The sequence below is a fragment of the Tauraco erythrolophus genome, chromosome 16 (assembly GCF_009769465.1).
Source record: "Tauraco erythrolophus isolate bTauEry1 chromosome 16, bTauEry1.pri, whole genome shotgun sequence".
In the NCBI taxonomy this organism is placed as follows: Eukaryota; Metazoa; Chordata; class Aves; order Musophagiformes; family Musophagidae; genus Tauraco; species Tauraco erythrolophus.
The window spans coordinates 11,338,187-11,481,663 of NC_141480.1; the positions used below are offsets into that span (position 1 = coordinate 11,338,187).

At 45.1% G+C, this 143,477-nt stretch overlaps 4 protein-coding genes across 6 annotated transcripts; 1 reads left to right on the top strand and 3 right to left on the bottom strand.

The window, feature by feature from the left end:
* Window positions 1-2,488: 2,488 nt before the first annotated feature.
* On the bottom strand, window positions 2,489-13,765 carry ATP6V0E1 (ATPase H+ transporting V0 subunit e1). 2 transcript variants are annotated; one of them, XM_086621413.1, is made up of 4 exons: window positions 13,629-13,765; window positions 11,336-11,383; window positions 5,872-5,999; window positions 2,489-3,031 (listed from the first exon to the last, which is right to left on the bottom strand). In XM_086621413.1, the coding sequence occupies exons 1-3, from the start codon at window positions 13,730-13,732 to the stop codon at window positions 5,906-5,908; spliced, it is 246 nt and encodes an 81-aa protein (XP_086477539.1). In that variant the 5' UTR covers window positions 13,733-13,765; the 3' UTR covers window positions 2,489-3,031; window positions 5,872-5,905. The 2 variants fall into 2 exon arrangements, with proteins under 2 accessions (XP_086477539.1, XP_086477540.1); XM_086621414.1 differs by lacking the exon at window positions 2,489-3,031 and having other exon boundaries at window positions 5,870-5,999.
* A 1,325-nt stretch (window positions 13,766-15,090) lies between these two features.
* On the bottom strand, window positions 15,091-18,617 carry RPL26L1 (ribosomal protein L26 like 1). The gene is made up of 4 exons (XM_086621404.1): window positions 18,581-18,617; window positions 17,799-17,971; window positions 17,095-17,235; window positions 15,091-15,262 (listed from the first exon to the last, which is right to left on the bottom strand). Exons 2-4 carry the CDS (start codon window positions 17,964-17,966, stop codon window positions 15,134-15,136), a joined length of 438 nt encoding a protein of 145 aa, XP_086477530.1. The 5' UTR covers window positions 17,967-17,971; window positions 18,581-18,617; the 3' UTR covers window positions 15,091-15,133.
* Window positions 18,618-21,776: 3,159 nt separating this feature from the next.
* Window positions 21,777-81,547, bottom strand: ERGIC1 (endoplasmic reticulum-golgi intermediate compartment 1). The gene is made up of 10 exons (XM_086621580.1): window positions 81,516-81,547; window positions 58,614-58,675; window positions 51,709-51,781; window positions 41,445-41,539; window positions 40,685-40,809; window positions 38,060-38,164; window positions 33,686-33,746; window positions 32,387-32,487; window positions 29,532-29,654; window positions 21,777-23,748 (listed from the first exon to the last, which is right to left on the bottom strand). Exons 1-10 carry the CDS (start codon window positions 81,533-81,535, stop codon window positions 23,641-23,643), a joined length of 873 nt encoding a protein of 290 aa, XP_086477706.1. The 5' UTR covers window positions 81,536-81,547; the 3' UTR covers window positions 21,777-23,640.
* A 29,314-nt stretch (window positions 81,548-110,861) lies between these two features.
* Window positions 110,862-112,786, top strand: DUSP1 (dual specificity phosphatase 1). 2 transcript variants are annotated; one of them, XM_086621601.1, is made up of 4 exons: window positions 110,862-111,231; window positions 111,376-111,524; window positions 111,682-111,901; window positions 112,416-112,786. In XM_086621601.1, the coding sequence occupies exons 1-4, from the start codon at window positions 110,862-110,864 to the stop codon at window positions 112,784-112,786; spliced, it is 1,110 nt and encodes a 369-aa protein (XP_086477727.1). The 2 variants fall into 2 exon arrangements, with proteins under 2 accessions (XP_086477727.1, XP_009987712.2); XM_009989410.2 differs by having other exon boundaries at window positions 110,862-111,524.
* Window positions 112,787-143,477: the final 30,691 nt, after the last annotated feature.

Here is a 143,477-nt window from a genome sequence, read left to right on the forward strand (position 1 = left end):
TGATTCCGGTGTTCGTCCGTTCAGCCTTGACCTGCAGCTTTGTATTTCTTTTGCTACTGTTTACAGCTCCGCCTACAGCTCCCTTTCACGGCGACTTTCTCCATCAGTTAAGACCCACTGGAGAAATTACCGCTAATAAAAAAAGGCCCAGTCCTCATCTCACTGTTCGTAAAGATATTTCCCTCTATTGTTTAGATGACTTTTTGCATTTCAGCCCTCTGCAGTAACAAAACTTACTTCCACTGTACCCAAGACCCATCATGCCTGGCAATACAAATCAAAAAAACCCCCACACCTCTTTTTTTACCCCCCCCCCCCCCCCCCCCCCCCCCGAGACTTGGTAAGACATGATTCTGGAAACAAGGGACCAGCCACCCACCTCTGACAACTAACAAAGTCCTTCGCATGAGTAAAACACTTCCACAATTTCCAGTAGAAGAAAAGCAAACTTCCACAAACTCTTCAGAGCAACATCCCATGAGGGATACAGATATTTGAATTGCCTGAACAATACAAACAAAAAGTAAAAGCATTTGAAACGACCCTGATCTAAACACCTGCTCTACACACTGCCAAGGATTACAACTTTAAAGTCTTCAAAGACTTGACTGTGGAGTCAGTTTGCTTAGTCTTCCTCACTTCTTACCTTCCCCCAAAGTACCACTACACAGATGGAGGCCCAGACCATTTCCTCGCCAACTCAGGTTTTCCATCAAGTACCAGCAAGCTTCCTTCACGTACACTTTTTAATGTTTTGCGTTCTCCTCTGTTGTCATGAAGCAAGAGGAAGCTGTCAAAGGCTTTGACACCTGCATTGTTTGTTAAACACCAGCGCTGAATCTGTCTGCTCTGATTTCCTGCAGTCATGCAAAAAAAAGAAATTATCCGAAGCAGTGTTAATTCCTGGCACACAGAGAGCAGACCATTCCGTAATCACAATGCAGACAGTAGGTCACACAACATTCAGCAGAACAGAAACAAAACGTTATTTTTCAACTTCTTCGATCACTACTTGGCAGAAAATTTAACAAGAGAAAATATTAACCATCTGGACAAAGGGAAATTTCTTTATCTGGAAAGCACCTCAACAAAAATGGAACTGTGGCTTGTTTGCCCAGGCTTTGAACAGCTGTTTGTTAAATTCACCAACAGTGAAACACACACCATGCAAACTCCATCTTACTTCTCCTCTATCTTCTACAATGAGTTGATGGCTTAGAATCTGAAATAGCTTGTTGAAAAAGTGACAATGCCAAGATACTAATATCACTGTTTGTCACTGTATGTTTTCTTTTTTTTCAAGTCTCACTTTAGGATAAAATACCACCGGCAGGTCAATATATTTTAAAAACTGTTACATATTCAAAATTGTCAACAATGTCTTGAAGCATCTCTCCTCCCTCCTCGTACAATGTTAACACGTATTATCCTCCACACACTTCAAAACCAACAATGACCAAACAACCACCTAAGCTTTTGTAAGATCGCTCGTTCCCAATTTTCTTAGGAATTATTTGCTGGAGACTACATAGCATTATGGTGTACAGCTTCCTGCATGTTCAAGTACAGCTCTCAGTAGCAGGTAAGCTGAAAAACCCCACTGCTCCAGTCCCAGCAGTTGGTACGCTCATTTGTAATAATGGACATGTTCTTATTTCTTTTGCGATTCACGCTGTCCAGTTTCCCATCACTGCAAGTTACAGGATTTCATCAGGATCTCGGAATTTCCTGTATAGTAACGAGAACCATCTCATTGAACAAGTTAACAGCGCTATCCAAAAGGAAGAAAAAATGAACTGCTCTGCTGTGTTCTTTTGCATAACACTAAAACACAGTAAGGAATAATTGCAATTTATCTGGACTAGATGTAAGGAGGTAGGAAGTACACGTGAAGACTCCTGTGCATGCAGCATTATTTATATTCTTTGAAGCTGCTCCTTAGCAAATGACTTGCTAGATTCACTCCCAGCCCCACGGACTCCACTGACATCGAGGAGCCTCAGCAATCTTTCATCTCCAGCCTGCACCGTCACGTGCTTTGTCAGGTCTACAATTCCATGTGCAAGTGTCAAGTCAGTAGAAAAACAATTGCTGTTTTTTCAGTTCAATTCAAATGGCTTGTTACTGCACGCATCCTCCAAAAAGGCCCAGGAGTAAATCAATCTCCTATCAAAATTACTATTTACACTTCATTCAAACTAGTTGTGTTATCTCTGCTATTGAGTCCCCCTGGAATCAGACAATGGGAAGTTCAAGCGAGGAGGCACTGGAGCTAAGCATTCACGTCTTCCTGCAGAACTTCCATCAATTTTAGATTGCAAACTTAGTCCTATGTCAGAACTACTTGAGAGGTCTTGTTACAGGCAGCAAGCGTGCTCATTTCATCGCGCTATATGACTTTATTACAATTTATCCATGTTATCTAAGTTTCCTCAGCTCAACTCTGGCTAACTATTGTCTGATTAAAACCACAGAAAAGCACATTGTGACAGTTAAACATGGCACGAGAACATTTTGTATCAAGCAGAGGATTAGTTTTATTTCCAGGCATGAGAAATTTAAGACCAAATTTCCCAGGAATACAACTCATTTTAAAAAATAAATGCCACCAACACGTGGCACCACTGTTTCTCCTCTCACGGTTTTATTGCACGCGTTTTTTTTCAAGTGCAGTCAAACAGAACAGGGGTGAAGGGCACAGCAACAGACAACCTAAGACCTGCAAGATATACACAGTGTTCCGGCAGAGTGAGTAAAACGAACAGGAAAGCTGACTCTATGATCCATAAAAACTTTAGAAATTTCCATCGTATCTGAAGTTAACAGACAAAAATTTACAGTACTGGAGTATAAACTGCATTAGGCACACTGTTAAACAGTAGAGTAGGAAAAAATACAGGGCTTTGGACAAGCCACCTGAAGCACAATAGAAAGGTTAAGGCAGTAACGCAGGCTTGGTATCCAACCAACTATTGTTAAGGGCATCTTTGGGTCAGTGAAGTTTTTCATCTGAAGGAAAGCTCTTCTTTACCTGCAAAGCAAGAGGCAACTTAATTATTCTTTTCCATGGAGACAATGTACTAATTGAAGACGTGGCTGTTAACCACGACTACTTCCATTCGACAATTGCACTGAGAAATGGTCAAGAACTGTAGATAACTTATCTATATGGAGCTTCAAGAATAATGTCTACATTCTTGTTTTCTTAGCAGTTTCATTTCTGAAATTACTGGAAGTAGTATTAGTTACATTAAAAGCTGGTAGAACAAGTATTTTACTAGAAAGTTTGTAATCCTGCAACGGCATCCAGTCATCTGGATGACGGCCCTTCTTGCACTCACATGAAGAACGGTCCTGCTCTGAGAACACAGACTGTAAACTGAAAAAGCTAAGGAGAAAAGCAATGTTCATCACACTGCTTAGAAGAGGCTACAGCCCATGTTTACCACAGCTGCAGAAGTCTGCGTGTTCTCACCTACTGCCACCCAAGCCACTAACTTGATTATACAGACAAGTCATCTGATACATCATCATCATTTGAACTGGAAGGATACTGGCTGAAAAGGAAGACTGAACTTCTGTAATTTGGCATAGATCGATCAAGTCAGCATCTGTAGAAGCTCCTCACTAGAGTGCAGTAGCCTTCTGCATGCATTTTCAGCCTGCTCCACTGGGCAAGTAAAATGGGTTTGCTTAGACTCTCCTCATTTTTAAATAAAATCTCTCCTCTTGAGGAGTTAGTATTTCATTCCCTACGCTTTAACTCTTTGCATTGTCCATACTAATCCATCCAAACCTCAACTGAAAGAGAAATGGGAGGCAGATAAGAAGTATAGTACACGCATCTTGTGCTGGAAAAACACATCTTAAAAGTCAAATATAACTGGTCAAACAAGAAATGGTAGCTGTATTTATGGGATGCCGTGCAGTGTCAAAGAGATACATCCCAACTCCTTCGGATGGAATCTAATTTACAGCTCCTGCCTAGTGAGAAACTCAGAGGGCTCTGAGTGCAGAGGCACACAACAGCAAAAGACGACACTGCAGCTTCATGAAGGCAGCCACCTATTCGCTGCAGGAGTAATTCGAACAAGATCATGGAGAACAAACAGTATGTTCTGTAATAGCATATTTCTAGCAAGAAAGAACAAATATGATATTTGAAGATTATTAGATGCTTTTACTTTTTTAAAGCATTCTTTTCCACAAAGATAAGAATCTTAACTTTATTCCAAAATTAAACCAATGAAATTAGATATACCAAAGGTTAAAACAAACTGCTTCACAGAACACAACAGCATGTGCTATACGGGTCTCAAATTCTACACTCGTAAGTTTAAAAATAACAGCTATTCACAAACTTCCTGGCCATCCTAAAATGCGTTAGTCCCATCTCTTCCTTGCTGCGAATTTATCTCCAATTCTCTGGAAAATCCTTCCCTGAAAGGAAAGCCCTGGTTCTTCTAGCAGGCACCTAGAATCCAAGAGTTGTATCTCATCTGCAGTTTCCCATTGCTGGTTGCAACACACAGGTCATTTATCAGTCAGAAGGAAGCCAAATTTTTCTATCCAAGGCATCTATTTATCCAGATAATGATATTTCGATTTCAGATCCCAGACAACCGAATTATCCTATGGGATTCAGGGATCTGTATGCCTATTACCAGAATACATTGGTCTCTGTTTTAGCTGACTAATTATGTGTTAACACATGAGCAGTGAAAACGCACCTAGGAAACTCAGCGTGACTGACTTCGCTAATTACAGGCCTCTACTCGAAGCAGGGCCAAGTCTACCTTTAGCTTCTGCTTGCTGCTCAAAAGAGAAGCTACAGACACACAGACATGCCAGTCTGACAACATCACAGTTCAGATGAAGCCTACTTTGAAGCAGCGGAGCTTTGCTTCAGGGTAAATGTTCAGGATACTTCACAGACAGCGTTTAACTGAGCTACAGCATCGACTGTCATCTGTCTACTGCTACTGGACTGCTACAAGCTGGAGTTAAAGTAACAACAGCAAGGGGGTAGGTAGTTAGACCTAAAAGGACAAAAAAAAGTAAAAAACTAAGCATGTCTAATGATTCAGTTACCAGCATAAAAACTACAATCACTGGTACTTCTTTCCACAGCTATCCTTCATTGGAATCTTCAACTCCAAATGCTGCTGTTCTAGAGAAAACTGAAGTCATCATGGTACCTTTAGTACGAGACTGTACTTTTGCTGGTCATGCCAGAAAGCATACCCAGTAACTGCAACAGTGGCATTCCAACAGCACTACCCAGACAGCAACCACCAGGCTCACCTACGATTAAAGTTGCACACAGGCTGTCATTAAGAAAACCCACACAAACAACAACATCCATCTGTGTGTGTCAGTGCTACACACTGACAGGAGATACAGACCCATTCCAACTGCAGTTCTCACTCTGACTTCCCAGACGAATGAGAGCAACTGTACACTGCCTTGGAAATCGAGACAGGCCTTGGATGAAAGGGTAGTCATCTTGAAGAGAGGTTCGACAATTGTTAAAGATTAGGAAATCCACTAACACTAGCTATTAAATGACACCCCAGCCTGATTTTTTTTTTTTTTTTTGTAGGAAGAAATGTACTGTTCTCCTTACAAATCCCTGCTTATTGAACACAGCACCAAATGACATGATAGCAGAGAAAAATAACTGTACAAGAATTCAGGCCAAGCTTTTCATGGTATCCAGTCAAGATTAACATCCAAAATAGGTTTTGTTGCAGCCTATAAATACATTTCTGCAAAACAGCTAGCAATTCTGAACACACTGCTTACACTACTCTTCAACTCCTCCTGAAGCTTTAACACACCAAATACATTAATAAATCTGATCATACTCACCTAGTCAATAAACTGCAGCAGAGGACAGACATCCTTAAGGCCAGTGATATTTAAGATACCAGATTGTTTCACTGCTTAACTGAGGCCCAAAGAGAGGGTTGAGTTGAGCCAAAATCGCAATCAGCCAACTGCAAGACAACCCCCCAACCCAAAAGAGAGAATATCAGCCAAATTACAAAGCTTACGATAACGGAAAGGCTACCAGAGAAGAAAAGACAATTTTCAGTAAAGTCTAGTATCAAATCAAAACTTTACTCACGCTTATACACAAAGACCAGATACAGCAATGAAGATCTGGTACCAAATCATTCTGCAACTGAAACAATAAATTGTCCTGTTCAACTTAAAGCAACACAAAACCACCCAACAACATTTTTCTCCTACTTTTCCTTTGACAGGAAAGTGTTTTGAGACATAGGAAACTCAGGTATTTGTGTGCTCAGAAGACAGAAACATGAGAGAGATGTTTTCTCAGTGCCCTTGAAGCATCCTTTAAACAAAAAACTATGAGAAATATACTCTCTCATTTGCTCTTATTTTCAGCATATGACAACCTTACCCTTGCAGACATGGTATATTTTTCATCAGAGATTGAACAAAAGTGAATTTAAACCTGGCACAGAAGTCAAGAAACAGGGACCTGAAGCAAAAGGGTATAATGCTACAGGAACACACACAAACATTAAAAAAACACCACAACAAAACAAATATGACAACAAACCCCTGACCATCAGCAACAGCAGCCTCATCAGAGCAGTTCACAAACTAACACTGCAGAAGCCATAGCAAGAACTGAGAACAAGAGGAACATAGTTTGTGGTAAATAATCAGGAAAGCTAAACAGAAATAAATATGCCACTGTTAAAAGATATATTTGCTTTGTAAATATTACAAGATTCAGAAAATAATGCATCCATGGATTTAAATCTATGTTAAATACTCACTATATAAACACATTTAGTGAACACACTGGCTCATCTGTCTGCTATTTCTAGAATGCTTTGTAAGGAGGAGAAAAAGCAGAGCAGCTTTGTAATGGGAGCTGCCACAAACGTATCAGAGTGCTTAGGCAGTCATGGAAAATTCCACACAAACCTTGATGCTTTGACCAGCAAACGAAGTGCAGGTCTGCTGTAAAATGGCTAGAACAGCCAGGGGCAAAAGATGTGGGCCAGACCTAAAGAAAACACATCAATCCTCTTAAAATTTACAAATATTTATTTTCAATGCCACTTTCAGTTTGGCACAAAGTAGGACTCTAGTTAAAACGATGTGCTGAGCCTGCAGCAGTCTATCAGCCACGCAAGCCTTGAAACATACAGAAGGCTCTACAAAGCAATTAAAACATCAGCCAGACACCACCAAGAAGAGCCAATAACCTTTAGGTTGACGTGTTTCTACTTTGCTCTCCAAAACGATGACAACAATGTATTCCGAAACCATGATTATGTTAAATTTACTTAAGGGAAGAGCACATTAGCTTTTAAAAATACCATGGAATTTATTTTGCAAGGGTTAATTTTCAAATACAAGAGACAGACAGAAGAGATGCCAGAGCACTGTACCATCTGCCTTTAGCATCCTGAACTAACAGAAGGAGGGTAGGAACACCAAAAGCCTGTTAAAGCACATTAATTTATTTCTCTCTGTACAGAAGGAAGGAACTCTGCACAAGTGTCTCACCTCTCTGTGCTTCCTGAGTTCGGACCCAGCATGGCTGTGAATTAAACGAGCTGGAAGCATGTTCAAAGCATTGACGTGTCCCAGCTGTAGAGCTGTGCTTTAGGCCAGCACTGTGCAGTTTTCAAAAGCTCTTTGTTGGGACCATGCTGGATACCCAAGCTCCAAGCCATAGTGCCGCTGCAGGTCGATACCATATTCCTCCTCCCTGCTCTGCCAGGGTCTAATAACTGAAAGCAGGAGCCAGGCACTGAACTCTATGACTCCTCTGCATTCAAGGTAAGCCAAGCAAAAACATAGGAAAAGCTTTTTCACAAGTGATGCTGCTTCATACAATCATCTATCATGACCACGCAAAACAAAATGCAGCATTCAAAGTAAAACAAAGCCAGCCTCTGCATCAAACATGTAATGTTCTAGAGTTGCTAAAATCAGGTACAGCATTCCAGCCACCCCCAGGTCCTTAAATTCTACCAGATACCACTTACAACAGTTAGCGTTAATTACCCAGCTCAGACAAGGAAATTAGAGTCCCTTATGTTCTACCAGAAAGATTTTTTTAAAAGGTCTCTCTACCATAACTGCCATCTGTCTCTGCTGCACATTACAAATTAAGGTCCTGCTATCTCCGCTTAAATGTCAATTTGAGCAACCACACTTTAATCCTTTCAGAGTCAGCCACAAATAAGACCATTTTTCAAGAACCCTGTCCTCTGTTAGCAGGATATCACGGTACAGTTTCAGGAACTGCTTTGTAAACAGGAAAATAGATTTAGACTTTGACAGTACCTTACAACATGGTGTAACCTGTAATTTCTGCAGCAGTAACTCCTTAGACTTTGCCTCATATTTTATCAGGTTCCTGAGGCTTGTGTATTCTCCCTCAAAAGGCTGCTGGGTACAATTTCTGCACAAAAATTGTCCACTTATGCCAAAATTTTCCACAGAACAACCAAATTAACACCATGTGACCAATGCAGTTATTCAAAATAATTACTGTTAAATCTAAACACAGAAGAAACAGCTTTAAGTTGAAACGTGATTGACTTTAAATTTAGTTAGCGCAAATTCAGTTTGATGGAAATCAGTTTGTCAATCAAGTGGTGTTTAACCAAGACTGGAAAGTGCTTTTTCCCTATTTTCAACTGGAAAGGTAACTCGGAGTATGAAAGTGGGTCTAGCAGAGTTTTAAACCACTCTAAAAAGAACAACAGCACCAGTCACCTACTAAGGACACACAGATACAGAAGACCATACCTGGGACAACACAAGTTATTTTAATCCTAACATATCTAACAAAGAATCCTCAGAAACCATTCTTTGGGGCTTCTTTCAAGAATGGTATGAAAAATAAGTCTCTTTCTTTAGTCATTGAAATCAAGGTCCGAAATTTTTGCAATGCCTCCCCCCAAAAAGGAAAAGGATATGGCAAGAACAAATGTAAGTATGCCTGAATATAACACAAAAGAAAGGCTGGACCAGATGATCTTTTGAGGTCCTTTCCAACCAAGGTTCTACAATTCTATACAGAATTCATGGGGGGGAAAAAAAAAAAAGAGACTGTGTGATAAGGCCAATTCTAACTTGGAACATAAGGAGAAAAATCTGCTTTTTGTTGTATTCTGGCAAGCAGACAGTATTTATATAGTTTATGTGGTTGGGTATAATTACTTATTGTTTAAAACACAGTCAGATTTTGCTGCTTCTCTTTTTTCAAGTTGTAATTGGATAAAACCAAAGGTAATACAGAAAACAAGTTAGAGCCCAGAAGATTACAAAAGGACCCCCTCACTGGGCCTGCAAGAACAGATTATAAATCACGTTAATGACACTAAATTTATACTAGGTCTGTTTTGGTATAAAAAAAAAAAAATCACTAAAGTTACAAGTGTAATACCACTGTCCATTTGAAGACCTCACAGCATTCAGTCAAAGTTAAGAAATGCTACAACAAACACATTCCACATTGTAATCCAGAGGATTCTGCAGATGCCATGTGGCCTCGACTTCAAGGAAACTGTCCTTCTTCAAACAAGAAGGAAAACACACCCTAAACTTCAAAGATTTAAGAAGTGTAAGGCATTATTTCTGTTTAAATACAGAATAGGAAGAACTTAAGTGAGAACTTTAGACTTAAACAAAACCAAAACCACCACACCCCTTTCCTCCCCACCCCTCCAATTTACTGTAACCTCGTAAAATCCAGCACCCAGTTGCCCTGTCTTCACCAAGCATTTGGGACCTACCAAGAGACTGGACTGCTACATACTTTATGTGTAGGCAAGGAGGCCTTCAGAGCACTGAAATTCCCAAATTTCAATCCCAAATTCAAGTTGTTGCAGTAAAAAGCTCTTCTCAAGTTTCTACATCTACTCAGCAAAACTTTAATTTAAAAATTAATAAATAAAAATTAATTAATAATTAATTTAATTTTAAAAACTGTCATGGATACAAAACACAGAACAACGTTTGCTGTACTTTTACAATTACCCAGACGAATGATTCCTTAAGAATTAATGTGTCAAATAATCTGAATAATAATAATAAACAACCCCAGGCCTCACTTGTATAAAACCTGAATATGGTATTATTGAACTACATCAGACCTGCACAAGCCTGTGCCACAGGCCAATCCAACATGGAACCAAACAGGCCCCTCCTGAACATGCCAACACTGATAACAGAACTTCTGGCTGCCCGTTCTCAAGAATGAGCCTTGAGATTAGAGATGCATTTCTCTAGGCATGTTAAACTCCTTAGAGCAGCAGAAATAATGCCCAAATGCATTTCCTAATGCTTAGGAAAGTACAAATTCTACCCAGGTTCAAGCAGAACTCTGAATAATGATGTTATTACAAGTCAACCCTAAAGATCTAACTAGACTCGTACCAATTTACTCTCCGTAACAAATTCCCCAAACACCTTTCCAAGTCATTTCTGCACAGCACTTTCTTTGACAAGATCAGCCTATAGTCTTGGAAAAAAAAATAAAGGGAAGAAAAAGGAAGAAAAAAATAGAGACATAGAGGAAACAATGCCAATGCTTCCTCTTGCAGACTCCAGCTACAGCTGGCTTACCTCTTCACAAAAAAACAAACACGGCATGAGGAGCTCCTCAGCAAGTCATTCTGAGACTCCTACTAATTCTCTTACAGAAAAAGGGCAGCCTCAAAACACTGTGCCTTTAAAAGGAAACAGTCTTAACGGATCAAAGCATCACAGGTTTGTTACAGAAATTGTCATGTATCAAAAAAACCCACGTATAAGGTTTTCCACCCACCGCTCTACCAGATTTTGAGAATAGATTCAACCAAACTGAGTAAAGCAAAACTCATCAGTAGGTTTAAGTTAGTATCACCTTAGAAATAAAGTTAAGGATAGAAAGAATGAAAAAGGCAAAAAGTCATTGCTCTACTGTGCATCAGAAAAATTCTAGAATTTCCTAACTGCCATTGTACTCGCAAGCAAACAAGTCAGTGACTTGGAAAGGAGAAGCATCAGGTCAACGCAGAGCACTATTCGACAGCTATGTGTCAGAAGGCAACAACGGGAATTCAGGTGTGTTTTAACTCAGTATCCACCAACAGGAAAACGTTTTCTTCAGCAGGTTGAAGGTCTTTAGAACTAATTCTAGGAGCTGTCAAAGAATACCATGTCTAAATTTCTGTGACACATTTGAAAAGCTTCTTCCTAAATCTCTTGAAGATACAAAAAAAAACCAAAAAACTTTTGATTACATCAGAACTGTACTTTGATTAAGAGGCAAGACATTATTTATACTTACAACAGGTAGCAGCAAACAGCACATGTCACCAGCATTGTGTTGATAACGCTGCAAAAACGAAGAGGAGAAACAGCTGATTAGGCGTCATGTTATGACTGACCACAAGATACACTGGAAAAAAAAAAACAACCACCAAGTTCATCTTTGATCATATGGAAGGTGACTCAACATGAGTGTTCTAGTTTCTTCCAGCTGCGTGAGTTGCAGAGGCACAGCTAAGACTCTGCAAAAGAATTGACACAGCTCTGGCAAACAGAGGTAAATAGCTGTATTTAACAAAAAACACTCTGAAGAGGAGCAAAATCTTAGGCAGCCAATGTCCTTGCTTCACTTTAAGGTCACTTCTACCAGCAAGTCAGTAAACTACTGAAACTGGATGTTCTAATACTAATAGCAAGCAATAAATATTTTTCCCATTTGCAAAATTCTCCTTACAGAAAATTTCAGTATCAAAATATATCTTTAAATTCTAAATCATGAGTGTTTCGCAAATTGAACACAAAATAAAAATCTCAGATCCACATGAAATTATCTGCAGGATGAGGGTTTCCTTTCTTACTGAAAGAAAACTGTGACAGAAACCATAGTTAGGCCGAAAAGAAGCAAGAACCAAGCAGCTCTTGAAACTGAAAATACATATATGTATTGAAACACATATATGGTTTTGACATGGGACAAAGGACATGAAATTTCCTAACAGCGAGTGATCTGTGCAGTTCATAGAACTTAGTAGCAAAGCAGAGTTTGTTTGTTTTTTAAATAATAAAAAGGGATTTCCCTCTATGTATTTCCCCCTATACTGAGTAACAAAAACTCAGCCTAGGTCAGGAACTTCCAATTCTTTTGCGACATGAAAAATATGAATGTTATCCATCTCTCAATGCACATTCACCTTGTCAGCTTTCAAATGGATGCTACAAAGCTAATGCAGCCTCCATTGAGCTTCAGGAATGCCTCCTCTCCAAGGAGTTCCAGAGTCATTGTTCAGGAGTTTTAACCTACACAACATGGATTCTTAGGCCAGTTAAAGTTTGTATTGACTTCTTTTGTTAGAAAATGAACAATCCTATTCAGAAACAGGTTTTGGGGTTTTTGTTGCTGTGGGTTTTTTTTGTTAAGAATACGAAAAGTTAACAGACCACACTGCCATAGAATGAGAACACAGCAGTGCTCTATTCATATTTGTTAAACAATCGCATTTTGGAATAACAACAGAACATCTGTTCCTGACCTATATGCTTTAAGCACATGTCCGGAAGACGTATATCCAAGGTACTTCTGAGGGCAGGCAAGTTTTCAGGCACAAAACACACTTCAGGCTTGAAACTGAGGCAGTAAATCTCAGAGCTAAACAGAACTTTGAGGAAAACTCCTCCAAATTTGGGTAAACAACTAAGAGAAAAGGCAGTTGGTACCTGTGGAGTAGAGGGGATGTCAGAGAGAGGGAGAGAGATTAAGTAGTCGTTATCCCCTAGGGAAAAGGGAGAGACAAAAACTTGTCTACTTTTTAATCCAAGCAGTCACAATCGCTGCAGGAAAAACGTCTCTGCTCAGATGCCCCACGCGTGGCCTCGGGCACCGCAGCTGCAAGGCCACTACAATACACTCGAGCACAGAACGGAGGTCTCCTACAGCCACTTTTTCAGTCTCGTCCAGTGCGAAACAGAGAATGGTGGAACAAGTTAGAAGGGGTCAAGTCAAAAGAAAAAGGGAGCTGCTGTTCAAACACCATCTAACTTAACAACAGATCCCCCTGCCACAGGACGCTGCGTACGCAGGCGTTCACAGGGCTTCACGGAAAAACTGGAAACCGTGACGGATCATTAAAGCGAGGAGACACCGCTCCCGGCGCCGGCCCTCGGCCCCGCGCTCGGGAAGCCTCGCGGGCCTTTGCTCCGGCCTTCCGCCGCTGGCGGGGCCTCGGCTGGCACAGGCGCCCGGGCCCGCCCGCCCTCCGCGCTGCGCCAGGACGGCGACGAGCAGCCCGCAGGTCCACTGCGGCAGGAGGCGGCGGCCCCGGGCCCGGCGGGCACGGCGGAGAGCGCGCTGCAGGGCCGCGGCGGCGGCGGGGGAAAGGGGACCCCGGAGAGCCGGAGCCACAAGGCCGCTACCGCCCGGCAGGCCCGCAAGGGCGCGGCGTGCCCCAGCCAGGCCTCCACCGCCTCGGGACACCGGGCCCGCCGCCCCTGGGGGCCTCCTCGCACCCTCCCCACGCCTGAGGGGGACGGGAAGGGGCCTGCCGCCGCCCTCCCTCGGAGCGGCCCCGGCCTCCCACCACCCCCCGGTCACTCACCCGCGGTTGGGCCCCTTGGGCACGACCCACGGCAGGACGCCGCCGACCAGCCCCCAGAAAACGCTCATGACGATGATGGGCACCGTCAGGCCACCGTACGCCATGGCGGGCTGGCGGGGGCGGCGGCGGAGCGCAGCTGCTCGGTCCGGCCCGGCGCGGCACCGCCCCTCCTCTTCCTCCCGGCCGGGCGCCGCGCCCCGCCCCGCGCCGCGCCCGCCAATCAGCGCCCGCCACGTCCTCGGCGCCCGGCGGGCGGGGGCGCACCTGACTGCGCGGCGGGCGCGAGCGCAGGGCCCCGCCCGCCGCCGGGAGCGCGCGCTGCTCCCGGGCCCGATTCTGCCCGGTGCCCCGGCCCCGCGCCGCCGAACGGACGAGGAGGGGAGGGACGGGCTTTCTGGGCGAGGGCCGGTCTCGAGTTCCTCGAAAGAGCGGCGCGATGGAGCAGGCTCCTGCGGGAGCTCTGCTGCCGCGAGCGTCCCGGGGCAGGAGCCGCAGCGGACCCCGGGGGCGTGCTCCGTGCCCGGGCTCACGGTGCAGAACGGTCGGACGAAGCAGCACGCACGAACCGCGGGGGACTGAACGTTCAAAGCCCGCCTTCCAAAGCGGCCTTTGTATTAACGCCTAGGAATCGCTCCAGAAGCGCGAATGGGATTTTCCCCGACTCTCAGCATCCCGTTTTCCGGACCGCACCGTTGTTCCGGCAGGAGCTGAATTTCTTTCCCTCTGTATCCACAACCAGAGGGCCGTTCGCCCAGCCCTTCATTGCACGGCTGTTTTCAGTACGCTGCTGCAGCAGCTCTCAATTACCTATGTGTAAAGCTCTAAAACCCTGATTTCCTCTTACAGAAAAGTTCGTCCAAAATGGAGTTAGCAGCACTGACGCTGCCTTCACTCCCACCCTTTTCCAACCAGACAGCTCCACCTCACTGGTGAGGTAAGCCCCTTGTCCTCAAGCTCTAACGTTAATGTCAGACCCCGAGACATCACACAGCAGATGAAGTGCCGTGTTCGGGCACTACACGCCTGGAGAACCTCCAAAATGTCATCCTTTACTGCTGAATACACAAGACAGTTGGAAAAATGTAACTGAAGAGGATTATGGAAAAAAACATTGTGGCCAGAAACAGCTTACTTCAAATGGCTGAGAAAATATCCAATCTATATTCACGGTGCACAGGATCCACACGTTCATTTAAAACTGGGGACACACCAGTGGAAGAGACAAGCACGACAGTGATTAGATGCACGTTTTCAGGATTGCACCACACTTTCCAATGTTGGTTGAAATACTCCTTTATGGGGAAAAAGTCTTTAGTTTTCTTAAAAGCAAAAAAGGTATAAAAAGCTTTTTAATTTAGTGGAAGTATTTTTTACATAGCCAACACCAAAACACGAGGATGAATATTTAAACGCTACCCAGACACACCATTTCAGGATTTTCTAAAGACGACACAACAAAAAGTTTAATTTTAGCAGTTCTTTAATGGTGTCAAACAGGAAACCACCTATTCTTGCATCTTCTCAATGGTTTCTTCCTTGTATTTGCCCTTCTCCTTGCCAACCTGGCGCGATTTGGCTTTACGCTCCAAGATCTTTTTGCGGTCTTTGTCCAGTTTTAGCCTAGTGATCACCACCTAGAGAAAGGACAAAGAATTCGGTGACTTTTCAGCGTTGAAGTGACAACACAGCATTACCCAGGAAGATCACCCCAACAGACTGCACCAAATCACTCAAGTTTTATCTCCACAGACGATCTAATTTGGTATGAGTGGAACAGAGGTACTGAATTGCCTTCTGTATTTCCAAACTCTGTGCTATATTAATTTTTCCAGGTACATTCAGGGATCAGAGCATACAGGCAGTTATTTCAATGCACAGCCACAACATCTGGACGAACTGAAGAGCAGCCAAATTTCTATCCTTCAACATAATAAAATAATTACTTTGAAGTAAATCTAATTTCCATTATGCTGCTCGAACACAATGGACACTACACCCATCTAAAACACACACACACAGCTGAGCCTTCTTTCCACCACCACAAAGGCAAGCAACGGACCATTACTTTAATTCCTCCATGTTGTAAACGATACTTCCTGGATTTCAGAACACTGGGAAAGCATGCTGCTGCCACTGGTGGTTGCGGTACCACTGCTGTACTGTTCCGAACAGCCAACACATCTGGCTGAACTACAGGCACCAGTGAAAGCGACTCCCGTACAGACACTGCGAAGCACACATCTGCTGCTCAACAACTGTGAGGTGGCCGGGTGGCTGTCGAGTATTGCTAAAAACAGCAGCAAACTGAAGCTCTGGTTTCCAGCCCCTCAGCAGCCTTCAGCGCTCTCTGTGCCTCCTCAGACTGGCAAAGAAATGAGCGTGTTGATACTAATGAAAGGAGTACTTCAAAAACACAACTGACAATCCAATCCTTGAAAAAACACACAGGCTGCAGCAGGGCTGCACACTCCTGCTCGGTTCCACTGCGCGTTCAGGTCCCTTAACTGTCATTAATTCCTCTCTCTTTACCTAGGGAGAAGGGAGCAGAAATCATTCATGCACCCCACTGCATGTCTGCATCAAACAAAACATTTTTCTGTTCCTTTGGCATTAACAAAGCTTATCGAGGTTTGATTCCCAACTAGAGAAAACTTCCACAAAAAATAAAGGACCAGCACAAACCTCAATTTCTTCCGCTATTTGCCACACAAGTAATACCTACACCGGTTCCATCACAATGTCACCGTGTCCCTCAGATGTTATTACTGCACACAAGCCATTACGTTGTTCTGGAATAATCCTGCTCTCCCTCTGCTGAACATACCAACCGTTTGCATCAGAAAATCTGTTACAACTGGATTTCTTCCACCAACACTTCAGTACGTGTGCCCACATGGCAAGGGTGAAGCAGACTAACTTCATCTGCTTCAAACCAGCCTTTGGCTAGTTGTTCTGTTTAGTTTGAAATGTTTTCTTTTTATGATCTAAACAGACTTTGCCTGGTTTTCGTGAACTCTAAACATTGTAAATCACTTCAGGCTAAAAACAGGTTCAGAAGAACTCCACAGACCAAACGATGATCCTGAGCATCTATCTAAACATTTCTAACACCTCCTGAATTAGTGCAAATGCCACACAGCAAAGATGAAGGATTGTTCTGAAGGATGTTTTGTGCTTTAAAACCACCAACCCTCTTCAAAAAAGTATTTCGGCAAGACTCCAACATCTCTAGCAGCTTCTCCACAAAGTAAGCCCTAGAAACATCAAGGAGTTCTTGGTTTCAACTGTCACTTCTCTACTACCATGACCCCATGACAATTCCTTGTTTAGTTCCCCCCAATGCTGTAGTATCTCAATCCACTGTACCATGCACCACAACAAGGTTCTACTCATGCCAGCAGCAGTGTCTGATTTGCCAACATCAGGGTCTCCTCGTGCATTTCAGATCTCACTTCGTGTGCTGTACCTTGCTGGGATGGATCCCCACGTGGACAGTCGTGCCATTGGCCTTCTCACGCTGAACACGTTCAATGTAGATGACGTATTTTTTTCTGTACACCTGGACCACCTTGCCGATCTGCTGTCCTTTGTAGTGTCCCCGGACAACCTAAACAGGAACGCAAGAAGTGCACTGCCCCAGAACTCAAGAACATCCCTTAAAACAATTACCAGATCTTAAGAAATGCTATCTAATTGCCCTAACAAAGGAACACTGTATCTTTTCAACCAGAAGGATACTGGCCAACTTCAACAGTTTTTCACCTATGGTTGCATTTTAAATCAAAAAAGCCACTTAGCGCAGACACATTTCAAAAGTTACTTTTCAACTATGACAGGCAGCCAAGAGTCTATAAAAAAGAAAACACAATTCTTTGCTTTGTGCTTTACTGTTAAAAGCCTTTTGTCCAGGTGTAGCTAGAGCACAGTGAAGCTGCCACCACGTGTTCCTTGTGTTTTCCTCCTCACTGATGCCACCTCAAGAAACACTCCAACACGCCAAGTCTGCGACTACATTAACTTGTACGATTTCTGCAAGACTCATGGCAAAGCTCTAGCATCAATTTTAATGTGTCCAGCCCTTCCCTTCTGCACAGGTCACGCATGAAAACCAAAACACAAACACACGTTCACGTCTGACAGCACGACTCAAAGGCCACACAGCGCAGCTACCTGGACTTCATCGTCCTTTCGAATGGGCATGGAGCGGACGTTGTATTTCTGCCGCAGCTCCTTGGAGAGCGGGGAGGACATGATTTTCCTTCGAATGTGAGAAGGTGCATTGAAGTGTCGTTTGCGGTTTTTGCTGCGGTCCGAGGTCACAAACGGATTAAACTTCATTTTGGCTGCTTGAAGAAAAACAAGTTTGAGAAATACTTGTAGCTCATACATACTACTCCTCATCACCTATCCACACCAAGTAAGCTATGACACAAAAAAAGCAATTTTAACTATTTTTAATCCCACCCCCAGTTCACATACGCTCACAAACTGGGCTTCAAATAAGGTTTAAGCCTCTTCCCTGACTGACACTGACCCTGTGATTGACTGATCTGCTACAAACAGGCACCTCGGGCCGTTCCTTCCAACGCACAGCTTACCGTTCCGTCAGGACACCCGCCTGACGAGTCTCAATTCTGCACTGCAGCACCCGCTGCCCTCGTTTATGAAGTGCGGGCCCATTTCGGGCTCACGGGGACAGGGAGCTCTCGCTGTTTAGGCACCTCCAGTAGAGCCCAACACCTGACTCGGGAGCACGCGGCACATCGGTAAATCCACTGCGCCTCCGGCCTTCCGCCACCCTGCGCACCGGCACTACAGCTACAGCCGGCCTCGGCCCGAGGCGCCCCCCCGCTTCCCCGGGCTGGCTCCACCGCGCTGCGGCCCGCGGGGCACGGAGCGGGGCCGCCCCGCGCGGGATGCCGGCGGATCGCGACCGGCCGCGCCGCCCTTACCCCGCGCTGCTGCTGCTGCCTCCGCCGCCACCGGAAAGAGAAGCGGCCCCCGCTTCCGCTTCCCCACGCGCCCGCCGCAGTCTCGCGAGATCCTGCGCGCAGCTGCGGCCGCTTGCGCCCCCTGGCGGCCGGCGGCCTCAGGCGCAGAGCGACGGTTCGCCCGCCCGGTGCCCACCCGGGCACCATCGTCCCCGCTGCCCACCCGGCCGCCCCCGCATCCCCTTCCTTGGCCGTGCCCAAAACCAGAGCTGCCTCGCAGCAGCTGCTCCTCCCCAAATCCATCTGTCCCTGGAACGCAGATGGAAAGAGATAATCTCCAACTGCCTTCAGCTCCTCCAGCCCAGCTCGGACAGGCCCCGTCCCTCAGCCCAAACGGGAGTTCCCCGGGGCTTCTGCCAAGTCCGAGTTCCTCACCCCAGACCCTGCTCCTGTGCCCGTGTGCGCTGGCACCTGCGCCCCGCCTTCACAGACCAACTCACCCGCACGAACTGCTCGCGTTGCAGGCAGATTTGGTGCTCTGCATTTTTTCAGGGCACAGATTAATTTATTCTCAAGGAAAATTATTTATGGCAGAACGTGTCATTGGTAGAAATGAACGAATCAATCCGGTAAGAAGCACTTGATTGGGTTTTGATTGATAAAGATGGGCTGGGAAAGTTTCCGGACCGTCGAGCTGCAGCAGGCTGAGGGTTGGACAAACCCCTTTCCCAGTGCCTTTGCTCATCTTCTATGCAGAAAAAGGAACCTTCAGCACCGTCCTTCACTTCTGGAAATCTGAGTTCCAATCTGTACTTGAGGTTAATTGGAAGGGGGCAGGATCTCTTCCTCTCATGAAGATGTCGTACAGCAGACACTAACGTTAAGTAAGCAATAACAGAGCTTAAAAGGAATTGGTTTCTTAATATGGTGCAGATATATAATGCCCGAATTCTTTACACTATTTAATCTTTAATAATTGCCTCAGACACTTATTTCTAAATATTTAGTGAAGCAAGGCTAAAAGGAAATTAAAGTGGGGGGAGGGAACAAACCTTGGGTTATTTTATACAGCAAGTGGCACAGTGACTAAAGCCAAACCCAGCGAGTTCCAAGCACAGTCCACTCACCTCTCATTAAAAAAAGGGAGGTTGGGACACTTGGTACTGTCCAAAACCAAGCACTGAATGTCCAGACATGACTCAGTGCCGATTACAAAAGAGCCTCATGTTAACTTTCTACACAGTGACCTGGCTTACAGGGATTTCATTGTGTGATAACACTTAGTTCTCTGAAATAATAATTACAAACAAAATAAAAAAAGCCCTTTTAGATTGATTTTGCAATAGTAGTGCAACAAGAAGCCAATCAAAACACGTTTTATTTTTAATTATAGAACTAAAAGGGCTAACATTTTATTAATATAAGGTTGCAAATTAAAAGGGAAAAGCCAGAAGCCCTTAATAATCTCCATTGTAAAAATGCAAGAGACTTGTGCTTTAAACATCACCATGACATACCACAGGACTCCGTCCTTCCTCCTCTCCCCTCTCTCCCTTCCAAGGGCTATTGAGAAACACGTTGTCAACATATTTCATCTGAAAATTCAAATGCCTATTCTAAAGCAGATACTCATCACAGACATTTTCAGCCCAAACAGTTTGTATATCACACAACTAAAAAGCAACTTTAAATGAGAAATACTCAGAAATTATCTACAGACATTACCACCTACACTGCAGATTTCACCTTCTACAGAGCAGTAGCTGAATGCAAGTATTTGATAACTCAGATGAAACATTCCCAAACGGATGTCTTCCAACATTTCCTTACCCCACTTCCATTTTCTTTTCTTCAAAAACAATCTTCAGCAGTCCACATACTGCCTAGAATATACCTAAGCACATCTTTCCTTAGAACTAAAAATGTTAACTCCACCATTGCAAAGCATCCTACGCCACAAGTTCTCACTGTATGATGGAGTGTAGCTTTAGAGGGAATATTTAAACTGGAATATATACAAGTTCTAAGTATTTTACTTCCTACAGGAATATCTTTCTTGGAAAACCAAAAATAGTTTTGTCAAAATACTGACTTGAAAGAGCAAAGTTGGAAATACAGATGAACACCTACGATGGAAGGTTCTCCTTCCACTATGGCTTGAAATAGTTTTTGTTTGCATTGATGTTTAAAAGCATAACTAAGCTCATTTTGTCTCTAGAAAGTGTTTGAAAATAAAAGTGAAATCTAATGAGAGGTGTACGCATGGGGCAGGACTGCTACCACAGTTACTACCTCGCTTTCATGTTTGGAGAGAAGAGGGGCAGACTCCTCTGTAAACGCACCATGCAGCATCGTTACACGACCCTGGCCAGCCACGTCTGAAGGACAAGCTCGTCACAACTGACAGCAGACCCAGGAGGCAGCCTTGGCTTGGCAGTACTCAAAGGCCTGGACCTACTTTAGGGAACTAAGGCGCAGACTGTTTCTTCAGCAGAGTTTTGCCAGAACTTGAGTACTATTTGGTTTCCACATCTAGCAGAAAAATGTGATTTATTAGGTTATTGCAGTGGAGGTTTTGGCAGGGAAAGCAGGCACACCGAAGAATGCATCTGTTACTTCCAAAAAAAGCCAAACAATTTCACAGGTCTCCTTTAGAGAACTAGCCTGGACTGCAGAAAAAACAGCATTTAATTCAGACAGAGGATGGGGAGAAGGGCAGAAATAACACGCCGGGGGACACAAGGAATCTGCAACCAGCTTTTCTTGTTTGTGATGAAGAAATTGTACCAGGGAAGAAGTTTAGAAAACTAACAGTACAATCCACCGCGCTACAAAGATCTTCTCTTGCACAGCTCGGGAAAAGGATGCACTGCTAAGATATTAAAAATTACATTCTTGTAATCCACCGGGTTCACAAGCCGTGAGCAAAGACTCAACAAATTCAAGAGGAAAAACTAGGACGTTTTTGCTGTAAGCTTCAGCTGGTCACAGTGGATTAGAGGAAATCCTTCAGCCAGCAAGACAAGCAATTGGAATGGAAAATCCCAGCTCCCACCGGGCAGCCACCGCCATCCAGTGGGTACTGCTCACAGGCACACGGACGCACACACCGAAATGAAGACAAGCATCTCATTTTCAAATTGATTTTTGTAAATGGAAAAAAATGTATAAAATCTATCCGTACATTAACAGATACAGGAAGTTACACAATCCAGTTTACACCTAAAGTAATAGCAATCAGTCCATAATAAGAACAGGGAAAAAATTCCAATGCTGTATAATTTGTCCAAAGTCACTACGGGGCAGAGGATGGCAGGGGGAGGGTGGTTGGCTGCTTCGTTTTGGTGTGTGGATAAAACTGGCTACCTTCCCTACTTCCAAAGCAATGAGACAATTTCAACAGACACGTATGAGGAATACTTCTGCAATGCATCTGACTCTAGCAATAACACTGAATATTCAAAGATTCATATTATTACAGCATAGTGTTTGAATACTTTTGCCTCCAGGGAAGGGCAGTGGGCCGTAGACTTTATCCAAGAGAAATCCTGCACCCGTCTTAGAATGTACAGCATTGAGTTAAAGATTTTTATTTTACCATTTTTATCCGTCCTGGAACACTTAACAATTCGTGTATCCTCAGCTCAGACATTTACAAAGCATGCAGAGACTGTAACTACTCAAGGAACATTTAGGAGGCTATGGAGAATGTGCTGGTGGGTATTGGTCTAATTTTAGTGAACTCATGACTACCATTACATGCAAGCCACACCTGGCACCAGTTTTCCCCTCGTGCTTCCATTTATTGGAGGCCCCAGAAGACCAGGCTTGAATGAATGGGCATGGAAGCTCAAGTACCATTTTGAGGAATAAACCAAAACAACTATTAGCAGGGGCCAACTTGTGGGAATGCCTGCCCTGCTACTGGTGTACCTGTGGGTGAACAGTGTCAGTCTAGGGCTCAGAAAAGATGCCTGACCGAATTTTAAAGGAAAAGGGAGGCACCTTAAACCCTGAAAAGAGAGGCTTCCTGTGTTTGACAGGTGTATTCAATATAGACACACAAAGCAAGACAGTAAGCTGTGCTCATCATCCACCCAGAAGACTGCACCGTTTTTCTGAACACATAGAATATACAACCCCTTCTTAAAATAACAACAACAACAATAATAATAATAATAAAGCAGAAGTGCAGAACCCAGACTGTTGGGCGGTCTGTGTTTAAAAAACATAAGAAAGAATAAAAGCTAATGCTGTAAAGACAACTATTCCCTTTCAAAGCAAAGGCCACATAAAACTGTGTTGCTCAGTTTGGTTTTTACTTCATGCCACCTGTAAACACGAGACTGGATATTCAGTTTCTGGGAAGAAATGAAACCACTTTTACATCCAGAGTAAAAGAAAGGCCCTCCGCTGCCTGGATCACGGATTATCCAGGAAAAGGCAGCTGGAGGAAGGCTTCCTCTTCTTGTTTGCTTATTTCATTAGAAAGGTCACATCTGAACAAAAGAGCTTTCAATAAAAGCACAAAACATGTCTTGATGTTATTTCTGCCCTCTATCTCTAAAGTTTGCTATGGGGACTAACACTTTCCATTCCTCACCAACAGATACATCGCCTTTTTGGCATCATAGGTGGAATTTCTTCCTGATGTATAATTTTGCCTTATACAAAAGTCGATTGTCTAATCATGCAAATCCAACAGAATTCCAAAAAGTGCCACAAACCAGCTCAACTCTTTGCAATCTACTACCTAGTTTGTACACTGCCATAGGATCCTCCCAGAGAACACACTGTTATCCTTACTCAGATCCAACAGTGTATTTCGTGTATGGCATTTCAACCTTTCTTTCTGGGGGGAGAGAATCAAAATCCGCGCCCTGATTCCATTGATTTTTTCACTCTAAGAGCTCTGAAATGCATGGAGATTTCTTTGATTTGTTGAAGATATCTTCACTGAACAGCCTGATTAGAGAAAAACTTACTGATTCAATCAAATAGAAAATAAAGACAAAAACAGGTAGTGGTAGGTTTTTTCAATCTTTGCTCCTGTCCTTGGAGACAAGAGTAGAGTTTCACTGCTACTGCATTTTTCCCAGCTGGATCTTCTTCCAGGCCTCTGATGCTGTGAATATGCAGGAGTCGAGGATCCCAGCTACAGTAAACGTTCCTCCAATGATGGCACATATCTGAAACGTACAGAGAGAGGAAACAGGTTTGTCAGTGATGAGGGAAACTTCTAAGTAGCTTGAAACTGGGGGGAAGGATATTATTTATTGCCTACTGCTAGAGTATTTTCTGGAAGCATAGTTAAGAACTGGGTAACAGTACTGGGGACGTAATTATATGACAATCATTCAGGAAAACCGCTCCCTACAGTGGAATACCTTAGTGCTATCCTGAACTCATCAGAGCCTGAGCCAACTGTAAATCCCAGCTCCTAGCAGCCTACAGCACGAGTGCTGCTCCTTTCTGGGCTAAACTCGACCTAACGAAGCTTTCCAGAAGTGGTGTGTTGCTCATATCTTCCTTCTACTGTTTTCTGTTGTAAAGCCTTGTAGTCTTTTCCCTATTTCACAAGATACAGCATTTGCAAACGGGCAAAAGGCACTTACAGAGCATGTGAAGGACAGTGACTAACAGAAACCCAGCTACCAGTGACACCTACAGCTAAGTCTGCCTAACACTTTCCATTACAAGGGCTGCTTACAAAAGCACTGCCAACTTAACTCTTCGTGGGCCAAAGTTTTCCATGCAAGGTGTCTTCGGGCTGAATTATTTAAACACCAGTAAAAACATGTAATCATTTTCAAGAACAGAGTTAGGGGAAAAAAATAATCTCCTGATTAGCATAACAGCCTAACTTCAGTTCTCAAGTGCTAGAAAAACGCAAAGTATTCTGACCTATCTAACCAAAGGTACCTCGGTTTGGAGCACCCAAAATCAGGAGGCACCAGTTACTGACGTTGCAACACACTGCCTCAATTCCCTTATCTATGAAACAGAAAACGGGGACAATACCACACTTGCCTCCCAGGGAAACTGTGATGGAAAGCACATTTGAAGGTTTCAATACCATGACAGTAGCTGTCTCAGAGTCCTTGTGGAAACATATGACTTATACTCAGGACCCGGTTAACACAAACCACCTGCTAGTAACATGGCAGCAGCCAAATGCTGCTCACAGGGTGCCACCCCACCCTGCACACTGCACAAGGAAGGGCACACATGGAAAGTATGATACACAGTAATGTAACCTAATAATGTTTAACAGCCAAGTTACAACTCCACAGAACTTGGCATTTCCTCACTCCCACACTTTTTACTTCATAACCGTGATGCTCTTGTAATTTGGTCTTTTACACGGCGTAGGATTAGGTAGCTCTGACAATAAGGGACACCGGGTCTGTGAGAAGGGGAGAAGATACAGAGCTTATCTCCTGAGAAGGGCCTGCCTAGGAAATAGGGGGATTCTGATGAGAGCTAGAAGCGGAGAGAGAGAGAGGAACCCAAAATCAGTAAGCCCATGTAGAAGGGCATCAGGGAAACGCAATGCAACTGGCACAGAAGGGAAGCGGTACCACATTTAGACCTACTGTGTCATGTGTCTTCTCCCACACAGCCTTGCACGCCATGGGACACGTTACAGACGAAGGAGTAACATAACAGCAGCAGCGTTCAGCTCGGCAGGGAGTTAGCAGTGGCACCAGAACAAACAGTCCACTAATGGGGAGCGAAGGCAGCAAGAAATCAAGCACTAGTTTATGTGCGTGTTTATAACCAGGATACACGCGTTCAGTGAGCTCACTGAAACGAGGCGCTGCAGTTAACATGGCTTTTGCAGGACAGCTGGCATTCCAGCAGATAAAGGCTTCAAAAACCAGAGCACCAGCCTGAGGCAAGGTTCATATTTTTAGGGGACAAGTCCAGCTCCCACCTTCTGAGCCCCCCTCCTTGCTACCCCTCGGAGCATGACGCAGGGTGACTTTTCAGGGAAAATGACCGCAATGGAGCTGGGTTATTTCAGTCCACAGCAGCTCAGCTGACAGGAGATGTTACACCGCAAATGACAGAAAACCCATCCAACACTAAGATTTTGCATCATATGGTAGGAAAATCTGATTTCAGGGCAGCAGTGCAAGGGGGTGGAGAACAGAAAAAAATATATATTCATCTGCACAGCTCTGTACTGCTGAGTGTTTATGAGTCACACACACCTGGCATTCGCTTGGAGCCTGCCTCCCAGCACGCACACAGCCCTCGTTTCGTTGCGACAATAAAAAGGCAGCACCAGGGTTGGGCTCTAGATCAGCACAGAAGCTGCACCGCTGTGTTTCTTTTTCATACTGCTCTAATACGTATGGAGCGTTGCTCGTTAGCAGCACTGAAGGTAGTCAGGCATCGTGCCCTTATTTATTATTTAATGGAGTTTTATACTGTGAATGAGCTGCGTTTGGCTCAATGAGGTTACAGTTTGACTCAGGCCCAACCATTAAATGAGGAAGGAAGGAAAAGAAGTATAGAAGTGTAATAATTACAGCTGTGAGAGACCATGCAACGTGGGGTACACACAAGGGTTTTGAACAGAGTACGATTATAGGACAGTGGCTGGGATGCAGGCTGAAGTTGAAAGGAAAATATGAGTGGATATGTAGAAGAAGGCAAGGCTGCAAGCAAGACGACAGAAAGGCAAGTGTCAGATACAGGACTGTGGATGTCCAGGATGTCTTAATAGCTGAAAACTACTTTTAAAGACAGACGGGACCAGTAGGACCCTCACGTAATACCCAGTAAGGAAAGTTGCAGAATCCCACCCAGAGGTTTCTGGCTGACCTGCAGCACATCTTGTAGAACACCACTGCATTGATTTTAAAAATGCCACGGGACTGAGTCTATGATACCTGTCGGTAACAGGTTCCATGGCTGAAATAATTCTCCCTGCAACCATTTCCCCCCCGCCCATTATTTCCAGCTTAATTTTTTTCACACCTAGAGGGCAGATGAGTCCTCTCATACTAGGAAAAAATGTCTATTCTTTCCTTTGGATTTTGAATGCTTCAGCAGAACTTTGGCTTGTTTTCTGCCTGTTCTCTCCTCCCAGCCCCTAGACTGACCTCATGATAAAACCTTCTTTCAGTTTGGCCACTTACAGGAACTCATAAATTTTCAGCAGTGAAACTTTCCTCCTTGCTTCATAACCTCAACCACGAGGCCATGAATAGCTTCTCTTTACAGGGAGATGCCTTGATTTTAAGCAGTACAGTTTAACAGGCAAAAACTACTGTGTTTAACAGTACACCAAGTGTCTGCGGTGATTCCCAGGATCCATGGCAAATTCACAGCACAGTGACAGGGGCAGCACTGATCCACATGCAATACAAAATCTTATTTAGTAATGAATTTTTTGAAGTGTGACATGTAGAGTAAATTCTGTGCTAAACCAATGCCTTTTGTCCTGCATAGGAAGCATCTCTCACATGGTACAGAAAATTAGAATAATTCTTCATATTACAAAAACCCAAGGAGCAGGCATGAGTTAGAGTGGGCCTGTTTGGAACAGAGAAGACCTGGGAACACTGCTATGGTGCTATAACGTTGCTCTTAGTGGTGCTGAAGCTTTTAGGGGGCAAAGTCATCCCTAACAAAGAGGATCAGATAACCTTCCCAGCAGCAGAATAAGATTCCTTTGGCTCTTTGCTAACCAGCCAACACCCTCATCTCATCTGATCTCTCCACGTGGGACCACCCCTCCACAGTGTATCCTTCCCTCCAACATCAACACAATTTCCCCCTTAAAACCTCCTTCAAGCCCACAGGATCCTCCCCCATCCCTGGGACACATGTAAATTTACTGAAAGCCACATGGATGTTCTAGTAAAAAATCTGCTCACTAAAAAGAGTCGCAGGTGATCTCCCCTACCCCGGAGCCCCCTCTTGTGGTTTTTAAATTAAGCAGCTGATGCTCAGAAAAAGCTGATGCTTTCCATGGCCACCCCTATTCGGCAATGACTCCAGATGCCCCAGCACAATCTCTGTCTGGACCTCAGCCCAGTGCTGATCATCACTAACTGGTCTCCAGAGCAACTGTGATGTAAAAGCCATGCTGGAGAAACAGGAAGGGGCTAAAGCAGTGGAAAGGACAACAGAACAGATCATGTCATCAAAACAGGGCAAGGAAACCTAGAACAAAAGGTGTTTTGATCCTCTGCAGCACTGCTCCCCACCTCCAACCTTTTCAATGTCACCTTGAACGCTGTAAAGCTTTAAGTGTAGCGCATAAACAGCCAAGGCTGCCCCACTGTAAAACATTCCTAGCCTAAATGAGAGCAAGAGCAGGTCATCTGCACCAGGGCCAGACGGTCCAGGCTGATAGCCACAATATGGCACCTGTAACAAGGACCTGCGTCTAAGGCAGTCACGTCTGACAAGGGTCTGGCACACCTGTATGACGTACTGCACAACAGCTACTGCAGATATCAGTGTTATCCACATGTCTCCATAGGAAGGAAGTTCAATTGCAATGGCTCCAAGCGGGCTGCTTGAGACTATAGCCATTTATAAGATCAGACAAAGTAGACAAAAATCCATTCTAAAACTCTTCTTCGGCAGTCTAGCAGCCAGTATGTGCCTGGCTAACTTTAGAGACAGTATGGGGCAAAATTCTAGCTGGGGCCATCTCAAATCCAAAGGGTCATTGTGCCAGTCAGTGAGGAAAGCCTCTCCTGCAGACTCTTTACGTAAACTCTGAAGGATGGTATCAAATGCAACAAAGACGCTATTTATATGCATACAATGGCATATCAGCAGTAAATCGATGCTAGCAATGGACATGACAAAGAGTAATGCCAGCTATCAATCACTTCCGAACACTGTTTCCTGTTAAAAACACCTCCACACCTCACCTCCAACAAGATGCGTAAGAAACCTACGAGAGCATATTGTTAGGGAAAGAGTGGAGGCAGTATGAGATGCCAAATCATAAAATGCTGATGTTTGACCTTTTTTAGGATTGTGTGTTGAAACTAAACAGATATGCTAAGAAGAGAAGGTCTTAAACCATGACATTTAGATTTTGCTTCAAGTCTCTTTCTCTTGGTATTTGTGTATCCTAGATCACACGCGTTTCTAAAGTTAAGTGAAGGGAACTTGGTGTTTATCAGAAGCTGCAAAATCAAAATCTTTAAGTACAACACAGCCACACTGTTTATGTCACTTCCAATTAAAATATTCAAATAGTTTAAAAAACAAAATTCAAAGAGCTTATTCCAGCCAATTTATCAACTACTTCATTCTACCATGCCTCACTGGCACAGCAGACTGCAGCTTAAATTTTAAGCCAACTCTCTCAGGACACATTTTTTAAAGTTCTGGATGATCTTTAAATAGCTCTTTGTCTAACTAGCAGTTTGGACAGTACAGCTTTGTTACAGATGCTGAGATCAGTGCTGCAGGATGTTATCTGATTAGATCAAAACGTAACTTGCCAGGAAGACACCTCTGGAACCTGATAATGCAGCTCTTCTCCACTTCTACCCCAGAGTAAACGCCTGAACTGGCATACCCATATTAAGCCAAGCAGCAGCACTGAGTAAAACAATTGCCCTGCATTCTCTGCAAGTTAGATCTCATCACCGGAGAGACGGTTTATTGCAGCATACTTTACTGCATACCACATTAGCTTTACTTCCAAGTTTCCAACATGCTGCAATAGTGCCCGTCCTGCCTAGACAGAGTTTGACACTTCTGGAACAGTATAATTTTTTTTCTTCTTGTGCCTAGCTGTTAAATCAAATTGACAGAGCATAGGGCCTACCAGTTACCTCACTTAAACTTCAGTACAATTGTGGTGATGTACTGCTTTATTTCAATCATGTCATAATGCTCTGAAGCAGGAACTCAATTGTTCTGGACAAAAAAGGCTCAGAAGAGAAATGAAAGGCAGGCAGGAGAAGGGAGGTTTAGAGTAACTCACCGATGTGATAAACCTGTACAAAGGCTGTCGTCTCTCTGTGTATTTCACTGTGATGGGGCTCAAATCGTATCGAAACCAGATAGCTGGGATAATGCGGCCAGTGTGACTGTAGGCTACATACTCCTAGAAAAGGAAGTGGGAGAAAAATGGCAGAAAACATGAGCAATCTCACTCCAGATAGAGTTCCTGCAATAAAACTGCTTCTGTGGATCTGGCCCTTACTCCACTGTTTTGTACTAATGATCAGACTGAAAGAAGCAAATAGTTAATTCCTGTAGGACTGCCTACCTCCCATCCTTATCAAATAGGAAATAAGTTATTTACAGTCTGGAAAAAGAGAGTGATGGTGCTTACTCTCACCTTCGTTCAAAGTTACAGAAGCAAACAGAAGGGCTGTCATTGATTTCTCTAGCTTAGATCCGCTCTATTTAAATACAAGCTGTCTCTAAGTGGTTGCATGCGAAGCTTTTGTCCTGTCAATGTGTAAATTGTACACTGGGATATTCATCGAGCAAACAGAATTTAGTTTGCAAGAACCTAAAAATCCCTTCTTGTCCATGCGCTCGGAACAGCAAGCAGCAGCTCCCGCCTGTAAGGCTCCCTTCGCGTTGGGACCAACAACGTGAATGTTTTGCCCACTCAGTATGAATCACGCAGAGCCGTGTTTAAATCGTGTTTAAAAATCATGCTGAAAGCCAAAATGAAACGGTACACAGAAAAGTATTGGCAAAGGTTCAAAAAATATTCCAAGCTGGTGTGGGAGAGACATCTTCAGATTGCCAGTGACAACCCCCTTTAATCCATTTCTGGCGGTGACTGCACAGCACAGTGCAATCAATCAGCCACAGGACAACACCCCAACAAGACATACTGCACCATGCCAGTGTAGAGCAGATACTAACACCAACTTAGTATCAAAAGCCACATCTTTTTGACCTAATATTTTGTCTGAGCTCTCAGTGGAAATACATATCAATTTTCAAGGATCAGGACATTTATCTTGACAGAATGAAGAAAAATCAAAGAAAGGCAGGCTGGGGACTCAGTAACCCAATGAGAGCCACCAGCAGCAACGTGGCACGTACTGCCTTCTTACCCAGCTGCTCTTTGATTCTTTGGCCCGATGACATGCCTGCCAACTCAGATGACCTTTTCAGTTTCAATTCTCCTTCATACCGAGGTAAAGACAATCTCCAATACTTCAGAAAGTTGAAGAAAGGACAAGCAATAGGACACCCATGAGCATGATACAAAAAGATAATTTTAATCTCTGTGAGCTCAGAGGGAGCTAGTGAAACAGCACCTATTTCCTTCATTAATCTCATATAAATCCCAAATTTCCCTCTATTTAGTTTTTTATTCCATGGATGACAAAAGAAGCAGAACGTGGCTGAAGTCGCTAGTCATAATATTTCCAGGGCTCTTATTGTAGAAGTTCTGCAGCATGTCTTGGTACAGGGGCTATGCAGGGAAGTGAGGAAACAGAGGGCCTAGGAGGCAAAAGGGTAGATGAGACAGCCCACACTCTATTCACCTCTACATACTTCATCTGTGCCAGACTATTCCAATGACTTCTGATTTCTGTTTCCCACTGACCGGTATGGGAGTCAAGGACTAAAGCACTGATAAGAGAATTTTTATTTTTAATGTGAAGAAAACGCAGAGGCAGCACTGTTTCTCTGCACTTCAATTTTGACAGAACTGACCTCATTTCTTCCTTCCTCTCCTCTTTTCCCCACCAGCAATCCTGCCCTAATGAGTCAGTCTTGGCTGAACACCTCAATTTGCAACCAAGCTCACAGAAGTGTCAAAAGCTCCTGCTATTTTCCAAATTACTTTCAGAACTTACGTCGCAAGAGTCTTATCAGAACAACAGTTGTGACATTAAGCAGAACAAATACACTGTAATCTGCATAGTGAGAGACATCCAAATGATTGGGACACACCGTACAAGCAAGCCCAAAAGTCACTGGACAGGAACGTTAATCTGAGAACTAGTCCGTAAGAGTGCGTGCTCGATTCTCAGTTACGGCAAGCTAGCAGTAATCAGATATTATAAACAGATTCTAGACTTTCATTTAGCACCTGACTGGCAAATCATTTTAAACTGAAAGAGGCTTTTTACCTTATAAAGTAAATAGAGTATTTTTCCTTTTTTTTTTTAAAGTTCAATACATCGTATTATTAAAATACAAATATCTTCACATTTAATGTAAATTAATTTAAGAATTCTAAAGTTACAATAACTATCATAATCCACAACAATAAAATAGGCACTGTGAAATAGTCAACCGGCACATATTTACTGCTGCAGGTTCAGTGGCTTAATATCTGAAATTAACATTTGAAAAAGCCTAAAAACTCTGCTAACTTACTTGTCTGATACATCCATCACAACTGAGACTGTTCTATTAATAAAACAGTAAGTGTTGTTTTCTGTGTTCAGCTGGATTGCGGTTTCCACCCAGATGCATCTTGACACGAATCCCCTGAGCTCCTGCACCACGTAAAAACCTTCCACACAATTTATAGAAACCCAGATCAGCTAAATCGACATCTGAGAAAGTCAGGAGTAAGAATATCTTTCTCTAGAGTTAAAACAATACCAGCACCTGCTCTGACAAGCCCTCACAATCCCAACCCTGGTGAACACCAGCACCAGGAGCAACAGAAAGCCCCACGCTGAAGAGCTTCAGTTCCTCCTTCTCCCAGCAGAGGCTACTGCTCACCTACGAACAAACGTATGTGGCTGGACAGCAGAGGAACAAGAGGGAGGAAGAACAGTGACTGAAGATTCCCCGTGCATCCACTGGGCTGCAATGAGGAGCTTCTCTGAGAACTATCTGCTTCTTTACCTTATTTGCTACAGTATATTGGTATGAGTATCGCTGCTTGCCGCTCATGTCTTCGTACACCGTCGGGACTATCTTCAGTATGTAATCATGAGATGCAAGAGCTGTGGACAGGAAAGGAAAGTACACGTTAGCATTCAGGGAAGGAATCACAGCCTACACAACATTTCAAAGTCAACGTGCAAAATCAACTAAACCAAGTAAGTCACAGCAAAGGTGTCTCCCTCCTCCTTATCTCAGGTTCTGTGACGAAGTGACAATTTCACATCCTACATTTATGTCCTTTGTATGAAAGGTAGTTGGATGACACCAGAACCTGTCCACGTAGTACCACAACCCATGGAGATGAGTTTGGGTCACTTGAAGCTTCCTAACTACTTGCAACTAGAAATGATAAGACTTATCAGCACCATAAAAAGCTCTCCTGGTTAAATAAAGAACTAGCTAAGGACAGAGCTGCAGCTCACTGAGTTTCTTTTGACAGAAAAAGCTGAAGCATCACAAACTGTGTAGTCTCATTTCTTGTGCACCCATTTTTCTTTCTCTTCTTCCTTCTACAGCTGCTTAAGAGTTATTTTTTTTTTTTTTACATTATTTAAATGGCTTGTGCCATTTTTTGTGTCTGCTGAAACAGTCCTAAAACAGAATTCTAAATGACTTCTCTGCAGGATCCTTTGGCCAAGTGTAACACAATGACATTTGGCTCCTGAAGGAAAAAAAAAACCACAAAAAAAATCCCTAAAAACAACAAACCTAACACAATTGTCTAGCTTCAGGAACAGCTATAGAAATTTTGTTCCGAGAAGCAGACAAGACTGATATCCTGTAGGATTCTGAACACTTGAAGGAGAAAAAATACACTGAATTGTAGCATGCATTGGAAACTTCTTTTTGTGTTGCTGGTCATAAAGAAGGGCAATGAAAATGTCCATCCTTCCAGTCACAGGGTAGAACTTAAGGTAAGAGCTAACTTGCAACACAAGAACAAGAAAAAGTTCTGGTGGTGGTGACAGCAGCAAAGGGAAGCTATAGGAATAGAACATGGATAAAAACCTCAATAATTCTGAGTTGGTCATAACAGACCGGAGACAATGTCCAGGTTGCAGAAGGGCTGCAAAGGACCTTTTGCACTAAGCCGTCTCTACGGTACTAGAGAAAATTGAAACGGCCATCAGCAATGTCTGGATCATTTTGGTTAAAGAGGCAAATTAAAGACTTCTGGATACAACAGTGTTGCACAAATGGCCCTGTTTTCCCTCCTGCAGAGAGTGGCTAAGACCCGTAACCACCAAGAATACATACGATTTGAGCTGAGTTTATCTGCTCCCTCCAAGGCATTGAATGCTCCATGAACATTATGGACCTGGAAAGCAAAAAAGCGTATGAAGAAACTGTGCTCTGACTTGGTACTCTTGAACTTTGCTTCCCTATCGTATCGTGTAACGAAGAGATCAGCCTGATTCAACCTTTCTGAAAACAAAGCCTCAACCCAGTAAAAGATGACTTGAAATATCTTTCAGTGACCATCACCAGAGACGTTGGTTCCAAGTAAAAAAGTTGATTTCACAATGTCTTACAAGATGAAACTCCAAAACCACTCCAAAGCTAAAGGAATTGCAGTTGGAAGAGGTCAGTTGTGAAATTTCATTGTGAGATATTTCCTAAGAGCTTTGCATAGTTAACTGTGAAATTCATTTATCAGGATGAAAGGGAAACAAATGACAGTCATATTCAGATTAAAATTCAAGAGTTCTCCTCTAAAGGCAGCTCATTTCAGAGCAGTTGGGCTTGTACAGCTTTAACTTATTAGCCCAGCTTTCACATCACGCACACTGTGCCCTTGGAGATGGGAAGGACACATGCCAACACTGCCATCCATTCAGCTTTTCCTGCAGCTGGTCCCAGGCATGCAAATATCTGTTTGCCCAGAATAACAGGATTTCCATCCCATGCCTTCCACATACTATGATCTGCAGTCTGATGTCCACCAACAGAATAATCAATTTGCAAACTCTCTAGGCAGGGAAAATTGCACAGCGACAGCTGGAGATTACAGGTTGCATCTTTCACATAATGTACAGTAAGCTATACAGAAAGGACAAGGGGGCCTACAGGAAAGATGGGGAGAGGCTGTTCAGGAGGGCCAGTTGTGATAGGACAAGGGGTAATGGTTTTAAAATAGAGGGAGGTAGATTCAGATTGGATATTAGGAAAAAATTTTTTACCATGAGGGTTGTAGAACACTGGAACAGGTTGCCCAGAAAGGTGGTGGGTGCTCCATCCCTGGAGACGTTCAAGGCCAGGTTGGACGAGGCCCTGAGCAACCTGATCTAGTTGGAGATATCCCTGTTCCTTGCAGGGGGGTTGGACTAGATGACCTTTGAAGGTCCCTTCCAGCCCTAACCATTCTATGATTCTATGACAAATAACTCCACAACCTAGAAATTCCTGATCTTAAGCCAGACAACAGGGAAGAAGACTTTGAAAGAAGTATTTGGTCATGAGTGTGACGGTTTCACCTCACTAACGGGGCACTGCAATCTCCTTCCCAGACCTTCTCAACTACTGATAGCACATGGATGTGTATGTCTCATCCTAATGGCTGTTTCCCTATTCTGAATGCTATGGAGTGGATGATGGTTTGGAGGAAGCATCAACCAAACCTGTTTTTCTCCTGAGAATGGAAATTCTAGAGAGACAAAATCATCAGCAAGTTCAGCTGGCAAGGTGCTGGGGACAAGCACAGAGCAAAAGCAACAGCTGAACCTTCTACAGTGCCTTTCCATCTGCTGGCATTTCAAATATTTTACACGACAGCAACCATTTCCGAACTACACACGCAGGCTGTGCATATTCTTTACTCATAGTAAAAAACGTATGAAGAAAGAGAAGCCCCTGGATTGGCCTACAGTATTTATGTTCCTTTCTTGATACAGCTGAGAAGTCAGTCTCTTATAGCATATCTGGGCCAGAGACTTTAAGGTCCACTTCAGACACTGGTAACAGTAAATATTTGAGTGGTTGCTCAGCAAACAACTGTATCTGTTCTGTGAAGTATCTGTATATTTGGATTTACGTTCGTGTCCTTGGCTCCCCCGCATCCACACTTCTGTTTACATGTAAAAGTTCTCTGCTCTGCATCAATCTACACAGCAAGTTTGCAAAGCTGCGAGTTACAGGGCTTCCACACAGACAGTCACCAGACAACTCCACAACTGCCTGTTTCTGTGCCATCAGGTCCTTTGCTGCATCTGCCTCTCTTGTCTTTGCAACACAGATGGCATTTCTAACTCCCAGTCTGATGTTTTACCATGACATTTCTTGTGGAATATTCTGGACTCCCACTACCATACTTGCTGTCATGGCTAATTAATCCCTGCTCTTCAAAGTGCACAGGTGCATTCCTTGGGGGAACATACTTGTTTGTACCTTGTTAAGTACCTGGAGGGACTTCAACAAGCAGTAAGCTTTTGGCCACAGCAACAAAATGGCTTTGCAACAGAGAACTTAAACAAGTTCGTTTAGCCAGACATTCTCAGGACTGCGCTGCACTACCAAGGCTAACCTAGTGCTTGGAGTAGTGGCACAGGAGGCTAGCCAGTGGTTTAACAGTGCCAACACTTTACTTCCCTGCAACATGGACCTCAAAAAGATGCCTGCCAGGGCCTTGAACACCCTACGGTTTAACCTCTACAAACACATGCAAAGACATGTAACCGGACACACAACTCAGGCAGAGTCCAATGGCAGGCTAAAATAACTTCCAACCTTGCAACTATCAAGGGAAGACAAGACCTCTCACAAAGGTTAAAACTAGGATTATTCAACACCATGACCTAGCACTCAACAGAATTCTGTGATTAAAAACATATAATCTCCTACTTTCCACATCTCTCTCTTTACTAGGTTACCTGACATGCAAGAACCCCATTGGTTTGAATTTCGGTCTCATCTACGTAAGGGAAGAAGCTACAAAAAGTCTGCCACTAGTGTACTGGAACTACTGTTGAAGAATTGAAGCTCATTCAATGCCAGATGAGATTTGAGTCTCTATTTCAAACAGACTGGTATTTATGGAGAACACAGCATGTACCTTAGTGGACCATTCTGGCCAACCTGGTAACAGCCTCCAAAGAATTAACTCCCAGCACATGACACAAGCGAATGAGAAGCTCCTGACCCCCTTTAAGACATGAGCATATATTACATCAAAGCAGGTGAAGACAACCTAAAATATTCAAAGGTGTATCTAGACAGATATAAAGCTCTCTGTACTTGCTGGCTCTCTACACTGCTTGCTGAGTCCTGGTAGCACTTGTTTAGTGAACATACCCTTCTTTAATTTGTGCTGTTGAACTAATGTTTGCCTACAGAATCAGCAGCACCTACACGCTCCATTCTTGTGTATGGAGATGATGAGTAGTTATTTTGAGCTTTGAAAGTACTAATCAGAACTTGTCCAAATCGGGAGCCAACTACATGTTTGCTAGACAGGTTTCTCACCACCAGAACTGAAGACACTTGCTTCTCTGCCCCCAACTGTCCAGGCTTCTCATCTCACTCATGCTGATTTGCACTCCGCTCCATTACTCAAAGACTCCATGATAAAACAATGCGAACACTACCTTACAGCACTGATTTCCCACGCAAACTCCAGAACTCCCTATTACCACTTACCTAATATTTTTCATAATCTCAGTGTGCTTTACAGACATTAAGCCAAGCTTATTTATATGCTAATATTTCAGCGTTCCCACACAAGATATTTCCTAAAAGAAGCCGGGAGCAGAGTCAGGAGACTACAAAGCAACGCTTAGGCTTGTTAGCATGAAAAAGGATTTTGGAAGTGGGTGTACAAGAAGCAGACTAATGAGACGTCTGTGCTGAGGAAAGAAGATTACAGAGAGACTATGGGTAAGCAATGTTTAGGGTGAGTCTCAAACTGGGTGTGCACATATATAACTCCCACCTGTGATGCTAGCTAGCTCCTTGGAAGTAGGCTAGAGAAGTGCTGTAATCTGACCTTATTGAGAAATCAAGAATCATTACATAACTTGCAACACCTGGTGAAACTCTATCCACAGGGCAAGTGCACACATTCAGCTTCTTCCCAGCAGGCAACTGGCAGTTCCAAGTCTAACTTGTGTTTCATAGAGCAAATTTGACTAATAGGTGTCTGCTATACAAGTACAGTGAAGTGAACTAAAAAAAACTTGACTGGTGTCATGGAAAAGACAGTAGTGAGCACACATCTTGCCTTAGAATCCTCACTGCTCCTTTGCAAAGGCAGCCAAGATTTATTTGCTGTATTAATACTGAAAACAGTACTGCATGGGCTTTTGCAAAGCCATGAATTCTCATTTCTACTCCCTGCAGGAAGATAGCCATACAGTTTTCCAAAAGCACTTTCAGTTTCAGATGAAAACAGCAAAGTACTGAATGACTGAACACTGCTCCTTCCTGAAATGGTGTCATGTAAGCAGTTTACAAACTCCTCTGGACTGAGCACGCATTTTAAGCACACAAGGGATGGGCTTGCTTACCCAGGCAGTCCTTTCTTATGTCCTCCTCACATTGTATACGGCCCTTCCATAAAACCAAAGCGTCTAATATTAAAGTCACTCTCATTGCATTCATTCCCCTAGAGACAGGGAATTTTCAGGGAAGAGAACTCACCTGTAACTTGTCCCCAAATGAGAGCTTGTGGATGACATGAGTCATGTCAGGATTCTGAGGCTGCGCAGTGGCACTGTGCGTTGACACGTGAAAGTTACCAGGGACCTAAAATTAGTCAAGACAAGGAAGACAGGATTTCACATTTTATCCCTCAAGGCATTGCTAGGCTCTGTGATATGAAGTGGAAACACCTGGATCCATCCAGCCTGGCAGGCTGTATCTACTTAGCAGTGGACAACCTCTAGCATATCAGAGAAAGGCTCTGAAATACCTTCCTGCACTTGACGAACACCACCATACTGTATATGGAGCAGACATCGGTTACATCCCACAGCCCAAGAGTCTGGCACCCTCACACTGCTACTGCTGCTGACTAGGAGGTGATGAGTGGACCACTCCCAACTTTAGGGATTCCTAACACTTAAGGCTATGTCTTTCATCCCCATGAAAATCAGATTCGTGTCTCTTACGGGCAACAAACAGTTGCTTAACATTTTACTCCCACAACTTGCATTTGTAAATAGGCCCACTGCTGCAGAACAACCCAAGAAAGCTGTGGATACATTCTTATTGTAGTACCAGTCATGAGTAACCTAACTTTTGAGAAGATTGTGTGTAAGAACAAGTTTTACATAAAAAGAGAAAAACCTCATCTAATACTATGGGGCTTCCTATACAAACTAAGCTAGATCTTCAGCTTCCAGCTCTGGCAATAGCCCTTCCAAGTACAGGATTTTCTGGTTTTAATGTTTTAAATGGAGGGAAATAGGAAGTTCTGGAAAATACAGATTTCAACGAAGGACTCAGTTCCAAGACAAAAAATGAGCACTGGTGTCATTCTGATGGGATCACTCTAGCATGCACGCACTTTTCAGGTCACTAGTCCTACTCTGGGAAGCCTTTCAGCAATTTGAGCTCAATCACTGTTATAGAGGCTGAAAGAATTTTTTCCGAGCAAGAAAAGGTTGGGAAATTAAGCAGTCTTGATGTGCAAACCCTTTGGCAACACTGAGGAGGAATCTGACACGGCCTAAGAGTGGGAGGATGGTTATACAACTGGTGCCCATTGTGCTCTCTGCAGACACCTCACCAGCAGGGCCATGGGAGGCCACATGCTGCTTCCATGTGCTTTCAGGAAAGCTAATTTAAATGACTTGAGGAACAGCAGTGCACTCCTGCGAACACTTTCAGGTGTGGACACAAGCTGTGTCATACACAAGCTCGGTAAACAGGGTGGCAGACTCTGCAGTAAGAAGTACACACGATCATCTCACTGTTACCTTGTCCTCCCTCTTCAGGTTTGGAAATCACACCCAAGTGCAACCCTTGGTCAAGTTTCAAAGCCTGGTCATGTCCCACTCCAGATCCCAGCTCATTCAGAAGCCTGGACAATTTCTGCCAAGAGACTGAAGACTTCCAGTTCGCACACGAGAGGTTCGAGTTCTCAGAGCCAGAACTCCTGGGTCAGGTCCCCTACCTCTGACAGCAGCCTCAACCACCATGAGACAATGCAATTAGTGGCCTTTCACAGATGAAGCAGTGAAGGGAGCTCCTCACCGTCACATACAGCAACGTCTTTTGGAGTTGCTTTGGTGAGCAGAACACACCACATCTAGCAGATGAAATCCCAAGTATTTCTGCTCCGTGCTTTGGGAATTAACAGAACAAGAACTACCTTTCAAGAAGCCCCTTCCCACTTTCGCAGACTATCAGCTGCCAGTAATCTTGGTGGCTTAGAGGCGAACGAAAGAAACGTCCTCTTTTTAAGTCTCTAATCCTTTCCATGCCACAGAATCAGTAAGAGGTTCTGCCTGTTATTTTTAGATGCGATTTAACATGACCTGGGAGGAAAAGAAGGAAGTAGGATTTTGTAGCCTGTGGTACATGAGGAGGAGTGAATAAAGGGTGTGCCCTTCTTAGGACATCAGTGGGCCCCACCACTGCCTCCCCCACCCCAGCTAGTCATCTCCAGCATTACATAGCAAGATTATTCAATTCTGAACACACCCATCCCAGAGAGGAGCGTCCTCCAGGCCTGGATTTTCATTCTTTGAGACAGAAGCGGAGCATCCCAACAAAGCATGCGCAGAGGCCTCGTGCATGTATTCCAGACATCTCAGCACAGAGCCGCTTCTGTTATGCTGGCACCCTCTAGTAGGGAACATTCCTGTCATTCTGCGGCTCTCGGAACAAAAGAGCACTTAGATAGAGATGTTGCCAAAGACCTCTGCACAGTGAGTCACATTTTGGAGGCACAAAAGTCATGACAAGTAAACATAGAAGCTGTTCGGCATTTGTAGGGAGTTCATGCATCCCCTAAACATTAGGTTGCTGCACTGAGACAGCACTGGCCGCAACACAGAGCTGCTCGCTGCTGTTAAGCAATGTTATCTCAGTTACCTGAATCAGAGAACGGAGAAAAACCCTGATCTAACTCATTCTAGGTGGGTCTAACTAAGCAGCCACCTCTGCCCACATTGTTCTGCAGTGCTGCGAGACTTAACCTTACCACAAATTAGGGATATGAACGTACACTCTACACTGACACACAGATTTTCATGAGCATTTTACAAATGGATCTTGCTAGCACCTCCCCAGCCAGCACACACTGTCATTCCTACTCACCTTGTTGATGCTGAAATGGCCCTCGAACCTGCAGCCATCCCCATTATTGAGAGGTATTTTCATCGAGTTGTCGATATGACCCACTTCGTGCCTTCCCATTTCATCTTGGATGTCTAGTCCAACTACTGCATTGGTGGGAGGGGAGGAGACAAAAATGAAAACAAAAGAAATAACAGGAAGGTTGCAAAGGAGAAGCACACACTGCTGTTACTGGAAAAAAATCCACATCTTTTTTCCTGACATTTGACTAAACTGTGCTAGTAACATCATTTGTCAAATATTAATTGTTATGTCACCTCTTCAGAAAAAGCTTTGTAACCAAACTTTTCAGATGGCCTATTTGACACAAATATACATCCCATACCCTCCCAGCTGACTGCAATCTCAATTACACAAACAGAAAAACTTCAGGTGGACAAGGCAGGTGATTTGTGGAAAGCCAACAACTGCCTGGTGCATTCAGAGTTATGAATGAAACTTGGGAGGTTTCTCATTCCCAGAGACAAAAAGGTTGCTATGAGAAAAGGAAACAAGATTTAGAAAGAAGGCAGCCACTAACACGGGCTGTGGAGCGAGCACAGGGTCCAAGGAAACAGGTGTCTTGGCTGGGAACAGAAAGCAGTGGGGTACTGGCAAAGGCTGCAGCTACTTGATCTCCATCCAGCCTATTACAGAAGGAGGGCCGCTGTACCAGATTGAGCCCATTTCAAGTCTTACTTAAAATACAAAGAAAAACTGATAATTGAAAAGAGCTACTTACATTCACAATGCAGGTTTGGCAAACTGATGTTCAGATTCACTTCTATTTTACCTCCACTGTCTTTGTCTGGGTCATCCACATAGAGCTCATTAACTCTGGAGGACAGAAAACACAAGTGGGTTCAGGCACATAGCTACTTTCCACAGGAAAAAAACAACTTGCATGGGAAGGGAAAAAAAAAAAAATTTGAAGCAGGGGGTTTGACTGTGTGACAATGGAACTGAGTTACCAAGACAGAGAGCAGGAAAAGCCCTCCACAACTGCACGGGGGCAAATCATGATTTAATTTTACTTCTTGCCCGGTAAGTGCAGGAGGCTTTAAACAAGTCCCTTGTATTGGCAGAAAACAAAACTCCTGCTCTGATTTATGCTTCCTGCCCCCTTCCCTAACCTGAGTTTCCAGAGGGGATACAAAACAAGAACCTAATGTTGAAGAGGTGGCAGGCTCCTCATACCTGGGCTATTACTCCTTTAAGGAAAGAGGGAGGCATATGCTTTTCAATTTGTTTCATAAATAGTTTTAGAGAAAGGCTGCTCTCAACCATCCCATAGGAAAGCTTATTTGTCTAACTAATTGCCATTTGTTATTGCCACCCAGTTGACAGAGCAGCGGCAAGAGAAGGCAGCATGGCATACTTGTATCTCCCTCCTTAATATCTCATTTCAATCTATGAATGGTAACCGAAAGCAATGACTAAAATTGAGGAGAAGAGGCTTTGAGCCAGGAACAGATGGGAAGAAACATTCTGGACAGCAGGATCTAACACACTACGCAACAGTCTCTCAAAGAGTAATGTTGTTTCATAGCTCCCACAGTGCTGGCACATATTTCACAAAGACAAAATACAGATACAGAGTAAAAGGAATATAAGAGTATAAATATTTATTGTTGGCACATACAATCCATCTGACATGTAAAATATAAACCAAAAAAAACTCAACTGAAGCACAGACGAATTACCTGAATGGTCCTACAGAATCCACTCCAGGGAAACCCACCATACTGATCCAAGAAGATGGTGAGATTACCTAGCAGCTCTTTGTCCCTTAAAGTCCAACACTGCTCAGCCTCACCAAATAAGATTTGACAATTTATCTTCCAGTTGGACAGATCATAAAGCTATGGGAACTTATGTTCAAGCTACATAAAATAAACTACCTTCCCTAGTAAGTGCTCTGTTTTATTTTTATTTAATGCTCAAAGTATGTGAAACCCTTTGACAAGCCCTTGCTGAAGAGTCTACATGTTAATAGACGGACAAGACTAAGGGCAGCTACAAGACAGATTCCAAGTGATTTTGCTCTGGTGATACATCTCTGGACCATAACGAACTGTTTGCCCTGTGGATTCAGAAGAAACAAGCTTTCACACTGAGAAACACATAGCTGCCATTTTTTTTGGAGGTAATTACTCACAGGTCAGTGGGGTTTACAGAGACTCATTTAAAACCAGCACAGCATTTGTCTTCAGCTTCGCAGCCCTACCTTTCTCTGTTTTTAATCGGCTTGACAAGTTGCTTGCAATCATTACTCAACGTATTTTTCAAGTGATTAATAAAAATGACACAGAGGGAGGGGAAAGATTGCTCATCAGTGACCTAGTTAGAAGCTTCTTGGCCGAGCCCTCTCCTCCCGGGTGGTATGCATTAAACATGTTTATTACTGGCAGGTTGGGTAGCAATCAGGATTAAGTCATATGTCCAAATACGGTTCTGAGGAGCAGCTCCAGCCAGGACAGGCATCAACCCCCACAGCAATGCACCTTTCTGTGCTTCCCGAGTCCTCCCATCAAGATCCCAGTTGACAGCCAACCTGTTTCATAAGAGCACCTGGCTTCTTCCCAGCTCTCTGCCCGAGATGCGGGCCGTGCCCAGCCAGCGCTGCGGGCAACTCGACGTTACTGGCAAAAAGGAGCATTCGTGCCAGGGCTGGCAGAGAAGCGCAACGGGCTCAGCAGCGCGGCTGAACATCCCAGCTCTTTGGAGGAAAGCTCTAGGAAGGTCAACATTTGTATTCGCTGATTTCCAGTCCTGAACCTGTCAGAAAACGTGTGGTCAGCGGCGGTCTGTAAGCAAAGGTGCACAAGCCTTTCAGCAATAAGTGAGTGAGAAGCCGTTGCTGGTAGAAGTCGAAGGATAAACTGAGCACAGGGAGCCTATGGAAGCTCTTACACAGGCAGGCAAGCAGTGAGGTCACTCAGTTGCAGACGGGATCGCTGCGGCAAGGAGAAGTAGGGCAGTTAGTCCACGTCACACAGCCCATTAGTTGCAGATAAAGGAAACCAGTTTCCTGTCCTGCACTCTGGTCACTGGACCAACAGTTCCCAACCTGTCCTTTAAGCAAAGCTCATGGCCGCTTCCTCCTCCTCTTTACCTAGTAGCCCTCTGTCCCTCTCCTACTCATGTTGCCAATTTCATAACCTTGTCTATCACTCCTTAGACATCTGACAGCTTGTGACTGTCTGTCCTTCCTTCCCCTCCCTCAGTCCTGAGCACCGCCTTTCATGGAGCACGCTGCCTGCTGAAGCCTGCTTCCCCTCCCAGCTCCAGCCACTGCCTCCTGGCAGCATCGGCTCTTGCAGAGGGCCCAAGCTAACAAACCCAGGAAGGTTTCTTATCTGGGGCTCCAAAGCACACTCTTTGTGCTGACCTGCCCTGTTACTGTGGTTCCCTCTCACTACAAGGAACTAAAGGCGCCATGACAACACACTGCAGGCTATGCTTTCTGGGGCAAACCTCAGAAGAAACGTCATCATTTTCAACAAACTGGAAATTTCACTCCCAAAACACATTCTGGAAACCTCACAGGTAAAGCAAACTTCCAGGGTCAAGGTTACTCCTTCCAGGATCTCTTCATGAACCACCACCACCTAAGTCTGGATGGAGCTGGCAGAGCACTGGCACTCACGCCTCCCTTGCTATCCTCCTCCCCAGGGCCAAGAAACCAAACTGCACACAGACCTTCCTATTATTTAATCAAGCAATCCTGGGATGTTGGGAAAAGCACTATTTACCACCTCTAGCAACTCTCCCTGAAGGGATAATGTTTCCAGTGGAAGAAACGAAGGTGACTCTAACTTATTGCTGTCCCTCCTGGAACATAAAGTGTCCCAGGAGTAATAGTGCTTAACTGAATCTGAGACGGTCACAACGGAAATAAAACCTGAGATCAGGCAGAAGGACATTGTAAACGCAGCTGCTTCTACGGCTGTTTAGAGGCAGCGTATAGGGTCGTATTGTGACACCAAAGATGGCACGTACTCCCTCTGAAGATCCTAACCACACAGGAGCCGATATGCTACCAGCTGCTGTTAAGGACGATTTGAATAAAACTGGCACGAAAATCAGGGGTGAGGTGCAGTGCTATGGAAGTACAATGAGGGCCATAGGACAGGTGAGAGGTGGACCTTTCGCCCTGCGGGGCCTCCCACCACTGATTCAAGGAAAGGGAGGAAAGTTTCTCCATATGGCAGGAGCCGTGATCCACACACAAAGAATCTGCTTCACTTCTAGAAAGAGCAACTTCAAAATACTTTGCATTCCTGAGTGGTGCTGCTGGGCTTCTCAGTTGCTTATCCCGTTTGCTTAGAAACTTCCAGCATTACACAGAAAAAGTTGGAGGGACTCTTTGACTAAGATTGCAGATCATTCAAATGGCACGCGAGAGAGAATGAAAGCGGGAAACAGCAGCAAGAAGGCTCAGCATTTCTTTAAGATTTTATCCAAAGAAAGCCAGACTCATTCCCCATGCTTTAGGATTGAGATTTATGACACAACAGCTTTGTTTCCCCAGAAACAAAACTTCCCCAGTAACTCATTCCCATCCAGCAGCCCTGGCCACTAATATTAGACACTTCAGCACTTCAACAGCTGAAGAGCCTGCAGTCCTTTGAATACAAGAGGAGACACACTGCGTCGACCTTTCAGAACTTCACACATTGCCTAGATGCTCTCTAAACACCACATCCTCCTTGTCCTCTGTCCTCCTTGTTCTAGTCTCTGCTTCAAGCTTTAGCCTTTTTTCTCCCTCTTTCACAGCAAACAACCAGGCGCCCTCCTCCCCAGTCATCAGCCATGCAGAAAATACAACCACTTACTCCAGGAAGCTGCATTTTACCTTGTTCTCCAACTCCCAGGAGGCACTCTCTGGTCTCCGGGACCCTAAGCCTAAGAGGGAAAGTAATTATTCTTTCTTGAGGGAGCCCAAAGCTTCTCAAAAGTCCCCAGTGAGCTCTCTTGGCTCTGCTTGCCATTTCAGCTCTAATCAACCAGTTCCAGAAACACAAACCATCCAAAGCTGAGATTCCTGCACTACCATCTTTTCAGTTGTGCCAGACCAGAGAAGATCCAACATAGGACAAATCATTCATCATCTTCTCAATTTGTGCAAAGAAACAACAAGCAGGTCAGCAAATTCTCTACTGTGTAATAAACTGTGCATGTGTCTATTGCTGTGCCATTTGCAATCTTCCTTCTATGCCCTGAATCTCAATCAGTTCTTCACTGAGAAGGTCTTTGCCCCAGATTAGGTCTTGGCTCATCTGTGAAGCACAGAAAACACACTGTCCTACAAAGGAAGGAATTACAGTTCTCCAGGAGGCAGGAAGAAGGAGAAGGGTTCGAAAGACGTCAACGTAGATTTGAGTCAGAAATTGCAAATGACATCATGACACGACCTTCCGCTTCCTGCTAACCCACACATGTACATTAGGACAAACGGCATAACAACACTTCACAAATATATAACACCTTTTATTAGGTAACCTCCAAGTTACTACGCAAACATTAATTAAGCTTCTTAGCACCCCTGAGAGGCAGGCAGCTAAGTATTACATCCTTCTACAGAAAAGCGTCTGTCTCAAGGTCAGTCCACAGCAAGAGCAGGATTATAACTCCCATGACCCTCTGACTACTAGGCTGTATTCCCTATGCTGGTCTAGTTTGCTCCAGCATTTCATCTGCCTCAACTGGAAGAGCTGGTGGAGTTGGAGTTGCATCTCCAGCTTAGTGTCAGAACGTATGAGTTGTAGCACTGTGCTCCCAGTGCAGATGGCTTATGCTCTGAGGTTACGGTGTCCAGTGGAAGGAGCTCTTCTAGCACCAGGATCACACTCTGCTGCTTACAGCAGGTGCAGCTTGACCCTGCAGCTTGTTATGAGAAATTTTCATGGGCCAAGAGCCACAAGACACATTTCACATACCCTGGAGAGCTAAGGGACAAAAAAATTCTGAATGTAGATATGATGACAATTCTTTTGCTTCACTGCAGCATCCGTCTTGGGCATGCAAATGAATCCGGTGTGAACAAACAACACTGGTCTCAGAAGCTCCTGGCGTTTTGCTTCCTCCCACATTTGGGGCACCTGACAGCCTGCATGAACAGTCAAGTTGTGCTGCACAAGATGTGGCCCTGGCATAGGATCTGGGCTGTGCGATATTCATAGACTGGCCAAGGTATTTTTCATAAAAACTAAAGCAAGCAGGTGTCCCCAGTGAATGATCCAGTCACCCTAAACGAACAAATTATTTGGACATTGCTCATGATTTATGCTTTTATGCAAAGGTAGTATTTTTATTACAGATACTCTGCTTAAGTAATTAATTGCCTTGCAGGAGAACACAGCCTTCCAAGTGGCAAACTTGTCACTTCAGAATGTTCTTTGCTTGTTACTAAGAAAGAAAGAAAGAAAGAAAGAAAGAAAGAAAGAAAGAAAGAAAGAAAAAAAACACTGCCAGAAACAGCCTGGTGCTTTCTACAGTGTGCTACGGCAGATGAACTATTGTTGAGCAGCTACATTCATACCACAAGTATCATGTTCATACCCTCCTACCCCTTCCCCTGGCAATGCAAGGCAGACTAGATTAGTTAATTACATCTTTCCTCCTTAATGATGGAATACTTGGAAAACGCTTATTGATCCTACAGAACATAATTCATGACCTAATTATGGTGATAAAACTGCAAGATTATCATCTTGCCAGCTATTAACTTCTAACGCTGATCTGAGTTAATTAGAAAAGAGATAAGTGATTTCTACGTTCTTGATTTGCAACATAACAGCACGATGAATGAGGAAAGCTGCTAAAGGTTTGCCAAGCAATTTCTAGCTCTCAATCCACTCTCAACCTACTACTGATCCTGCCCAGGAAATACCGGACACGTTTAACACTTCAGCTTCATTTCTTCAGCCATTTGAGTCATTTGCTCAGTGGGACAACCATGTTTGATACTCCGAGTTTTGCAGAGGTTCAAATGTCTTTCCTCAGTGAGATCTCTTGGCTCTGCTTGCCATTTCAGCTCTAATCAACCAGCTTACTCCTTTTCTTTATTTGTCTTTTACAGAATTGAGGAAGTTAATCTAGGTTCTTGTTTTGGACTAAGTCTTCAGTGACTCTCAGTCTGGACAGAAAAAAAAACCAAACAAAAAAACCAAGAAGATCCTTGATTTCCAGAGTAAACTCACCTTCCCCTTAATTGCAATGATGGCTTGTGGCTGAGCAAAGAAAGAAGAATCTCTTCCCTCACCAGCCCTTCACTGTACTTTTCCTGAAAAGGATGTAGCCCCACCTAGGAACTAAGCTTTGATTTCCTTCATGGCTGCTCAGAGGACTGCCTGTCAGGGTCACACAATAAATCTAGAAGACGAGAAATGAGGAGTTTTCTACCCGACTCAGAGCTTGTCTACACAGGAAGCTAGTCAGCAGAAAATAGGATGTGCATTTGTAGAGCGTTACCTGTGCCACATGAACTTCCTGCGTGTCCGCTGTAATGCGCACAGGGTCTCAGTTCGGCTTCCGAACTGAAGTAAGCTCCCGTGCACAGACGCAATCTTAGTGGTCATTAGAAATGCCCACAGGAGTTATGACATAGCTACTGTGAGGCACGCTGTCTTCCCTACATAGGTAATCTGTTTGGTGTCGGTGTTATGACTGTTATCCTCAAAACGAGGGTGTAATTTCTTGGCCGCCTGCCACCCAGACAAGTCTTTAGCAGTTGAGACTATAAATGCTAAGACAATGGGCTGGTCAAGGAAAAACAGCTTTGAAGTTGGGCAAGAGTGACCAAACTGAGATTTCTAGTAATACCAGGAATTTAAGTTGCTATAAAATACCCAACAGTGGGCAGAAGCTAGCAAGTATTAGGGGTTAGTGTGGTGCGGAGCAGACCTTATTTTCTCATGTTACAGCATGAGTTCAACAAACCACACCAATCTCTCACTTTAGATGCAGATACCAAAGAAACCTCCTTTTGGTGAGAGTTAGACAGTTAATCCTGTGGGTACCACTGCTGCTGAGGTTGCTACTGACTTGCCCTGAAGCCGCCTGTCAATGCACACACACCACGCACAATTACTCAGCATAATAAGGCTATGAGGTAAGCATGAGTCCACATCAGCCAACCTGGTCTATCTCTGATGTAAGGCACCAGGTCAAGTGCTCTCGATTTCACCTTGCCATCAAAAATGCGCAGCTATCCTCACACAATCCGGCTTTCATCAAGCACATGACTGCTTTAAGGAAATATCGCGCAAGAGGAGAAAGAGTCTCATAGCAGAACTGGCACTGACAAAGCAGGAAAGCTCACCTCGTGTAAGTGCACACTCCAGTTAATCAATCAGGTCCTGGCTAATACCAGGAAACTTCAAGCTGGGAGAGGTATCTGTTGTAGGAGATTCTTAATTCAAAAGAAACTTGAAGCATGCAATAAAAGCTGATGGGAATCAAACAGTTTGCACATAAGGAATCTTCCATATCTTCAAAATCATTTGATTCATGTGCAAATAGGGCTCAAAATACCTTTGTGAGGTAACATCTCCCCTGTTATTTGCTAGCACCCAGTTTAAATGGTGGCACTGAGTTCTCACACTGTTTGTTCCAGACCACACAGAGCTCCACACTTCTGCACCCTTATTCTGAACGATGAGACTATACTGTCTTGTATAGTGCTACCAGTAATGCACACTTGAAAGGGAAGTACAAGAGGTTAGCAGGATCTTTGAACACCTTTAAGGTACTAGGTTTCCCAGAAGAGAAAGCAATGAGCAAGAAATGGAAAAAGAAAAGGTTACTTCTACTTTAAAAGTTGCTGAACTGGGAAGCACTTTGTTCTGTCACTTTCTGAAGTATTTCCGCTGTTACAGGGGGAGCCTATTCAAAAATGCTGTGGGTGATCTATTCCCAGCAAGAGAGATTTTGATGACCTATAGCTCATGAGAAGGAGGTTTTCATATTCTGCGATCTATTGTGTTGGACAGTCCATGACGAATCAGTTTCCTGCATTCGTCTCAGTCTCTTCCATGACATCCTCTCTAAAATTTTACTGCTTTATTGCTTACAAACACCTCCTCCCCACGCAATTCCTGCTGGGAAAGGCAGTTTACCATCTCTCTGAGGTTTTAATGAGAAACTTGTCAACTGAACATGCAGGAACTTATAGCACTTCTAATATCTTTGCGGAAAATGCATCATCTTGTTAAGAAGAAAGCATGAAAAGACCTCAGAGAATCATACGATTTTGCTGTTCAGAAAGAAATCTCTAGTCAGGAAACTACCACTACATAAAAGGCATGTGCGCTCAAATAATTGGATCAAAATTAGGTAAATATTACTAATTTCTCTGGTAAAGAATTAACTAAAAGAAAAAAGAAAACCAGGTCAGATCTAAGAGGAGAGCAAGAAAAGATACTATTTTACTTGAAGCAATTTGTCTAGTTTTTCTCTATTTTCTAAAACAAGAAAACCAAGAAAACTCAGTTTCTGAGAGAATTGGGTTGATAAGGTGACCTTAGTGTTTTACAAGCAAGTGCACAGAACTGAACTCAAAGAAACAGCAAGTAAGACATCCAAGATACCATCTCTGAAGTAAACGTGCAACAGGCATAAAAAATTATTACAGCTAAATTACACCACTGTGTTAAGGTTAAACATTACTCAAGGTTAAAGTTATTCTTGAAATTATATTCTTGACCCAAGTGAGAGCTGCACAAAAACAATGAGAAGCCACGCAAAGCATGGTCAATTTAAAAACGGCACATAAGCCCAACGCATTTCAGAGCTTTTCCGCTCAGCTGTGACATCTGTTGCTATCTGGACCATCACGTAGGTCTGACAGAAGTTCCACCCTTCCTAACTATCCAGGAACTGTGCATCACAGTCTAGTGAGCTCACTGCCACATCAGCAGGATAATGGAGAACGTTTCCTAGAACCCAAAAGAAAGATACCTGTGTTAACAGTTACTAAGAAAAGGTTACTTCAAGGCAGGAGGAACAGGAGAACGGGGAAAAAAAAATATCTTATTAACTAAAATACTTATTCTATGAGCAATTTTTTAAAGCGGAAATTATTTCTGTTTTGCTCAAAGCAAGGTCCCAAGGAAGTTACATGGGACAACTTGTCTTCAGGCACAAAATCTGTCAACTAAGATTCCAAGGAAGGCTCAACAGGTGAAAAGAAAGAAGATACGTGAGTATCAGAGATTCAGCTCTGACATTAAAAAAAAAAAGGTACTAATGACATTAAACTAATAATAATAATTCACATTTTATGAAATTCATTTTTCCAAAAAGCATCTCCAAAAACATCCAGTGAAGACTGGCAGAACACAATAGCCATTTTATCCACAGGGAAGCGAGGGGAAAAGAAAACGTCTCATCAGAGATCCCACCATATCTGCAATGGGCACAGTCCAGATGGACTCAGTTGGTAGGCAACACACATTTAAACATACGGTATCACTGATGAAAAATACACTCGTTTTTGAGAATCACTTTGAATCAAACAAGTACAGAGGAAAGAGCCTATTCATGAGCAGAGGGGAAACAGATGAGAACAAAAAATCAACAGCCTAAGGAGGAAGGGGGAAACTGCAACTGATTGGCACTGATGTTCTTAGCATTCACCCTACCTTACACCTGATCACCAGAGAACTGAAAAAGGTCAGAAGCTTTTATTATGATCCGTAGTCACATGAAAAATATCCACTGTGCTGAACAGAGAAATCCAGTAGGCAGCCAATAAAGGATCAAGCAGGTCTGGAACTGTTTTCTCCATAAGAAGTATTTTAGAACAAAGTTTGCGTAGCATGCTTTAGTAAATTAAGAAGTCATTCACTCAGAATGACTGAGAATTTGGACTCAACAAAAAGGAATCCAAAAACCATTAGACAACTAACTGACCTAGTGAAATTACAGGCACATTCTTCCAAGACAACAGAGTAAAGCTGTAAAGAATCACATATGCACATACATTCATGATTTTTACTTACATTTCAGTGGCTATGAATCCGGTGAGCTCAGACAGGAAGAGAAACAGTATGAAGAGACAGCAGCAGACAGAGACTGGAAAAGAGGCAAGGAGAGGAAAAGGTTAGTTTCATACCCCTAACAAAGCCAAACTGTTTTCATACAGGCATAGTATTCCTTCCAATGGATATACTACCCAGACACACTTGAAAACTAATATTCTTTAGAGATAATGACTCAGATGAGGCCAGAACAGTGACTTTAATGACATGGCAATACCCATCAGGATGTTGGGTATCTTAATTCTTGGGCCACCTCTTCCACCATGAGTTCCATTTCCCCATGGCTCCTGCATTCGCCTTTTCAGTACGGGATGTTGGTCTGCCAGCTCTCCCTCCTTCTCGACAAAGCTGCTTGACAAAGACTTCTTTGGAGCCCTTGCTCCAATTGTAATTTTAGTACTAAAACCTCCAGAAAGGAAAAAGAATCACCATTTCCTTGATTCGAAAGCATACCATCAGCTACACAGTGTTTTGCTGATTAGGAGACGTTTTGGTTCTTTGTCAAGCTCTAAGGCTACGTGTAAGTCATCTCACAGCCTGCACTACCCACTAGATAAAGCTGGCACAGCAGAGACACAGCAATAACGGACTAGTCTAGCCAATGCCTGATGCTTCTCCAATTTCTCCATTTGCTGATACATTGACTCTTCAGAGAGGGAAAATTCCCAGTGAAGGAATTGTGAAGTACCTGGATAACAAGTTCCATGTCTTTTCTAAAAATGCCAACCTAGAGTTAAAAAGAGGGAACCCAAAGTAACTGGCATATTACAGGTTACTCTTCATTGGGAAACTATTCAAAACATTGTACAGTGACATTCACACAGCAGTGGCAGAGTCACACAGGAGGGGCTGGAAGGAAGGACAGCTGTAAATCCTATTGAGCAGGGATGATTGGAGTAGACAAGGATGTGCCAAATCAAGGAGACAGGGCTGCAATGCGTATTTGTATTAAATAAAATACTCAAGTTCACCATGAATCACTACACAAAAGAGTAAACCAGGAAATGGCATGCTGTTCCAGGGCTGTGACAACAGGAGTACGATCTGGCTCACCTCTCAATCCCAGCAGAGTTACAATGACCAAGCACTCTTTGGAAATGACCACTTTATCACAGCCACTAATTAAGATTGAGAAATACATAAGAAAAACCCCGTTCCTCAATCTTATTCCACATGACCTATACATCCTTTCTACTACCCATTCCTTCAGGAAGCTCAAGCAACAACTGGCTGGGGAACAATTTTATCATACAATTGCACGTGTCCAAACTCCCTTGGTAGAGAACATCAGAGGCAAGGGAAGGAAAGAGGAGGTACTTGAGGCAAATACCGAGACAGACCCTCAAGTGACCTAAAGCCTTGTGCCTCATCCTTCAGATTAGTCAGTTTATAGTTCTGAGGAAAGAGATACACGTTGCTTCCCCTTCCTCAGAGTCATTTCAGAGGTGGATTGATTTACTGACCCTCTGAAAAGTGCAAGGGATTATAAGAGATGCCAAAAAACCCATTAGCTAGGACGAAGAAAAAGGAAAAATAAAGTCAAAGACCAGTAGGAAAATGGGAAGCAAGAAGGGATATTCATTTCTAAAGAGAAATCTCAGATGGTTGCACAGTTCCTTCCAAGTCTTGGCTGTCAAGACACACAACAACACTGCTGTAGCCCAGCTAAGCCACTGGCACGGTGCACCAGGCAGTGTGGGGGAGGAGAAAGGTCTACTTAAAGCACAGCAGCAAATTCTTATGAGAACATATACACCTACGTAAGAGCACAAAAAAAGCAACCTAGGCACAAGACTAGTTGATCCAGTGTTTCTTACTGTTAATTGCCGAACAGCAGGGAGACAAGATCTCTGATCTTTGGCAGTATGCAGGGGAGAGCATTTGGCATAGAGACAACCCTTTCTTCCTTAATTGCTTTCCATATTCCTCTCTGCTTGTTATCATCCTGTAAAGGATTTCCACACCATCAGCTAGACCTCTCTGTTCTCCAGCACTTCTACGCAAGCCCAGTACTACTAACTGTAAATTCTCTCCCAGAGCTTTCTCTCTCTTCCAATTTTTCAACTTTCTTCTCTGCCATTTACATCATCAAATTATCTTCTCCTTTTCCAGCATACAAAGCATTTGCTCCCTCGAGTCGCGTCTCCAATTCTCTCAGTGAAAGCTTATGACAATACTCACCAAACACAGTACAGTAAAATTCCACTAACCTATATCTAAAAAATCCTGCAAGAATGCCCTGAAACACTTGGCAGGGACTGACTTTCAAAGCTCCTCAATACTTTTGCCAGCCTTCAAATAGCATAGTCAGTTTTCAGCTTGTATAAGAGATTACTGAGGGTGGACATCAGAGAGGTATACAAAATCATGAGCAGCCTGAAGGAGATGAATGGAGAACTACCACTCACTGTCTCTTCCAGTATGGGAATGGGAGGGTAGGAGGAGGTTAAAAACAAGAGGAGGTTTGCCTTTACCCAACACCTGATTAAATTCTGAGAATTCTTGACTATGGATGTTTTAAGAAAAGAGCCTATAAGATTTCAAAAAGGAATCAGACATGCCCTGAAGAAGAAAATCATTGAGAGCTACTAAACACAAAGGAACCACCTCTACATCAAGAAGTTCAGAACTGCCAACTGACTGAAGCCTGGCGATGCATTTAACCTGTCCTCACACTCTTTCTCAGGCCTCTGCTGCTTACCACTCCTGGCGAGATGATACTAGGCTTCATGGACACTTGCACTGACCTAGCTAGCCTGGTCACTCCTGTGTTAAACTCTTCTTCTACACACACACTTTCAGGGCTGAGGGTTGTCTTTGTCATAAGACTTATGTCGAAGTCTTATGCGTTACACTATCTCTTGAGTCAACGTTTTTTCAGACACAGAACGTGAGCTCCTCTCCTTAGCATGGAGCTGCAGGCATATATGATGTTCCCAGCATAAGCATTTATGCACACAATGCTTCAGCTACTTATTTGGTAGTGAAGGCCTTTACTTGCTTCCATGCAAATGTGCAGTTCCTGCCACCCACATTTGACAACTGTATTATATTTGGAAAAGTAGATTAAAGGCTGGGATCAGACAGAATAAAACAATTAATGCATAAAGCTTTAGCTTAACTGCAAGAGTACTGCAATGTTCCCACAGAGCTCGAAGGACCATCCAAGACAGGTTTCTTAAAACTCTAATATGATAACACGATCAATATATCAAAGGTTGCCATGTTAGACACACTGGAACACACTGCTGTTGGCTAATCAGTAATCCCAAAAGGATGGGAAATTCTCCCAAGCCTTTCTTTCGTACACTAGCTTCGACAACCTAACCTTTTTGTACATATCCCTTCTGATACATACCCCATCTATGTACATTCCTGACTCTTCCTCCCCACCCCACAAGAAATGAAAGAAACGCAAAGTGTTTAAAACATCATACAGACTAAGAACGTGGAGCCATGTCTATATTAAGGCATAAAATTAGTAGAATTTATTGTTCAATGGAGCAAACTGCTATGAAGTGCAAGGAACGGGTCTTGTTGCAGATGCCATGTGAATCATAACTTCGATATTTCCTGATGTGTATTTAAAACTCCAGCCTCCAAACAGCATAGAGTATTTCTGGATAATGTTACCATGTGTGCATACAACACGTGCACGCAAACTATGCATCCACACTGACTGTTAAATAGCAGTATTGGTACAGCAGCTGTCCGAGTTGCAGGCCTCTCTCTCAAGAAGTCAGACTGCTCCTGTCCAGCCAGATGCCAACTGTCAGCCAGCCAGGGCATGTGCTGCCGCTGCTGCCTACATACCCAAACATGGCCAAGTTGTCACCACGTTAGTCAGGTCTGTTAGAACGGCCGTGTGCTGGCATCACCAACATGCTACATGGGGGTGGGAAGGCCTGCAAAGACTGGCACAAGCATCTGGTGGAAGAGGGACAACAATGGCATTACTGGCTGAGTGGCACAGGGATTAAAATGCTGCCTGAAATAAGAGATTTTTATTGAGTAAAAGGAATGAGTAACTTCTGCCCACTTTTCAGAAGTTCACAGCAGTGGGTATGTTGTTCTATACAAACTCCAGTAAACTGCAGCGGACTGCTCTTGGTTTCTTCATTCCTACTAATTTTTAGTAGCTGGAAGGGATGCCACAGAGATCTGAAATATCTTGTATGCCACATTCACTGCAACTTTTGAAATTACAAAACCCATACATAATAAAAGCCTCGACAACCCTCTAAAAGCCTTGACAACCCTCCAGTTGGCTTCTGAACTTGCTTGTGTTTGAGATTGCCTGCTCTTCTCCAATGAAAATACCCTCAACACTTTCTCTCCCTGAGCTGGTTCTTTCCTAGAGGAGTTGGCCACTTTAGCCCTGATGGCAAGAAGCAGAGCTGGTACTTTTCATCTCTGTAATCTGATCTATGCCTTCTTCCCTGATAAACCTCAAACTTTTCCAAAAAAGGCCTTTTTACAATCCAAAAGCAATTGTAGGAATCCTGCAGTAAATCCATTCCTATTCCAGAAAGCCTTCAGCACCAGAAGTGATACTGAACTAAAGTTTCAGCAGAAATCATGTGGAAAGGGCCTAGATTAATAGTTGGCTACTATAGGCTATTTTCTATCTGCTTTGTAAAACTTGGAAGACTTAAAGAAAGTCAAAATACAGTCGCAGCCACAGTTGTTTCACATATTTACTAGACTCTAAAAGATTTTTTGACAGGTAGAACCTTCTCCTACCCTCAAGCCCCTTATTTTATTACAAGCTGACTTCCCTAAAGCATTTGTCGCAAAATCATGCAACCTTCCCAGGCTTCAAACTGGCATGGCAATGGGCTGGTCTCATTCATGGCCTCCTACAACATGCAAGATTACTGGCTTTCAAATTACAAGTCAGAGGCTTGGTCAGACAGAAAGCCCATTAGGAAAGCTGCACACAAGATTCTCACATGCAAAGCCACCACAGTTTGCTGGCTGCCTGTGTGGTTCAACAGCTTCTATCAGCCTGCCTAAAAACACTCTGACAAAAAGAAGGAGAACCTGTTAGAGAAGAAAATCAAAGCCTGAGAAGCTACAAATAACAATAGAGAGAAATAAGTCAGCTAATAATTTTAAGTAAGAGTCACAGCCTTCAAGCCTTCCCACAACAGACTTATCACTCGAGCTGTTTACTGCAGATCAGAAAGCCTAACACTGGATGGCCTTTGATGGTGCTTTTGTTTCTATAACATACTCTTCTGCAGGTGATTCATAACAAGACCAATTCTCAAAGGGAGCTCAGTTATAGTGTGGGAACTCTTAGTTTCCAAAACAGAAGAGAAGGCAGGATCACTAACATGTTCAAAGTGTTCTTTCAAAACACTAAATCTCATATGCCTCTGAATTAGCAAACAGTTTTATCCAAGCCCTTTGTTCACAGTTTCAGCACATCTAAAAGGGAGCCAACATACAAGTAATTCAGCGGTCAGGAGAACACGGAGGACAAGGACTCTGAAAGTAAATATTTAGTGTAACGTGCTATCTTCACAGAAGCACAGAATAGTTGAGGCTGGCAGGGACCTCTCTAGAGATCATCCCATCCAACTCCCCTGCTCAAAGCAGGGTCAGCTAAAGCAGGTTGCTCAGGACTGCGTCTAGTTGTTTTGAGTATCTTCAAGGATGGATGCTCTGCACCACCCTGGGCGACCTGTTCCAGTCTTCAACCATTCTCACAGTAAGGAGTGAGGAGTTTCTTTAGCTCACAAAGAGCTTTCCTTTGTGTCCATTGATTCACTGCTACTGACTCAGTTCTATTTGACGCCGGCTGTCACCAAGGGATATGACATCACTCACGTCAGCAATGACATACAAGGCTACTGACCCATCTACAAGAACGGATGAATGGAGCACAGCTACATGATCAAAGGAAGTCACTGTTCAATGGAACAGGAAAGCTGCATTAGGCGTCTAATTACAGGCCTGGCAGGATCAACCTGATCAATGTTTACCACTCTGCACAGTGCGCTCACTGCATATAATTGTGTGAAATTGCATTACTCAGCCTACAGCCTCCCTCAGGAGCAGGAAGGAAGGAAAAGGGGCCCAAGACATTAAATTTGTATCAGCTGAAGTCTATGTATTGATACACGGGAGCGAGAGTGGATCGCTATAGGTGGTTTCTGACTAAGTAATTTTTCTTCTTTAAAAGCATGACAAATAACAATAAAATAAGACCTCTGCTCATTAGTCCCATCTACAACATCAGATGAATCCCTTGAGCACATTGTGAGAGAAACACGTGTTTCCCAAATCATCCTTACGACTGCCCACTGCATGTTGCCACCCACGCTGCTCCTTACGGATACAGAGCCTGGGTTCTCTGTTCCCCAAGTCTCTCTTGGTTCCCCAAGTCTCTTCAGCCAGCCAAATGCCTGGGTACATTAACTGTGGATGCAACTGTTAACAGTTGTGTTCACACTGACTGAGGGGATGCCTATCAGAGAGGTAAAAAAAAATCTGCAGTCACTGCTCCATCAGTGTTCGGAGCAGACTCACAGCTTCTGCTCATGTGAAGACACTAGCAAAAAGCTCTCTAGCTACTCGAGCGGCTAGCAGAGTGGGTATTTCAGCACCAGCTTTTAGGAGCTCCTTTTCATGACAATATATTTGATTACTTTTTGTTGTTGAGATTCTGAATCCATGCGAACTACTCTGCCATTTAGTATGACCTGATAGATTGGGCAAAATGAGCTGTCTCAGCAACAAAGGATACCATTTCCAGTGTTTAATATCTCTTAAAAAAATTCCCCAGAGACAGAGAAGCCAAAAGATCTTTAATTTCAGACCAGGGGTATGCAAGGACATAAAAAAGCAGTGTTACTTACTAATAGCCCCTGTGTAGGTTGGCTGTGTAAGGTCTTTTGGCACCTTCCTGTAGATGTCAAACCTGAAAGAGGAAAAGCAACAGCCATAAAACAGGTGGAACACTTCAATACATTTCATGTCCCCATAGGGATGAATGATGCTGAAGTTCTTCCATTCAGCTTTCCAACAAAATTTTTTCAGGGTATGAGAAGGAAAAACAAAACAAAACCCTTTTTCTTTTGTACAATTATGTAACTGTGCTCTTTGTTGGCTCCAATTTCCAAAGCACTTTTCTCCACCTCCCTCCGCCTTGCTGAACTGTGAGAGGTGCCAGAGAAGAAGTCATGCTGGACAAGTTTATAGACCACCGTAAAAGGAAAGGATACTCTACAGACTCCTGAATAACGAGGCCTAGCAAAAAAACAGCGAGACATAATCTATATTGCCCCTTGTAGTTTGTATCCTGCAATAACCAGAAACTGACAATACCAAAGTCACAAATCAAGGTGTTGAGACAAAAAACCTACCCTTGGACACTGGATACACAAGAAAAATTAACCAGTTTGCTACTCCCCCAGCAAAAACCAGTTTAATATTAGACCGTTGTTTTGATTCAGTCATATCTTTTAATATCCATATGGCTCAGCTTTGCTATTTTAAACTCCCCATGGTTAAACTTTCACTGCCCTTATGATGTTAGATTATTTCCTACAACCTTGTGTTCCTGCACATCCAGCCGCAATGCAGCTCTGACATCAGTTTTTCCACCACTCAATAAAAAATAATTAATGCATTAAAAACACACACATCCTAAAGAAGGAAGTGACTGGTCCCCCAAAATAGACTTTTTTTTTTGATATATCACAAGCGGGTGAGATTCGATGCTTTTTCCAACCCTAGAGAGGCATGAGTGACACCAGCTTCCAAATTCCTATTCTGTACCGCACCAAGATGAAACACTCCCATGTTTATTCAGTAGTTCCTACTACACCAAATATTATACTGAGAGTTTAAAAACTAGATCATATTTCTCTTCTTCACTCTTCATCTGTTGAGATCACTTACAACTTGGAGGCACTCTGGGTGAACATTTGCCTCGCATGAGACTAGAAGGACATTGTTGCTGTGTTTTGTTCAGGAGTTGAAGCTGGAGGAAGGGAGGGTAAGAGAGGGAAGGTGAGCAGGTGTAAGGACAGCTCACCTACCCAGCTCAAGTCCTGAACACACTATGTAATCTCTTAACTGTCCCAACAACCCCCTGTGATACACTTGACAGAGCATGCTGCACAGGATATGCACTGGAGCTTTATGTTTTCATGACTCTATTCACTGCCATCTCCTAAATAGATTAAAAATATTCCCGAACCAAACAGTCCATTTATGGCTCTCCAGCTGCTCTGAGAACATCTGGAAAGTGCTGTTTACATTCTTTCCACATACACCAAAGCAACAGCAGAGGCAGATGGTAAAGCAACCCAGAGCAGCTGATGACATCATGGTCTCACAGGCAGAGGAAGTAGCTGATCGTGCCTGCTCACAGCCCATTAAACACTGAAAGCTGGCGTCGTCTCGCCAAAGTCACAATAATAGATCAACAAGGCAAAAAAAGCTGAGAGAGAAAGAAAAAGGGAGAGAGCACATGAACACGCAAGAGCTGCTGAGTGTGAGTAAACAACTGGAAATAGGAAATAGCTCTATGCTGGATTCAGTAAAAACAGTGGCATGTGGATACTATAAAAGGAAGTTTCTTCTTACTATTTACTAGCACTAAAATGATGACCCATCACAGGATTAAAAAAAAAAATATCTAGCTTTTTTTAATAACTCAGTGGAAAGTTGATGTCATGACAGGGTTCTCTCCTCTCAGACTGCCATTTTAATCACGTAAGTAACACCCAAACCCCACAAATTAAGTTTTACATGGCGTAAGTAAGCTCGGATTACGCAAAGACACTACAGAAAGTGATCAATGGCTCCCAGCCACATTTGTCACCTGGCTTTAGGTGCTTAAAAGGCAGTCCACACTCTCTCTGCTGTTCTGCTTCCCATCTCTTCTACCACGACGATACATTCCCTCTCTCTTCTACTACCAGGACACATATTGAAAAAGGGCTTTAAGCAGGCCTCTGGATCTGATTTCCCTGGAGTTTTGAGAACTCTTGGGTCTGTACTTAGAGGCTCAAGCCTCCTTGCAAGCACAGTACAGCACATTCACAACAGTTGTCACATGAGGCTTTTAAAGCACTTTAAGGATCACTTAATATACGAGCACGGTGAGCGTACACAGCGTGCTAGGCAAAGAACATCAGGGAAACAACATCCCAGCCTTGAACTTACAGTCCAGAGGCTCATACAAGAGTACAGTACAAGCCAGGAAGACTGCATAAACCTTTAATAGCTTTGTTTTGTAGAATTAACACTTTTTAGATAAGGACAGACACTAAGGAGTAACATCGAAACAAGAGTGGACAACATATGCAAAAGAGGCAAAGAGAACATACTGGACAGTAGGGAGGAAGGAGTAAAGCTCAGTTGTGATCTTATGGATGAATGCAGAAGCTTGAAGGATGACATCCAGAACCTGACTCAAGCAGCAGAAGGGAAGGCAAGGAGGGGAGGTGCATTTAAGCTTGCAGAAGGATGCTGAAATGATCAAAACAATTAACATTAACAGCAAGAGAACAGAGACAGGTTTGGAATAAGAGACAAACACTGCTGGCTCGCTTTTGCACACTGACACACGATACCAGTAAGTCCAAGAGATTACCAAACCAAAAGAAAAAGGACTAGGTATGTGTGCACGTATCCTGCGAGAATGTTCATCTGCTTGGAAAATGCATGCTCTGGATTAGGAGGGTTTATAATTTGGTAAAGGAAAAGTAGCCTTCGAGACACCAAGTGTTTCCCATAAAGCATTTGATACTGGCCACAGTTTGAGAAATTACAATTTATTTAGTTTGATCCAGGACGGTGAAAACAGTAATTGGGTTTATGCCTTCATAGACAGTTTATGCCTTCCATAGAGGTTGGAAGCCCAAAAGGATAGCAAGACTTCAAACTTTGAAGAGAATCATGGAGATGCTGGCATGGCCAGGGAACAGAGCTATCTTGTTAACTCTGGTTTAAACTAAGAGTTAAAAGAAGATAAAAAATGCAGAGAATTCAATGACAGCTTGAAAAGTATGTTTGTGAGATACAAGAGACATGAGGTCCTAGCAGTAAGTAGAGGATGGAACCCCAAGGGAGACCTCATTAATTACACATAATTCTAATAACTAAGTAAATCAAGCAAACTTCTTAAACAAATCCATGAAGTTGACAAGATTTATTGTAACAGGAGACTCTAAGCCCCAAGAGATCAGAGATTTGTGAGAGCTGTAGCTCCTATCAGACCTAAGGGTTAAGAATCTGATTAACTTTTAGACTCCACTAGACAAACCTTTCTCCTTTTGCCACCAGCTATGTCACAGAACTCAAAGCAATTTCAGGACATCACTTACACTATCCTGGGAAGAGAAAAGAATGAGGATTAGACACCACAGATGATTTGTAATGTATGAGGGTGGAGGCCAGAGAGTTGTATGCATGGTAAAAGGGAACGGGTTTTACTTGCCCTCAGGACAGATGTTCCTGCAACCACTTGCAGTAAAAATTCCAATAAGCCTCCAGGTTCCTGAGGCATTGGTCACTTGGGAGAGTATTTGTACCCTGGGAACAGAGACGAACCTCGTGTTCTATGTATTGCAAAAGCTGCCTTACTGATTTCTGATACTGGCACATTCAAAGCAAAGGAAGATATTACTAATGCTGGAGGAAGATTTCATGTTCAGAAAGGTTATACCAGCCAGCTCATAACACAGTGAGACGCACCGTACTGCACTGTGAATATCCACCTGGAGAGTCTTGTAGTCATATCCGAAATGCCCATGACAAACCAGGGTGCAGATTTACAGCTTGTTCATTGCCTCACAGTAACTGCTCGGAGAGCCCTCTTAACCTGCAGTGCTGTGCAGCAGTTACCCCGCTTGCAGGAGGGATACATTACTCTACGCTTACAAAGCGTGCACACATACAGTTTCCACAGGACAACCAGCACGTTATTTATATCTAACTTTTGGCAACTTTCTTCCTTTGCTCAGAAAGGCAACACTTGTAAGGCGAAGTAATCTCTTTGGGTCAATCAACTGACACAGCTGCAGAGTGGAAACAACAAACTTTTTGCTAGGAAAGCTCTTCCTCCAGGTCATATATATCCTCATAAAGGGAAGGCTGGACCTTGCAGTACCAGAATACAAGGCTAAAGATAGAACTAGGCTGTCATCAGTATAACAAAGGAATTTCCTGACACATCCAGCATATCTATTGTCTTTTCTTTCAATGGAGAGCATGGTTACAAACAAAGAAATAAAAAAAGGCTGTTTGGCAATGTTAGAGTTTCGCAGGAACCAATATTCGTAACTGACATCAGGGAATGCTACACTACTTTTTTCTCAATTCAATGTTGAAAGGATAAAACCAAAAACTTTCTCACCTCCCTCACAGGAAAGTCAACAAACTGGTCAAACAGCATTGTAAAGAAGAGCAGCACAAGGAGCATTCTTAAATAGGTTCAAACAGAGAATTCACAAACCTTAGCATGATTAAGTGAGGTTTGAGGCAGAACTCCAGCTGTCTGATGGCCAGGTGCACAACAGTACTCTCAGAAATATAGAAATTACACGTGTGGTCTCATCTTACTGCAGTTGCACAAGCGGACAGTCAGGTAAAATTGCAGACGGGGGCACCTCAATGGAGTCCAACAAAAGGATGGCAGATTTAAAGTGCCAGTAAGTATTAGACGAACTTCAAAAGCTGTATCTAGACTAATAGGAGCTGTTGTTATTCAAACATTTTTTTTTTTGTCAGATAGAAGTATATGTTCTTTGTGTTCATTTCTCGCGATCTCCTAGAGCCACAGAAGGTATCAAAGTGCTTAACAAGCCAGAGGCAGATGCAGTAGTGCTCATGTGAGTGGGACAGCCACAAACGATCATGTCCAAGGCTGGCTACGCAGAGGCAATGGCAGGTCAAACCCAACAGAATGAAGCAAGTTGACAGCATCAGCCCTGGGGTGACTCCTTACTTTCCTTTTAAATCCATCTGATTGACAGCACAAGATGAGTGACAGGGAGGGCAGAAGACATCTACTCAAACTCTGTGGGTTTTTTTCTAGAGTAGATAATTCTAAAGTTTGCCCTGAGAATGGGGATGAGCTCACTCCCTCAGCAGGAGCTGCTACAGGCAGGGCTTCCCGCCAGGGCATGCTTTATATACACCTGAACAGTTTCAAGTCTGGATCTGAAATATTTCAGGAAATGAAGTAATAAATACATTATTTCATCAAAGATTACCACCTCTCCAAATAGAAAAATCCTCTCTGACATCTTCAGAATCTGAAAAAAGCTTCAATAAAATACTACAGCAACATCTCTGTAGGATGCTTTTAGCTTTTTCATGAGCAAGAAGCAAAGAACTTGAGGCAATTAAAAAAAATTATACTTGTAACTATAACTAATTAGACAATGGTTAAATCTGGTCTTGTAGCAAAGGGAAACTCTCATAGCTAAAGGAGGTGGTAGCAAAGAAGGAAAAGTGCTAATTCCTCCTTCAGTTTACAGCATTTGTTGTAACCCTCAAGCCTGCCCACCCCTCCAAGGAGCAATGCACTGGCCATGTCACCCAGGGTAGACGGTCAGAGCCCAGCTCACAAACCTCCCTGTACCACTGATGCTCCACGGAGTCACTGCAAAGGGACAGCAGATGCTTCAGCTCCGTCTGTGGAGCACCGAAACGCAACTCGGGCGCGAGCGCCAGTGGGATGTTTTCATGTACCCTTCTGCAAGGTCTGTTTTTACTGATTTATCTGAAGGGCAAGGCAAAGATTGTTTTGCAGTTCTTGGACTGTACTTTGGATTCCAGTTAATCAAGCAGTCAAGCAAAAGTGCAATAGGTCACAGAACAGAATTCAGCCACTGTTAAGTCAGCAGCAAAACATTAATTTTCATCCCTTTCCACTCCTCAGATGATTCAGAAATTTAGCTTTAATGCCCACAGACAGGGGAAAAATGTTTTTGTTCTTCAGGCAGATTATGTTTTTTTCCCCAGAAGAACTGAATATTTAAACATTAGTCTTCTTTTTGAAGCATACTGGCTCTATCGTAGGCAATTCTGCAGCACATACTGAAAGGGGATGGTGTTCAGAGGACATGATCACAGTACCTCAAGGGGGCCTACAAGAAAGATGGGGAGAGGCTGTTCAGGAGGGCCTGTTGTGATAGGACAAGGGGTAATGGTTTTAAAATAGAGGGAGGTAGATTCAGGTTGGATATTAGGAAAAAATTTTTTACCATGAGAGTGGTAGAACACTGGAACAGGTTGCCCAGAGAGGTGGTGGATGCTCCATCCCTGGAGACATTCAAGGCCAGGTTGGACGAGGCCCTGAGCAACCTGATCTAGTTGGAGATATCCCTGTTTGTTGCAGGGGGGTTGGACTAGATGACCTTTGAAGGTCCCTTCCAGCCCTAACCATTCTATGATTCTATGATTCTATGATTACGGCAAATTACACTTCTAATGTCAAAGATGATTTAAAAAAAATTAAAAAATCGATATAATGGCTGACATTCCACCATTAGCAGATCAATGGTGGCATAAATACATCATGTCATTTTGTCTTAGCAGCAAGGGTCCATGGCTGTGGAAGAATAGGAGTGTTGAAACAACACTCGATTCTCCACCTCCCATATTAACCAACTTTTAGAAGCAGCATCTATTTTTCAGCAGATACCACATTTGAAATTGAGGTCACTAATTCCTGGTGACACTACTCACTCTCAATAAGTCCAGTGCACAGTGAACAAGTACCTTAATTTTATTACACATCAGTAGCTTTGAGATCTCTTTGAAAAAAGAGACGGCCTGGTGCTGCTGAACCAATTTGCTTCATTAACAAATAATTCTACTTGAAGTGACTTGCAAGAGTAACACATTTAACAGCAGAAACGTAACTTCACTAATAAGTTAACCAAACAACTGATAATTCTACAGCAGATTTGACTAAATCAGACAAAGAGGGAATTATCGAGTACAGATACAAAAAGTTAACTTTGAAAATACTATAAAGATTATGTCATTACTGCAGTAAGAAATTTGAAGAACTGTGGAGTCAGCGTTTGCATTTCAGCACACTGCATGTTGGAGCCCCAGTGCCGGATAACTGCTCATTCGTTATGAGTAGAGAGCAACATCTCCATCACAATCTATCAGATACCATAACGTCTCTTGAAGAGAAGAAAAAGGGTGTGGGGCAGATGTCCCTAGGGTTTCCAAGATACTGGGGAAAATCTAGATAAGAAAAAGCCAACTGGTAAAGCCTCACAGCCTGAACTGTCCCAAAGAGCTTTAGGGTCAGCAAAAACTCCATCCTGGATTGCTTCCTTTTTGGTAAGAAACACAACTGCTCTGAGAAAGAGGGGCTGCAGATTGAAAAAGAGAGAGGCAAAGCACCTATGACATATACACAGAGGGACAGGTTGGTTGCCTGAAGAAATGAAGAAAAATACACCTTCCTCAGCTGAGATGGCTTCCTAGATCAACAGAAGCCCTTTGTCAAACATCATCTCAAGTTTAAAATACACAGCACAAAGGAGCAAAGAAACAATAATCCTTGTCTTCAGTGGCAGCCAGCACTTCAGTGGGAGGCTGCAGGGCACTGATACAGGCTGCATCACTCAGACTTCTGTTGAGATTCTCTCTTCTCACACAATATTTACGTACTTGTAGCACAGGTTAAGTCACTCCCAAGACAGCTGTGTAAGGCAGAAAGCAGGAATAAGTCTGTCTTTTCAGAACCTTTTCAAAAACACAACTGTGTCACTAAAACCACTGACCCTTTCGTTTACCAAGAAAGCAAGCTCTAAATCCTGGCACACCAGCTAACACTGAGTTTATAGAACAAGCTCTCTGGTCTACAAAGTGAAACAAGATTAGGCTGGCCTTTTCGGAACTATTTCATGCAAGAAATGTTTCCCTGCACAGGGGAATACAAGCCAGTTAAAGCAGTTTTCAAAACTCGTTTCTCCTTCTGCTTCTGCCCATGTGCTGGTAATGCCCTCACCCAGTTTAACAGCAAGTAGCAGAACTCCTGCAAACTGAAGACACGTTCAAGTACCATGTTGCTGGGTTTTCCCATTTGTCTTGCAAATCAAAGAAAAGTGAATCAGAGCATGGCCGCAGGCCTCAAATATCAAGAATCCGCGAAGGCTTGATGTCAGTTATTTCTCCACACAGACGCCGATTCCTGACTAACGTAACAAAGAGCTTGCCTGTTCCTTACAAAGTCAATTCATCACGTACTCACCAGAAAACGGAGTTCCAACGTGGAAGAGAGAATTTGTATCGTTACACACTGTACTTGCTACACTCAGGAAACACAACACCACAGAGGTATCCCATGCAGATTAGACACATTAACTTTAAGAAACTAATTCTTCCAAAAGAAAGGTGCTTTTTGTCAAAAGAAGATAAAGCACTCTATTTGTTAATTACACAGGGGTGTATTTTTTCAGATGCATAGAAAAAACACTGCCCCATGGTGCATTTCTAGGAATGTACATTCATTCAAAACATCAACCTCAGACTGCTTTTGATGAAAACTACACACACTGTGGAAGGTACACGAAGAGTAAGGCAGCTGCCAAACATAACCTTGGACAGTCAAGCCTATGCAGGTATCCATTTCATCTTCCCTAAGAGTCATCTTGAGGTAGCTTTATCTGATAACAGGTTAGAAAATATCTAATGTCTTCTCTTCTTTGAGAGCACCTACCATTTAGACATTCTAAGTAAATTTATTTTTAGGCCACATCCTTCTGAATTACACCAGACTCTTTAATTACATCGTGTAGACACCAGTGAATCCAGACAACTAAGTATTTCTATTTAGCTGCCACTGAAGAGATAAATCATCCTTAAGTTTGAGAAGGATTAATCTTCCCTGGAGACAAGGACATAATGTTGGGATTTGTCACTCTACACACTTTTGTTCTTCCTCTTATATTTCCTATCTGCCTCCTCGAACATTTCTATTTTATTGCTGTATTACAGACATACGATTCAGACAGAGATGGTTGGTTCAGTCACCTTTATTTGGTTTCCCACAGGAGCTATAGGTCTGATGCAGAGATAGACAACCAGCTCTTCCCACAAGATTTATGTAGCTGTATTTATTTTTAAGTTTGCCATTTCACGACAGAAGAGGCATCAGCAGTTCAGGAAACCAAGGTGGGTGTGAACTGGGGAAAGGAGAACGAGCAACCTCAAACCCACTTGAGGAAACACGTTTAAGTGCACATGAAACGAGCTGGAACAATGGCTCTGAAGAATTTTCAACGGGTCTGCAGTACAGGCTACTGCATAACTTTCTTTCCTCATATAGCTGCTGCTACCACCTGTGGAAGAAGCATGTCTAGAGACAGCAGAAGAGCCTGTGGACTATGATTCATTCAATACCTGCTGCTATTAAGGCTCTTAACAGAGATACTACTTATCATTGAGAATCCAGCGATTCACTGTGCATGAAATGCTTTATCGTTTATAAGGAGGACACAGGAAGCAGGAAGAAACTCATGATAAACACAAGTTGGATTAAGTCCATCTGACATTCAAAGACTACTGCGTGCACAAATAGACTCCATTTTCTCTCATCAGGAAAACTTTAGCGGAGGCTGAGAATCAAACTGAAATCAATCTCAAAGAGGATATCAGACTTTAATCACCATGTCTGTCTCAGAAGCTTCCTTCTGCTCCCCAAAATCAGTGTAGCTTGGCGGTAGAACGGGAAAAAAAAAGAAAAAAAACGAGGCCACATTGGGTGAGGTTAACAGTTGGACTTGATGATCTTAAAAGTCTTTTCCAACCTAAATGATTCTATGGTATCTTCTATGTGAATTCATGGAATCAAAAGGAAGCTACGGAGAGACTGTTGTCAGAGCACGATCATTCAGGTTGGAGACTAATGGCAAAAGGGGAACACCCTTTCTTTAGTACCTAGTGGTATTTCTAGAGAAACCTTCCCACCAAAGGCATGCTGTTTTGTGTCAAGGAGTATTTATATCTTTGTGATCTGCTGACTGCTCAGGCAGAGATGTCCATCACCTAATCAAGGTTTAAGAATCAGAAGTACAAAGTGCATAAGAGAAAACCTGCCTCTCCAACAGCTCAAGGTACCGTGGGACCTGTGTTCACCAACATGTTTTAGAGGTTTCATGAAGCAACTCAGCAAAAGAGCTGCCTTACAGAGAGCACCCACTGAAACACCCAGTAACTGGCACTCCTCATCTGCCTTCCCATACTCCACAGCACAAATATGAAGTAAAGCAGATTCTCAGGCTGTAGCTATTAGACTGAGAAGGGAAGAAATTGCTGCACCAGGACTTTATATCTCGATGCTTCTTTAATTGAGACAGATTAAAAAAAAAAAAAAAAGAAACTACAAATGCTAGTAAAAACTAGGAGAAACTAGGACAGAATACTCCAATGCTACTAGAAGAACAAAAGATTTTTAACCAAAAAAATTTAATCACTTAGCTAAGAGCTTTAAAAAAAAAAAAGAAAAGTGATTGCTTAACAGGCAGCAACCATTCCTCTGTTTCCTTGGGTCACTGGTCTCAAATAATGACTTTGGGACAATCCATCCCCACTTTGTTAACAAAGCTGCCTTAACAGCCTTTGAATGCTGGGCAGAAGGTGCAGGCCAACGACACCAACTGAATGCACACCAGGCACTCAGCTGTAGGCACCACTGCAGCAGCTTTTAACCTCTGCAGAGGCCATTTGACTCTCAATAAAAACGAGCAAGGCTTATACATATGCCTTCACTCCACCAAACGCAGACAGGTACCTCTAACACAGAGCGTACCTCTCTGGCTTTGTTCCTTCCTACGAAGCACAGACACTCGCAGTAAGATCTTTACAAGCAAAGCTGTTACTTTTGTGTAATGGATAAACCTAAAAACACCAATTTAGTTTTCACTGTAAGTGTTCAAGCTGAGGGAAATGTAAAGGTAGAACAAAAAGCACAGCTGAGTCAGGTTTGCACACATTGTGCTCTTTCGATTAACAAAAGACCATCCACTTAAAAAACAAAATAAAATCCCAGGCACCTGTTTGAAGTTGTTGGGGGGACTTTTATTGCTCACAGTTGTTAAAACCTTACCTAGAACTACCGTGACCAGGACCAGAGAGAGAAAGATTAATCTCTTTACTTGCTAAATTGATTTTATTCAACAGTGTAACAGCAGGCTGACTCCTAGGCTATGCAGAGATGGCCTGGAAGACAACTTACCCCATTCCATGTGCCTAACAACAGAATGTTTGAAATAATCAAAACAGTAAAGAAGACAGGCTTGGAGAACAGCTAGTATCTGGGACAACGACGATAAAGGAACAAGCAGAACAAGACTCCCCTCTGCCTAGTGACCCACAGAGGGGCTGGATATCATCAGACTCTCCTGCAAGAGAGGAGAGAAATGAGCAGATGGCTGGACAGAGGACACAGAAGACTACTCAGCAATTTCAAGGGCTGGATTACGTACCCCAGATGCTTGAAAGCTGCTACAAAAAAACATCAGACTTGATCTGACTAGCAGTTTGGAGCAAGTCCTTACACTAGGAAAGCAAGGGCTCGAGAGAAGATGCAAGCCCTGAGTAAGTGGGCTGGAGACCTCTAAACGACAGAGAGAGAAGCTATCTGAAGCACCATGTTCCCTCCAAAGTATTATCAGAATGCAAGAGGGTCTCTTTCTCTCAGGGACACTGGAAAGAGCATTAAAATCAAATTGTAAGATTTACAGAGTAGAAGTTCTGTCAGAACTAATTCCCTTGGGTTGCTTTCTTTTTGTTTTGATTGGGGAAACATCGAGAACAACATGTCTTTTTAAGTAAAACCTCTCTTACTCTACTTTAAAAAAGCAGTGACTTCCAATTCCCCACGCATTTTCAACTCTGTATCGCCCTTGCTGTACCCGTTCTGGGAAAAAAATCCAGAATTTTGTTCCACAGATCTATCAAAGACAGAAGAATTTCTACACACCAGTAAATTCACTCTAAAACAGTCCAAAGGAAGCAGAGGTGCCTTGTTCTAACATCTTGCTCTCTACATGCATAGGAAGCACTAGTTTTTCTATTTTTATGGAGAAATATTAGTTCAAAATTTCATTCTGAAATCCTTTCTTTAGATCATGCTGCTTTTCTTCCCATCCAAAGGAAAGCGCATGCTCTGACAACTCGACAAGAACACTTAGCTCCTACACAATCCAACACAGATAAAAAGTAATAACACTTCTTCCAACAATGTAGGTGAAATCTATCACCCTGTTTTACAGAGTGGGAAAACAATGGCAGGAAGTCATCAGTAGGGGAAGAAAATAGGAACTACTGACTCTGAGTGCTTCATTTTGCGATTGTTAATTCTTTGTTTAAATGAAATTTCTATGTTTCCTGTCTGCTGGCAGATGAGAACATAACGTGCAGAGAGCAGCTCAGGACACCTCTGGGAGAGCCACACTGCGATCCCGTGGATGGGATGCAGCAGTGGGAGACAACAGACCTGAATTCTATTCTGCTCCCAGCACTGACTCACTGTGTAATTTCTGTTCCAGTCAATTAAATCTTTCTTCTTCAGCTTCTTCATTTTGCAGAGCGGCACCTGGTGACTTTTGCCCACCTTTCATCAAACACGTTGAAATCTACAGATAAAAAACTGTGCAAATATATGAAGTATTACTGATCAAAGTTCTAACTTCTTTGAAGGTCTGTACAAGGAAAGCTGCAGGAAGATGGGCTTATGAAAACAAACTGGATGCGCACTGCAAGAGCTGAGCCTTGGTTCAGTAACGGGGTTGTGCCTAGAGTGCATGTTTACGAACAATCTTGATCAGAAACGGTTTTGTGAATTGGGACACAAATTTTGAAGCATGTGGAAAGTAAAATAAATGTCCCTCTTAATCTCGGTTTCACGTGGGAAGTAAATACTGAATACACAAATATCGAAGCTTGGCCCTGAACGTGAGTTCGAGATGCAAATACGGATTCAAAGCAGGACTAATAAGCCGATACTGGTAAATACCAAGCAGTTATTAACACGTTTTATAAGATTAACACCTGCGTAACAGCAGATAATATACAAACATCATTAAGTAATCAGCTAGTCCTCATTTACACACAATAGGCTATTAACACACATACTGCAGGAGTTGAGCTTTAATGGAAAAACTCTCAAGGCTTCAAAATTACATTGGAAACTGTTTAATCCTGAACTACTTTGAGCAACTCCGATATGCAAAGGACTGGACAAGCAGGTGGAGGGGCTACTGTAGTTTTAAACTAGTTTATCTGTACTGCAAGCAGGTGAAGACTGTAATTTTCAAATTCTGTATGACTGACTTCACTCACAACATCACACCAGCTTTCAAAGCATGATCCTCCAAATAATATTTTTTTTTTTTGACTTGATGACTCTCCACACTTTCATGTGAAATGCAGGAATAGGTTTCCTCGCCAGCCAGCTCCTCCCATTTAATTCTAGTTCCAAGAACATAATGAAACTCACAGAGGAAGTTTCTGAAACAAGGAGGAGTACTGAGAACAAGAAAACAAGGTTAGCCAGGAGGACTGTCATTCATTATATAATCCAGCCTTTGAGTAACTGGACATTTAGGGAAAAGGGCTGAGCATGTTGGAGGCATCAGCTTCTGCAGCATTATGTCATCTGGTCTGCTGGTTACTTAGCAGGTACAGGATTTGTGTAGACTAAAAAAAACCAAACCCATTTATTTCTAGGACAAAAGACTATGAATCCCCACAACACTTGCAGAAAGAGGGCACAAAAAAAGGAATATATTCTGCTCCTGTTTAAATTGATTTCTTTCCAAGGAGCTAGTTCTCCTGTTTTCTCTCTGCCAGCCTCCCCAACTCCACTGTGCTGTCCTGCATAATACCTTTTTGTCAATCATGTTCTAAATTTTGTGCTTTTATTCTTTCAGTGGATAAGAAGCTTGCTCTCTACTGCCCAGGAATACACAGCAATTGCTATGGCTGAAATACGCCAAAAGTGCAAACTATTTTAGGTGGCACTGAAGAATGGAAGAGAGGAAGCACTACATCACCTTTTTTTTTTTTCCAAAATATAATGTTAGGCTCAAACATATTTCAAAGGTAATTAGGAGGAGGCAAGTATTTATAATCTCAAATACTCAATGGTGGAGTCTTGCCAGCAAGCATTTTATTTCCTTTTAGGCAGTGAAGCAGGTGTCAAAATGAAGGATGGAAGAGAAATGTATTTTTAATAAAGTGAGCAAACTACACTCTGCTTCATCAAAACAGGAGAAAAGTGTCATGAAGAAAAAATGTTCCAAGTAAGAGGACTGGTATTTAAAGGGATCCAGCCCTTCACTGGACTGTAAGCAAAAGTGATTGTATTTCTGAGTGGCAGGACTGTATTCTGGACATCAGAAAGAGAGAACAGAGGCAGAGAAAACAGGGAGCAGAATTAAACATATATGGCTGCTCCCCAAACTAAGTAAATTCTTCAGATACTTGAATGTTCTAAGTAAACTATAACCCTTCCTGTTTCGGATCCTTCATCCCCCTTAAGCTCAGAGATTCTTGCTCTTGCACCTGCCCAGCACATCCCAGCACCTCCCACCATTCCATCCCCCGGACACTTCCTCCAGCACTCTCCCTCACCCATTCCCTCCTTCATGATCCTCCCAGTCCTGACCATCTCTCCCCTTCCCAATTTGAGATCTGCCAGCTCAGAGTTCCTCTACCTCCTGCCATGTTCCTCGGGCTCCATCTCACTGCCCACAGCAGCTGGTTCCCGGTACTGTCAGTGCTACCAGCCTCAGCAGCCAGCTCCTTAGCCTTCCCCACAGACAGAAAGTCCTGATCTCTAGCAGACACTGAACAAAATTCAAATTTATGACTGTGATTTCCAAGAAACTACCTACACACAACTCAGAGCAAAACCAGGACACAGCTATGGAAAAAAAGAGTTGTAGTATAGGCTTTCCCATAGCTTGTAGGAATCACAAAATATTAAGACTCTGTCACTGTCTTGTACTGCTGAATGCATTGAAACGAGATCTGGTAAGATTAATTTAGCATCAGAACCACACAAATTTTATTTGTGGAAGCTGCTTTCTGAAAGGTTTAAGTCCCAGCTGCACTAGGATAGCACACAAATCAGAGATTTGGGCAAAATAGCATGAACAAATACAACATCTGGTGGAAAAAAAAAGGGGGGGAGGGTGAAGAAAATAGCTCCATCTTCATAAGGCTTCCTTCAAAACCACACAGGCCAATCCATACTCTACTGCATGACAGAGAGACTTCTCCATATCAATACAGGAAACTCCTGTTTGTCTGCAAAGCTTACCATCTCATGCTGGAGCAGGACAAGAAAGCCACTCCAAGGAAAAACTGTTCAGTCCCTGCTCTGCAAAGTGAGCAGACAAAGTAAGGTCCCCTGGAAACAAATCAGTAACCGAGGCTCAGAAAAGCCATTGCTACTTGCTTGAAGCTGGAAAGAGCTATGAATAACAGAACCCTGACTTGAGAGAGTAGACAATGGCGTTCACTGCTGAATGCACACACAGCACAAAATCTTCCTTGTCCTCCAAAGCAAATTCTATAGGACAAAAGCAATTCTTAACACACAAGATTTAGGGGTAAAAAACATACCCTTTCCCAGAGCATTCAGCAGGGACTCATAGATATATTGTACTTTTTCAGTATCTAACCTAATCATATCAATAAACCTGCAGTGACCAGCTCAAGTTCTCCTATTTATACGCCGATCTAAGGAGACGAGAATTTTTTATGTGCTTCTAAAATTCAGTCCTATTTTTTAGGTGCATATAACTGTATTACCTACAAGCAAGCATAACTCAAATGTATCATCTGGCTTCCAAGCGAAGTTCCTAGTTTTGACTCAGTTTCCAAGAAACATCCGTATTGATGCTACTCCACTACAAAAACATGACTGACACAGACCCAAGATAGAGCTGCAACTTGTAGTTTGGAACCAGGTTTACCAGAGTTTGTTAATCCAGATATAACTCGTTATAATGCAGCAGCCAGATTGCGATTTCAGTTCAGCAGAGTCATGTTTGATTTAGAGTGACGTGGAATCTGAGAGAGGCTCCAAGACTTCACCTTTATCAGAAAACACAAAATCATATTTACATTACTGGCTCTACTGGTGTTTTAGCAGGTTCTCCAACCTTGTTTTACTCACAGCACACAGTGGTCTACAGAAATGGACAGCAATTAGGAAGGCAAGTGATCTGCCTTAGGATATGACTTAAATAAATACTAAGCAACCATGGCTGCCTGAAATCCTGTTAGTAGTAATACATGCCTGTCTCTGCTAACATAGCATTTTGAAGGCTCTTCTATTAAATGCCAATCTTTCTGGCTTCTCTGGGTTAAACTAGATACATTTCATTTGGAAACATCCTTAAAAAAACAACCAAACAAAAAAGCAAACGTCCAAACATACACAATTCAAACGCAGCCAATCGCGCTGTCTGTACCTAACGGCAGTCCCTCCTTGTGCGCCTGTGCCTCCCGTGATTGCTGCTAAAACACTCCAACATTTAACATTTCAGTATAAAGAAGATTTTGTACATTGTGGCAAAATTGTGGTTAATAATGTTTTGGCAGAACAAGTTTTCTATTTTGGGGGCAGCTGGCTCAGCACAGGAATACCTAGACAACACTTCAGGGCTTGTGCTTGGATAGAAGACAAAACTCCCAGATGATTCTACTATTTCTCCTTTCAGTGCAAGACTGTTCTTTTCTCACCACCTCCACCATCTGAATTACATGCCTAAAAAATACACATGCACACTCCAAAACAAGCTCAACAACTTCCACAGCTTCCTACTCCATGCTGGTGGTATCACTTCAACTCTGCTTACAGTGTGGTTCAGTCATTTTCACAGCAATGAACTATGATGGCATGAAGAAAGCATCTGTGTCATCAACGAGTGAACAAAGGAGTACAGTTAAAGTTCAGAAAGAACAATAGAAAACTTTCCTACAAAGCCAGACCTTAATTCTTCTGTACTTAATCAGGAAATTTTTTCTACTCCAACTATATTTTAGGAGTAGTAATGTATTAAGAAGAAACATTTACACCCAGGCACGCTATGTATAATCAGTTATTTGTGTATAAACATCAATAGACTCTGCACAACTGCCTGCCCATCTGACCGCTGTGACTGCAGAATAATTTCTCAGGTGCCCTCAAAGGGCTATTGTTGAAACAAAGTTAGTCATGGTGGTGCCTGGCACTAAAATCAACTTTGGTAATTACGTAAGGTAGCAGCAATACCACTTGGAAGGCTTGTTTACCAGCGACATTGCACAATGTGAAGTGGAACACGCTTGCCAGATGTGGCTGCAGTTCAAAACGAAAACGCGCTTGCAGAGTTACCAGGTGCTCTGAAGCAGTCAGCTACTGCTTCAGTAGCTAGAGAGAAAACGTGCAGGTCTCTGCAAGTGTGGAGAGGCAACCACCCAACCGACACGGAACAATGGCACAGCCACTAGCTATAAATGTAGGCGTTAATTAGGAAGCGGTGGCTCTCAGCTCTATCATATACAGGATTTAAGATTTTGAACAAAATCATTTTACGAGTGGCAACGTCTAGGGCTGTGGGAGTGAGCATGACGAGGCACAGCTTAGTACAGGGCACGTGCAAATCTTTTTGACGTGCCATTGCTACACACAAAGGGTAGGCACAACTGTGCTGTCCCAGCTGGCCTTCGCTGTTTATTCTTCTCTCTCGTCCTCCCTGCACTGCTTCAGCCAGGAACACACCTACCTGCTGCTACCACCACTGTGTACCTCCTGCAGGAGAGGCCCCGGGAGTTCGTTTGTTGAAGTAAGTTCAGCGAGTAGTTTTGCCAAATGAATTAGTGCATGTTAACGCAGCCAGTTAACGTGCTGGGAGAGAGCAAGCAGGGGGATGGAGTACAGAGCACCAGGAACTGACGAGAAACGCAGAGCTGGTTGAGTCTCCAAATTAAAACTCCTGAGCAAACACGTACATTTCTATTAACATTTGATACTTATTAGGCAGTGCCAACACATCACGTAGCCACCATTTCTGCTTAACAATTGGCAAATGTTCAAACACAGGCCAAACAAACCCCACACAAGTTTAAGTGAGATTTGAAGGGTTACAGAAAGATTTTAAGTAGTGACCCTCACAAACCTGTCAAAAGAAAAATGGTAGGATTATGAAAGACAGCTTTGTTCCTTCTTTTCTTAAGCCTGAAGACTAAAATAAAGCTATTTTCCTTAGGCTCACAAGTGAATGAGAAATTGTTGTTCAAGGGATTGCTTAGTTCGGAAAAGACTTTTCTCCTTAAGACTGCAAATCACCTACAGTCTATCGGTTTGCCCTCACTAATCTGGTCGGGAACTGAAGGCGGACAAACAGACCTCCCTGATGCTGCTGCAGCAGCCTGTATCACCGGTTTTGCAACTGTGCCAGGTCAGACGTCTTGAGCATCTCTTTGCCTAGTAGCCATCACAACTCTTATGTCTGAATTAAAACCAAACACGTTGCCTCTCCTAAAAGCAATAAGGTCGGAAGTGTGTCAGCTTCAGCTAAGACTGCACAATTTGATTTAAAAAAGACATATGGGAACCAAAGCAGACCTGTCTGTGTCCCAAAACAACAAAACTGTTGTTTATATCTGAATCAGAATACTCACATAAAAAGTATCACTTATCACAGATGTGCCTAAGAACAGCTGGCTGCGGGGGCCCGTTGTACTGTGCAGATGGAGTAAGAGTCTTTGCTGCAAAGAACTTCCACTCTAAACCAGCATTTAAATCTAAATCCCTTGTAAGCCTGGCTCCTTTCCCATGACCTCCAAAATCCAGGTATAACATACTGTTACTTCATTCAGGTTATTAAGCTATAAAAAACCCCAAACAAACCAAAAACCACAACAAACTGCGCCCCCAACCCTCATGAAAGCATCACGATAATTAATTGTGGGAAATAAATGCCAAATTTCTCAGTTAAATATAAAAATAGGGATTCACAGATATTTGCCACCCTATGTAAAAAACGTGGCCAGGGCACAACTAAGAATTGCCCAGAATTAGAACAAAAACTTGATTTCAGAGCAGTCTATTTTAGTTCTTTTCAGTCTAATCAGTTAAAGCCACCAAAATAGTTCAGAAGTTTCAGTATCTGCTACAAAGCCATCAGTGATCCCTTCATGCAAATAGGCAAGATATCAAGAAAAGTCAACGGATTCAAGAGAACTTGCAGCAACGTTTCTCTCTATCATGTCCAGGTCCAGCGCACAGGGGTCACTTCATTTTTACTTCTGCCATTTTCAACACCAGAGCAGTTTAAAGTCCAGCACTGGTGCTCGCTGCTGAACTAAGCCTCTTTGCTAACTGGATCACACAACACGCAAGAAACCTTCTGGCCCACAATCATCATTCAAGATGACCCAGGCTTAGGGTTTAATCTAATTATGATTTTAACTATCCACAGATGCTGTAAGTACGCAGGTGACAGTGGGTCTTCAAGGCTCGAGGGGGAAATACCCTTTTGGCTCCAGCAATATATCTCAAAATCCCCAACCAAATAGGTATGAAACTGCTTTGCTGACACAAGTTCTAACAAACCATGAGGAAAGGCAACAAGGGAAAAACCTGTCTCTCTCTTGCAGACAAATAGTTTTTTTTTAAAAAAAGAAAGAACCAGGCCTTCCGGAAATACAAACTGATTTAGTAGTTCTGTAGGAGGCCTGGTGTCTTGTGACATGCATTGAACAGACCTGTACTGAAGGTTCCAATCTGGAAGTCGAAAACTTGGCTCCTTACCAACGTCACAGCAGGACTGTAGAGATTAGTGTGAACAAAATGCTTTGAAAAATGAAAAGCATTAGGTCAGTACTAAGTATTTTTAAAACCCTAAAGATACTTGAGACAGATTAATTATTATTCACTTGAAATTACTTTACTGTGAAAATACTGTTTTATTTATAAATCAAATGCATTTCATATTAGCAAAGGGAACCGTTGATAACTCCAGAAAACAGAAGTCCGACAGAATAAAAAGTTCAGTACGAAGAAGTACAATTAACAAAACAAGCGACAAACATGTTCAAGCACTGTGGGTTCTTCAGTCTGGCCAAATATGAACCCATAAGTCTAGGAGACAGGAAAGAGATTTAGTCACATGGATGGAAATGCTTTCTTTGACTTTTAGCTGGTGAAGAATAGGGACTTTTTTGGGCATGGGCTGTTTTCGTTACTTGTTATTTGTGTCTCTGTCTTCTCCAGATGAGACTGTGGCAACCTATTCCTCCTAGAGCTATTTTGTATGGAAACAGAGTTCAAGTCCCAAACTTTGAGCTGGTCTGCTACGCCCCTCTCTACAACTGATGTTAGCTGTCAATGTCCTGACACTCTAAAATACCAAAAATAAAAGCTTTAAGTGATGGGAGGCTACAAAAGAAAAAGAAATTGCCTTCCCAAAGGCCCTAGCAGAGCAGTTAAGGACAGTGATTTCTTAAGACACATTAGCAACACAGACCTGTGAAATCTGTTGCCTCCAGAAAAACACAAAGCCTTTTCACTTGGAATCTCTAAATTTTGGGCTCTAGATGATCCGTGGGGGCAATTTTAAAAGTTTCTTAACAATCCAACCCTCTAATCATACATAGGCATAACACCCTTTTAAAGTGTGTGCTAAAGACAGGGTGTCAAACTGTACTTGCCAAAGAGAACATCCAGTCGAAATCTCTGAATGAAAAACCTTGCATTTTATACGATGAAAAGTATCACCTCTTCATTCAGAAACTTACTACAGGTGGTAACCTTATTTCTCTAAGGGTATTGTATTGTATGTTCTATAGTTGTCAGGAAGTAACTGTACTTTTTTTAATGTATGCATCATACTTTACCTATGACAGTAAAATTTTCCAACCTCTGCAGATTTTGTTCCACTGACTGCACAACGAACAAAAACCACAGCAGCTAAAAGATAGTCTCTAACCTTTGCAAAAATTTTGGTCCTAAACTCTGTCATGCTTCTAAAACAGGAAAGTGGTTTGTTGCGTGTGACAATAGTTTCTCTGCACCTTTAAAGCTCTTGTTATCAACTGCAGTCTTTTAGAAAGTCATCTTTGCAGAAAAGCTGAACTTCAGTAAGCTTACATTATTTGAGATGCTTTGAAGCGTCTATTTCTAATCCTCCAATCTGAATGACAAACTTATTTGCAATTGTAAATCTTTAAAACGCAGATCTGAACTGATGCCTCTGTTTTTGTAACTCATTAACACAAACTCTGCCACACAAGCCTTTACTTAATGTCTTTGTTTCATCCCAAAGTGAAACACTAGGGTTTTCTTAAGATGGTTACTCTTGTGAGCCAATGTTTCCACATGCACTTCTGAGACTCAACAAAAATTAAACTTTCAAAGACATCTGAAACAACATTTTCTTTATCTGCTAGTACAAAGTGAGAGCCACAACCCAGGAGCCCTTATTGCTCATGCATTGTACAAGTCTGAAAATAGACCGCAATGAGATTTGCGGCTGGCTCCAAAGCTGAGAAGAATTTTTCTACCAGATTTTACACAAAAGCAGAAATGGGGCTCTGGGCCCCAGATCCCATATGATCCAGCAGATGCTGTTTCCAGCTTCAACAAGTTTTCAACTGCCTCCATGTTCAATAGTGCCCCATGGATCACATACAAGATCCTGTCAGCCTGTATAAATGAGAGGCCTGATTCAGAATTACAGCAAAAAATACAAAAACCAGCTTTTTTGGGAGAGAACTAAAAAACTGCAATATCACTATTTCCCCTTGTCATCTCAAAGGGGTGCATATGTATGGTTCATGATGGTCTTACGTGAGATGCATCAAGCAATGACTGTCTCTCTCGATTCCCAAAAACGTATGCATTTTTTATAGTAACGCTAATGCTCTAGTAAAACCTACATGAGAAAACTCATCTGTGTGTCATCCCCATGGCATGTATGAATTTGGAAAGTTACAAATCTTTGGTTCAGGAACAGCTCAAAGAGAAAATGTATCCACAGTCGCTATTTCAGCTCCACTTGAGTCAAAGGGTCTTTTCCAGCTTCTGTTTTGATGTCTGAACTGACCGCTGTGGCCCACGGGATGCACGCTCCCCGCAGCACGGCCAAATCCCACAGCTCACACCTGCTCAGAACGCCAGAACTCAGGATGGAGACGCCGACGTCGCTTCCCAGCCACGAGAGCCACGGCGCCCGGCTTCACTCCCACGAGTGGCCTCCCGCAGCCGCTGCGGGAGGAGAAGGGGCCCCGCACCCGCACCCGGACACCCGCTGCGGGGCCGTGCAAGACCCACCGCCGCCACCCCCGCTGCTGCTGCCCGGGGAAGCTCGAAACTCCACACCCCCCCTTTTTGCTTTGCACGACAGCGTTATATAATAACAGCCGCTCGCTGGGCAGAGCCTCCCAGTTTCCCACGTCCCTTCCCTGCCCAGACCTACTTCTTCCATCTCTCCATCCATCCATCCACCCACCCACCCATCCATCCATCCATCCCGCCTCCCTCGGGTTTCACCCCGCCCGCAGCCGGCCACGGGCCCGGCCCTCGCGTCACTTGCGGAGCGGCCTCACATAACCGGTTGCTCCCGGGCGGGAGAGGCGCCCGCCGCCGCCCGCGCTGCCTGCCCCGGTCGGGGGCAGCAGGGCCGGGGGATGCCGGGCGAGGAGCGGCGGCCCGCCGAGAGGCGGGCGAGGCTGGCCGCGGCAGCGGGGTGGGCGGCTCGCCCGGCCGCACTCACCTCCTGAAGTCAAAGGGCATGTTGGTGGCGGGCGCCGGGCAGGCTGCGGGCCCCGCCGCCCCCGGCCCCGGCTCTCGCCTCGCTGCCGCCGGCTGCAGGGCCAGGAAGTGACGGGTCCCGCCGCCGCGCAGCGCCAGCCCATTGGGCGGCTGGAGCCGGACGGCCGCTTCCGCCGCCGGGTTACGGGCAGTGGCGGGAGCGGCGGCACGCGGGGCGGCGGGCGGCGGGCACCCCGGCCGCACCCGGGGCTGCGGACACCCCGGCGGCACCTCGCGGGCCTCGCCTGCCCCCCCGCGCCCCCCTGGCAGCACCCCGGGGTCCGCTGAGCTCCGCAGGGCCCCGCGGCGCCCCAGGGGTCCCGGCAGCACCCCCAGCTCCGAGGGGCTCCTCTCAGCTCTGAAGCGCCTCCTCGATCCCCGCAGTGCCCCGCAGCTCTGAGCGCCCCGCCGGCGTCCTGCGGTGGTCCCCTCAGCCCCCCGTGGACCCCTCAGCCGGCCTCTCGGTGCCCACGGCACCGACTGGGCCCCGGCGGCTCCCGCTGTCGCCCAGCCGCAGGGCTGCTGGCCTCCGGGGCCACCTGCAGACGATTCTGCCCGGCAGAGCAGGCTGGGCCTGTGCGGCCGTCTGTCCGCAGCGACTGCCCGCGTTCGCGTGTTTCAGGTTTTGGTGGGCATCTCGTGCGTTCTCCATGGCGATAATAACAGCTTGTGTTTGGGGATGCAGTGCAGTCTTTTCTCTCTCTGGAGCGAGAGTCAAGCCACAGTGGCACACTGGGGAAAGTCTCCAGCTCCCAAGTGCCCATCACGGAAGGAGGAGCTCCCCTGCACCACTGAGACATGCACCCTTCCCGGTACGGGATGAACTGCTTTGGTGCCAGCATGGCTCGCTCGCCTTCCCTTGAAAACCTTTCTGCAATTTTATTGGAGGCCGAGGAATTAAACTAAGAAAAAGTTCCCCATTCTTTAGAGGAGACATTTCCCCAATCTTGCCATTTTGCCTGAAGTCCTGATGCTTTTGTCTGACTGCCTCCTTGCTGGGTTTGAGGCAATGCACATGGCTCATCCCACACTGCTCCATACACCAGCCTGGGTCTTTCCCTTAATCATGTCACTGTTGGTCAGGGGCTTTTTGCTGCAGGTAAAGTGTGACCGCTGCTGCGTTAAGAAGTGCTGTCACTCACATGGTGCGTGTTGGATTACAGTGCAGGAACAAAATACAGCTGCTGTTGCCTTTTAAGTCTAAAAGCAGGGCAAGCGAAAGAGGGAAATGACAGCAACCTAAATATGCTGTGCACAACATACTGATTTTCTAATTGATTCTGCAGTTTTCTTCCTCCTGCTGTTGTCATCTCTGTACTTAGAGATTCACATTTTTCAATTTTTTTCCTTTCATCCAGAAAAAAGGCCCATACCTGGATTAAGAAAGAAATTCACATTGAAACAAGCAGAGAAAAACTACCAAAGAATCAGAGCTGTTAATCAATGCCATAGTCTTTCAAAGCAAGACATAATAATTCATGCTGGGAATATTCAAAACTAAACTGGAGGAATCCCAGGGATGAGATAATAAGGCTCGATCCCTCAGAAGCCCCCAGGGAATAGATAAAAATACCTAATTGTTTTGTTGTTTTTTTTTTTTTTAATCTCAGACATCTCAATTATCCAACCGCATTGTGCAAGCATGTTCAGCAGATTGCTAACTGATCAGCCACGAAATCCTGCTGCACTTTGCATTGTGCTCCAAAATTGAACAAGCCACTGAAATTGATGAGACAATTCTCATCTCTCATGAGGTCAAACCAATCGCATAGGTATAGCCAGCGGGTACTATCTGTAGTGGAAAAAAACAAACCAGTACCTATTGAGTTAGAGTTACATAACCAAGTGCTCGCCTAGGCTCCTGGCAAGGCCCCGATATCGTTAGCTATTATTAACTGTCTTGTGCAAAGGCATCAGCTCTCTCCAGAGCCAAGAGAGTGCTGAAGCAGTTACAAAAGCACTTCACTTGTATGACAGACAAATGTTGAAGTGGCCTTCAAGAGCTGTTCCTTTTGCAGGCTCAAGGCTCAGGAACACGGCTTGAGTAAGAGCTCACATTGGGAAGATTTTTTTTGCAACTAAAAGGTCAAACTCTGAAGAAAGTAATGGGCTCAGAGCAGCGCCAGGACAGCTTTCCAATTGGGTCCGGCTCACTTGCATCCTTGCCAAGGGAAGAAGAAGTTAATGCCCTGAGATAAGACCCTCGTCACAATATTGTTTAATTACATAAGGCTTCTAGGGAGCCTGAGATAAGAACAGGAATTTGTCCGCAGTCCAGCAGGGTGCGGCTGCTTAAATCATGTTGTCTATTAGAATGGGAACTAAAAGCACGGGTTTATTCGAGGTGGTTGTCACATCATTAGAACTGGAATGAGTAAACTGATACTGACAGCTGATTTAAAAGTTCTCTTTTTCGTGTGACCAGTTAGCTAACATTTTCCTGACAACAGTAGCCCTAAAACTATCTGTTGATTCTCTTGAAATTGCATTAGTAACATTAATCGGGCCAAACTGCTACTCTGAAATCAGTAAGTAAATATTTTCAAAATTCTTTTATCAATGAAGAAACTGAAGCAGAGGGATTAATTGACTCACCTGAGATAAGATCAGCTTCAGCTCTAAACTTAGCAAACAAATCCATTCCCAACTCTGTGTTCATAATTCTTCTTGCAAAAAAGAGTATTTTCCTCGTTCCAGTTTACTTTCTTACAGATAAATCAGATCATGGATGACTCTATCTGGATTCCTAACTAATGCCTCACAGTAACAAAACTGATACCTCCTTCCTATAAAAAAGTGGCCCAAAGTTCTTTATTTGATTCGCCTTCCTGGATATTTACTCCATAGATTCCTCAGGTTTCCTAGATATTCCTAATATCTAGATGAATATGCTATTCTTTTCTTTTAACTTCACATTAATACAGTTTATATTAATCATTGATAATTTTGATTATCTCTATGATCTAAAAATTTCCTCTTTCCCAAGAAAGTATAACCTTGATCCGTACCCATTCAGCGTGGTTTTGGATCATATAACATCCTGTAACACTCATGTATGATTTCCTCTTTTGTTTTGCGTCTGATTCCTTACACACGGCTGAGTTTTACGTTAGCCTCTGGCTTGTGCCACGGCTCTTGCACTGGGAATGTATTGTAAGTGCTGTGACTGGGTCATGAGCACCATTGTTTGCTGAAGGTAAAGCTGAGTACATACAGTCATCGTTTAGGTCAATTAGGTTTCGTTCATCAGTTGGGAATGTGCAGTGACTGTTAAGGAAGGTGCAGAGCTTATTTAGTTATGCTCCTTCTGCTACTGAGGCGTGTTTGCTCCCAGCTGAAGTGTAGCTTTTTGTTTGGGACGTTGTGTAGCAGGGTACGCACAGCAAGATTTTACCCTTGTGCATTTATTCACAGGATGTGCTCGTAGCACTTGTGTCGGGGTGGGATGGGGACTGAAGTGAGCGCATTGCTTGGCAGGGCGTGTTTACTCGATTGTGTGTTGTGTTCTGCAGGGTGTGTCGCTGACTGCACGAAGCATTAAACACGACTGCCGTTCAGGAAAAGGAAAAAACATTTTAGAGAATGAAGAGAAAATGTTATAAAGCGTTTTAAAATATAAATAACAGCATGTGAGGAAATCTTTCTGAAGGAACAGGATGCGCGTATAGGTGAAGAATTCAAATACAAGTGCTGTGCTAAGTATAATCAGTAATGAAAGCTCAGCCCTTCCTCTTAGGATTTTAGTAAGCTACATGTTGACATGTGCTTTCCAAATGCCAGAGAACACAGAAGCAAGCTTTAAGTCTTGTTGTAGTGTAGTATGTGTTTATCATTATCACATATGTTATACCATCCATTTATTTTTGTGAGACTGGACTTTAAATGGACAGTAGAATAAATTGCTATCTACTCAACTTGCTATGTAAGGTCCTTTTTTACTGAGTATCTGAGCTTTTTCCTTAAGAAGACGTAGCAACTACCTTTCTTCTTCCTGCTTTATATGCCGAAGAAATAAACTGATACTTGATAGATCACGGGCTGGTTGTAGCTACCGTGTGTATGTTTGAGTGTGAAGAAGGGGCCTGTGCAGCCACGTGGCCTCTTCCTTGACCTGTGACAGTGGGCAAGCACATCATTGGGCAAGGCTAAGGGGAATCTACTGCTCTTAAAGTCCCTAGAAAATTTACCCTGTTTTTAATATGGTTTCTCATTGTTTGCTTGTTTGCTTTACTTTTGGGTGCCAGGAATTTACTATGGAAAAGGCATAATGAGCAGAATATTTTGAATTTGGTTTCTTTTTCCTCTGTGGAAATGAACTCCACAAAAAAGTTTCAGCTCCTGTCACAGGCTTACTTCATGCTTTCACAGCATCCCTATATTGATTAGTGTTTCATGTAGTTCAGGAGACTGCAAACATATGAAAGGTCATGGTCAAAGGGAAATGCAAGTTAACAGTTAACTAGAGCGAAGTCCTGTGATAGAGGACTTTGAACACTAAAACAGAGGGCCACATCTCCACATCTCAAAGAGATTTGGGATTAGCAGCAAAGAAGAGTTGAGGATTAGTACCTGATTCTCAAAGGGGCAATACTCTTTAGTGAGTGAAATGCCCAAGTTCCCTGTACACTGGAGAGGAACAGTTAAGAACCTGAGGACTTGAAGTGTCCTTAGCTAGTACACCGACTGGCGAGATGCCTATGTCAGCCAGTGGGAAATACTTAAGAGAAGGGAACATCTGAATATCTCACTGTGAAACTCTGATGCAGGACCAAAAAGTGTTTGCTCATGGGTTTAAGTAAGACATCTGGCATGGACACCTGAATCAGTCTTCTCAGTGAAAATATGCCTGGGGGATGAGCCACCTGCTCTACTTTCAGTACTCACCAGCTGCTGAAGAGCACTGCTCTGGAAGCTAGTTCTGGACCTTTGAACAGGGAATGCTGTGAGAAACTTTAGGGTGTTCAGGGGAAGGGAGGAAAATGTGCTCTGCCCAGCTTCTGAAAGGTGAGCAATGGTGTAACCAGGAGCACAAAATTTCTTGTGTCAGAATACGGTGCCTTGTTAGGGCTCGGATCTGGGAAACAGTAGCAATATTGGGACTGGGATAATGGTGTGTGTGGTTCCATGGCTTACTAGTGCTAAATACCTATAAGCACTTCCTTTCTGCCTTGTACTTTGAGTTCTGCTCAGTCACAGCATGCCTAGGAAATTGGGTCCTAAAGACCTTACTGGCAAAAAATCCACCTGAATTCTGGATAGACTTAGGCAAGAAGTAGCTGACAGCATTCAGCCCACCCAGATCAGTGGGGCTGCTGGCGCCTGAAGAAGCTTTCACCAGAAACTGTAGGCACTTACAGCATCTGACGTAGCTGAGGAGGGGAGGCAGAGCTTTCCTGGGTTGCTCTCACGAGCACAGGCGCCAGCAGTCTGCATAAGTTGCACTGCGATGCCTGAGTGCTATTTTGGATCTCTCCCAGAGACCTTGCACCGGCACGCTCTTGGTGGGGAGTCAGTGTGAAAGCTCGGCAGGGGCTGGGGAAGCTAAGTGCCTGGCTTGCTGCATCAAGAATGACCTTCTCAAATGGATGGCTTTTTCCTAGGTATGAGCTATGGAAGCCAGCTCAGGCATCTAAATGCAAGGTCAGACTGTGCTCAGGTCTCTGTCTAGCAGGAGGGAATGCTATCTATCCTGTGGCCACCAATACATGGAAATCAGCATTTTTCAGCAGAATGAGTATGTGTGGATTTGATAGCACTGGGTCATCACAAAGGCCATCAGGCAGTAAACAAGTTGACCAAACCAAAACCTTGACAAAGAGGATTTTTTCATAGAAGGCACTGGAAGCTTTGTTGGAAGACTTGCTAAATCCTACCGCAGCAATCTGTGGGCAGCCAGTCATGCTACTGCAGCTTAGCATGTTCTCATCCATCATTTGACCCATTGGAACTGGCCATGTGCGTGAGATGTTGAATAGCACTTCACCGACTTACTTTTGGCATGCTCATCCATGCTGCCTTATCAGCTTTCTCGGTGGTTTCCTCTAGACATTGTGTAGTGTTCAGGGAGCTGAGTAAGCCCAGTGGGACATTTCAGACAGAGATACATACTCTTTTTTATTTTTTTTCATAGTAAGGATATGGATTTTTAATTGTTTCTCCTGTGATTTGCTAGCAGGCTGCCTCTTCTGCAAATGACACTTGCGTTTTCGTCATTCTCACTCGGTCGCTTGGCAGTCCTAGGACGGTCAGTGGATTGGGGAGTCTTTCTCAGTGCTAAAGAATCTGTTGCAGAAGTCAGGGTGTGGCTACAGAAAATCCTTGAAAAAGAGATTTTATTAACCCTCCGACGAATGAAGCCAGAGGTAGTTGTCTCTGGCTTTGTGATGGTTTCACCTGAAGCCTGTGGACTCAGCGTTTCTGAAATGTCATTGTTAGGGTATGACTTTTCAGTATCTGGCCTGTGATTTGGCATGAGGTTAGTTTTGGGTGGCCAACCTCATGTGACTCGCGATCCAATCTAGCATCTATCTTTGCTGCTGATTTCGGTGAGCTGCCATTTGGTCAAACAGAGAGTCCAAATTGGTGATTATCTCAAACTGTTGGCTCTAGTGTATATGAGATGGAGAGAGAACAATGTAAATACACCGAACATGCAGACAAGTGTGGAAAGATACAAAATTATTGAGAGGGAAACTGCCTGAGAAGTGAATGCCCAGCAGAAGGGACTTGGGAAGAAATGAGAGCAAATATGTAGGCAGTCTTGTACAGGAACTTAGAGGTGAGGATATGAAGTTTCAGCCTATGGCAGAAGCTAAGAGAAGATGTATCTGAGGAGCTGATTCATCAGAAACAAAGCTCAGATGAAAGGTCCCTTTCAAATGACAGTGTGCATAATCAGAAATCACTAAACTAAAGTGACCTGTATAAAGCAAGAGATAAACACTTATAGAAAACTCCCTCTGCTTTTAGAGGAAGCCAGGCCTAGCAGTCTCCAGACTTCACCCTCCCCAAAGGATACTACTTTCAACCTGTCTCCTATGAGACCACTTCATGGTTTCTTGGTCAAGCTTCTCTCAAGAGAGCAAAACACTGCCCTCCTCATGCTGTGATGATAAGCCTGCAGTGGAGTTAGCTGGGGTTTATTTTAATTGGACCTTTTTGCTTTTTTCCTGGCACTTTAAAGTTTATGAACGGAAAGGATCAGTCTGACTCAGAGACTGGGCTACTTCCAAACGTTAATCTTAGCTGCCATATGTTAATGTAGTTTGGCTCTGCTGCATGCTATGGTGCAAAGTAAGATGTCTGCACCCTTTCATCTCTCATGTCAAAGACTACTAAAGGGAGTATGTCAGAGCCATGGGCAGATTGTGATCGCCTGACATGCGATCTACAGGCATTTGCCGAGGTTCTATGAGGAAGACATGGCCTAGAAAACATCCATATTCTGTTCTCCTGAAATTCATATTTTATCATTCTGCAATATTGGTTGCCAAAATAATGCCTAGTTCAATTCTTTGGCCTGTGCTGACTCTGAAATCTATATACAGGTTTTGGTTACCACAGTATTGAGCCCAAGCTAATAAGCCTTGATGTATTAGGTTAGGTTCACTGGTACAATATTTAACCCCTTCCCTTTTGGTTGGCTTCGTAGTATGGGTATAATAAACATATAAACAAAGATGACTGTCCAGTTCATCATGATTTTCCCAGCACTGAAACACGAGTCTCTCATCATTTGTGTTTCACTGTCTTCCATACTCTCTCCCAAATGTTTCCATTCTATTGTAACTATTTTCAAATTTTATCCAGTCTTTGAGAGTGTACACTCAAAGTATTTGGTATTTCCCTGCCCCTTCCTCATCTTCTTACTCATGCACTCTTCCCTGAAATCGTCATGGGAACAACCCTATGCAAAAAAAAGAAGTTTCCAATTCTACTTGTTTCAATGGAATTTCCCTGCTGCCTTTTTTCCATATCAGTGGATGTTTTTTGCTAGTGACAGTAGTGTGAACAGCATCAGGAAGATGAAAACTTCATTACAAGGACATTCGCAAAGGCTCGCGTTAGTCTAATGAAACTAATTTTCCTAGATTCCCTCTCAAACCGAAGTGCAGGGAAAGGTTTCGTCCAGAGGCAATTCAGAGCATTAACTTCATTTCATGAAGAACATAGGGTATCCAGAGAGATTAACTCCTTAAGCCTAAAACTTAAAAGCTTAAAAAGATTGAAATCCATTCTTGTCTTCAGTGGAGTTACAGCAGACATGTCCCTAGTCCTGTTATTGTAGATGTGTTGGCCTTTTGTGTTGACATGTGGAAAGATGTTCTCAGCAGTCTTCTCAATTTGGTAACCACTGGTTTATTGTACAGGACAACATCCCTCAGTTCTCTTCCCAGCTCTGTAGCCAATTTTCTAAGTAGTTCTGAGCAGGAAGCCCTAGGGCCTTAGTTTTCTGCATGGGAAATGATGTAAGTCATTATGTTAATTAATATAAGACTTTTCTCCAGGAGGACAGAGATTTAATGGACAGCTGATGGATATTCAACTATAGCTAGCAAAGGCTTAAAGTTGAGACGTTGGCCTGTGATAAAATGAGTTAACAATTAATGAACAGCTCCCTTCCACTGCACGAGAAGCCAGACACAACTTTGCCACACTGCGGGGAAATTTTATGTGCACATTTTACATTTTTCTATTTCCCCACTGCAGGCGCTGAAACAGACAGGAGGACGTTTGTGAGCATATGACCAACGAATGGTACAGTACGTTCACGTGCTGCTTAGAGACTCGTCAGAGTGACAAGCTGGAGCTGTAGAAGATAGAGATGACTCATGACTGGAGCTTTATGTAAATGAGGAACTTCTTCTGTTGCGTCTTGTTCTACCAATGAGGCCACGTAAAGTTCACGTCAGTGACGTGGCGTTCCCATGTCCACTCTGTCTTTGAGCTAAGGCAGGGAAATGGGGTAAGATAGGTGTGGTTCCCCCAGAGAAGGCAATAGGTCAAAACTGGTAGTGGATCTGAGTGTGAAACCCCTGGAACTGAGGATTCCTTCCCAGCAGCAATGGCTGAAGAAAATTTTCTGTTGCCTTTTGCTGTCAATTGCAAAAGTGATTGAGCCTCTTGCCACTGACTGTAAAATCTGTAGGGGAGCCAGATAAGGGGGAAGTAGTGAAATTAGGTGAAGCATTCTCTCCCTGGGAATTAATCACTTTTAGTAAGATTTGTGGGTCATCTGTGACATAGCTAATAAACTCATTTAGCTTATCCAAAGCACGAGAAAAAGTCATGCTGCCAAGTGGCACAATACTTCATGCCCTCTCCTAATGTGCTCGTGTAGGCAGCATATCCTAGGCAAGAGCGATGAGAAGCAGTGGAAGCGTGAAAAAGCAGTGCAGTTGGATTGTGTCTGTCCAAAACCATAGATAATATTATTCCAGGTGGAGGGCCAAATTCTCTGACTCACCCACACGAAAATCACACTGAAGTTTACTGAAGACAATGGAACTAATCTAGTGTAAAACTAATATGAGAGAGAAGAATGCCAACCTCCAACATGTTGACCTCCTTAGCTGTCTTATTTCTAGGGTGCTATGACTCGTGTATGTATATTGCTAGCAGATGTAGCATAGTCTGACTACTGCAGATGACAGCAGAGTTGACACACTCAAAAGGATTTGTCTTGCATTAGATATGTTGTTTAAAATCAGAAGGAAGATTTGATTGACTCCAGTGGGAGTTTTGCTTGAGTAAGGACTTAGGAGCTGGAATGAGAGATGAAAATATACCTTGCTAGCCCAGATCTCACAGAAGAATGACTCCCTTTATTTAATCGATGTAATTCTGTTCAGAGAGATGCAAGTAACTTCCCTCAAATTGTTTCAGAGCCCATATCACTTTTTCTCAGTATTCAGCACATTTCTTCTTATATGTGATTCTGTTCCTTTATCTGTAGATATTATCTGGCTGAAACAGTATACACAATTTTTCTCATCCATTACAGTCATCTTTATTTGATAATGCTCAGTGCATTTAGTTTATTTACCTTTGTCTCATTTTTTTCCTTTTCTAATGGACTCAGACATCCATCTGTGGCAACCAGTCCTACCTAGTTTAACCCTACTCTTGGTAGTATTGCAGCTACAGAATTAATGTGTGCTTTGACTTCCAGAGAAGTCTACAGTAAACTTCCCAGACAGGTGATGAATTGATTCAACTCTCCTTTCTTTCTGAGTTTAAAGGTCAGTCTTATGATACTAAGAGTTCCTCCATGAGCTAAGTCCTTCATATATTTTTGCTCTTTTCATTGCCTGTTCTCCACTCTGTCCCACAATATAATGGCTGATAATTACACTCTTTTCAATGGTGTGTCTCCTGGTCCATTGAAGGTAGGACTTTTTTTCTCAGCAGAAAGCTGACTCATAAGGTATGCTGTTTTCTATCCTTAGAAAAAGTGAGTCACTAATGGATTTTTCATTAAACATTCAAGTACCATAGACTGAAATTTTGTCCTACCAGTCTACTCCTGAGGTAGTGTTTGGGAGTATTTTTGATTTGGTATTTTAGTTATGTCTCAGTGAGGCTCTGTGAGATACAATAGATGCTGTACAAGGAACTGTTTTGTATTATATGCTATGCTATGAGTGTTCCCATTAACTTCAGTAGTGCTGTGATTTCACTCTGTGTGTGCTGTGTGCTTCCCTAGCTAAAAACCCACAAAACTCCATTTACACCTGCACCTTGACATGTTCGGCATCTGTTTTCTCCCAACACAAATAGTTGACAGTTGTTTTTCAGAGCTGTGTGAAAGCCTAGGAGGCTGGGACATAACTAAAATAATATGAATCTCATTGGCCCTATTGCATTAATAGAAATAGTCCTTTTGTTCGGGCAACACTAACTTGGTGATCTTTCAGACACTCAGTGAGGATTCACCAGTTGTAACAATGGCCCATAACAAAATCCTACATGCTATTATTTCTATTTTATAAACAAGGGAATTAATGTTGAGGGAGATTAAATTGTGATAGGGAGGCAATGGAAATATTGTTGATGGAACCCAGGAGTCCTGTACATTTTTTTCTTTCCAATGCAACAATATTTTGCATCAAAGATTTTGCTGTATTTACAATCACTGCTATTTAACTTCGAGTGATGTCAATGTGAATGAGCATCTGGCAGAATCTGTGCAGAGTTGCAAAACAGTCTGCAATTCACAGGAGGGTACCAGCTTCTGCCTATCCATATTGTATTCTGTTAAACTAGCTTTGCGGGGTGTTTTGAGGGGGGAGGTCTGAATCTTTCTGATACTAACAGAAGCTGCTATTTAAAACTGCATGGTGAAGACGCAAAAGGGATGCTCTTAGGGTGGTTGCTTTGTTCTTCATTACACAGAGGTGGATATGCTGCAATGACAAGTTTGTAAATCATGGTTAGTTCCGTTCTCACACCACCCAATAACCTTGCAATCTCTCTGTCAACTTCCTGAAGGCCTTGGGAAGCTATAATTTGTGATAAAAATGGGAGTTAAAATGTTACATGTATATCAAAGCCGAAAATTTGTGGCTGGCTGACCTTTTCATTCTGAGCAAATGCACTCATTTCCTTTACGTTGCTTACTGTTTCCCTCTGAAGCTTGGCATAATAGGAAATCCTCCATGATTGTTCTCCTTAATCAGTGGCTCCATTGTGCCGGCTTCTGCTCCTTTCAATGAGCAGTGCAGAAGATCTTGGCAGGCCCGTAATGGGGCATCACGCTCTGTGCTGTCAAGCATCAGTGCCCCAGAAACTCAGATGTTTCAGTTCAGCTGCCATGGATGAGAGAATACCACGAGCAGCGTGCGCTAAATTCAGCATGCTGTCAGAATAACGAAACAGCCCCCTGATTTTCAGTTTAGAAAAAAAGAAAAAAGAACCATTCACTGGATTTTACAGTGATATTTCCTAGTGTTTGTGAGTAAGCTTAGATGAATAATGAAAATGAAGGGTTCGTAAATTTACATTTTGCTTCATTTCCATATGTGGGGTAATGTCATTTGTTGTCATGTCACTGCTAATATTTGCATAGTCATCTGACAATTATAAAGAAGGTGTATGAGTCTTTAGGACAAATAACTTCCCCAGAAATATATTCTGAAATGCCTACTAATTATGACTAGCACATCGTTTTTCATTTTCTGATTTATTTCTCTTTGTCATCCAGTCAAGAGACAGAAGTTCTACGTTGTGACCGTACACCACAAACCACAGATGGTGTAGCATTTGTATACATGCCTCTTGCTAAAAATTAGGCAAGTATTTAGAAATAAAAGAGATACTGGCAATAGCTTAAAACAGTCTGTGAAATTAAAAAAAAAAAAAAAGCTAAAGTTGCCAAAAAAGATAATTTGTATTGGTAACCTCTACTTCTTAATGCATAACATAAACAAAAACATAGTGACAGGCGGGTGCTCAGGAAGAGCTGATGGTTCACCAAGTCTTATCTTTTGCTTCCTGTTTCAGCACAGTGGTATTGACATCACGTTCCTGCACATGCAATACGCAAAAAGCTCAGGATTCGTAATGCAGTGTTGGCACAAACAATTTTTGCTTGTTGCTATTGATTTTCTGCTGTTCTGCTTTGCTCCAACAAAGTTGATGTCTGTGGAGAGCCAGGTAGTCAGTCAGTCTCTGCAGATGTTTTGCAGCACATCCAGTTTTTTGCTTTCCTATCATACGGCTTTCAAGTGCAGCTTGCAATAAAAAAGATAGAGCAGTGTCTGGAGGACTTTAGACAGTGTGTAGCCCTTTCCTTATGCAGAAAGTTCCCACAGAAGATCGAAGGGGCTTGTACAACAGCATCATTAACAAAAATGAAGTAACAACCCCAGGATATGGCTTCATGTATTTATACTGGAGTCAAATCTCTAGGAAAATGAGGTTAGTGGCGGCGATGATGATAATAATAAATAATGCACACTCCCTTTGGATCTTGGCTGACTATCAAGACAGACTTCCTGATGATGAGATGCATATGTCTGTCTCCAGTCTCTTCAAGGTATCTGCAAGGCACTATTTTTTGCAATTACAAAGGACTGCAGATGAGAACATGCACCATAAGAAGCAATCCAGGAGCATTTGTCCCAGACTTCTGTCTCCAATTTCCATAGTCGTCCTCATCTCAAGTTCTCAGACATTAGCAAGCCAAATCTCAGAGCAGCTCTGTCAAGTGCTGACAGTGGTGGCAGTGGCAACCCAGAAGCCTGGAGGCTTTTAGTTTTGCCTGTCATGCTGTGCCTCGTTTGCATGAGGATGAGACGAGAGGGGGAGAGGTTCCTGCAACATCACACTAGTAATAGATGAGGTCACTGAATATATCTCCTTTGCTTCCGGTAGGGACTGGGACTCTACAAGAGCACGTTACCCAGGGATTGTTCAGCAACATTGCAGAAAGCACCTGCCCCAAACTGTGCACAACCGTTGTCTGGGGAAGTGGCTTTCTGCCGATTGCCGAACATCACTGAAGCAAGGCCACAGCGACGTTTGCGGCTTTTCTGTTGGCCTGGTTGCTGGCAATGCCACGCTGCTTCAGGTAGAAAAGAGGAAGGGCAGCCCTGTGGGAGAGCCCTGCTTTGGTTACAAAAACGCTGGTCTTACCCAGCCTGCTGCTCTCCTCCCCAGTCATTCAGCTTCCACTGGCTCCGTTTCTCTCCCAGTAAAATGGGACCAGCTGCACTCCCCTTCCTCTCAGGTGCAGTACAAGCCATTCTGGTTTCTAAGAGAAGACCAAAAAGCATCTCAGTGTGCTGGCACATCTACGGAAACACCTTCTTCACTGTTGTAGGGGAAACCTAGCTTAATTCCAGTAAATCAAGATAAATAAATAGGCTTTGGCAATAGCAGGACAGAGCTTCCTCCAACACATGGACCTGTAACACAGGTGTGTGAGAGCAAACAAAATTCAGCACATCTCAGTGCACTCAAGTATCACTCAAAAATATTTCTTCATCTGCTAAAAAGCAAATGAAAGTTGGTATTTGCCCTAATTTGGGATTAGAATGTACTTCTCACTCCTGTCTAATCATGTACTCACCTACAACTGGACTGAATGTTTGTTTTGGTTTATTCTTCAATTATTTGATGATGAGGAAATAAATGCTACTTGGCCCATCCTCTCTGAATCTCAGACTGATTTTCTGTTGCTTGTTTTCATAATTTTGTCATTGATCTCGTGACATTGAGCTATTCAGGTTTAGTCATAGGTGCATATATCATTCTACATGACTTGTTTAAATAATGTACAACTGAAAATAACCTTTGCTCAAGGCATTTGGTATTGATTCTAGTTTTCATAAGCCGCTGCTAATGAGTGTTGTAAAATGGGATGACTTTTCATGACATTAATGCTAGAGATTGATTGATTGATTCTAGATTCATTCCCCATGAATTGCTTTGTCCCAGCTACGCTAAGAAACAAGCAGTCCAGTCTCCTCCAGTCTCTCCTAGAAGGGAAGAAGGTGTCTCCAGCACATAGAGCACTAGCAGGGCAGCATCGATGAAGCTAAAATTACATTTTAAAGGAGATTTGTTACCTAATTCTTGTTGATAGCCCCTGAAAACCTTGACAATCTCATCCTCAGACTGCACTGAACTGGAATAGAAACAGTAGATGGTATCTTAGAAAGTCACAGTGAAAGTGGCAGTTTCCCAAGCATGTGAGATGCCTGGGGCTGTGACAGTGAGTGCTGCTTAGGTGGCCTGGGGCAGAGTCCTCTGTTCTGCCTTCAGGAGCATTTGGAATAGAAAGGGGGAACGAGTGCTGGTGGCACCTCTAAGGTAGCCCTCTCCTGCAGTGGGAGATTGCCTGGCAGACAGAGCAGCTTTAGAGCTCCACTGGGTACGTCTGTCAGCTCATCTCTCTCCCTACCTACACATAATGCCCTGGCACTGTAATTGCCACATAAACCGTCAGGCATCACTTTTGCCAGAGGATTTTTCTTTTTCCAGCCTTTGCAAACAAAGTTAAATGTAACTATCTTTCTCTTACAGGCAGAGAAACTGAGGCACAGAGGATCTGAAGGACTCATACAAAGTTATGTAGCAAGTCACAGGCAGTAAATCACCAGGTGTCCTGATTTCCTCTCACCCATATAAATCCCTAGAACTCACCATCTCCTATAATAAAGCTTAGCTCAGAGTCTTATTTTGAGATTTAATTAATATGCAAAGTGCTTTGATCCCCTTTGATGAAAGATTCTGTGTAATTCGCTATCATATTAAAGTAATACTTCTAATTGTTATGCAGCAGGAAAATGAAAGACAGATAATTCATTTGTTATTTTTAGGGAAAGAACCAAGTATTTTACTCCAGCAGTTTTAGGCTACAGTCATTTCCAAGAGCAGAGCTGTGAGATTTCTGCTGCCGTTGAAACGTTTAGAAAGCGAGGATTAGCAAACATACAGTGTGTTCTGTGATACTGGCTTTGTAGGGGTGAGTTCCCCCAAGAGGATGACTAACAGCAGGATGTGGGACATAATTTGCATGTTCTCTGCTGCAATCATTTGTGTATTGGATACTTGAATTATACATTACACAGAAGGTCGCCCACTTGCCAAGCTGACAGCCCTGCTGAACGGTGCATAGCCCTGGATGGGGGCTGAGGGAGGAGGGCTGATGTTATTTCAAGAAATGGTTAGTGCTGGGTTCAAAAAGAAATAGCTCTATGTATGAGAGGACTTGGAATTTGTCACTGAATGTTTTGGGGGGTTATTTACTCATTCTGCACCACTCTCCTGCTCGCTCTGACTTTCAGGTTTTTTGCATCTGCTTCCGTTCTTTTCCTGTGGTGAATTTGATGCTGTTGATAGATGCCATAAATCATCTCTACATGCTCAAATGCTCTCTCGGTACAGGAGGTTCGGCGTGGGCAGTGGCAAATTTCCCCTGCCCTGCCTGCTAAGGCTGCCTCTGGTTTTTCTTATGGAGATGAGAGAGTTCCCTGCTCTTATTGCTGCCTACTTGAACTAGGTTTCTTCACTGACACAAAGACACCAGCAGGTGCTTTTTCTACTGTCCTGCTCAGAAAAAAGGACTAACAGAGACCCACAAATTATTTTTTGTAGATCACCTGTCTGGGAGGAAAGATCTGAACCGCATTTCCCATAGCAGCTACGCTCTCTGAGAAATTATCTTCCACATATTAAAGTTTCAATGACAGAAATACTGATCACATATTTCCCCTTTGAAACATCAATTTTTCTGTCAGTACTAACCATAAAAAACAAACAAAAAAAGGAAATTATTCAAAACTAACCAACAGAGTGAACTCATCTAATAATCTGATTAGCTTTCTACTGATTTTCACACTGCCTTACTGTACCCTGGCTTAAAAGTCAAGGTCTGTGGGGCAATGAATGTGTTTTACTGGCTCATGTGGCCCTGGCAATACCCTAACTCAGACAAAAACTCCATTGGCAGGTGATGCTTTGTGAGCTGCCCGCAGTGTGGAGACTCTGAAAGTTGCTGGCTTATTGGAGAAAGTTTCTGAGCCATCAGGTCACAGTTGAGGTGTCCAGGCTCCTGTGGGTCTGCTGCCAGATGTGGACAGGACACAATACAGCCAGCAAAGCCAGGGCTGATGGTCAGGCTCTGCTGGTGCTCTGTGCTCAGGCGCCCTACCAAATTCTCTTTCCTAACTAGAAATGTTAGCTTTAGTAACAAGTTCCAGTAAGCTGAACTCACTCCTGTTGCTTTCTTCTGCTTAGGGTTGATTACCACTGGAAGACCAATGACAGTGGGAACTATTTTATCAAATGCATTCTTCTAAAACCTGCTTTTCAGTTGGGGTCCATAGGAAAGATGTGAACAATTTTCTTCAGTATTTCCACTGAGAGCTCAAATCTTTTAGTTAAGAATTGTTCATTAGACCACATTCACATTTCCCTTCCCTTCCCCTTCCCTTTCCTCCTCCCCTTCCCCACTTCCTTGTATTGGGCTAAATCCATGCTGAGAAAGCAAAACAAAAACTTATTTTACCATTGGAAAGGCAATATATTGACAAGAAAAGCGTGCAAAACAAAATCAAAACCATCTATTCAGTGAGGTTTCCCTCTGTGACAGTAAATACTGAAGTTTTCTCAGAGAAGAAGTGACATAGTTCACTGGAAAGGTTTTCTTTTCATTCCCACCTCAGGGGGAAGTCAGCAGTTAGGAAACTCCTAGCAGCTACTGTTGTCCTGGATGTGCACACTTCGTGCTTCTACAGAGAAGGGACTGTGGTCAAACCCCAAATCATGTATTACTGCTGTTCACAACTTAGGAGGCTGCACTGTTGACTGGGCTTTTCCAGCTCCATTGCCCACAGGTTCAGGCACCTCAGTTCCACATACTAATGGGTCATTCAGCACAAGAGGAGTGAGGAGTGATCTTGGAGTCCACCTGGAGTCCACCTCCACCTGCTTTGCAGACCATGGACGTGTTTCTTCACTAAGCTGCATGCCCTCAAAAGCAGAGCTAAGCCAGCAGGGAGGAATGTGCACAGGCCCTTCAAATGGGTGCAGTCAGTCAAGGCAATGTTTTTCCTCTTGTACTTCTTGTGTTATTATTGTGGCCCACGATGCCTCTGCTATCTACCACTGAGCCATGCTTCTTGCCATACCATGCCTTACATTTGGAGATGGCAGGTGCCACCATTACTCTAACAGGGAGAAGACAGGCTTGGTTTCAAAGTCTGAACTGAAGCTGCAAAACCCCAGGTGGCAATGAGAACCTTTGAACTTTTCCCTGTGGAAAGACATTTTTCTCTCCCTGTGCTCTGGACGGAGCTGGAGACCACTGGCTGACCATCAGGGCCTTCAATATAAAATGTGTTATGATGGGTAACGCTAGAGCTGCTTTTCTTATTTAAGACCCGGATGCCTCCGAGGCTGGTGTATTTCTGGGTAGATGATCACATGCCTCATAAGCAATGCCATCAGAAATCAGAACCTCTCATCTCCACTTAGAGTTACAGAGGCAAGAATCTGTTCCTGTAGCTGCCTGCTCTCCTTTTCTCCGAGCCAGACTCCTGCCTGGTGTAAATCAACATTTTTCGATTTACTCTAATCCACTGTTCCCAAATAGATTTACCAGGAAGACTACAAACACTCCACTCCCAACCTTCCCCAGGTGCACTGTTTGGCACGGCACACACTGCTGCTCGGGTGCTGGGGAAGTGGCTCTGTGGTCCCCATAGTCCCAGGATAGCTTTGTACGGTACTCTGATGGACTTCAGGGGCACCACACATGCTTAGGCCACGCAAGAGACTGGCCTGCAGTGATAATTCATATATTTTGTCACTGACACTTTATAAACAAAAGTCATCAGTTTCAGTGTAATGCGCCATCCTCCTTTTTCTGAGTAAAAGACACATCACAAAGTCCTCAGGGGGAAAGGCTGTGAGTAATAGCAATGGCACAGAGCCTGCAACCCCACCAGCATGCCAAACAATATTCCAAGAAAATATTTCTAAGTTACAGAAATTGCGTAAGAGTGATTATTATTTTTAAAGTACAGAAAATGAATTCCAGTTTCTAAAAAAGCAAACACATATTTTTAGCCTTGCTGGTCTCTTGATCTTACACGAATGGGAACCATCTGCGCTGAGACTGGCTGACGTTCCTGGTAAATAACCTTTTGCTGCAACATTCCAGATGTTTCAAAGGCTTCTTTGCGAAGAAGCGTTTGTCTCCCTGCCTGTCACTCTCCCTTTCTGCCTTTCCTGTCCATGTTTACTTCAGGAATATACATTCTTTTATTGAAACAGCTTTTGTTAAAAATAACTTGTCAGGATTTTGGCTAATCTTTATTATGATTCTTGCTTGCTAGTGGAGAATGAAATCTTTCATTCCATAGTGCTAGTGCTGAAAGACTAAATTGGAGATTTGAGAAGGAAGCTAAAAAATTCAGACAAAAAAAACACACCAAAAGAAATTAGTTGAAGATGGATTTCTACCTCCTTTTGGTCCTCCTTTTCACTCTGAGAATTCCAGCTGTTGAGCAGACACACTTGTGTTGATATTGAGAGTTTTTGTGTGACAAACTTGTATGGAATATACAGATGTACTTTATAGGAACAAGATACTTCCCTGCAAACCCTTTGCAACTCATTATGTGAAAGAGTCTTGTGGTTTGCTTTGCTGCCTCTGCTGTGCTATACCCTGGTGATGACTGCCTTTCCTATGGGAAGGAAAACATCCCTGGACACATGGGTCACTTTTTTATGCCAGCTGAACAAAGCTTAGCCAGAATGGTGGAAGGAAAACGGGGATTTTAAATCATCTTTTAACCTTTCTGTTACCTCCGCCTAGAGTCTGCCTGAAATCTCATGTGTTAGAGTTTCATTAACGCCATAACTTAGGCTCAGGCACAATTAGATAAGAAAACCCGTGCTTCCAGTGTCAAACCTCCTACTCAGGTCTCCAGCACGATGTCTGTATCATCAGCTAACGGTATGCTACTCAGCAGTAATGAACCCTTTGACGTGTACTCTCCACTGGGTAATTCCTTTGTTTTAAAAACTTCACGTCACTGCTGAAGTGTAAAAGCTTTAGAAGGTAAAGGAGGGTCTGTCTTTTGGTTTCTGAAGGTTGGGGTCGTGAGGCTCTGCTGTGCTCTGCTGTGGCTAGGGCATTGGGATTGCAATTGCAGCAAACTCCAGTTCTCCGAGGGTTCTGCAGGCTGGGGGATGCAGCAGAGCTGAGCGAGTTCAGGGTTTTAAGGAAGCCGTCCCTTTGTGCTTTTGTTATCTGTTACCAAATTTGTTTTATAACAAAGGCTTCGTGAAGCTTGGGGTTTTTGTGTGTGTTAATACTGGTAAAATGATTTAAATATTCTGGTGATTCATTTTCAGTCCGGAGAGCTGAATCAGCCATGTAGAACATAACTTGCTTCTCCCAAACTGCTACCTTTTCCATCCTTTCTCGTCATTTCTATAAGAGGATGATTCATGCTCCTCTTGTATTTACCGTTTGAGAATGTGCCCGATTCCTTTAGCTAATTTCACTTCTTGTTCCTCTTTTTCAAGAAAAAAAGAAGAGAGCACTGAGGAAAATAAAGTGAAGTGATTGCTGATTGATGTGACATATCCCACTGGTGGACCTGGCATGTGAACTAAACCTGAACCAGACGGAGAGCAAAAAGAGAGGAAAAAAATATCTTGAATTATTAAATTGATTGGAGCCCAAACTACAAAATTCAGCCCCTGGCTCACATTTCCCATGTTTTCAAAATTCTGGGTGTTCAAGTAAGAGGTTTTGTTCAATTATAACTCCAGTATAATGATTTTATTTTTACTTGTTTAAAAGAAGTCCCTTATTTTATTTAGTTATTCAATTCTACCTTGTTTTCTCTGAACCCTGATTATGGTTGTGACTGGCTCAACCCATTAACTGGAAGGTGGGGTTAGTGACTGATTTACCCGACTACACACAAGAGCTGTCTGTTCTCAGAGATGACCTTAAGATATGCAAGAACATAAGGAAATCTTTACGGCAGGCCTTGTGAAAACACCTGGATTCTTGTCCTCACTTTCTGTCTGAGACATTGTGCTTCTCAGCATAACCTTGCAGTAGTCAGATCAGTTTTAAAATCAGAGAGCATCTCTGCCTTCCCTCTATCGCTGCCAATGCTGCCCCTCACCAGACCCAGGGCTCCCCGGCTGCTGCCCTGGGTCGGGGCTTGGCAGGGTCCCCATCCACGTGAAGCCGTGACCATCATGGGGCTGCCCGGCTGCTCGTGCTGTCCAGGAGCTGCCACGCTTGAAGGAAAGTCTCCCCCAACTTTTTCAACCCCTTCCATTTTAGGGTGCCCCTGAGCCTGCTGCTTTTATGGGATGCCGTCTCCCTTCACTAGGAAGGGAGTTTTTAACAGCCCAGCTATAAAAAAATACTCTCTAAGAAGTGTGTTCATGTGAGCGTCCCTTTGGCTGGGCCTCTATCTAAACAGAGCTCAGCATTTTGTGCGGCGGCCGAGGTGAAATCACAGCTTGTGACGGGCTCCAAGAGCCGCAGGGCGTCTGGCCACACGTGTGGCCACCCCCCAGGAGAAACGTCCCATGTTTGGGCAAATTCATTTGAGCCAACATTGCTGTATGACTTCACTCCTCATTCATCCCCATCAAGAAACAGTTTGTCCGATGCTTTGGAGAAAGACAGCACAAACGCTTGCTCGGCTCACCTGAAGGTTCCACAACAAGGCAACAAGATCAGCTCAACGCTGAGTTTTATCAAGTCGAATGGGGCATGAGCAACGTGAGCAAGTCACAGGTGGCTGTGACAAGGCATTTCATGGACAAAGAAATGGGTCGTTAGATCCGTCTCCTGGATATCGTGCCCTATCCCACTCGAGGTGACACTCAGAGCACACTACACTGTGAGTCACTCTGCCCTGTATGTTCTCATATACTTCTCAAAACAACACAGTGGGCCAAAGTTTAGCTTTTTCCACAGCCTAAAGGTTTTCATATTCAAAACAGTCAAGTGTTATTCTCTCCTATGACTAATACTGTGTTTTCACTAACCGCTATTACACAGAAACATCACATTCTGTCACATGAGAGAATCTTGTCATATTGCAAATATTTTAACAAACTGCATAGCAGAAAATGAATAAGCAGTTCTGTATTTACCGATACAGGGGTATTTCTTAAAGGTTACAAATGAAATATGAAGATATCTATAAACACCTTGAAACCTTGTACTAAGAAAGCACAGAAAAAGGTAGATGAATAAAAAAAGAGACTCAGATTGCAGCATGTGCAATGTAATATCCACTGCGATTTCTTTATGCTTTGCTTCCCTTACAAGTTTCTTTATTTTTTTACATCTTCTTATGAAGTAAGATCGCTCTTAGGTCTCCACATTGGGTTACTCCACAGTCCAAGAATGCGGGAATCGTGGTTTTGGTAACAGAAACCTCACATTTCATACAGTTTACAGTTGCTTTTGCTGTTACATCCTCTCCTTCTGTCCCCTCAGCAATTAGCCCCTTTCAACGCCATTAGATGGGGAGACAAATTTAGACCTGTCGGATGATGGGAACGTTGCAGACGAGCCATGTGTGTGCCCTGGGAGGGCCTGATTTCTGGGTCCTTGATTGCTGCCCTTAGCACAGGGCTTCAGGAGGAGGCAGAAGTACGTTTCTGTCAGCTCTGCAGCTTTCAGCCCTGACAGTCCTACATTATTCCAAGCTGCCTACATCCACCCAAAGTTATTCTTGAGTTGGGAGCAGTTAGTATGTGCGGGGACTCTGAGCATGGAACTCTTTCCCAGACAGGGTCTTTAGGCTGGGAAAATCCCGCATTAGCTGGTTGCACTGGCTTTACAGACCCTCGCACTCACGAGCTGGTGGGAAGAGATGTAGCTACAGCTAATGGAGAACAGGTTTGCATTCCCTCCAGGACAAGTAACAAGATGACAGACTACAGCTGCATCCCTCACAGCTCTGCTGGCCATTGTGTCCTAATGGGCACAAGCCAGAGTAACCCCAGGCTCAAAATCAGCCCCTCTGCCTTTCTGTTGGTTACTATGTGGCATGTAGGTTTATGAAGCCTTATCTCTCTATAAAGATAAGAAAAACAGAACAACTACCCGCAAATGGCAGTGCCTCAGCAGCTCTTATCTCAATCTTTATGAGAGCTGATGTTTCTGGAAATGTGGAGCTCATACATAGCCACTGCGCCCACAACACGCTGACATCACATGACTAGCAATAAACCCGGCTCTCGTGTTTCTGGAGAGGAGAGCACGCCTCTCCCTGCTTCGTGGTGCAAGGTACGTCATTTGTTTTCTATTCAAATTCACCCTCCTCCCACGGAAGCCCTGCCTTACCATACTAGCCATTAGAGGATGTTATTGAAAAAATACACGTTCAAGCGCTAGGAAGAATAATTTCCCATAAGTATATTTTATGATATATCTAATACCTTTCATCTTGAAATACGAGAACTTTACAAATACAGTGATTTTGCGGAATAAATAACCTTATGCCTAGTGTATGGCATGATTCATAGCAGATTAATAGAGGCAATTAAATGTAAGATTAAATTGCCTAAACCATTTTCCCTACTATGCTGATCCCAGTGCTGTGAACTGTATCAGTGCTACTAATTCCCAGAGATTTTCCTTTGGAGGCAGGTATTTAATGATTTTGAATATCAAATCCATGGTATCCCAGACTGGCTGTCTAATGCCTGTAATCATGTTAAAACGCAGCACTAAGCAACTTGCCTGAGGCAGCTCAGTGAGTCACTGGAAGAGAAAGCAGAACTCCTGACTTGCATTAGCTGCTCAAGCAGACATGGAGCCACTTGCAAAATTATGATGAGGGACCTTCCACGCTCCAGACTTCTCAAACGTCTTGGGTTTCAGGCCATGAGAAGCCATATGTCAGGCCCTGTGACAGGCACACACACATGTACGGGGTCATATGGTGCCAGGCGCGCTGTCTGGGTGCCTCGGGTGGTGTATCCAAGCGGCAGATGCAGGGCTGATGCCAAGCCCCCAGCTGCAGCGCAGGGCTGGCTCTGGAAGCTGTCACATTTTGAAGCTGGCAGCGCGTGGCGTGCTGCCCGCAGCATCACAAAGTAACAGGGAGCTCATGGCTCTGCATTAAAAATACAGCAGAGAAAGGCTCGTGGTGAGGAACCTGGAGTCCAGGGAGTGACCATCATGCATATGTGGGAAAGGTACCCAGTGCTGCCAGTGCCTGCTGGCCCCTCACCTCTGCCCACACCCCAGGGAGCAGGAGGCAGCGAGGCAGGGGTGGGCAGGCAAGCAGTGAGCCGAGACTTCCTTAGGCAGGGCTGGGAGAAAGGGTCTTTCCTTACTCCTCAGCGTACATCTGCATCCAGGATGTGTGCTCGGTTGAAATGCCTGAGCTGCTGCACTGACTATTCTTCACTCAGCAAGAAATAGTTGCGCATTGGACGTGACACACAGAAATCAGACCAGACCAGGTTTTCCAGCCTGTCTCTCCAGGAGTGAGAGAGACCCCAGCCCAAGCTGGTTTTCATGCTGTTGGGACTGACCTTTTTGCCACCCCATTCCCCCACCTCATGATCTCCAACATGAAGACTCTGAGGCAGTCTGAGCTCAGCCAAACCCTGGCAAAAGGGTTAAATCTCAGGATTTAAATGCATAAAAAATAATGTTTTCATTGTAGTATGAGCCAACAGTAATTCTATATTGTTTGTATTCTGTTTATTGGAACCTTTCATCATTGAATCCTTTTGTCTCCTTCCTTTTTGTTTTTTTTCACTTTCTTTATTTCTCTCTCTCTTTCTCTTTCTTTCTTTCTCTTTCTTTCTCCTTTTCCTTCCTTCCTTCCTTCCTTCCTTCCTTCCTTCCTTCCTTCCTTCCTTCCTTCCTTCCTTCCTTCCTTCCTTCCTTCCTTCCTTCCTTCCTTCCTTCCTTCCTTCCTTCCTTCCTTCCTTTCTCTCTCTCCCCTTCTATCTTTCCTTTCTTTTTCCTTCTGTTTCTTGTGAATCTGTGTTTCTGTAAAATCTGTCCAAATATTTACAAAAGGAAATGCTGGGTTGTGAAATTGAATTCGGAGAAAATGTTACACATGCTGAAGAAATGCATCCAACACAGCTTCCAAATGTTCCCACATGCATATTTCTTCTCTGCCCCAAGTGTTGAGGCTTGATCCTTCATATTTTTATTCAGACAAAACTTGCACTGAGAGCAGCGAGACCCAAGCTCCGGTCAGGTCCAATGGTGCTGTAATTCTGGCTTTGCTGGAACGGTTCAGGACTGATTTTGGCCATGAGTGACTAGTTAAAAAGCCTGAATAACCAGTCCTACTGGTAACCGGTTTGTGCAATGGGCCAGTTCCAGGCCAGGGCTTATCTACACTTGTCACCAAGTTGCTAACAAATTGGCATCAGTGTCAGTCAATGCAGAAGCTGTCTGCAGCCCTCTATTACCCTCCCAGATAAACATCAACCAGGTTGCACTGGGAGACCCGTGGCCTTTGGAGAAAATCAGTCAGGTCTCCAGTCCCACTGAGACAACGTACACACTCGACTGTGACATGATGAAATTGCCGTGAAGTCATTTTCCCAAGAAGTCTCTAACACCATGAGGGAGGGCCCACACTCATGGGGCTCTCATGGCATTATGGACTTGTACATATTTTGGTAGAGTAACGTGGGAACTGTTAAAGCCCAGGGAATAAAGGGGGCCGAATGCCGGCAGTGGGTCCCATCTGCTCAAATCAAACATCACCTCCCACATCCACACTTCATACTCCTGTTTCTATTATTACCCTTACAATGACATTGTGGCCCGGTGCAAACATGGATTGTTTTGGAGGAAGGGGTTAATTTTGTATTTCCTAGCTTTTGTTAAGACAGGAAATCTAATCCTTAAGAAAGTCATTCAAGTCAGAGTGAGCTCCTAAAAGCCACTTCAGCCCTGCTTTGTATTTTCCTTTCTTCCATTCTTATGGCAGGTTTATTTATGAAAAGAAAACAAAAATAGAGTAAAGCAAGGAAATAGCTAGTCCAGGATTATAAGTGATTAAGTACACACTGTCGCGTGATGAATTTTTTTCTTCCTGATTTGCACTGGGTGTAAACAAGACCACATTCAAAAGTCTCATAATTACATAAGTCCATTGAAGAGCAATTATCATTGTTGTGGAGGCAAATTCCCTTTGCACAAAGGCCTCAGCTGGATGTCTCCCCTGCTCTGTCTCAGAGCAGCCAAGGTCCACCGTGTCTGGCCTGTATTTAACATTTGTCTGATGCTGGTTAACATCAGGACTGGAAAGGTGGTTGTCGTTAAGAGCATATTCTCACTTAGCTGTGCAGTATTCACACACATGGCAATTTCTTTAAACTTGGCAAAAATTGAGGTTGCCAAACTGGAGGAAAAAAATCTCAGTCTTTTAGCTTCATTTTCCATGTGGGACACTGAGAAGAGTTTGGGACAAGAAAAGACTGCCAGTGGCATAGGGATACCTGTGTCTCCAAGCCAGGGCTGGCTGTTCCCACTAACGAGGTGCTAGTGGCACAGCACCACTAAAAACACTGCTTTCCATTAAAGCCCTCAAGTGAAGCCTCCCAATCTGTGCTTCTGCTCCTGGAACACACAAGACTTTGGGCTGGCTGGAGGAGCTCAACATCCCCATCAAGTCCCCTGGGAGAAGGACGTTCCCAGCTCCTAGCCCCGCAGGGCTTCTCCACTGTGGCTAAGCGGAGTCTTTGCCTCTCCTGTGCTCCTGCCTGGTGGTGCCTTAAGTTGCTCCTACATTACACTCCAAAGGAGTAAAGTGAAGTGATTCCTGGGTGTAAACTTACAGAAAGGTCAACATCTGAGATCCGTATCAAAAGGATGAAATTTTCTCTAGGAAAAGGTGATGAATAAAGTCCTTTCTTGTGGCCATCTGCTATACTGGTTTCTGCTGCAAAAAGCTGGCAAGTGATCGATCACTGTTAATCCCTGCTGTTCAGCTCCTTAGAAAAATCTGGACAGGCTGGTGTTTGAGGGATGACGTGCAAGGTCACCAGAGCTTAGCCATGGCATGGTGTCACAGTGATATGATGTCTTGAGAGGACTTAGCTCGGAGATCATCAGAGTAGGACAGGCGGGTCCGCTGCCGCCTGTGGCGTGGCCCATGCTCCCTGCCCACCTCTTGTGGGCTCGCGGTGCAGAGGAACATGTGCCACCCAACCAACTGGTGAGCCCTGTGATTCACACCCAGCGATCTGCTGTGGACAGCTGTGGGGTCCCAGTAACAGAGTGGGTGATGGTGTGGTAGAGTGGAGTCATTTCCCAGCACTGAAGTGTGTGAGTGTTTCTCTCGCAATCTGTTTCCAACCCACTGTTAAAAGAACAACAATAAATAAATGGAATGAAAAGTGCAATCCCATGTTTATTTTTAAGGAATGTGTTGAAAAAACAGATTCACTTTGAGGCTGCAGTTCTGGCAAAAACCCCACTGCTCAGCAGAGCAGGGACAATCCTGCAATAAGTGGGTGAGCCAGAGCTGGCACTCACCCACCCATGCCCTTCCCTGCGCCCCCTCCTCCCAGCCCCCGGGAAAGCCCTGGAGATTTTGGCCAGATAGAGAGCCTGGCTGGTTTGAGGAGAAAATCTGAGGTGGTTAAAGACTGGGGGGCATTGATGAAGGAGAAGGTGGATATTTTGAGGAGTGATGGTTGGCAGCCCACGAGGCTGGAGGGGCAGGACGGTGGGAGACGAGCCCTGGTGTGAGGGGGTGGATGGAGAGGTCTCCTCTGAAAGGAGCAGCTGAAGAAGGGAAAACAGAAAACTGCTGAAAGGGGTGAGGAAGGAGCAGCACAGCTGGAGCTGGCAGCATTCGGGGGAAGGGGAGTTGCTGGGAAACGGCTGGGGGAAAAGGGCCGAAGCGGAAGGAGGTGTTGGGGGGCAGCGGTGGCTGGGGGCAGAGAGTGGCGGGAAGCCGGCGGGGCCGGGGAGGCATCGCGGGGAGGCAGGGGAAGTGGAAGCGGCGCTGACTGGAAGCCCTTAGTAAGAAACACCCGAGTGTCTTGGTGGAAGCTGGTCACCCACGAGGAAAAGAAAACTTCTGGGAAGTGCTGATGTGCTACCAAGGGGAAGAAAAAAGAGAGTTCCCACTACTCCACTGCCGGTTACTGGGCAGCCCCAACTTCTGGGGGTGTTTGTCGCATGGAAAATGAACTTTGCATGGGCTACAGGTCTACTGCATTTTTTTCCTTACATATAAAACATGATGAGAATGGCTCTCAAATATGTGTTTACATTGTAAATATATATACAAATATACGTATGCACATATATATGTGTAGATATGTCTGTACATGTACATATGTCTATGCATGAATACAAATATATGTATGCATATGCCTGTCTCTTTATTTTAGAATAAGCATGCCCGCCCCCATGGCTCCATATCCCCTCACTGCTGCTCCAGCAGCTTCCAGCCCCTGGCAGTGCTCTGATTTCTGTGGGAAAGGTGCTGGGGGGGTCACCCAGCAGTGAAAGCGGCCAGTGCTGGGGGGTCACAGATAGAATCTGCCCCAGTCCCAGCCAGGCCTAGAGCCATGGGGCAGGGGATGGGGGACAGCTGGCAGTGAGGTGGCCCAGCCCCATGGGTCCAGAGCAGGGCCACGAAGATGATCCGAGGGCTGGAGCACCTCTCCTATGAAGACAGGCTGAGAGAGTTGGCGCTGTTCAGCCTGGAGAAGAGAAGGCTCCAGGGTGATCTTATAGCAGCTTTCCAGTACCTAAAGGGGGCCTACAGGAAAGCTGGAGAGGGACTTTTTCCAAGGGCGTGTAGTGATAGGACAAGGGGCAACGGCTTTAAACTGAAAGAGAGCAGACTTAGATTGGATACAAGAAAAAAATTTTTCACTCTGAGGGTGGTGAGCACTGGAACAGGTTGCCCAGAGAAGTTGTAGATGCCCCATCCCTGTAAGTGTTCAAGGCCAGGTTGGATGAGACTTTGGGCAACCTGGCGTAGTGGAGGGTTTCCCTGCCCATGACACAGGGGTTGGAACTAGATGATCTTTGAGGTCCAACTAGATGATCTTTGAGGTCCCTTCCAACCCTAACCACTCTGTGATTCTGCGATTCTGTGTGTGGGCAGTGGTGGCTACAGGGGTGGGTGCGTGTTTGAGGGGGGTGTGTATGTGTGTTTGTAGATGTATGTGTGTGCATGTATGCATGCGTACGGATATGTATGTATATATGTCTGTGCATGTATGAATGTGTAACACGTATGTTTATGTATGTGTAGGTACATGTGCACGTATGCCTGTAGGCAGGTGTGTATATCCCGGCACCTGTATGTGTTTGTGTGTTTGCGGGTACGTACATGTGTGTGGGTAGGTAACGGCTTGCGCGTGTGCACGTGCGTGCCTCTTTATACATACGTACATACGTTTGAAAGTGTGTGTTTGTGTGCGTAGCACCCGAGCGCATGCGAGTGTGTGTATGCGCGTGCACATCTATAGGTGTACATACACACCCGTCTCGCGGCAGGGTACGCGAGGGGGCCGCAAGCGACCCGCGCGAGCTGGCGGGCGCGCTCCGCCGGCCCCGCGGCACATGACGTCATGCCGGCGGGGCCGGGCGCGCCCGCGCTGGCGCGCCGCCAGGTGACGTCTTCCCGGGCGCCCACGTGACGCGGCCCCATTGAGAAAACGCCGGCCCGGCCCGATATAAGGCGGGCGCGGCCGTGCGGGGCCAGAGTGAGTTTTGCTGCGCGGCGCCGCCGTTCCCCGGGACACCGGCACCTCCGACACTGACCGCGCCGTCCCCCTGCCCTCGGCCGGAGCCGCCATGGTGAACCTGCGGGTGTGCGCGCTGGAGTGCGAGGCGCTGCGAGGGCTGCTGCAGGAGCGCGCCGGGCAGTGCCTCGTCCTCGACTGCCGCTCCTTCTTCTCCTTCAACGCCGCGCACATCCGCGGCTCCTGCAACGTCCGCCTCAGCACCATCGTCCGCCGCCGCGCCAAGGGCGCCCTGGCCCTGGAGCACGTCGTCCCCAACGAGGAGCTCCGCGCCCGCCTGCGCCAGGGGCTCGTCCACACCGTGGTGCTGCTGGACGAGCGCAGCGCCGACCTGGAGCTGCCCAAGCGCGACAGCACGCTGCTGCTGGCCCTCGGCACCCTCTGCCGGGAGGCCCGCGGCGCCCGCATCTGCTTCCTCAAGGGTGAGTGGCCCCGGGGGCGCACCGGACCCCGCCGGAGGGGACGGCGGGGCGCAGCCGGCCCGGCCGCGCTGCCCGCGGGGCTCCGCTCGCCCCCCGGCCGCGCAGCGCTCACCCCGCGCCTCTCTCTTCCCTCTGCCCCCGCAGGAGGCTACGAAGCTTTCTCGTCCGCCTGCTCCGAGCTCTGCACCAAGCCGGCCGCCCCCACCGGCCTCAGCCTGCCCCTGAGCGCCAGCAGCGCGCCCGGCAGCGCCGACTCGGGGTGCAGCTCCTGCGGCACCCCCCTCTACGACCAGGTGAGCGGGGACGGGCCAGGGGCGGGATGTGTGCGAGGTCTGGGAGCCCGCGAGCGTTAAGGCAGAGGAGTCGGCCGCTTTTACGCGGCGAGAGGGAGGGAGGCTGTTGGGAAACTGCTGGGCGAAGTTAACCGCTCGTCTGTCCTTTCTGTTCTAGGGTGGGCCGGTGGAAATCCTGCCGTTCCTCTACTTGGGCAGCGCTTACCATGCCTCCCGAAAAGACATGCTGGATGCTTTGGGGATCACGGCGTTAATCAATGTCTCGGCGAACTGCCCCAACCACTTTGAAGGGCACTACCAGTATAAAAGTATCCCGGTGGAGGACAACCACAAGGCAGATATCAGCTCCTGGTTTAATGAGGCGATTGATTTCATAGGTAAATGAGCTCTCTTTACAGTCTGTTCCTTTTCTGGAGTAACGTACCCTGGGCAGTGATTTTCAGGCATTGTTTTCCTCAGTAAAACCTACATTTGAGATTGGGGAATTTCATTCTGTAGGGAAGATATACTTGGGGAACATTTCCATTGATTTTACTCTACTCAGAGGAATAATCTTAGCTTCACAAAGCTGTTTGAAACCTTGAATCAAGAGGCGTTGGTCTTGCAGAAAAGAGCTAGTGAATTTAAGCGGATCAGTATTACAGTAATCTTGCAAGACTGCTGAAATGACCTGGAGGAGCTATTAGTATAATTGGAATTGGAGCCCAGAATGAAAATAGCTAGACTGCTGGTTCCCTCTGGACAAAGGTTCTCTTTGTCTCAAAAGCACTGGGTGCACATATTGGGCTAAGGAAGGGATGAATTAAAGAAATGTAAAACAGCAGTCTGTGCTTTCCCACCTCTGGAAGCAGTGGGACTTTTTTTGCTAACTGTGTGTTTTAATTCTTTCAGACTCTGTTAAAAATGATGGAGGAAGGGTATTTGTGCACTGCCAGGCTGGCATTTCCCGGTCAGCAACCATCTGCCTTGCTTATCTCATGAGGACCAACAGAGTCAAACTGGATGAAGCCTTTGAGTTTGTGAAGCAGAGAAGAAGCATCATCTCCCCAAACTTTAGCTTCATGGGGCAGCTGCTTCAGTTTGAGTCTCAAGTCCTTGCCCCTAACTGCTCAGCAGAAGCTGGTAGCCCTGCTATGTCAGTATTGGACAGAGGAGCATCTACCACCACAGTCTTTAACTTTCCAGTCTCCATCCCTGTTCACACCTCGTCCAGTGCTTTAAGCTACCTTCAGAGCCCCATCACCACTTCCCCGAGCTGCTAAAAAGCGGGTGAAAACATGGTCAGAACTCAAGACTTACTGTCTCAAAGTGCAATAACTATGGGGACAGTGTCATCAGTCATTCGTGTTTTGTGGGGAACCATCTGTGCATCCCAGAACAGTGTCATAAACGGAGAAGAGCTCACCTGATGCCAGACAACTAGATGTTACTGACTCTTCTGCTGACTTCTAAAGCCAGTATCTGGATGTCTACACAGAGATCAAAGGATGCTGTTTCTTCCTGAGCTGTTCCTCCTTGTCTTCTGTCTGTCCTAAGCCTGCTCCATCTTTAGTAGCATGCTCACCAGTACTCCCATTCCTGGACACTCTGAGCAACACTGATGCTGTCCCCTTTTATATGACAGTCCTATTTATTTATTTTTACATTAGTGCATTGTTTTTTGCCTTCAAACCTAAAGTTTCATTTCTAGAGAAACCAAATACCTCAGTATTTTTTGGTACTGTAATCCTGTGTGTTATGTCAGCTTTCCTTGTTTCCCAAGCACTGACGTGAAAGCACCAGGCGAGTGCTTTTTTTGAGTTGCCAAGGGTTGTATGTTTGATTTATTTATGATGTGAAATAATATATTTCTTCTTATGAAGACAGTTTTGTTACATGATTATAACTTTTTTATACAAATAGAATAAATTATGATATTTCTATTGAGCTGAATAATACATTCTTTAAAATCTTGCATTTCACAGTCCCGAAACTTGTGGATGCTCCCAGATGAAGAACTATAAGGAACTCTGCTGACCTCAGGTCTTGACTGAACTAGGTAGAAAAATGGTTTTAAACAACATAATTGACTGGGAACTAGTGCTGCTTCTTAGCATGAGCTTTTCTTTGTCCCTATATAATTATATGCAGTGGCAGAGAGCCAAGGCTGGCTCTCAGCTGTAAAGTGCATTTGACTGTAGTGATGGCCACAGAGCTCTAGCAGTTTGAACCAGCTGAGACTTGGGTTACAGTGAATTTAAAATAGTCCTCTTAGGAAGGAGGAAGATGCTTCCTTAATGCTTGTGTACTTTTAATGCTTCAAAGGTTAAGTCTAAAACTTAACCTGTTGGTAACAGATCTCCAAGGCTTGTGAGTTTGTGCCAAGGTGGCTTCTTTTTCTGTCCCACCTCCTTGATTCCTTTTTGCAACTCAAACTGTCTCTGATCCCTGGAGTGAAGTATTTGGCTTGCTGGGATGTCTCCACATAAATTGGGGTGTAGTGAGATCAGGTAACCAACAGGTCACTTATTTTCTTACCCAGACCCAAATAAATGGTCTCCTGCTGCAGATTGTCACTGGAGTAACTTTTATGTGGCACTTCAGTTGAAGCAACGACAAGAGTTTTATGTAGTGTTACCAAAAGATGGGCAGGGGACTTCTAACAGGCCAGCACCCCTGGCAGCTCTTGGGCAGGGGCTGCAGGATGAGAGTGATGGGCAGAAAACAGTGCAGGGTTAATGCTGTGTGGTGTGGCAGAACTGTGCATCTCTGTGGTACTATAGGGGGAGCAGGGTTGCTGTTCCATGCCCTTACCAGGGGAAGCTGATGTGGAAGAAATGCAGCTGGAAGCTTGCTTTCCTAGGCAGAGTAGTAATACTGGTAACAGGGAGCTGGATGCTGGGGAGCCCTAGGACATCAAGTGTCCTTCATCCACTTCAGAAGGGAGCCACTGGTCCTTTCATCTCTGATGTTCAAGGATTTAGATCCTACTTTTGCCCCATCAAAAATGGTTCTGCTTGGGCAGATAAAGCAGGTTATGATTCTGTGTAAAATCAAGACATTTTAGCAGTTATGATCCTAAGTTTATCAATGAGGGTTTTTTTTTAAGCGTAAAGCAGCTGCTGTCTTGTTGCGTAACTGGAGACAAGCAAAGCACCACAAACTCCTGCTGAAATTCTTGCAAGTTACCCGGAGTATTAATGGTACTAAAATCCAGGACTCTTCTCCTGGAAGAAGGTGCCCTTGAAGGATGGGATGATGCACTGCTGCATCTAAAATTCTTCCACGTGAGCTACCCCTCTGACACAGCTCTGTCGTCAGCGCTACGCATTAACTGTCGCCAAGCTTCAACCTGACACCAAGGGATAAAAAAAGATGGAGCAGCTAAAAGGAGGAGAGATCCCTGGGCACTAAGAAACAAAGTTAGAAACCCTTATTTTCCTAAAGTGTGCACAAACCTCAAAGTGAATATTCCTCTTCAAAATCTGTCCAATCCTGCAAAACCCCTTTGTCCATGGATAGTCCCTTGGCAGGTTGAGCTGCTCCATGAGATTGCACCTACTGCTGCTCTCTCTGTACAGCATGTGAGGCTGTTTCTTAATATGTGAGCATTTTTACACCTACAGCAAACAGTGGAACAAACTTTCACCTTCAAAGCAGAGCTTGTTCAGTGGAAAAATACAACCTTGGCAGCCCTGGCCATGCAACTGATAAAAAAAATCCTGCCTGTTAATCGCAATTCAAACAGAAATCCGTTCCCTGTCAGCCAGGGGAGCTTGTTTATGTGTTTCTTGGAACAATAAAACTCATTACCTGGCAGCCGATCAGCTTTTATAACCTAAGCAGGCACCTGACAGAGGGGCATAAAAGAGAGCTGCTTCAGCACAAAGCCCATTGTGGAAAAGCTGCTCAGCGGCAGCAGGGCTTCGGCCCCAGTGAGGCACCCACGGGCACTTCCAGCTCTGTGGATGTGCGATGTCCTTTTCCAGGTCTTTATTGCGAGCCTTCTGCTGTCAGCCATAATCAGAGTCTCACCATGCCTGGAGCCCAGATTCCTGCAAACTCTCTGCGGACAGGATTGCACTTAGTCCCTGCAAGGGGAGGATAAGGGGGCAAGAACACCAGTGGAAAGTGAGAGAGATCAGAGTGAGACCTGCAAGTGTCACCTCAGTGCCACAGTTTGGGCACACAGATGGGCTCAGCTGGGGGGTTCACTGGGAGCAGGGGGGAAGGAGCGGGGCGGCTGGCGAGGTGGGGGCAGAGGAGGAGGCATGAGCTGGGCAAGGGGGTGTGAGGGGCTGAGACGGGCAGTGGCAGAGCTGGGGGAGGCCTTGGCAACATGGCTGAGCTGAACTTTGCCCGCTGTAGATGCACTAGGGAGCCATTTTCCCTTCTCACCCCTTAGTTATTCTCCCTGTTTTGCTGTTTTGTTTGTTTGGGATATCAAGGCACATGGTTCACTGTGATTTACAGCATTGAACTCCCGTTTCGCCCAGCTCCCTCCTGAGCCCCCTGTCCCCCCATGCTAGCAGTGCTCGGCTGATACCCTGCCCCGTGTATCTGATCCAAGACCCCCAGAGACCTGGCATGCAGTGGGTGCGCATAGGGCTTTCAGTTTATATAAACCTGTAGTTCTACAGTTGCACACATCCCCATGGAAACCACGAGGAGTTTCCCCTTGGTGAGGACGGCAGTAACATCACTTCCTGCTGCTGACAAACCAATTTGTCACGAAGTGATAAAAAGGCATGTTTTGTGTTCGCAGGAACTGGCTCCCGGCTTTGTTCCTCCCAAGCCAGAGGCTGCTCACCCGCCCCGAAGGCAAACAACGGCCATTGTGTGCTGCACAGAGTAGGGATGGGGAGATGCGGACAAGCCCTCCGGACCCCTAAAATGCCAGAATCTGGACCACCAACACTATGCAAATGTTCTGAAGCATATAAAGAAAGCACAAGCCATGGCAGCGTGTAACCCAACGCAGCAAGTGGAGCCCCATACAGCACCCTCGGACAGGTCCCCACAGCCAAGGGGTGTACGCAGCCAACCCATGCGGGGACACAGCACATGAGCCGCGTGTAATATCCCCAGCAAGATGCAATACCCAGGGGATACAGCATACCCAGTTATCACATGCCAAACAGACACAGAGCTCCAGATTAGACGTGTCTCTGGTAATCCCCTTGTCTCAAAGCTTTTGCCTTTCTTTTGTAATCAGCGCTTGGAAAGACGCTGGGTGTACTCAAGCTTAGGGACTATCCTGCATTAGTCACCCCTGGTATCAGACTAGCAGGGCCACAAGGATGTGTTGTGCCATTACGTTGAAAAAAGAACATTACATCCAGATCATACACAGGCAAATCTAGTTTGCCTGGTTACCACCTGTTTTTTTTTTTTCTCTGTCTGGCACTAGGGCAGCAGAAAGGGCGCTGAGAGTCATTTGGAAATGGTATTTAAGTGCAGCCCCAGAGAGCCCACTCCCCAGCTCTGCAGACAAGTCTCAGTGCAATGGGGAAGGAGAAAAGGTCGAAGTGTGTGACTGTCTAGTGTGGTTAGAAGTCCCTATGCCTCAAACCTCATCTAAACCAGTTTCTTATCCTTTCCCTTGACCAGCAAGGATGTCCGTGACAGACCTCTATATGCAGTGTAGCCAATGAGGCTCTACCCAGGGCTTTGGCTTCTCCAAATCTGCTCCAACCCAAGGCTGTAGGGAGTTTGGAAAAACTGCTCAAACTGAGAATCAAACCCATTTATGCTGAAAGAAAAAATTAGCCCTGAGGTTTGTGCTGCATATGGCCTTGCTGCTACACACTGTTTACTATGGTGCAGAGCCAGCGGCCACAGCTGATGGGGGGCTGGCAGCCCTGCTGAGAGACATGGCCAAGGCACCTGGCCAGGTGGGTCCTGTTAGCACCCATCAAGGGCATGAAATGTTAAGTGGGACCAAGATAGCACAAGAGGGGAAGCAGCCCTGAAGGGAGAGACCTGAGAGCTTGGGGGGAAGCAGGACCTGCTGATGTAATTGGTGTTGCTGTGGAGACTTCAGCCTGGCCAGCCAGCCCTGATGGGGACCTGGCTTGGGGTCTGGCTCAGGTCTTTGTGTCCTTTTGCTCAGGCTGAGGGCAATATTCAAGGGGTGAACCCTGGCACCTGAGAGGAAGCAATTGAGTTGCTCTGCTGCTGAGGTGGGTAAAAGATTCCTGTTTTTGAGAGCTTTTTCCTATTTTGGAAGTACAGTTGTACAAACCTGTGCCTGTTTGGAGAGCACTGACAAGATCCTATGTGGACCTGATACTGTTAGTCTGGCACAGAGCAAGCTGGTTCCATCATTGTAAGACTAGTGGCCAAATTCAGGGGAAAAGGCAGGTTTGTTCTTTGTCCTTACATGGTGTGGGTTTGTTTCTTTTTTTCTCCCCTGGGAGTTTCTCCAGGTGTTGTGTGTGGCTGTGCACCCCTCCCCCAGTGCCAGGCTGTGCATGCACTTAGTGCTGAGCCTTGCCAGCACCCGTGGCACAACTGGGGGGCTGAGGGCTGGCCAAAGTCCCTGGCAGGCTGCTGGGCCGGGGGTTTCCTGAGCAGTGCTCGCAAGCTCTTGCGTTTGCATGCGTTTCCTGCTAGACGCAGAAATGACTCGGTTTGGGCTTCCCCTCCTCGTGTCGCTGGCAGACAGGGGAGTGGGTGAGATGAGACACTCAGTGCAGCCTATGGGCAGCTTCCAGCTTACCCTCCAGCTGGCGGTGGGTGGATGTGTCCTCTGGGTGGGTGCTCCACAGTGACGTGCTGCTGGTTGAGAGTCCGAAGGGTTGAAGGTGTTTAGCAGGGAGAGCAAGAAGAGAAGGTGCTCGTGAACATGTCGTGCGGGAACAGGGATGAAGCACAGCTAATAACAGTGGATGTTAGTAACCCCATTACATCTTATCTAGGTCGTCTTTGGTGTTCAGACCAAGTGAGTCAGGGTTGTGGGAACAGTAATTTCATCAGCCAATTCATTCCAAAATCCATATTGTATAGACCATGTATGGGCTATCACAAGTGCCATGGAAAATGCATCATTTCTCATAAAAAGGTTACGTGTGACACCAATCCCTCTCATTTCAATACTTTTTGGTTCCCAAACTATAGGCCATGTTTAAAAATAAGCTCCCAGAGGTCTCTAATGTGACGTAGTTGCCTTCTAACTCAGTAACTAGTTGGCTACAAATTAGCAGGGTCTCACTACACAACGTATTTTTTAAAAAATTATAGTCTTTGTCTCAGAGCCAAATGTAGGTCCCACTTGTACTAAAATAATAAACTACGATATGATTTTTTGACCTCTAATTTCTGATATAATTTTGTTTTATTTGAAAGGGCTTTTTCTTGTTCCCCACTAATTGTGGTAGAGATGTGGAAAAAGGGCTTTTTTTCCAGGTCTTTTACATACTGGAAAGAGGTGATTTCTTTTCAGTGCCTTCCCTAATTCTTGTTGAAATATCATCTATGGTAAACTTGTTTTCACATCAGCTTTCAAATCTTAAGGTTTTGTTAATTGGCAACTGGGTCACAGCACTATGTGGGTTTGATGGCAGGTTTTTCTAATTTATGGAGCATATAAACTGCAGATGTTCATTAACTCTAATAGTCTTTCCTGATACTCTGTGATACTTGCAGATCAGCTAGTAACTTCTTTCCTTCATTATCTTCTGCAATGAAATCTTGATGACTGCAGATATATATTTTGGGCTTTTGCACAATGAGTACTTTAAAAATTACATCTATGCACTTGTTTTCAATCCTGTATGCGTGTGCAATCCGTTTTACATATAAAATACGCAACAGAAAGATGCAAACTTTCCTGCTTTTTCAATAGTTTAAAGTGCTCAGTGCTTGCTCCCATTAGCCAGGCAATGGGGACACCGTTCAATATAAACAAGCAGCATAAACTAAGTAACAACATTCTGGTGGATCTTTCTTTTTTAATTGCATAAGTACTGGTTTAAATGTAATGTAACAGAATTTTTTTTGGTCTTTGTTAAAACAACAACTTAGCAGTCCTATGCGTGTGTTGGCTGTGATAGCATCAGTTGTGAACTCAGTCTGTGTCTGGGCACACATGGCATTTCCCCTGCATTGCTGGGCTTTGGTGCTGGGAGATCAAAGCTCCCCATGCCAGCCTGATTCTTCTGCAGCCTGGTGGAGTCCTATAACCATGTCTGTGCAATGGCCAGGTCTAGGTGGATCACACCTGCCACCTCAGGGGAGGAGATGACCTTTAGAAGCATCTTTAGGCTTCATTGGCAGCTGAGTATGAGGAATCCAAGTGCTCAGGGTTTTCAAGATGCACTGATGCAAGCTGCAGCATCCGCTGATGTTGGCACAGGTGGAGCGGGATGGTCAAAGCTGGTCAAACATTGAAACGCCGTTGGCTGCTGTAGCTTGGCTAGAACCACTGTTGCGTCACCGGGACACTTTGAGCCGAAGGATTTCTGGCTGCCCTGGGAGCAGTGCAAGGAGCCAGCTGAACAGCAGATTGCACAGTATCAAACAATAGTTCCCACCCTTTCCTACTGACTGGGAGGAACAGAAAGGAAGAAAGCCATTTGCAAGGAGAAAAAAACTCTTTTGATCTTTGTCTTTTGCTCTTCCCACTCCCTTAGGAGAGTTTCCTCCCTCCTGGAGCCAGCAGACATCTCAGCACTGAACAACCCCCAAATTTCAGCACCTTCCCTTGTTCCTCTTCTTTAAACTCTCATCCATGGGTGTCAGTGAAGATGGTGGTTTATAACTGCCTTTTGTTCCTCTGTTTACAGCTTCCCTTCCAGACTCTGGGGACAGCTGACGTCAGGGTGCTACATTTGGGCTCATCGTACTTTTATCTGGTGTTAATGCTTTCCATGAGCAGCAGGAATGTGGACCGCAAGGCGATCTGCTGGGGTGGTGTGGGGAGAGGGGGCCCGGGGAGAGCAGGAGGTGGGTGGGCAGCGCTGGCTCAGGGCACAGCATGATGCTGCCCACCCTGCTCTCCATGCCAGGCACCAATTGGTTTGCTGGAGAGCACCATGGTCATTTATGGCCTTGTGCAGGCAGGGCCTGCCCACTGGCACCCCGTCCGTCTGTCCAGGCAGCTGGCAGAGCTGTATGTGGCACCACGAGCTAGGCGCTGTGCTATTTTTAAGATGCCTGGGCTGTGTCCCAAGTATAGTGTGCTCTATTTCTGTTGCAAAATGATCTTCCTGGGTGGGGGATGCAGAGATTTTTTTTTTCTTATGAAACACATGGGTTTGGGTTTGGAGGCAGTGAGAGAAAGAAACAGCTGGGGACAACTGGAAGAGAGGCTCAAAAAAAAAAAAGCAGAGAGCTGGTGGCCATGGAGATCTCATCCAGAGGGAGAGCTCTGTGCTCACAGCTGTTGTTGAATGCTCATCGCCAATGGTTTGCTCATGGATCAGGAATGAAAAAGGCCTGGGTTTGGTTTACAGCTGGGGTTTATTGAGGACACTGGAGGGCTTTGCATTTGTTTGAAATAAGCTGCTGAGGGAGTTTGAGATTCCAAAACATTTAATGAGGCCGAAAGGGATGAACAAGGATGCTAAATACAGAGCTACAAACTTGCTTGTTGCTTTCACCGGTTTTGGACCTGCCTCTTGCTCTAGATGAGCTGGATCTCAAGGGCAGCAGAACACAATTTGTTCACCAGGGCTTAAAGAAATTCCTAAAAAGAAATAATCAGAAGGAGTTGTTTGTTTACTATGTGCCTCGTAGTAATACCAAGAGGCTCTGAGTAGTGCTGCAAGCTTCATTACAGTGGGGGTGTCACATTCCTGGGGTAGTGAGGGGAACAGCTCTGCTCCCATCACCTGTGGCCTGCCAGGCTGCTCTGTGCTGATATTTTACAGGTGGGAAGTGATGTGTGGGGCCATGGACTGACTCCCCATGGCTGTGGGTTTTGCCAGTGCAACCTTCATACCTACCTCTGAAACTGGAGATCTGAGGTGTTTCATCTTCTCATACACAGGTGGGCTGGTGATGACACAAATGCTTCCAAGAAGATGGAAAAGGATGTAAAAGCTTTTTCTTTAAAGCTTGAGAACAATTTGTCATTCTTAATTTTTCAGCTACCTTCTAAAGACCTGCTTCTCAACTGCAAGAAGCACAAAAAATGCTGTGACTGTGACCCTAATGAGGGTGCTGATCGAAGTCCTGTTCTCTGAAACCTACTGCTCTGTTACCTCCACTCACCTGTGCACCAGGAAGAACTTTTCCTCAATCAATCATAAATCCAAAGTGGAAATACTTGATATGTCAAAAGCCCAGCACAAGACTGATGACAGTTTTTCCTTTGATATGTACTTCTGGAGGAATATTTAGGTTTTTTGAGGCTGAATGAAAATTTCCCACTTTGATTTCCAATCAGGGCTGATTCCATACTGTCTCTGTATAAAAAGTTGGCTCCCAGGGACAGGACAGAAAATACTTCCACCTACCACCAAAACACAGAAGAAAGGAGTGAATGATAAAATTCAGAAAGAGAACTAGCTTTGTTTGCAGATAGAGACAGATCCAGCAGACTGGGCTTGAGGTGATGTTTCTCATCAACTTTTCCTGGTTACCAAGGGTAGCAGATGTAAAGATACAAACTAATTCTAAGGCCAGAACAGACTATTTTGATTATGCAGTTGAAGTCCTGTATAATGTAAGCCAAACTTCTGGTTGAAAAAAGCCTGTTCTTTAGAAGGATGCTGTCCCAGTGAACAATTTCAAATGATGATGTAAGTTTTGTAGAAGAATTTTTGGGTAGTGTTTTAGTAGAAAAAGCAGATGACAGAGTCAGAAATCATTGATTCTCAAAAGGGTTCTGTGTTACTTTCACCAAGCCACCTCCTGTTTTTCTACCTCAGTTTACTTTTCTCTAGAATGAAGACTCTGATATTATGCCTTCATAGAATGTTTTGGGTTGGAAGGCACCTTCAAGACAATTTAGTTCCAACCCCCCTGCCATGGGCAGAGACACCTTTCACTTGATAAGGTTGCTCAAAGCCTCATCCAACCTGGCCTCGAACACGTCCAGGGATGGGGCATCTACAATGTCTCTGGGCAACCTGTTCCAGTGCTTCATGACTCTCCTAGTGAAGAATTTCTTCCTTATATCTAATCTAAATCTACTCATTCAGTTGAAAGCCATTGCCCCTTGTCCTATCACTACATGTCTTGATATTATCAGATTTAATTAGGCTGTTCACCAGCTGGTGACAGACAGAAGCAGCTCACTGGTGAGAGCACACATCCATCAGGCTTTTTCTAGTGGAGCATATTGACCATTTTTAGGGAGCAATGGTCATGAAATCTCACCATTGCCTTCATGTCAACATGTGTTTTGCCAAATTTTTATGCTTAGAGGAGTTCTTTTTTCCCCAGGGGAGCTGGGATGATGGGCTTGAATGGAGGGTGCTGTGCCTTTAGGCCTGACCAGATTGGGGATGTGGCTCCTGATCTTGGCTTGGAAATGGCCTTGGCAAGAGTGGGTCCAGCTGAGCACAAAGGGTGGAAGTAGGATGGGGAACAGTCTGGGGTGTGGACCCTGAGCAGGAAAACCCCAGATAGAGGTTGTAACTGGTGGGGGGCGATGAGAGGAGTCAGGGATGGGTGGTTTTTAGGGTGAGAAAGAAGGAAAATGTTTGCCTTGCAAGGGGAAGAATAAGGAGCTGGGCAGAAATGGGGTAGCGTAAGCAGGGGATGCAGATTGGGAGCAAGGGAGGTGTGTGGATGTGCAAGGTCAGTGGGGAGGTGGAGGAGGAGGCAAGGGGGTTAGTGACTTCTGTGTTTGTGGCAAGAGGGAGGACAAAGGGAGTTACTGGAGAATAAACAAAGGCAAACTGAAGGGGAAGGAAAGTTGCTTCATGTTTGTAGTGGTTTTCTCTTGCGCAGTGAGGTAAGTTTCTGGATGGAGAGAGATGTGGGAGGCTGGCAGCAGAAAAGGAGACTTGGATGGACGAGCAAGGAGGGTTCATGAAGCAAAATGGTGAAAAGGCAGATGCTGGAGGCGATCAAATCATTTGGTGAAGAAGAGGGTAGAGCGGATACAGGAGAGACCCAATCTGCAATAGGGGAAATAGTTTCTGGATGCCAGAGACACTCCACAATGTGAAGAAAGAAACGGATACTAAGAGTGAGCTAAACCTGGAGATTATCAGGCAGAGCTCTGTGATGGGGAAAAAGGACAAAATATTCAAGGGGGAAGAAAATGACGTAAGAAAGAATCAAAGACACTTGTAATAAAGACAAGGAAAATGAACCAGAAAGGATGGGACTGAGAGCAGGCAGGTAGCTGGGAAGTCATTGAGTGATCAAGTTGATGGATGGAGTGCTCTTCACCCTGTTCAGACCAGACTGAGAGGGGATACTGAGTGATAGAAGAAAGTCAAGCTATGTGCCCATGTTTTAAAGAAATGTCATCCCCATTATGCAGAAGAGTAAAAACTGACTCCTCGATTTCCAAGAAGGATTATAGCTTATCAGAATCAGGACAGAAAGGGTTGTAACAAGGTGAGAGATGGAGAACTTGTGCTGTCACTTAGAGCTGAGCAGTTAGGTCGTGATGGGGTCCTTCACGGAGAGAGTTCTCTGTTTCTAAGGAGAGTTTCTCGGGGAGGTCTCCATTCATTCACAATGAACTGGTCCATACTGAGCTGCACACTGCTGCAGCTGGATTTCTTCTCTTGCAACTAGCTGGGGCACTTCTCACCTGTGGGCAGGTGCTGCCTGTGGTCCTGCAGCACTTCTAGCCTTTGAGACCTTGTTCATTCCTTATGCAAGTGGGAGGCACAGAAATGCAGAGGGAAGATGCAGGTGAAGCTGCAGAGCCGTATGCCTTGTGTTGGTGATTTAAGGTTCCTATTGACTGTTTGCATTGGAGAGCCTGAAATTTGTCACAGTGTTTGCCTGAGCCTCTTGCCTGCTGTTGCAGCTTTGGCTGGCTTGTTGCTCCATTTTCTCCTTCCACTGCACAAGCCAGTTTTTCTTCTGAAAGACAGTTTAAGCCCTGGAGAAGAGGGACTGATTCTCCCTTGTTTCCCTTTCCCACTGTGACATCAGTGGGTATAAGATATCACCACATCAGTAGCAGGACCGGTTGCTCCAGGCTGTTTTCCTTTCAACCTGGCTTTCCACCAAATCACCAGTCCAGGATCGGGCTAGAGATCTGCTATTTTCTCACCCTCCTCCTCCCCTTCAAGCCAGTGATGGATCTCTGAGAGGCAGATGGAAGAACAAGAGATGGCTTTGCAAGAAGGAGGCTGCCTGGGAGCACAGTACCTGGCTGGACAGGCACTGGTTGTGGCTGAAGGCACTGGGCCCTGTTTGCAGACACACCATGCTGTTTGCCCTGTTGCTTGGTGGCTACTGTGATATGTTTATCCTCTTCCTGAGCTGTGTGAACTGCTGTTCCCACACACTGCAGAGTTCAGACAAGGTGCCAGAGCTCATGGACTATAAAAAGGGACGGCCCAGCTGGGCCAAGCCCTCTGCAGGAGCAGCTCATGCAAGGAGCGAGGGGTGCACGGGTGCTGCAGGGTCAGCTCTCCAGCTGAGCAGCAAGCTCCTCCTGTGCTGTGTCCACGCTGGCTGTGGCTGCTTGCACAGGAGCGTGTTGCTGGCACGCTCCTTGCTGAGTTGTCCTTGTGTATGGGTGACGTGTGCACGGGGTGTGCGGTGACCCCTGGACTGTGTGTACTTTGGTGGTGAGGGCAGGGAACAGCCTCCTCCTCGCCGAGCACATAGCGGAGGCAGTCATGCTGGACTAGTGGCCACCCAGCCACTTGCTGTGGACACAGAGGGTGGCAGAGGATCTGGTCGGGTGTGCTGAGTTTCTTCTCTCACATGAAGGTGGAGCAGCTGCTCACCGACAGCCATGCCCACCCTTGGAAGTGTTTGCTGTGCTGGGAACCTCCTGCATGACCCTTGGGGTTCTCGCGTGAGAGAGAGCTTCGTGAGACCACCGGTCTTCCCCCTGGCCCTGCTTTAGCTCACCATCAGCTGTGGGAGCAGCCAGCTGCAGGGCCGCGTGTTTCCCTCCTCGTCCCCAGCGAGGGGCTGTTTGTGCGGGGCTGAGCATGCAGGATCCATGCTGGAGGAGGCTGGGAGCAGAGGGGCTGTGTGAGCCATCCCACCTGGCTCCTGCACTGTGCGGTGACGCTGGCGCTGCAGGAAGGAACAGCGAGTTCCTGAGGAGACATTCCTCCCATAGCTGCGCGGAGCTGCCATGGCCCCCTCCCTGCTGTGCCCCCCCCCGCACACAAGCCTGTCTCCAGCGGCTGTTATGGAAACCCATTTCCATGGCACCTTGCCAGACCTGTATTTCTTTTCACATGCCAGGGTGGAAGTGACCCCCGCTCCTGGGCCCGAAGCCTTCATCCAGAGACTTCTTGCAGCGGCTGTACTTTTCCAGCATGTGCAGAGCGTCGCTGCGACTGCCGGGCAGGAGGAAGCCCTGCGGCTTTGCTGAGAACTCCTGGAAAGCAGGCAGTAGGGATGCACGGGCTGGTGCCTGAACTCAGGGTCCCTATGAGTAAAAGACATCCATGTCCTTGTGCCCTTCACCCCTCTTTCTGCTCCTAATTTGCCGATTAAGGTCTAACTAGTGTCTAGGGATCACTTTTCAAACAGAAGTTACTTAAAAGGTCTGTTGCTCACTGCTTTGCCTGCTTTTCTGCTTGCAAACATTCTCCTTTTTGCAGCATTTCTTTCATTTGCCTTACAAGAACGCAAATGATTTTTTGGTCTGTGGTACTTCAGCAGCTGTAGGAAAGTTACAGAGAGGGCAGCGTGTGCTTGTTCCTGCCCCATCTGCCTTCTGGGGCCGGGCTCAGCCCTGCCGGCTCAGCACAGCACCGGCAGAGATGAGGCCAATCTCTGTATGTAGGTATTTCTGCTCTAGATAGTTGCAGTGCTGAGCTGTCTCAGGGTTTTTCACCCGCGCAACTGACGCCAGGTCCCTCTGAAATGTAGGGCTTGAGGCTGAAACTGAAAGTTCGGAGAGAATTAGTCACTCCTGTACCCTAGTAACGTTGGCGAAAACCAGCCTCAAACAGAGCGCGGGCGAGTGTTTTGCAATCCTAGCAGCAGCCCTGCGCTTCTCCTGACGCAGAGAGCACTGGCGGGGGGAGCACCGAACCGAAACACACCCCAGCCCCTTCCTCCTGCCCCGTGTGCCTGCGATGTGCTGAGTCCCGGAGGTGGAAGTGGAGTGATTAGGGTCTGGTGGGGACAGCACAGCATCCTCCTTTGCATCGGTCCTTACTGTTGTGGGGGCTCGTGTTGTGCATCTGCCTTGTGGAACAGCAAACGCAGCTCTGAACGCTTTGGGTGATGTCCCCACGGGGTGTCAGACCCAGATACCCACCCTGGGAATTCTCTCCGCCCACGATGCTGCCAGCATCCTCATCTTAACCTCAGCCTAGAGGGTCCAAAAATTTGCCATCCTCAGGAAGGTTTTGAGCTGAGCTCCAGCTCTTTCAGCCACAGCCTTCTCTGAAAAGTTTGAAGCTTTTTGCTATGTGGAGCTGCCACTGTGTTTCTCCTCTCCTGGCCTCTCAGTCGGGTGCTGGGGGTATGAGGAGGGGTCAGCGGGGCTGGGGTGGCCGTCACGCTCTCCCTGCAGCGCTGTGGGGCCGGTTTAACTCGTTCCAGATTTGCAGGGTTCACGTCAGCGCCTGAAATGGGAACTGGGCCGTGCTTAACCACCGCAAAACATAGCAACGGCACAGCAGCGCTGGCACCCGTGCAAAGAGAAACAAATAATAAAAAATCAACTTGAAACAAAACTGAACTGGTTTTTCAGGCTTGCCTGGGCTTCACAGTGCAGAAAAAGGCAAAGCTTCCAGGAAATGGTGTGGGCCCATGGAGGGGCTATTATGGATGCTCTGAAAACTCCCACCCCTTTCAACAGGGAGCATTTTAGGCTGTGCTGCTCCAGTCCTAGCAGTGAGGGGACCTCTCTGGCCTTGCTGTTCCCTAGAACTGGCTGTGCAGGTGGGTCAGGCAGTGGGCAGGAGCCTTGGTTTTGCCTGTTCTGCTCTGCCTGCTCAGCACTGACCTCCCGTTCACTGCCATTTGAGCACAGCTTGGAGCCTCTGGTCGCAGGGTTGCTACATGTTCAAGGCATCTACTGTCCCCCTCAAGCCATCAGAGGGAGTAGTGAAGGGTTTAGTTATTGCCCCAGGAGAAGGTCCTGCTTGGATCTTGGATTCAGAGGGTTCCTGAGCCCTGGAACTCACTTCAAGAGAGGGGAGCAAAATCTCAGGGAGGTCTAGGGAAACATGAACTCAAATCCATGTCGCATCTGCTGCCTGTCTCTATAAGTGGGCCCAACCAATCTTCTGTGTCTGACCATCCTGAACTGAGGGAAGAAGGGCTCCAGACCTTCATCTACAAGAGAGACAAGTCCTTGTGCCCTAGATGACCTGCCTTTCAATCCCTTACCCTCAACCGTGCAGCCTTCCTGGGTAGGACACTTTGCCTTGCACCTCATGGCAGTCTTTGCCACCCAGAGATACCAGTGCATGGAAACTGGGATCAGCAGTGCAGGAGAGGTCCCTGGCTCCATGCAGGGCAAGCTGATTGTCCTCTGTACAATGTTTTTCTGGGAGGAACCTGGGCAGTGTTTTGGGTGACAGAGAAAACTGGAAGATAAGAGAGTGAATGCAGATGGATATGTCAGGAAAGGCAGCTCTCACAATGGACCATGTCCTCTGCTCAGATCAGTGTCCTGCCTCTGACATGGATGGAAACCACCAGCCTGGCTGGCTCTGATGGTGTTGGGCAGAGAGGGAGGTGTAGGGAGTCCTGATGGACCAGCTGCTGCCCTGCAGCAGGAGCTGAGGTTAATGCTATCATAACTTCCAATGCTATTAGTAGTTACAAAAAAACAGACAGTCCTTTAAAAATCCACTTGCACAACTGGGCTCTCTTGACCCTTCTGGCCATCCATTCCCAGGCTTGCAAAGTGCTGCAGGACACTGTGTGTCCTTTTATTGCTCCTCAGCTGACCAGCCATTTATAGCCTCCACCTCTGACTGCTGGTACTTATGTTTTGAAGCAGTGCAGAGGAGTGGGATGGATCAGTTTTCCTTCCCTGCCTCCTCCCACATACCTTGGTCATGCTACCTCCAGCACTTCCCCTTCCCACACTAAATGAGCTCTTGTGGCAGGGTAAGTGCAGCCCACAGTGCTAATTTTATTCACTGCTTGATCTTTTTTTCTAGGCTTCATTGGTGTTTACTGGGTGAAGCGAGGCCTGTCCCTGCGTGTGCTCTCAGCCCCTGGAGAGGTTTGTCCCAGCTATGCTGTCACTGTGACACCAAACAGCTCTGCTCTTTGTGGTCTTAGAGATGTGTGTTCCCAGGACATTGGGAAACATGCTCAGACAACTCAAGGCTTTCACAGTGGAAACCTAGAAGTCAATCCAGACTGCAGAGAGAACTGGGGAGGAGAAAAGCAGGTTGTGTCTCACTGACCTGCACCTCCAGAGCCCTGATGGAACATTATCAGGCCACCTGGAGTCTGTTAATGAAGCAAAAAACAACCCAGGTGCCTCTCTTCAACAAAAATTCTGCAACCTGGTGAGGAAACTTCTGCTCTGCCTATGTGAACGGACTCTCTCTGGGAGGCAGATCCCCAGTCCAACAGTGTCAACCCAGAAAGGCACTGCTGAGCGACCAGTTGATGTACTTGGTTTATCAGTAAACGATTCGCTGCTCTGTTAGACATTACATCAGCATAGTGACCACCACAGAAGTATGATGGGTTTCAGTGATCTCAAGCTCTTATTCAGGCAGTAGTCACATCAACTGTAGATCCTGACGTGCTTTATCAAAGTGAGTCTCCATCATCTTTACGCAGAAGAAAGAGGTGACTGAGTCATGAAGTAACTGGTCAAAAATCATCCAGAAAGTCAATGAAGGACAGAGAGAGGGAGATAGAGAGAAATGGGCCTCAGGTCTTGAGTACCAATGCCAGGTTCCAGGCACTGGCTGCCAGCGTTTTTATCAGCTTCCACTCACTTTGAAATATTTCCCAGCATGCTTTCCACCATTTCTTTCTGTTTGAAAGAAGAGACCATTAAACCCTATGACTTATGGGAGTGACAGAGTGACTCAGGCTAAGCCAAAGCAGCAGTTGCTGTCAGACACCTTACACATCTGGACTTCCAGCCTCACGTCAAACTATTGCTGATACTTCTTGGGATTGCTCTGAAACCTGCAACACTGCGTCACTATTACACGGCACTGAGAGATGTATCAGCAGTAGTAAACAACGTATCTTCAATGTGTGACGCGAAAATGTCATACCCTGTTTTTTCAATCTGGTAGGAAGGTATATAAGAACTCTTATGAATGTTGTTTGACTTGTGGTTTTTCATCTCCTGCCTTAGACTGTTGTACACTACTGCTGTCACTGTCAAACCGCTGTTCACCGCAGAGAGGTGGGCGTAAGCCAGCACACCCACAGAAGACAAAATCGCACCTTCAGAGACTCATCTGGTCCAGTGTTGCTGTCATGTTAGCCGAGAGGGTTATTTTGAGTTTGCTTCTCATATGACAACCTCTAAAATAGCTACAGCAAAATGAATAAATAAATATCTGCCAGGAGTTTAAATAAGGCTACCTTGCTCATCATGTTCCCTAGAAGTATCTTCTTTCCTACATAGAAATCTTTTTCCAGGCTGAATTTAAGGAACTAAGACACTTGTCTGAGATTCCTGGATATCGTGAGGCCAGAACAGTGTTTATCCGAGCGGGCTGTGGGCAGTTGGGAGCTGCCACACAGAGGTTTGCTGTGGGTGAGGGGACAGGACGAATGGGCCTGAGGAGTGGCTCTCACTGCAGACAGGCTGCACAGAGTGCAGACGAGTCCTCAGGGCAGTGCGTGTACACTTGTGTCTGTCCACTGAACATGAAAAGCATTTCTTTCACAGTGTATATACACCAGGCCAGAAATGGGCATGTCCAGCCTTGAAATATCTCTAGGGTGAAAAGCACCGCAGAAATATCATCCGGTCATGCTCAGCCCAATAAAACTTGGAGGTCTGATTGGGAGGTACCGGGTACCGCTCTGCGAGTAATAACCGCGTCTGTAATTAGTAGCGTGCTCTTCTCCATCCCTGTATGTCTTTCTGCCATCTGCAGGGCTTTGGGGCACAAGCTAGGATGGCTCCTTGAGGCTGGCAGATGCTGGCTTGGCTGGTCTCTGAGGAACAAAACCCTGGGACCAGGAGTGGGGAACTGCCAGTGACTTAATTTCATGTGGCATGCAGCCACGTGAGTGGTTTTTGGTGGTGATTTTTTTTTGTTTTGGTTTTCTGTGCTCTTATCAGATGACATTTAGGTGTGTGTAAATGCATGACCTGCCAGAGATGTCTAAAAAATCCGCCGTGGCTTCAGGAAGGACATCTTCCTTCCTGCCCACTCCTGTCCTAGGAAAGATCGTTTGCAGAAGGCAGCAGTAGAAGGCAAAGGGACGTCTGTGCGATATCGTCTCCCTTCCCTCCTCCTGCAGGGTCTGCGATTAGTCCAGAGCTACCCCATACTGAAATCTTTCCTGGAGTTTTTGGACATCTTGCAATACACTATAACAACGTGAAAGTGTTCGGCTTTGTCTGGGCAGGGCCCTGGACTCCAGCTCACTGGGAGGATATCATCCTCCTTCGGCTGCTGCTGGCTGTCTTGACACCCTTTTTGTGCACCCAGAGTACCGATGTTTATCCAGAGGTGCCCGAGCAGCACCAGCAGCTGTGGGTGTGCGGGCGTCCACCTGCAGACACAACGAGCCCGTTCCCAAGCTAAACTCAGAGAAAAACTCTTCAGGCTACCGGGAGTGCCGGCCAGGAGCGCTGCCAGTGTACATCTGTCCCCGCGAATCCCTCCCTCAGTATAAACTCGGAAAAGACGGTCCTGCTGCGGCAGCGGGACGGGCGGTTCGCGGGGCAGCGCTCCCCTCTAGCGGGTGATCCCCGCAGCGCCGGGCACCGGGCACAGCCCGGCCGGGGAAGGAACCCCGCTCACCCAGGGCTCCAAAACATTAAAATCAGGGGCATTTACTGCAGAACCAGGACAGAGGGTCCATAACTGGTTATATTTTCTGTAATGAGAACAACGATAATGATGTAATTGAGCTGTCCGGTTCTGGTAACTGTGTTTTCAGAGCATTTTTCGTCTTCCCTTTATTTCCTAACAATAAATGGCTGTTTAATTTCCACAGCATCCTCAGGGGATAATGCAGTATTGTTGTTATCTGCTTTTTACAGAGAAAATGTTCGAAAATTAGGGGAAGGATCTTGTCTGGTGTAGTCATCCGAGGTCAGGATTCAAGTGATGCTGGAGGGAGCATCGCTGGAATCAGCCGTGATGCTCTGTCACACCACTCAGCTGTTCTTCACAGAACGAGCAAAGTTTTGTCACTTTGCAAGAGGCCCTCAACACACTTGTACGCTGAAAAACACAAAGTGACTAAATGTGACTCTTTGCTCTTCAATAGCATCTTCAACGCTGGGGTGAGGGGGGCGCTCAGAAGTGTCCAAGTTTTGAGCAACAGCATTCCCTAATGCTGCAGGATGCAAACTCAGTCTGAGTATTGGGAAATGGGGGGGTTTGTACCAGGACTGCCACTGAGCGACCGCAATGAAAACATTATTTCTCCTGTTCCCTGGGAACAAGGTTCTCTCTTCAGTTTGGGGACCAAGGTTTGTGGAGTGCTTTGAGATCTGCTGATAAAATGGTTACAAAAGCAGCTAAGTTATTATTATTACTGCAATTATCAGAGTTTCAGAAAGGAAAATATGTTTTTTTCCAGGATCATGCTGTGACAGAACCAAAAATATAACTGTGTTAGCAAGGGCCTGATCCTTGCTGCTACACTCTACTCAAGCCAGGGTGTCTTCTGCACCCATGTGTCTGCATTTTTCCCAGCTGCTGTGCAAGCATCTCTCTGGCAGCACAAGGAGACAAGGAATCTTGAGGCTTCTCCATAACCGCCTGCCAGAGCACAGGCATCCGAGGACTGGCAATGCAGCTGCACTGTATGCAATGGCAGGGACTAGCCTGTGCCCTGGTGTGCCCTGGGCAATAGCTCCAGTGGTCCGCTTGTGTAACCGCTGTTCTCATTTCTGTTCATTCAGCATATTGAATCATTCTTCCAGTGCTTCTAGAGCAAGGGCTTATGGGAGGAGAAGAGGAAAGCAATGGGCATGTTTTGTTGCTCACTGAAGTAATTCACTGTCCTGTTGCTGAGGGGATGTGGCCTCATGTAACCTCTCTCTGATGTCTGTGCCTAGACCGGTGCTTAACTTTTGAGTTACAGATGACATCCTCCTCTATGTGTCTGCATCAGTGAAGCCAAGGCTGACCCAGCCCCACCTGGACCTACCCCTGCAGAAATGATTAAGGGTATATGCCTGGGGCTGGACTCCAAAGCAGTGTTTTCCTCCTTACTTCTTCCTGGGAAAGCTGTGGGCTGCACCACGCAGCTCTGCCAGCCGAGCGACTCACGGTGCAGATGCCGTGTCCCTAGAGCTGAGGTGTGAGAGTTGATGGGAGCTAAAGCTTTCTTTGCTAAAGGCTTTTGGTTCCAGTCCAATAACACATGCTGAGGATTAGTGCTGCCTGACAGCTGCTTGGTGGTCTCGGCATGAAATGAGCTGGTGAAACTCAGCTTGGTTCCCAGCGGAGACAGATGTTCGTGTTTTAAAAAAATCATTACCACGGTCATTGCTAGCCAGACTGTTTCTTGGCACAGGAGGAGATTCATAGCTTGAATAAGCACAGTGGAATAAAAAAGCTTTTCTTCAGGTCAGGACCAATGCATTTTGGCTCCAGAACTGCTTGGGAAATCTGTGCTTTTTGTGATATTGCAACGGTGGAAAAAACGTTATGAAAATTTAGCCTAATCAGGCCTTTGTACAGAGCATGACACTGACACAGGAATGGTGCAGGATTATGTGGGGCTATTTGGGGCAATGTGATGCTAGATAGCTCTTTGCCTGCTCAAGACACTATCGAACATTACAGACCAGTTTTAAACACCAACCATGCAACCTCCCCTGAGCGGCATTATCCCTTCTTTATGAAGGGAAGCTGCATGGAAAGATTAAAGTGATTTGACAACAGCTGCCCAAGAAAACAGACAACTTCTATCAGAACACCATCTTCCGAACCTCAGCTCTGTGCTGTGACCAGCAGATGAGGTAATGCCTCTTGAGACCCCTGTCCCAAAGGGGCTGAGCAGCGATTAGTGGGAGCTAAATGGGAAGGAGCCCCACGACCTCCCTGTATCCTCCTTTCAGAGTTTCTATCTCTGCCTCTCGGAGCAGGGGTGTCAGGCTCCCTTCAGCCTCCTCTAACTGTCAGTGAGTGTCCAGCTGAGTGAAATGGTGTGACCTTCCCGGGGTTCCTCCTCCTCCTGGGGACAGCCCGGTGGCTCCTCGAGCAGGGGTGGGAGAAGATTTAGATAGAAGGAGGCTGCTTTTATCGGTTGTGAAATTCTTGCTGGAATGCAGGGGCTGTGATCCTGGTCCAACTGCAGAAAATGAGATGGTTGAGTACTGCTGTGCACCGAGCGTTCCAGCCGCCTGCCTCCAGGGCCCTTTTCCCTGGCACTGGGGTGATGAGCTGGCAGTAGGCAATTCTGCACATGCTGCCTCTGCAGCCAGGTTCCCATTGCACCTGCTCCTGTGGAAGCAACTTCCCTGTTATTAGAGGGCTGGGAAAGCTGCTCCATGTGCTACCCGCCCTCAGGAATGAGAGTATGTGTAAGTGTTTTCTGGGAACAGAGCAAGATGTCTCCTCCCTTTTGCTTTGAGAAAGTCTGAGGAATGAGTGCCCTTTTGTTGTAACAGCTGGCATTACTGAGGGCTGCGGCTCGCGTCCTGCTGCCAGTCCCGACTTGCTCAGGATCTACTGCGAACACTCAGCAGTTCTTCTGCGTTGTTCTGCTGTTATTATTGTTGTTATGAGGGTTATTATTAGAAACCCAAGCCACACTGATGAACCCAAACCTGGTGATGAGGTGACTATAAACTGCCATGCGTGAGGACAGCACCATGGGCTCAGGAGGCCGCTTTGAAGGTTGCTCAAGACCTTGCCATGTTGCTCTCACCTAACGGAGAAGATAAAAAGTGCATTAGCAGCAAGATAAGGGGTATCCGCATGTCACACTCACTCCCCTGCTCACACTCAAGCAAGACATCCCTTCCTCAGCCGGGCTCTCAACACACAACTGTAGTGTCTGATAAGGAGCACTGGGATAGTGGGGAGGAGGGAAGGCAGCAGCGCTTAGGCAAAGGCATCACTATTTCCTCTCTCCAGGACTTGGCCCCTTCCTGGGCTCAAATCAGCAACACACTCCTCTGCACATTGTGTTCCCGTTATTTTGTCTATGATTTCCAGGGCAGGATGTGTCTTAAACTGCATCTAAGCAATTGAAAGCTGCCGGCACCCAGTAATGACGTTCTGGATGCAGCTGTGGAAGAGGAAATTGGCACTGGGATAAATAGTGGCCTCCCTACTGTAATTTTCCTTCATTCTTTCTGTTACACCCAGGGGCGACTGGGCTACTGTGGCAGTAGAAAAACTCAGCAATCTCAAAGCTTCTGTTTTGCTCTTTTACTTCTGCAGTCTCCATCAGTCCTGTGCAAAATGAGATAATGGGGAACGGTGTCCCGGGGCAGCAGGACTCATCTCTATTACAAATCTCCCAGCTTTGTGCCCCAAGAGGACCACACACTGCCTGAGATAGGGAAGAAATCTTCACCCTGTTACGTGATGGTGGCCTTTTCCTGCTCTTGGCCCTTTCCTGGAAGCAGCCATGCCTCAGAGCACTGGTGAAGATTACTGCAAGCGGACCACTAGTCTGTACTAGACTGTGGTTTGGGATTTTTAAAGCCTTTTCAGAAAAGGGAGCAATTCTAGTGTATTACTTCTATCCGCATTGTGCAGGGACCATGGAGAAGCCTTTCCTGTTGCCTCGTGCCTGTAGTCTGTGAATTCAAAACGTCCAGGCTGGCACGGGTGCATGGGTGCGGGCACATCCTTCTGCGGGCTGGCACGGGTGCGGGCACCTCCCTTCGCGGGCTGACACCGACGAAGACACTCTCCGGTGCAGACAGGGGCGCGTGTGCGCTGCGCTGCGCCGAGCCGAGCCGAGCCGAGCCGCGCCGAGCCGAGCCGAGCCGAGCCGCGCCGAGCCGAGCCGAGCCGAGCCGAGCCGAGCCGAGCCGAGCCGAGCCGAGCCGAGCCGCTCCGCCCCGCCCGCCCGTCCGGCCCGCCCGCGGTCGGCGGTTGGCGGTGGCGGCGCTGGGCGGGGCGGGCGGCAGCTTCGAATCGGCGGCGCGGCGGGAGCGCGGTGCTGCCCGGCTGCCTCCCACGTCCCGTCCCGCTCCGCACCGTCCCGCACCGTCCCGTCCGACCATGGGCAACGCCGAGTCCGTCCTTCGCGGCGCCGCCGGCATCGGTAAGTGAGGGGGAGCCTGTCCTTTCTGCCCGCGCCCCTCCGGAACGGGACAGACCCGGTCCGGCTGTTCCCCCAGCGCCGGAGCTGCCGCATGCGGGGAGCTCATCGCTGTGCTGTGGGCTTGATAGAAACCCCAAAGGAGCCGTCCTGCGGTGTCTCGCAGAGCGGGCAGGGTGTGACAGTGGCATCGGTGACACGCGAGGTGACACGCACGGAGGTGGCGTGTAAAACACTTAGTGGTTGGACCGGGTGAGCTACGGCCGTGCTGCAGAGAGAACGGGTACCCCGCGGTCCGAGGCGCTGTGCTCGTCTGTGCTCGTTACCGAGCTCCAGAGATCGTAGTGTGGGGGTTTGCTTTTTGTCTGCCCTCCCCAAGCAAGAACTGTGGCGACAAATGCTTCGTTTGCAGTTACTGCCCGGGCAGCAGCCCTGCCCAATCCACCCGCTCTCATTCGAAGTCCTTCGCTCCAAAATTGCCTGCCAATCCCAGCTCGCAGGCTGGGAAAACAGACCTGGCAAAACAAACGGGTTCGCGCTGGCCGTGCAGCCGGGTGTCAGGTTCTTGTTGCCTTTTATGCGCTTTGTGTGTGTCCAAAAAGTCCAACAGTCGGCTGCCTGGTTGGCTGGATTTGAAGGGAGCTGATAACTGAGCTCAGCCAACCGGTACGAGGTGCCAGCGCTCTAGAATACAAATAATCCTGGGTGGGAATAAGAAAAATCTTGGCTAACGTGTAAGCTAACATGAAGCATCATCATCGTTACTAGTATTGCTATATAGTAGCGAGTTTCAACAAGACTGAACTTGTTTCGTGGTAAGCTCTCCTTGGCCCCAGGTCTCTGGGACCAGCAAACTGTTTTTCAGATCCGTGTGACCTGCTACAGTTTCATTTTTAAATAAAATGTTGTCATTCTTTATGCCTGATTCTTAACGGCAGTGTTAGAAATTTGCTCAATTTTTCAGACATGTATAGCTTGATCTGATTTAATGACTTCTTTCTAAAAGCTTTAGGTACTTAATTTTGTTTTCTTTTCTTATGGAGAAACCCAAAATATTTTGCTACTGGAAATGTGACAGTGTTGTCAGTTGCTTAATGTGTAAAGTGAGCAGTGTGAGGTGCCATGGAGTAAACTGTGAAGCTGTACTGCTAGCTGCTCTTGCCCAAGCCTCTGTACACGTGTGTGTGGTATGGAGGGGTGGGAAAGGTCCCTTTAGGGCTGTGCCAGGAGCCTTTGGAGCATGAGGCTGCTTTGCCCTCTTCTCTCCTGAATGGCAAATGCGTTTGCAGATATTGAGTTGTCCCATGTCGAGCAGGTTCACACTGATGCTGAGTGCTACCTACTGCGGCAGAAAAAGGGATATAGGGCAATGCAGAGCAGGAATTGGGTGTCTGGATCTGCAGTAAATGCTTCTCACGTCAGGAAATGGGTAACTGCAGGCAACGGGCAGAACAAAAGCTCAATAACAACAAAAGAAATTACTTTTGAGCCTTGTTTCCTGCTGGCTATTGCTCTCAGGTGAGTGGAGCAATACTGAGTTCAGGAGTGTATGTACATCAAGGGAGGGCCTCTGCTGTTTGCGGGGTGTTGCAAGCCCCAGTGGATTAAGAGCTGATTGTGTTCCTAATGAATGAATGCTTTGGGTGCAGGTAATGTTCTGCTGTAGTGGGTTCTCGTGTTTCTTGTATTTCTTTCTCCTGGAAGCTACTAATGCTGTGTTTGATTTTGGTGTAGTTAGTCACCATCAGATTTACATGTATGCTATTATTTCTAACTGATGCGTAACTGTGCTCCCTAATGTTGGTTTTTGTTTTAAAATCCAAACATCAAGTCTTGGATTATAAAGTCAGTTCTGCAAAACAATACCTGAGAGAACATTTTTAAAGTTAATGCGCTATTGAGTCAGACCTCAATAATACATTATGTCAACAGCTACTGCTGCACTCTGGTTTGCTTAACAGAGAAGGTAAATAAATGCATTTGGTGATGTTTTCAGTATTGGACACAAGGATTTGAACCAAAATGGAATTAATTATGAAGACTAGGAAAGAAAGAACGTTATAAATCTCAGCCTGCTCTCAATTTGAAGTAATTTATCCCTTTGCACAGTAGAGTCATCAGAAATCAGAGAAAACACTTTCCAAAGCCAGTAACCCCATGTTTCAAATAAAAAAACTCAAGCTGATTTCTATGCCTTCCCTTCTGCTGAAGTTTCAGCTGTGCCCCCTTCACACACCCAAGCCATCCACTTTCTCCAATGCAGCTTCCATGGGGCTGCATGCTGCAGCCTCTGCAGCCTGATCTCTGTTAGGGAGAGAGATGTTTCAGGGATTACCAAATGTGAACAGACCCAAGGTGCTGAGCACTGCTTCTGCTGGGATCCTGTGCTGCTGGCACCTCTCAATTTGCGCTGAAGTGTGCAAAGAGGTGCTCTGGCCAAAAGCTCGTGTATGATCCACCTGCAGCAGAACTCGAAGTTTGGTGGGTTGTTGGTAATACTCGATTATTTCTAACGTAGAGTAATCCTTGCTGGAAGAGCTAATCTCTGTGGGATGAGACAGGGAATAAATAATCTCTCTAATAGCAAGTGTGGTACTGCTGTGGTTAGAAACTCTGTTTCTCTGTAGCTTTCACTGAAATGACCCAAGTAAAATATTCTTGCTCCTAAACCAATGCCAAGATTAGTTCTAGGATATTTATAAAACACAGAAAATGTTAGGGAAACATATAACTACTTGAATTCCACGTGCTGCTGTGAATCTCTGGTTTGCTGGAGCAAGGAACCAAGAGCTTTTTTCTCTCTTAGCTGTGTTTGAGGTGCCAGTGTTCGGGCAGAAAGCAGGAATGTGGGATTACAAAATCAGTAAATTCCTAAAAGCTGGAGCTGTCACTGAGGTACGAGGGTTCTCAATTCAGAAATTCTGCTTTGTGCGTCTTTTGTAGAGAGCAGCAGAGCTGGGGCTTGGGCTCAGGCTCTGCAGTAAGGTAAACTGTGCAGGATAGGGCTGTCCCCATGTCCCCTGGTCCTGGCCAGGAGAGCCCTGGGTGGGCAGTCAGGCACCGGGGATGGGCATCTGTCACTAGAGGGCAGCCGGGATTAAAAGAAATCAGCGCTGCAACTCTGGAACGGCACCAAAACCGAAAACAACAACAACAAAAAAGCTGAATAAATGCCAGGAAAAGGACACTGCGAAGCAGGTTGCTTAACGGATTGAGCCAGGTCAAAAGACGAGTAAATAACCATGCAGCAGCTGATGCCCAGGAGAGCAAATCTCTCCTGGTAGCTGAGGAGGAAACTGCTGAGAGTGGGTTCTTACTCCTTGAGTGTCCACATGTGTACGTGGCCCTGCAGAAGCGGGGAGGTGAGGTCCTTTCCCTTAGACATCTGGTACAGGCTGATGGCTTGTGATGCTTTAGCTGTGCTCATAGAGTGAGCACTTGTCATATCTGTGTGTTGGGCCTCCGTGCTGAGTTACTCTTTGGCTGTGGGTCTGAGAACTTCAGTTAGGCACCATTTGGGCTGGAGTGCTTGATGTGTTGCTTATATTCATGTATTTATGGGCAGATCACAAAAATTATTGCAAACGTTGGCAGGTGCGTACATCCCTCTTGTCATGCTTAATGCTTCTCCTCTGGGTCAGCAGCTGTCTGATGAATGCAGTGTCTGTTCTTTCTTCCCCATCCTTTGATTAGGAGCCCCCTTCAACCCTGCATCTCCATGCTTCTGTCTTTCCAGCTTGTGAGAGTTGTCCTGCCCACTGTAGTACTTGTTATCAGTGCTTATGGTCTGTCAGTGAGTAACTCCAAGAGGGTACCTCTCTGAACCTGACCCTGTGGCTCATCAGGTCTTTGACACTTGTCGTTGAGCCCCATGACCATCTTGCAAGGGCTTTTGGAGGCACCAGTTGCCCATCCTGAGTTGGTCTTCCTGCAACTTTGAGGCAGCTGAACTTTCAATTTATGAAAATCTTTCCTGGACCTAGTTACTAACTGGATAGTGATGATTCATGAATTCCCTGATAGGTGGCAAGAGTGTTCTTGGGATCTAGGCAGTTAAAGGAAAAGCCCCTACAACCTTTCTGAAGTTCCCCAGCTCTTTGATGGGTCTGACCTTACTTCAGTGCTTGGGTTTCTCCAAAAGTGTCTTTCCTGGCCGCCTGTCTGCTTTTAGGTCCCAGATTTCTGTGGAAGGTTCTCCCGAAAGACCTGGTGCTGTAGAAGCAAGATGATTTTTGTTATCGAAAGGTTTTGTTTTCCCTCTGTTCTGAAACGAAGCAGGGAGGATGAATGAGACCATTTCTGGGCTTAGGTGGCGCCAAATCCTCACGAAAGCCCCGTCCTGGGCTTTGCACTGCTCCGGACTTCTGCTCCACCGTGGACTTGGGACTTAGCCCTTTGCCTGCTGCTCACCTCAGCCTGTGGAGCTGCAGGTCTGCGCTCAGCCCGTCCCTTACCTATGTGGCTCAGGCAGATGATGAGCAGACGCGAGGCTGGTTCTGTTTGGTGGATTTAAGTGTAATGGTTGGCTGGAATCTTGTGATCCACACAGCTGGGAACTCACATGTATTTTGTGCTTTCCACTGTGCTGCTTACTCCAAGTCACTGTACCCAGCTGCCAAAATACTCTGTACCACAGTGAATTCCTGCATGAACTGTGTTTGCTGGCACTGCCTGTCGTGCATGGATTAACAGTAGTTACATTTCTGAGTTAGCCTGCACACATTAGGCTGTAGGCAGGCTCAGTTGGCTGCAGGGAAAGCAGCGTATTCTCTTCAAGTTAAGCATGGTTCACTCAAAGATGCTTCATTTTGCACCATAGTCTGTTTTCTCATTAACAAACTGCTTCTGCAGAACTGTGGTTTAGTGCTCTACAAAACGCTGTATACTCTGCCAAGTTCAGCTTGCTCAATGTCTTGGGACTGTACCGTACACGATAGCCTTAGGTGGATTTTTTTTACTGATAAATGAACAATGTTTATGTGGATTTATCACAAAGGTAATGATAGAAAGTACATATTGTTTCCTCTTCAATGCATGGTGCTGTTTCAAAGCAGCCCAGAAGTCTGGGCATGTGGGATTCCAGCATCCCTGTGTCCTGCTGAGCTGTGAGGCTCGGGAAATGTCGATTTTGCAGATCTGGAATAATTCTGGTTCAGATGTTTACTAGTAGGTGCCTTTGCGTTGCTCTGGGACAAACACAAAGTGCCCAGTGAGCTGGTTCACTCTGTAATAGACCTTCAGTGGGCAGGTGAACATCCTGAGGAGTGGGACGCATAACTTGGTGGCATCTTGCTCTAGCTCACTTGTGGCTTAGCAGCCTAGTGAACAAAGGAGAGTGAGAGGCTTTTCCATTTAGAATGGAAAAACTTGAGACTGATACACTTGATACTTCTGCACAGCTCTGAAATGCAGGTTACAGGGGCTGTTCACAAGGCTTTTACCTTTTTGCTTGCTTTTTGTCTCCTTGCACACTCTAGTATGGCTCAGCCTTTCTCCTTCCGGCATCACTCTCGCTGCAAACCCACCACTGTAGGCTGTATCCTTGGGTTAAATGCTCACACAGTTCTCCCCTGCACAAATTGCTCTGACTTATGCAGCTGCTTTTTGGGAAATTAGAAAATGAAAGGAACCTAAAATCTATTTGCTTTAAAAACATTAACAAGTGTGTTGGGACCGAGATGAAGTGACTAATCTTGGGGGGATGGGAATTCCCTGTGGATGTGTTCCTGGCATGTCACCCCATTACACCCCTATTTGGAGCTCTTCACTAGGAGCAAACATCTTACCTTCTCTGCAGGTTGCTACACATATCTGAAAAGGAGCATCTGACTGGAAAGGACTGGAAAGGACTCCAGTTTTCAAAGAGTTTGGCATTCAAATAGCACTGCTAGAAATGCCTGCTCCTGCCTTGAACTGGAACATAAATGTTTATCACCTCTGTTACTCTCTTGACAGTTTTCCCATCGATTTAGTGGTGATAAACCCTTCCATTTCTGACTTCATCTGGGTACCAGTCTGAAGTCTGTTAAAGTTGCAGACTTTTTGCCCTCAAGGACAGTGGCTTTAGTTTTACAATCCTGCCCTCAATTTGTGGAGATGAAGTTTCTCATGTGTGTACCACCTACTCTGTGCATCTCTTCTCTTTGCAGCAGAGATCACTCTGGTGGGTCTGAGAGCCTGTCAAGGAGCATGTTCTGGTGGCTCCTGGGATGCAGGCACAAATCCTGCAATGGAGGGTGAGATGGGGCAAGGGTGGAAATGAATGAGAAACTTTGGGTCCTAAAATGATGCTAAAATTCACCCTACCCTCTGTTGTCTCTATTTCTGGATATGTGATAAAACTAAAACTCAGTTCTAAATAACGTGTAATATTTCAGCAAGGAAAAGCAAGACAAAGAAGCTATTTAAAGCTACCGTCTTTTCAGGGCTTGGCTCACAGGCTCTGCCTCTTTTGTGTCATTGTGTCTGTGGAAAACACATACAGGAGGCTAGTGAAATACAATGTGCACTTCGAAGTACAAATTTAGAACACATGCAAAGGTCAGATGTGGTGCACGCTTGGGTTTGGGGAGATGGAGGCTTCGGGCTGATGCAAGTTAACTTGGATTTCTGTAATGCGTGAAGGGGTAGTAAAAACGGACAATGGAAGAGTACTTAGGTGCAGTTTACACAATATACTACAGCCTATACAATCGAATAACCCATACAGCTTCTTCCTGGGTGCTCTTTCTGGGTCTGAAGGTGAGGCATTATCTTCTACTCATAGCTCTGCTCTGTCTTGCTGTTTGGATGAGCCTTTTACACTGGTGGTAACCTTCAATGTCCTTGGTTGTATAATGAGGCTGGGAGTATATACGTAAAACGTTTTGAGATCCATAAATATAAATGTGAAGTGTCACAACGTGTGCCTGGCTTGAACGCAGCTACAAAACTATCACAGAGCCTGCTAACCTGGAAAGTCTTTGTTCTGGCAATAGGATGAATGCAATAAAAGGACTTGCCAAAGGCTGCACTGAAGGGGACGGGTTGTTGCAAGTTGTTTGAGAGGACAGGGGCATGGGAGGGAGGCTGGAAATTCCCTGGGAGGAAAGGAAAGCACAGAGGGAAGTGTTGGAGATTACAGCTCACAGGGTTGTGCTGCACTGGTGGGAGGGGGAGAACCTGTTGCAAGGTAGAGGGACAGCCTGGAAACTATGCAGGATTTGGGGATCCTGAAGCAGTCAATAAAAAAAAGTCTGAACAGCTTTGCTGAGGAGATGAGGCAGAGTATTTTTTTTGTGAGGGTCGGGGGGTACAGATGTGTGCCCCTGTGTTTTTCTAAGAGTAAAGTATGTGTGTGTATTTAAGAAGTTACAAGAGAACCTCAATGCTATGAACAGTAGCTCTTATGTGTCCCTCAAGGATGAAACCCTAGACCAGCAAAGCCAAGAAGGCAGAGCATGACAAAGGAGGATTGCTCAGTTATTGGGGAGAGGTCCATCGTGTTTGGGTGTAGAGCTACAG

Bases quoted from the DNA above. Each gene is read 5' to 3' on its own strand.
- ATP6V0E1 (XM_086621413.1), bottom strand. From the start codon at position 13,732: ATGGCGTACGGTGGCCTGACGGTGCCCATCATCGTCATGAGCGTTTTC. The intron at 11,384-13,628 runs GTGAGTGACCGG...TCGTTTTTGCAG, and splicing joins CCCAAGGGGCCCAACCGCGG to CGTTATCAACACAATGCTGG. The intron at 6,000-11,335 runs GTAAGTATAAAT...GTTGTCTTGCAG, and splicing joins GCTGTTTGCTGCTACCTGTT to TTGGCTGATTGCGATTTTGG.
- DUSP1 (XM_009989410.2), top strand. From the start codon at position 110,862: ATGGTGAACCTGCGGGTGTGCGCGCTGGAGTGCGAGGCGCTGCGAGGG. The intron at 111,525-111,681 runs GTGAGCGGGGAC...TTTCTGTTCTAG, and splicing joins GCACCCCCCTCTACGACCAG to GGTGGGCCGGTGGAAATCCT. The intron at 111,902-112,415 runs GTAAATGAGCTC...TAATTCTTTCAG, and splicing joins TGAGGCGATTGATTTCATAG to ACTCTGTTAAAAATGATGGA.
- RPL26L1 (XM_086621404.1), bottom strand. From the start codon at position 17,966: ATGAAGTTTAATCCGTTTGTGACCTCGGACCGCAGCAAAAACCGCAAA. The intron at 17,236-17,798 runs GTAGCTGCGCTG...GTTCCTGTTTAG, and splicing joins GAAAGGACGATGAAGTCCAG to GTTGTCCGGGGACACTACAA. The intron at 15,263-17,094 runs GTACAGCACACG...TCCTTTCTCTAG, and splicing joins TGGGGATCCATCCCAGCAAG to GTGGTGATCACTAGGCTAAA.
- ERGIC1 (XM_086621580.1), bottom strand. From the start codon at position 81,535: ATGCCCTTTGACTTCAGGAG. The intron at 40,810-41,444 runs GTAAGTAGCTCT...CCACCAATGCAG, and splicing joins GCCAAACCTGCATTGTGAAT to TAGTTGGACTAGACATCCAA. The intron at 32,488-33,685 runs GTATGTATTCTT...TCCTGTCCACAG, and splicing joins AGATAAACTCAGCTCAAATC to CTCTTGCATCTCATGATTAC.